A 144179-nucleotide genomic window follows, 5' to 3' on the forward strand; every position below is an offset into this window, starting at 1 on the left:
TTTTAAATTAGTATTGGGGATACAAATAGGTATACTCTGGGTCTATGAATATAGAGATGATGCCTTAATAGACCATACTGTGAATAAATAATATAACTGGTACAAACTTTAAATAATAGATTGAATTTATATCTGAAAATATATAGGAAATCTTATGTTGATATACATACATTCATTCAAACCAGTTATACATCTAATGGTAATATTAGCATTATGGTATATCATGAAGAGTGTGTGAGTTATGCTACAAAAGTGATTATGGAAATCAAAAATAATGTGTTTGGAAAGAAACTCATGAAAAGAACAGTCAATTAACATGGAGTAATACAAGTGTTATGAAGTAGGAAGTGATTGAAAGTGAACCAAATGCCTGTAAATTTGTGAAATTGTGGATGAAAGGATATATTATATAATGTCCATAAACTGAAGAAATAGTAATGTACCAGTGTTGAATAAAAATGAACTTCAAAATACACATCATGTCCCATAGGTGTCTACTTGCATTGATGTTAAACTGGGTCAGTTACTGTAGAAATATTAGGATTAGTAAGCACCATTCACGGAATTTCGTTTTCAGTACTAGGAAATAAATAGTTATTACAGGTCGATGAATATTTCTGAGAATATTCTTGTGAAAAGTTGATTATAAATCCACATACATGAATACGAGTGGATTTAGGGAGTGTATAATAAGACACATATATTGTATATTTTTGAAAATCTTGAGAGTAGATATGTATATCTATATAGATAGATAGATAATTAGATAGATACATACATACACAGACATTAAAATATAGCCATATATATGCCATTCGAAATTCATCATGAAATACATATCATCCACATTTCCAAAAATATTCATTTTACTGAACATTCATTTATGCATAATATTGTTCATCTAGGAAATTCACCCATAGGTTGAATTTCCAGTTCCATCAGTATTTAGAGGGAGTGATCTCTTCTCACAATTTGTATCTTCCAAAATAAGCGAGCTCACAAGAATGTACGTGTGACACCAGGTAGAATTCTAAATTTGCATGAAAAAATACATGTGATGAATAGGCTACAGAGAAAGGGAGAAAGAAATTTACATACGTGTTATCTTTAAAAACTCATGGAGATGTATTACAATGAAAAGTTGACAAGATTTATAACACATAACCTTGATAAAGCAGAAGGCAAGTCCAAGTATACACCATGTCTCCTATGAAAGGCCTGTATTTCTATTCTGTTAGGTTTCTTTTTCTCCATCATATTAGGGTTAGTAGTCAGAGTCTAGTAGGGTATGGGTTAGTGACAGGGATTCAGTATTTCAAATGGAAAATAGGAAAAAGGAATCTAATGTGTATGCAAATATGTGCTACACAAAAATCTTCCCACTCTCATCCAGAACAATGCTTTGACATTACATTCGCCCCAAGTAAGACACAATTAGTGGACAAGAGTTAGAAAATTTGTGAATACATATGTGAAAAGGAAAATGCTCAGGAGTTCACAACCTTGTAAGAGATAGAAGAGTTTCCAAAAGTAAGGGAGAGGGTAAACACTCCACAAACATGGAGCTCTGCTGGACTAATGACTTTTTGAGAAACTGCCTCTGAGTTTGGGCACTTGAAGCATATGTTCTTTTCAGGAGCTTTAGCTTTCTTTGTAGTGAGACCATCAACTCTGGGACTCCATCTATGTGACCTGGATGACATGATTTCTTATTTTCTAGTGAACATGAGGCAGCAGTGCTGAATTCTCTCTTTGTAGGTAAACATTGGACACTGGGGTCTAAGTATCTAACTGTGTGGTCTGTAAAGCCATTTTGTCATCCTCCACTTTTGTGGTGATTCTTACTGCTGCACTGTGAGTTTGGTATTGGCTTCACGAAATACAAGGAGTTCAACTGGAACACAGTGCTGGAGGGAGTACTCTCACGTGTGGTGGATGGGGGTCTGCAGAAAAATGCACAAATGAGGCTTAAATCCCACATAGCTTTTCAACTTGACAATAGCAACCTGATTCTGAACATTGGCAGGAATCCTCTCCATATAACAATATGCCTTTACATAGAAGGGTCTGCTGGCTGTACCACGTCAATCACAAGTGATTTGGAAGCCAATGGCAAATCCACGTGTCCCCACCACAGATGTTTTTTCACACACCTACACTCCACTGCGTAGGCCCACTAGTCTGCAGGCTCCAACTTTCTGGCATCTCTGTTTTACACAATTTTCATGAAACCCAGTCAATCAAAGCACTGTCTGGTACAATCATGATCAGCAACAGGAAATCCAAAGGTTCTTCCTTGCCACCTGGTCATAGGAATTCTAAAAAATTCATGGTATTTATCTAGATATTTTTTAATGATGATGTTGGAGGCACTGTGCGATTCAATTTATACAGGAACCATTAAATGGTGAGGAAGATCATTTCAATGAAAGCGCTGGAGAACTCTTACAGGCAAGGCTTCCCAAAGAGTGGCCAAAAGGTCACATGAAGCCACGCCCATTGAGGTCTACAATGTGACTTCCATGTGTGTTTTGACTCTCAACTATGGCTGCCAATCTTTCAGAATAAAATAATATATATCCTGGCTGAGATTCCCAGTGCTCTATGGAAAGCCACCCTGGTCCTAGATCTCAGTTTCCAATCGCGAATCTCATGCATGGCCTCCTTAAATCCCAACACAATTCATGGCAATACTTCTCTGAGATCAGTTCCAGAACTCAGTTTTTAAGGGGAATCAAAAAAGAGATGAAGCCCAGGTAAACCCAGGCTTCTCGTACAACTGCCACACAAATGACGAAAATTGAAACCAAAACACTCCCACACGGTCCTCATCCTCATTTATATAGACACTAATCAAAAGCTCTAGCTGGAGGTTTCCATGAGGGGCGCAGCCCAAGACAGTGTCAAAAATAATCTCCCTTGCCCCTCATTTGCCTAAAGTCAGGGTGGCCTGGACAACCTTCCTGTGAACCAGAAGTGACCAAATAGGCCTGCCATTAATACTTCTCCACTTCTCAATTTTGAGGCCTACTGACTGTAGGGTACAGATTCTTTGTGTGAATTGGAGTCATGAGAATACCCAAGCACCTATTGTCTAGCCTCTGCAGGGCTTTGAAGAACTCATTTGACACAAAGGATCCCTATTCTCACTTGATGGAGGTCAGGAATCTTACAGAGGAAGGCGAGAGACTGCATCCACAATGAATGATCTTATTTCCATTTTGGTTTTGGATGCACACATGGGATATTCCTTTAGATACTTCAGGTTATGATAATATAAGCCACAGCCTCAAACAGGGCCAAGAGGATGGTTCAGACATATCCCGTTAAAAAGCAATTAAGCAAAGAGCCACAGGTGATGCCCATTCGTTTCCCTTTGAAAACTGTTTTCATCAGGCTTCACAAAGGGGTGCCCTGAGATAAAGAATTTCCTGACATTCATGGTAACATAAAAATAGATAATCAAATGGTTCAAAGCAGGGTTTCTCCACTGAGACTTTACTGGTCACACTGAAATCTGAGTTTTCTGAGATGCTCACCATTCCCTTCAGCTATCTAGTACATGGCCATGTCACAGAGCTTGGAGGTGGTACATATCTTGGACACAAAACCATGAGCCTATTCTGGAGAGGGGCCAGAATTCAGGAAGAATACAGGAACTTAGGAAGTTAGTAGGTGTTGCCCATGGAAAAGACAAGCCGCAGTCCATTCATAAATTGTGCAGGGTGAATGCTGGGAATCTTTCAACTAGACAGGAAACATCTATTGATTTATTCTCTTTTCTAATGTCTACAACCACGGACACGTGGAATAGAGAGACATAAAAACACTCGCCTTGTCAAACAACTTACAAGAAACAATTCACACCAAACCAAACAAACCACCTTTTTTACCTATTCTCAGAACATGATGAAAAACCACAAACACCCATACCCACAAATGCACCTCCTTCCCCCAAGTAGGTCTGTGACTATCTGGAGTATCCTCTGACTGGTAGGCCATAAAATTTCCCTAGAAATGTCCTTTACTGTATCAGATCTGGTCTCCTTGGTCAACTCTGTGAAGTTGTCAGGAGGCAGTGATGAGCCAATTTTTGTCCTCTCAGGAAAGACCCCTCTTCAGAGCTTTCTTGGTATTTGGACACCCTTACATCAGCAGGTAGCAAGAAAGACTGACTCTGTCCTTGGTAAATCCACAGAAGTGAGCCCACTGGGACTGGAACTGGGACTGGCTCTGGGTGCCTGGATTCCTGGATCCCTAATTAAGAGAGTTCCATTACAAAGGAAATAGGTCAGGTCACTTCCTTCAGGAACTGAATGAGGTCACTGCCTTGGCAACCACTTTGTCCTAACAGTTGCTTCCTAGCATCTCCTGATATGGAGGCTGCCCCTACTTCTTGTGATAATTTCACATGTTAGAATAGAATAGAAACGAGAGTCACCTGGGAACAGCTCTCCACACAGGCCTGGTTTGGTCCATCTTCCCTACATCAGGAAGAGAGAGGCTGACTCAGACACATCCTTTAATCCTGATCGTGTTGTTTTTCATGGAATATGACTTTTGCTCTCTCAGGTCCTTCATAGCTGCCTTCATCTTCTCCAAAGATCATTTCTGCATGGACTTCTGAGGTTCTCAGTAGGTGCAAGATCCCCTACCTTCCTGTATTGTAAGACCAACTCTGTCCCTGCTGTTCTGTAAAGTGAGATTGAGGGAACAGTGTATGGTTAGGGTTAATAGCATGTTCAATTTGGGTTAGGAATCATTCTGCTGGATGAATAATGGGATTGGGAACCTGCGATATTTATAAGAATATAGACACGAAATATAAGTATGAAAACAGAAATCTAGGAAAGATTTGAAGCCCAGAAGGGCATTGGGCCCTCAATTGGGATACTTAGCTTGAATTATGTCCTGCAACAAGGTCTCAGATAAATTGATATACAATGGCATAGGAGCCTATACCTCGGATGATTGAATGTAGAAGAGAACATCCAGTCAAAAATGGAGAGTCCGTAGGATTATGAAGATAATCAGTAGGTTTAGGAAGAAGAGTAAGTCTAGTAGTAGTTGGACCAAAAGTTCTTTAGCTCTAGGGTTTCGGTTAGAGAATGAATGTAAATGTCAGCACATGTGAAGAGTCAGTCAAAATGATTAACTGGGGAAAATATGTAGGAAAGCAGATATCAGTAGAGACATTATGAAATCAGGCAAAGTATATAGTGAGTGATAGGATTAGACATTTTCAACAGGGTTGAGGTTGAATATATAATCTTAGGAAGAAATAAATATGTAGTCACCATTAGGATTCATATTTGAGAGCATTAGGCAATCTGGACATTATATTGTTAGTATTCCATGCTCAGGTTCCAGTTAGGCTTTGGTAAAACCATAAGTGTGACCTTTGCAATTTGGGTCCAGAATATTACTGTGATAAAATGTATATGTAGATCAGGTGACCTGAGTATTTCTTCCACCATTTCTGGAAGCAATATTTTGAAAACTTATAAATTAGTACTGGGGATACTAATAGGTTTACCCTGTGTTGATGTATATAGAGATGATGCATTAATAGACCACACTGTGAATAAATTATATAACTGGTTCCAAATTTAAATAATGGATTGTGTTGATTTCTGAAAATATATGGGAAATCTTATATTGATATACATACATTCATTCCAACCAGTTATATATCTAATGGTAATATTAGGGTTACCGTTTATCATGAATAGTGTGTGAATTTTGCTTCAAAAATAATTATGGAATCGAAAATAATGTGTTTAGAAAGAAGTCTAGTGAAAAGACCAGTAAAGAAACATGGAGGAATATATGTGTTCCGAAGGAAGAAGTGATTGAAAGTGAACCAATTGTTTACAAATTTGTGAACTTGTGAATGAAAAATATATCTTATGATGTTCACAAACTGAAGAAATAATAATGTACCAAGTTTGAATGAAAATGAACTTTAAGAAACACAACATATCCCATAGGAATCTACTTGCATTGATGTTAAACTGGGTCAGTTACTGTAAAAATATTGGGATTTATAAGCACCATTCCCTGAAGTTAGTTTTCAGTACTAGGAATCAAATATGTATTTCAGTGGATGTTTATTTCTGAGAATAATCTTGTGAAAAATTGATTATAAATCCACATAGAGGAACATGAATGAATTTAGGCAGTGTATAATAAGACACATATGTTTTATATTTTGGAAAATCTGTATATATATATATATATATATATATATATATATATATATATATATATATATATACACACATATAGACACACAGACACACACGCATTATAATGTAGCAATATATATGCCAATTGAAATTCATCATGAAAACTAACTCATCCGCGTATCCAAAAATATTCATTGTACTGAACATGGATGTATGTATAATGTTGTTCATCAAGGAAGCTCACCCATGGGTTTAATTTTCAGTTCCAACAGCATTTAGGAGGAGTGATCTCTTCTCACAATTCATATCTGCCAAGTCAACCACCTCACAAGAATGAACGTGTGAAACCAGGTAATATTCTATTTGTGCATATACAAATACATGTGCTTAACAGGCTACACAGAAATGGAGGAGGAATTCACGTATTTGTTAACTTTAAAAACACATGGAGAATTATTTCAACAAATAATTGACTAGATTAATAACTCTTACCTCATGTCATGCAAAAGGCAAGTCCAACTATACACCATGCCTCTTCTGAACTGCTTGTATTTCTATTATGTTTGGGTTATTTTTCTCATCATATTAGTATTAGTAGTCAGGGTCTAGTAGGGTATGGGTAAGTGTCAGGGATTCACTATAATGAATGGAAACTTTGAAAATGAATCCAATGTGTATGCAAATATGTGCTACAAAAATATCTTCCCCCTCTCATCCAGAACAATGACTTGACATTACCTTAGCCCCAAGTAAGTCACAATTAGAGGAGAAGAGTTAGAAAATCTGTGAATAGATATATGGAATGGAAAATGCTCATGAGTTCACAACCTTGGAGGTGGTAGAGGAGTTTCCAAAAGTAAGGGACAGGGTATAGACTCCACAAACATAGAGTTCTGCTGGCCTAAAGACTTCCAGAGAAACTGCCTCTGAGGTTGGGCCCTTAAAATATATGTTGTTGTCAGGAGCTTTAGCTTCCTTTGTAGTGAGACCGTCAAAGCTGGGTCTGCATCTATGTGACCTGGAGGACATGGTACCTTATTTTCCAATGAAACGGAGGCAGCAGTTCTGAATTCTCTCTTTGTAGGTTAACTGTGGCCAGTGGGGGCTAAGTGTCTCCCCGTGTGGACTGTGAAGCCATTTAGTCATCCTCCATTTTTCGTGGTGTTTCTTTCTGCTGCACTGGGAGTTTGGTATTTGCTTCACGAAATACAAAAATTTCAACTGGGACACAGTGCTGGAGGAAGTTCTGTCACGTGTGGTGGGTCAGGGTCTGCAGGAAAATGCACCAACCAGGCTTCTATCCCACGTAGCTTGCCCCCTTGACCATAGCAACCTTATTCGAAACATTGCCCTGAAACCTCTCCATATAACAAGATGCCTTTATATAGAAGGGTCTGCTGGCTGCACCATGTCTGTCTCAAGTCATTTGAAAGTCAATGGCAGATCCACGTGGCCCCACCATAGATGTTTTATGACACACCTGTTCACCACTGCTCTAGGCCCATTACTCAGCATTCTCCAACTTATTGGCATCTCTGTTCTACACCATTTTCATGAAACCCAATCAAGGCACTGTCTGGTATACTCATGATCACTAACATGATCTCCAAAGGATCTCCAGTGCCACCTGGTCATGGGAATTTCTAAAAATTCATGGTATTTATCTAGCCATTTTTCACTGATGAAGTTGTTGGCACTGTGGGTTTCAATTTATTCAGGAACTATTAAATGTTGAGGAAGCTCATTTCAATAAAAGTTCTGGAGATTTCTCACAGGCAAGCTTCCCAAAGAGTGGCCAAATGGTCACATGATGCCAGGCCCAATGAGGTCTACAATGTGAGGTACATGTGTGTTTTGACTCTCAACTATGGCTGCCAACTCTTTCAGAATAAAATCATGTGATATCCTGGCTGAGATTCCCAGTGCTCTGTGGAAAGCTTCCCTGGGCCTAGATCTGTTTCCAAGGGCAACTCTCATGTCTGGCCTCCTGAAATCCCAACACAATTCATGGCAATACTTCTCTGAGGTCAGTTCCAGAACTCAGTCTCTAAGGGGAATCACACCAGAGTTCAAGCCCAGGTTGACTCAGTCATCTCTTCCATCCGCCACACAAATGACGACAATTAAAACCAAAACACTCCCACATGGCTCTCATCCACTTCCAAATAGACACTCATCATAACCTCTTGCTGGAGGTTTCCATGAGGGTCGCAGCCCTAGACAGTGCCCAAAATAAGCTCCCTTGCTCCTCATTTGCCTAAAGTCAGGGTGGCCTGGACACCCTTCCTGTGAACCAGGAGTGATCAAATAGGCCTGCCATTAATACTGCTACACTTCTCCACTTTGAGGCCTTCTTACTGTGGGGTTTAGATTCTTCATTTTTTTTAATTTTTGGAAATTTAATTGGAAAGTTAAAAAAATGTATTGCAGAATATTAAATTTCTTATGGAAAAGACTTCATCTTGTTTGTGAAGGAAACCTTGATGCCTTGCCATTCTGGTTATATGGAGACACTCAAAATTTTCTGTTACAAACTACATGGATGAATGGTACAGCACATAGTTTTTTTAAAACTGAAAGGCAGATAACAGCAAGTAAGATAACAAATAAAAGACAATTTTATTAAAAAGTAAAGTTGTAAAATGACTCAAATATACGAAATTTAATTCCAGTTTTTCTTTTTTTTGGTTGTTCAAAAAATTATAAAGCTTATGATGTATTATCTTTCATACATTTGACTCAATTGGGTTATGAACTCCCATTTTTACCCCAAATACAAATCGCAGAATCACATCAGTTACACACTCACGTTTTTACATAATAGCATATTAGTGATTGTTGTATTCTGCTACCTTTCTTATCCCCTACAATCCCCCCGCCCTCCCCTCCCATCTTTCTTCTCTACCTCATCTGCTGTTGTTCAATTCTCTCCCTTTCCCCCCCCTTTCCCCTCACAACCTCTTATATGTTATTTTATGTAACATTGAGTGTCTCCTACAATTTCCATATGCTTTCTCTTCTCTCTCCCTTTCTCTCCCCCCACTCATCTCTGTTTAGTGTTAATATTTTTCGCATGCTCTTCCTCCCTGTTCTATTCTTATTTGCTCTCTTAATATAAAACGAAACATCTGGCATTTGTTTTTTTAAGGATTGGCTAGCTTCGCTTAGCATAATCTTTTCTAATGCCATCAATTTCCCTGCAAATTCTATGGTTTTGCATTTTTTAGTGCTGAGTAATACTCTATTGTGTATACATGCCACTTTTTTTTATCCATTCGTCTATTGAAGGGCATCTAGGTTGGTTCCACAGTCTAGCTACTGTGAATTGTGCCGCTATGATCATTGATGTGGCAGTATTCCTATAGTGCGCTATTTTATGATCCTCAGGGAATAGTCTGAGAAGGGCAATAGCTTGGTCAAATGGTGGATCCATTGCCAGCTTTCCCAGGAATCTCCATGCTGCTTTCCAAATTGGCCTCACCAATTTGCAGTCCCACCAGCAGTGTACAAATGTATCCTTTTCCCCACATCCTAGCCAACACTTATTGTTGTTTGACTTCATAATGGCTGCCAATCTTACTGAAGTGGGATGGTATCTTAGGGTGGTTTTGACTTGCATTACTCTGACTGCTAGAGATGGTGAGCATTTTTTCATGTACTTCTTGATTGATTGTATGTCCTCCTCTGTGAAGTGTCTGTTCAGGTCCTTGGCCCATTTGTTGATTGGGTTATTTGTTATCTTATTGTTTATTTTTTTGGGTTCTTTGTATATTCTGGATATTAGGGCTCTATCTGAAGTGTGAGGGGTAAAAAATTGTTCCCAGGTTGTAGGCTCTCTGTTTACCTCTCTTATTGTTTCTCTTGCTGAGAAAAAAAAAAAAAACTTTTTAGTTTGAGTAAGTCCCATTTGTTTATTCATGTTTTTAACTCTTGGGCTATGGGTGTCCTATTAAGAAATTTGGAGCCCGACCCCACAGTATGTACATCATAGCCAACTTTTTCTTTTATCAGACACAGTTTCTCTGATTTTATACCTAGCTCTTTGATCCATTTTGAGTTAACTTTTGTGCATGGCGAGAGAAAGGGATTCAGTTTCATTTTGTTGCATATGGATTTCCAATTTTCCCAGCACCATTTGTTGAAGATGCTATCCTTCCTCCATTGCATGTTTTTAGCCCCTTTATCAAATATAAGAAAGTTGTAATTTTGTGGATTGGTTTCTGTGTTCTCTATTCTGTACCATTGATCCACCTGCCTGTTTTGGTACCAGTACCATGCTGTTTTTGTTACTATTGCTTTGTAGTACAGTTTGAACTCTGGTATTGCTATACTTCCAGATTCACACTTCCTGCTTAGAATTGCTTTCACTATTCTGGTTCTTTTGTTTTTCTATATGAAATTCATGATTGCTTTATCTATTTCTAAAAGAAATGCCATTGGGATTTTGACTGGCCTCGTGTTTAACCTGTAGAGAACTTTGCATAATATCGCCATTTTGATGATGTTAGTTCTGCCTATCCATGAACAGGGTACATTTTTAAATCCTCTAACATCTTATTCAATCTCTCTCTTTAGGATTCTGTAGTTTTCATTGTATAAATCTTTCAACTCTTTTTTTAGGCCGATTCCCAAGTATCTTATTTTCTTTGAGGATATTGTGAATGGAGTGGTTTTAATCATTTCCATTTCAGAAGTTTTGTTGCTGATATACAGGAATGCCTTTGATTTATGCGTGATTATTTTATATCCTGCCACATTCCTGAATTCAATAATTAACTCTAGCAGTTTCTTTGTAGACCCTTTTGGGTCTGAAAAATATATTATCATGTCATCCAAAAATAGCGATAATTTAAGTTCTTCTTTTCCCATTTTTATGCCTTTAATTTCTTTTGTCTGCCTAATTGCTCTGGTTAGTATTTCAAGAACTAAATTGAATTGAAGTGGTGATAGAGGGCATCCCTGTCTTGCTCCAGATTTTAAAGGGAATGCCTTCAGTTTTTCTCCATTTAGAATGATGCTAACCTGATGTTTAGCATATATAGCTTTTACCATGTTGAGGTAAGTTCTGTTATTCCTAGTTTTTATAATGTTTTAAACATAAAGGAATGATGTACTTTGTCGAATGCTTTTTCTGCATCTATCGAGATGATCACGTGGTTCTTGTCTTTAAGTCTATTGATGTGGTCGATTACATTTATTGATTTCCGTATATTGAACCAGCCTTGCATCCCAGGGATGAATCCTACTTGATCATGAAGCACAACTTTTTTGATATACTTTTGTATTCAATTCGCTAGGATTTTATTGAGAATTTTTGCTTCCAAGTTTATTAGAGATATTGATCTGTAGTTTTCTTTCTTTGAAGGTTCTTTGTCTGTTTTGGGGATCAGAGTGATGTTGGCCTCATTGAATGAACTTGGAAGAACTCCTTCTTTTCTATTTATTGAAATAGCTTGAAAATTATTGATATTAATTCTTCTTTGAAGGTTTTGTAGAACTCCACTGTATACCCATCCCGTCCAGGGCTTTTTTTCGGTTGGTGGTCTTTTAATTGTTTCTTCTATTTCTTCCTTTGTTATTGGTCTCTTTAAATTGTGTGTGCATTCCTGACTCAATCTGGGCAGATCATATGACTTAAGAAATTTATCAATATCTTCATTATCTTCTATTTTATCGGAATATAGGGTTTCCAAACACTTTCTAATTATCTTCTGTATTTCTGTAGTGTCTGTTGTGATATTGCCTTTTTATCCCATGTATTAGTAATTTGAGTTTTCTCTCTACTTCTCTTTGTTAGCATGGCTAAGGGCCTGTCGATCTTATTTATTTTTCAAAGAACCAACTTTTATTTTTTTTCAATGTTTTTTTTTGTTTCAATTTCGTTGATTTCTCCTCTAATTTAAATATTTCTTGTCTTCTACTACATTTGCTGTTATCTTTCTCTTCCTTTTCTAGGATTTTGAGATGTAGTGTGAGTTCATTGATTTGATTTTTTTTCTTTTTTTGAAGTAAGAATTCGAAGAAATGAATTTCCCTCTTAAAACTGCTTTCATTGTTTCTCATAGAATCCGCTATGTTGTGTCTGTATTCTCATTTGTCTCTAAGAATTTTTTTATTTCCTCCTTTATGTCTTCTGTAACCCATTGATCATTCAGTAACATATTGTTCATTTTCCATGTGATGTAGAATTTTTCCTTCCTTCTTTTATCATTGATTTCAAGTTTCATTTTATTATGATCAGATATGGTGCATGGTATTATCTCCATAACTTCATATTTACTAAGAGTTTCCCTATGGCATAATATATGGTCTATATTTCAGTAGGATCAATGAGTTGCTGAGAAGAACGTGTATCCACTTGATGATGGTTGATATATTCTATATATGTTGGTAAAGTCTAGGTTATTGATTGTGGTATTGAGTTCTATAGTTTCTTTATTCAGCTTTTGTCTAGAGGATCTGTGTAATGGCAAGAGCTGTGTGTTGAAATCACACATAATTATTGTGTTAAAGCCTATTTGACTCTTGAACTTAAGGAGAGTTTGTTTTATGAACTTTGCAGCACCATTGTTTGGTGCATACAAATTGATAATTGTTATGTCTTGTTGGTGAATTGTTTTTTTTAACAGTATATACTGTCCTTCTTTATCACTTTTGATTAACTTAGGTTTGAAGTTGATTTTATTCGAAATGAGTATGGTCACTCCTGCTTGCTTCCTAGGGCCAACTATGGCTGCCAAGTCATTCAGAATAAAATCATGTGATATCCTGGCTGAGATTCCCATTGCTCTGTAGAAAGCCACGTTGGGCCTAGATCTCAGTTTCAAAGGGCGACTCTCATGCATGGCCTCCTAAAATACCAACACAATTCATGGCAAAATAAGCTCCCTTGCCTCTCATTTGCCAAAAGTCAGGGTGGCCTGGACACCCTTCCTGTGAACCAGGAGTGATCAAAAAGGCCTGCTGTTAATACCACTCTGTTTCTCTAATTTGAGGCCTACTGAATGTCAGGTATAGATTTTTTATGTTATATGAAGTCATGAGAAAACTCAAGAACATCTGCAGAGCATTGGAGAATTCATTTGACCCAAAGGATCCCTATTTTCACTTGATGGAGGTCAGGAACCTAACAAAGGAAGGCAATAATCTTCATCCACATTGACTTCTCTTTTTGCAATTTGGTTTGGATGCACACATGAGATCTTTCTTTAGATCCATAAGGTGCTGATAACCTAAGCCACAGCCTCACACAGGGCCAAGAGGCTGATTAAGACACATCCCTTTCCAAAGCAATTACTACTCTGAGGTCAGTTACAGAACTCAGTCTCTGACGGGAATCACACCAGTGTTCAAACCCAGGTGGACCCAGTCATCTCTTCCAAACACCACACAAATGACCAAAATTAAACCCAAAACACTCCTACATGGCCCTAATCTTCTTCCATATATACACTCATCATAACCTCTGGCTGGAGGTTTCCATGAATGGCGCAGCCCAAGAGAGTGTCCCTGCCCCTCATTTGCCTAACCCCAGGGTGGCCTGGACACCCTTCCTGTGAACCAGGATTGATCACATAGGTCTGCCATTAATACTGCTCTGCTTAACCAATTTGAGGCCTAATGACTGTCAAGAATAGATTCCTATGTGATTTGGAGTCAGGGAAACAGAACGATAGGTTAGCAAAAGGCCCAAAGCAGGGTTTCTCCACTGAGACTTTCCTGGTCACACTGATATCTGAGTTCTCTGTGATGCTCGCCATTCCCTTCAGCTATCCAGTACATGACCATGTCACAGAGCTTGGAGGTGGTACATATCTTGGACACAAAACCATTAGCCTAATCTCGAGAGTGGCCAGAATTCAGGAAGAAAACAGGAACTTAGAAAGGTAGTAGGTGTTGCCCATCGATAAGGCAACCTGCAGTCCATTTCTAAAATGGGCAGGATGAATGCTGGGAAGCTTTCTACTAGACAGGAAACATCCACTGATGCATTCTCTTTTCTAATGTCTACAACCAAAGGCACAGTGGGATACACAGACATAGAAACACTTGCCTTCTCAAATGACTTTCTAAAAACTGTCCACTCCAAATCAAACAAACCGACTTTCCTACCTATTCTCAGAACATGAGACAAAACCACAAACTCACACCCACATTCACAAAGGCACCTTCTTCCCCCTAGTAAGTCTGACTATCCAGAGTGTCCTCTGACTGGTGGGCCATACTATCTTCCCCCAAAATGGCCTGTCCTGTCTCAGATCTGGTTTTCTTGTCCAACTCTGTGAAGTTTTCAGGAGCCTGTGCTGAACAATACCTCCTTTCTCAGGGAAAGCCTGTATTCAGAGCCTTCCTCGCATTTGGACATCCTCACAGCAGTAGCTACCAAGAAAGACAGACTCTGTCCTTGGTAAATCCAAATAAGTGAGCCCACTGGGACTGGGACTGGGACTGGCTCTGTGTGCCTGGCTTCCTGGATCCCAAGTTCAGGGAGTTACATCACCAAAGAATTGAGGTAGGTTAATTCCTTCAGGATCTGAATGAGGTCATGGCCTTGGCAACCACTTTGTCTTAACAGTTGTTTCCAAGGGTTCCATGAGATGGAGGCTGCACCTACTTCCTGTGACACTTTCACAAGATAGAAAGTTATATAAACCATAGGCGCCCAGAAAGAGCTCTCAAAACAGGGCTGGATTGGTCCATCTTCTTTATATTAAGAAGAGAGTGGCTGACTCAGACACATCCCTTCATCCTGACCAGGTTGTTTGCTATGGGAGATGACTTTTGCTTTCTCAGATCCTAGATAGCTGCCTACCTCTTCTCCAGGGATCATTTCTGCATCGACCTTTGAGGTTCTCAGCAGGTGGAAGATCACCTACATTCCTGTATTGTAAGACCAACTCTGTCCTTGCTCTTCTGTAAAGTTAGATTGAGGGAGCAGTGAATGGTTAGGGTTAAAAACATATTCTATTTAGGTTAGGAATTATTCTGCGGGATGAATAATGGTATTGGGAACCTGCAATATTCACAAGAATATATAGGTGAAATATAAGTATTAAACCAGAAATCTCGGTAAGATTTGAAGCCCTGAAGAGCATTGGGCCCTTTTTTGGGACACTTAGCTTTGAATTGTGTTCTGTACAGATGTCTCAGATAAATCGACATACAATGGCATAGGACCTTGTACCTTGTATGATTGAATGTTGAAGAAAACATTCAGTCAAAATGGAATAGTTGGTAGGATTAGGAAGATAGTCGGTAGGATTAGAAAGAAGAGTGAGTATAGGATTTGGAACAAATGTTCTTTAGCATTAGGTTTTGGGGTAGTGAGTGAATGTGAATGTCAGCACATGTGAAGAGTCATTCACAATAATTAACTGGGTAAAATATGTAGGAAAGCAGATATCAATAGAGACATTAGGAAATCAGGCAAAGTATAAAGTGATTGATAGAATTAGACATTTTCAACAGGCCAGAGGTTGAATATACAATCTTAGGAAGAAACAAATATATAGTCACCAATAGGATTGACATTTGAGAGCATTAGGTAACCTGGAAATGGATGTTTTTAGTAATCTATGCTCAATTTCCATTTAGGCTTTGGTACAATCAGAAGTGTATCATTTGCTTTTTGTGTCCAGATTATTAATGTGATAAAATGTAGATTTAGATCAGTTGACATGAGTATTTCTTCCACAATTTCTGGTAGCAATATTTTGAAGACATATAAATTAGTATGGGGGTACAAAGAGGTGTATCCTGTGTCTATGAATAGAGAGATAATGCATGAATAGACCATACTGTGAATAAATAATATAACTGCTTCCAACATTAAGTAATGGATTGAATTGATATCTGAAAATATACAGGAAACATTATATTGTTATACATACATTTATTCCAACGAGTTATACATCTAATGGTAATATTAGGTTTATGGTTTATCATGAAGAGTTTGTGAGTTTTGCTTCAAAAGTGATTATGGAAATCAAAAATAATGTGTTTGGAAAGAAGTCTCATGAAAAGATTCTTCAGGCAACATAGAAGAATACATGTGTTCTGAAAAGGAAGTGATTGAAAGTGAAACAAATGCCTATATATTTGTGAACTTGTGGATGAAATATATATCCTATGATGTGCATAACGTGAAGAAATATTAATGTACCAATTTGAATAAAAATGAATGTCAAAATACACATCTTGTCTCATAGAAATCTACTTGCATTGATGTTAAACTGGGTCAGTTACTGCAGAAATATTAAGATTTGTATGCACAATTCACTGAAGTTAGTTTTCATTACTAGGAAACAAATATGTATTTCAGGTGGATGAATATTTCTGAGAGTAATCTTGTGAAAAGTTGATTATAAATCCACATACATGAAAATGAATAAATTTAGGGAGTGTATAAAAGACACATATATTTCATATTTTGAAAAATCTTGAGAGAATATATATATATATATATATATATATATATATATATATAAACACACACATACAGATATTAAAAAGTACCAAAATATATCCCAATCGAAATTCACCATGAAATGTATATCATCCACAGATTAAAAATTTTCATTTTACTGAACATGGATTTATGTATAATGTTGTTAAAATAGGAAGCTCACTCATAGGTTGAGTTTTCAGTTCCAACAGCATTTAGGAGGAGTGAACTCCTCTGACACTTTGTGTCTGCCAAGTCAGCCACCTCACAAGAATGTACGTGTGATACCAGGTAGGATTCTATATGTGCATATAAAAATACATGAGCTGAATAGGCTACAGACAAAGGGAGACAGAAATTCACACATTTGTTAACTTTAAAAACACAAGGAGAACTATTTCAACAAACAGTTGACTAGATTTATTACTCCTACCCTATATAATGCAAAAGGCAAGTCCAACTATACACCATGGCTCCTCTGAACTGCTTGTATTTCAATTCCGTTTATTTATTTTTCTCCATCATATTAGGAATAGTAGTCAGAGTCTAGTAGTTTATGAGTTAGTGTCAGGGATTCAGTATTTCGTATAGATATTTGGAAAATGTTTCTGATGTGTATACAAATATGTGCTGCACAAAAATCTTCCCACTCTCATCCAGAACAATGCCTTGACATCACCTTCGTACAAAGTAAGACACAATTAGAGGAGAAGAGTTTGAAAATCTGTGAATGCAAATTTGGAATGGAAAATGCTCAGGAGTTCAAAAACTTGGAGGTGGTAGAGGAGTATTCAAAAGTAAGTGACAGGGTTAACAGGGTAAACTCTCCACAAACATACTCTGCTGGTATTAAGACTTCTTCAGAAACTGCCTCTGAGGTTGGGCACTTGAAATATATGTTTTTGTCAGGAGCTTTAGCTTCCTTTGTAGTGAGACCATCAATGCTGGGTCTGCATCTATGTGACCTGGAAGACAATGGTTTCTTATTTTCCAATGAACATGAGGCAGTAGTGCTGAATTCTCTCTTTGTATGTAAACTGTGGACACTGGGTACTAAGTGTCTCCCCGTGTGGAGTGTGAAGCCATTTAGTCATCCTCCACTTTTCATGGTGTTTCTTGCTGCTACCCTGGGAGTTTGGTATTTGCTTCACAAAATGCAAGGAGTTCAACTTGGACACAGTGCTGGAGGGATTTCTGTCACGTGTGGTGTGTCAGGGTCTGCAGGAGAATACACCAACCAGGATTCTATCCCACATAGCTTGCCCCCTTGAAGATATCAACCTGATTTCGAACATTGCCCCAAAACGTCTCCATGCAACAAGATGCCTTTACATCTAAGGTTCTGCTCGCTGTACCATGTCAGTCACAAGCCATTTGGAAGCCAATGGCAGATCCACATGGGCCCCACCACAGATGTTTTATCACACACCTGCACACCACTGCTCTAGGACCACTTCACAGTAGGCTCCAACTTACTGGCATCTCTGTTCTACACCATTTTTATGAAATCCAGTCAATCAAGGCCCTGTCATGGTTGTTTTTAGTAATCCATGCTCACTTTCCATTTCACTTTGATGAAAGGTTAATAAAATAGGTACTTGTCACTTCCTTTTTTTCTGTATGTTTAACAAAACAAGTTGAAATCTTGAGAACTGTTTGCTAATTTTGTTCTCAGAATGTGCTGTCCCCAACTGCCAAACGGCAGAATGTACTCCCTCTCCCGCTTGTACGCAAACTGCCCACTAGGTCTGACCCGTCAATAAATTTCCCTCCCTGCCCTCTCCAAGGAAAGTATATAAGGTTAGCTTAAGCTGTTCTCAGGGCTCTCATCTCTATTCAAGTGAGCTCTGAGCCCCAGCATGCTGGACCCCCAATAAACCCTTTGCTATTGCTGAGTGAAAATGGTATACTGTTCTGGACTTAAAAGATGCTTTCTTTTGCTTGCCTCTGCAAAAAGATAGTCAGTTGCTGTTTGCTTTCCAGTGGGTAGACCCAGAAACCAAAACTTCTGGTCAACTAACTTGGATTAGACTCCCACAGGGGTTTAAAAACTCCCCCACTCTCTCTGATGAAGTCCTCCACAGAGATATCAACAGCTTCAGAACTATGCACCCAGAAGTCACCCTGCTTCAATATGTGGATGCCCTGCTACTGGCAGCCAACACCAAGGAACACTGTGAGTCTGTGACCCAAGCACGATTATGCGAGCTTGCTCAATGGTGGTATAGAGCTTCTGCCAAAAAGGCTCAAATTTGCCCACAAGAAGAAATCTTCCTGGGCTATTCCCTTAGGGGTGGTAAATGATGGCTCACTGAGCCCAGAAAACCAACCGTTGTGCAGATACAACCCCCATCTAACAGGAGACAACTCAGAGAGTTTCTTGGGACTTTTGCTGGCTTTTGCAGGTTATGGATACCTTGGTTTGTGTTCTCAGCTGCTCCTTTACACCCGCTGTTAAATGAGGAAACCCAATTCCAATGGACCCCTGAGCACCAGCAAGCTTTTGATAATATCTAAGGACACTGACACTGAACACCCAAACTTCACTGAGCCCAGCCTGCAATTACAGAAAGCCCTACACTACGTTAAAAATGTACATCAACTAATTCACCTTGGTTCAAAGAAACTGCAGGCATTCCTGAAGGATCAAGAACAGAGTTTTCGACTAACCGACTCACAGTGAAAGGAAATATCTGAATGGGTAACAAAAGCCTGTCAGGTCTGTCAATTGGTTAATGCTTACAGTTCCAAGCTTCCTGTAGGAAAGCACCTACGAGGAACCAGACCAGGACAATTCTGGGAAGTGGACTTTACTGAAATTAAGCCAGCTAGGTATGGACTTAAATATCTCCTAGTCTTTGTAGATACATTTTCAGGATGGATTGAAGCCTTTTCCACAAAATAAAAAACAACGGCCCAAATGGTGGTCAAGAATATTCTGAAAGATATTTTTCGAAGATACGGCCTGCCTAAGGTAATAGGGTCTAATATTAGAACGGTGTTCATGTCCCAGGTAAGTCAGGGGTTAGCCAGGACCCTGGGGATTAATTGGAAGTTACATTGTGCTTATAGAACCCAGAACTCAGGACAGGTAAAAAAAATAATTAGAACCATTAAAGACACCTTAAAAAATTAAGCTTAGAGACCGGCATAAAGGATTAGACTATGCTCCTGCCTTATGCACTGTTTCATGCAAGAAATACTCCCTCTGTTTCTTTGTGCAAACTCACCCCCTCTGAAATTCTCAGTGGGGCCCCTCCTCAAGTAAGGGACCTAACCCCAACCCTAAGATCTAAAGATCCCTTCAACACCCCTTTGCTTGTCAGACATAAAACTCTTGAAAGAACTCAGCTATTCATGTGTAAACAGCTGGCCACTCCCTACCAACTTGGGAGGAGGGGACTCCATATGGATATTAAGAAAGAGACTTTATCTACATAAGATGACATCTGGAGTCATCCCTGGAACCCCGCTAGAAAGAACCATACCAGGTGCTAATTATAACACCTACAGCACTAAAAGTAGACGGAATCACTTCCTGGATCCATGCTTCTCATCTCAAGTCTGAGCCCTGTCCAGACTCTGGCTGGAAACTGGAAAAGGGTGGTAACCCTTTCAAATTGCGTATTCGCCATGTGGATAAGGCTATAGACTCTCCCCTTGGCCACCAGTAGTCCTAACCCTCATCAGCCCGTTCAGCAGTAATGGCTGATCACAAGTCCTACTACACAGGAAGAATGGTCTTTCTCGAATACAGCCCCCTTAGGGACCTGGTGGCCATCTCTCCACCCAGATATTTGTCAGCTGGCTATAGGTCTTTCCTATTGGGATATCCCAGATGAAGAGGATCCCACTAATATTCGATTAAATACCTTTTGTACGATAGATAATGTAAACAAACATTATAGATGTAGGGACACGCGAGCCAGATGCAGGTTGGCTAGCCTAGATTACTATGTTTTCCCGGGGGAATATCAAAGCCACAAACAGCCATGGCGATGTGAGGGAAAAGCCGACTTCTTCTGTAAGTCATGGGGATGTGAGCATACAGGGGGTGCCTGGTGGAACCCAAACTCCTCATTAAATTCAGTACACAGCATTGGCCATATTACCAATTAGAAAAACAAAACCGATGGGCCCCAGAGGGGTCTCTAGATCCTCAAATTCTGTGTGACCTTTTTAAATTGTGCAAGTGCTCAAAAGGGTGAACGGAGATTTCCGTATGTGGAGGCCTTTTTCCTCCTTCGCTCACATCCTGAACTATGCTTCTCCAATAGATCCTCACCCTCAGCTTTCTGCTCCAGACTCTCTGCTGCCACTCCCACCTAAGCAACCTGATTTCTCCCCTCCAGTTACTGGATCAAAAACCCAAACCTCCGCCAGTTCTCAGACCATTGCCTCCTTGCTGAGGTAGCAAGTACTGAGGCACCCCTCCACGACTCACTCCTCTCTTCTCCTGTCAGTGCCCGCACCGGGTCCCACCAAGTCTCTTTCCAGCTAACCCAAAGGTCAAACCAGGTGAGGAGAACCCTCAGTCACCAATCCAGGATGTAATGAAAATGGTCTTTAAAGTTGTTTGTCATCACTGAAAACAGGTTACTTATTATTTAAACTCCCTCACATGTTTTTTGGGAACACACTCCCATCTTTCCCTCAGCTCTATCTGTTCTACTGCTCACTTTTTTGTTGATAGGAAAATCCCAAACCCCTTTCCCATTATTCTTTTACATTTCTCCTTCCTCATACTCATATCCACAAAGCTGCTTTCACCCCCCGCCTTCCCTGTCTTCCCCCTCTATATCAGGCCCAAAGAAAAGTCTTTACTGACCTTCTCTAGAAGTCCTCACCATGGCTGACTTTAGGACTTTCCGCAACAGAGTCCCTATAAAAGAGTTCAATGTAGATAAACTTCCTCTTTTCATGTTGCCTGTTCTACTTGTCCACTAGCTGGAAAAATTAGCACTCCTAAGCTAGACACCCCCTTACTAGTTTTTCACAAAATATGTGAACAAGGCCGCTGACGTTGAGCTGGGGCTTCACAGAGATGGCTACATTTCTAAGATAAAGAAGGTACCAACTAAGCTGGCAGGGAGAAAAAAAAAGAGAAGATAAAAGCTCTCCCCATCCCAGGTGTCATTAAAAATGTAACTTGTCCAGAACAGAGGAAAAAAAAACACAAACAAAAACTGCTTTTTTTGTGAACTTCTGCAGACTGTGAACTTCTGATCCCCTTCCATTACATGTTGGGTACAAAATTCTAAAACTACCGAAACTTGGGTTTCAGGGGATTAATTGATTACAACAGAAGCTATGCCTTCTAAATCAGGTTGAATCTAAATAGGACTGTTTCCCTGTCTTCCATTCTATCTTAGGTGCCTTGCCTTGTCCATACCTACAACAGTATAATTCTATATACTTAAACATTGTTTATGTTTTCATAAAAAGGTCAACAGATATGATTAATTATGTAATGGTGCAGATGTTTCCCAGAATGCTCTATCATGATGCAGGATCATTTACATATCAAATAGGGGGGCATACAACACGGTTCTGTTGGGAACATGTATCCCTCACTTTAGCCATGAAAAAAGGAATATGAGTTGCTGCAGGGGTGGGTACAGGAACCACTGGCGTAGTCCATGGGACACAACAAATGACCCAATTAGAAGCAGCAGTAGACCAAATCTTAAAGATATTAAAAACCTCCATCACAGCTTTACTCCAATCTTTTACCTCTCTCTCTGAAGTTGTTTTACAGAATAGGCGAGGGTTGGACTTCCTCTTCATGAGAAAAGTGGGCCTTCGTGCTGCACTGAGGGAAGAATGTTGTTTTTATGCTGACCATACTGGTTGTAAAAGAATCAATGAGTAAATTAGAAAGACAACTTGAAGAGCGTCAACGAGAGAGAGAGGTCCAAAAAAGGATGGTTTGAGTCTTCGTTCACACAGTCCCCCTGGTTAACTACGCATTTATAAGCCCTGGCCGGTCCATTAATAATCCTCATTTTTTGCTAAATGTAGGAACCTGTTTGCTCCATCGTGTAGTTTCATTTCTCAAATGGGACAAGTTAAACTTTTGGTAATCAGACAACAATATACCCCACTAGGAGACATAAAATGTGACACCACCCAAAGATCACTTTTGTGATTAAAAGTAACCAGAAGAAGTGGGGAATGAAAGGTTGATAAAATAGGTATTTGTCACTTCCTGTTTTTCGGTATGCTTAACAAAACAATGTTGAAATCTTGAGAATTGTTTGCTAATCTTGTTCCCAGAATATGCTGTCCCCAACTGCCAAACTGCAGATTGTAATCCCTCACCCGGTTGCACGCAAACCGCCCACTCGCCCTACCCATCAATAAACTTCACTCCCTGCCCTCTCCAAGGTAAGTATAAAAGCTCTGCTTCAGCTTCTTCTCAGGACTCTCTGCTCTTTTCAAGTGAGCTCTGAGTCCCAGCATGCTGGACCCTCAATAAACCCTTTGCTGTTGCATGAGACAGTCTCTTGGTGGTCTCTTCCTCTGATGCTCGAACGACCTTTACATTGTACAATCATAAGTGTGACCTTTGCTTTTTGTGTCCAGAAAATTACTGTGATAAAATGTATATGTATATCATGTGACATGAGTATTTCTTCCACCACTTCTGGGAGCAATATTTTGAAGATATATAAATTAGTATTGGGAGTACAAATAGGTGTAACCCGTGTCTACGAATATAGAGGTAATGCATGAATAGACCATACTGTGAATAAATAATATAACTAGTTCCAACTTTAAATAATGGATTGAATTGATATCTGAAAAAATACAGAAAATCTTATATTGATATACATACATTGATTTCAATGAGTTATACATCTAATGGTAATATTAGGGTTATGGTTTATCATGAAGAATGTGAGTTTTGCTTCAAAAGTGATTATGGAAATTGAAAATAATGTGTTTTGAAAGAAGTCTAATGAAAGACTAGTCAAGAAATATGGAGTAATACATGTGTTCTGATTCAGGAAGTGATTGAAAGTGAAACAAATGCCTATAAATTTGCTAAATTGTGGATGAGATATATACACTATGATGTGATTAAATTGAAGAAATAGTAACGTACCAGTGTTGAATAAAAATTAATATCAAAATATACATCGTGTCCCATAGGAATCTACTTGCATTGATGTTAAACTGGGTCAGTTACTGTAGAAATATTAGTATTTGTGTGCACCATTCAGTGAAGTTAGTTTTCAGTACTAGGAAACAAATATGTATTTCAGGGGAATGAATATTTCCGAAAATAATCTTGTGAAAAGTAGATTATAAGACAATGTACATGAACGTGAATGAATTTAGGGAGTGTATATAAGACACATATATTTCATTTTTTGAATAATCTGGAGAATATATATATATATATATATATATATATATATATATATATATTTACAAAACTCACACAGAGACATTAAAAAGTAGCAATATATATGCCAATCAAAATTTATCGTGAAATATATATCGTCCACATATCAAAAAATATTTCTTTTCCTGAACATGGATTTATATACAATGTTGTTCAACTAGGAAGCTCCCCATAGGTTGAATTTTCAGTTACAACACCGTTTAGGAGTGATTTCTTCTCACAATTTGTATCTGCCAAGTCAGCCACCTCACAAGTATGTACGTGTGATACCAGGTAGGATTCTATATGTGCATATACAAATACATGTGCTGAATAGGCTACAGAGAAAGGGACACAGAAATTCACATATTTGTTAACTTTAAAAACACATGAAAAACTACCTCAATTGAAAATTGACTAGATTTATAACTCCTACCCTATATATATATTGCAAAAGGCAAGCCCAGCTATACACCATGCCTCCTCTGAACTATTTGTATTTCTATTCTGTTTGGGTTATTTTTCTCCATCATATTAGGATTAGTAGTCAGAGTATAGTAGGGTATGGGTTAGTGTCAGGGATTCAATATTTCAAATGGAAAATTGGAAAATGAATACAATGTGTATGCAAATATGTGCTACACAAAAATCTTCCCACTCTCATCCAGAACAATGCATTGACATTACCTCCACGCCAAGTAATACACAATTAGAGGAGAAGTGTTTGAAACTCTGTGAATTCATATCTGGAATGGAATATGCTCAGGAGTTCACAAACTTGGAGCTGGTAGAGGAGTTTCCCAAACTAAGGGCCAGGGTTCACATTTCACAAACAGGGAGCGCTGCTGCCCTAAAGACTTCTTGAGAAACTGCATATTAGGTTGGGCACTTGAAATATATGTGCTTGTCAGGAGTTTTTGCTTCCTTTCTAGTGAGAACATCAAAGCTGGGTCTGCATTTATGTGACCTGGAGGACATGGTTTATTATTTTCCAATGAACATGAGGCAGCAGTGCTGAATTTTTCCTTTCTACGTAAATTGTGGCAACTGGGGGCTAAGTGTCTTCCCATGTGGACTGTGGAGCCATTTGGTCATCCTCCTATTTTCATGGTTTTTCTTGCTGCTTACTTTCTTGGTATTTGCTTCATGAAATACAAGAAATTCAACTGGGACACAGTGCTGGTGGGAGTTCTGTTATGTGTGGTGGGTCAGGGTTTTCAGGAGAATGAACCAACCAGTCAGCTATCCCACATAGCTTGCCCCCTTGTCCATAGCAACCTGGTTCTGAACATTGCCCTGAAACCTCTCCATATAACAATATGCCTTTACATAGAACTGTCTGCTGGCTGCACCATGTCAGTCACAAGCCATTTGTAAGCCAATGGCAGATCCACATGGGCCCACACAGATGTTTTATCATACACCTGCCCACCTCTGATCTAGGCCCACCACTCAGCAGGCTCCAACTTACTGGTTTCTCTCTTCTACACCATTTTCATGAATCCCAGTTAATCAAGGCACTGTCTGGTACACTCATGATCAGACCTAGGACATTCAAAGGTTCCTCAGTACGACCTGGTCATGGGAAATTAAAAAAATTCATGGTATTCATCTAGGCATTTTTCAAGCATGAAGTTGGAGGCACTGGGGGATTCAAATCATTCTGGAACCAATAAATGGTGAGGAAGCTCATTTCAATGAAAGCTCTGGACAACTCTTACAGTCAAGGCTTCCCAAAGAGTGGCCAAAAGGTTACATGAAGCCAGGCCCATTGTGGTCTACAATGTGAGGAACATGATTGTTTTGACTCTCAAATATGGCTGCCATGTCTTTAAGAATAAAATCATGTGATATCCTGAGATTCCCAGTGCTCTGTGGAAAGACACTCTGGGCCTAGGTCTCAGTTTCCAAGGGCGACTCTCATGCGTGTCCTCCTAAAATCCCAACACAATTCATGGCAATACTTCTCTGATATCAGTTTCAGAACTCAGTCTCTAAGGGGAATCACACCAGAGTTCAAGCCCAGGTGGACCCAGGCATCCCTTACAACCACCAAACAAATGACCACAATTAAAACCAAAACACTCCCACATGGCCTTCATCTTTTTCCACATAGACACTCATCATAACCTCTGGCTGGAGCTTTCCATGAGGGGCGCAGTCCAAGAGATTGTCCAAAATATGCACCCTTGCCCCTCATTTGCCGAACGTCAGGGTGTCCTGGACACCTTTCCTGTGAACCAGAAGTGATCAAATAGGCCTACCATTAAAACTGCTCTGCTTCTCAAATTTGAGGCCACTGATTGTGGGGTTTAGATTCTTTATGTGAATTGGAGTCATGAGAAAACTCAAGCATCTATGTTCTAGTCTCTGCAGGGCTTTGAAGAACTCATTTGACACAAAGTATCCAGATTCTCACTTGATGGAGATCAGGAAACTTTCAGAGCAATGCGAGAGACTCCATCTACAATGACTGCTCTTTTGGCCATTTTGGTTTTGGATGCACACATGGGATCTTTCTTTAGGTACAACAGGTGCTGAGAATCTAAGCCACAGCGTCACACAGGGCCAAGATGCTAATTGAGACACATTCCTTTCCAAAGCAATTAAGCAAAGAGCCACAGGTGATGCCCATTCATTTCCACTTGAAAACTGTTTTCTTCAGGCTTCACAAGGGTTGGCCTGAGGCAAAGACGTTCCTGATATTCAGGGCAACAGTACAATAGGTAAGCAAAAGGCCTAAAGCACGGTTTTACCACTGAGAGTTTACTGGTCACACTTATATCTGAGTTTTCTGAGATGCTCGCCATTCCTTTCAGGTATCCAGTACATGGCTATGGCACAGAGCTTGGAGGTGGTACATATCTTGGACACAAAACCATGAGCCTATTCTCGAGAGTGGCCAGAATTCAGGAAGAAAACAGGAACTTAGGAAGTTAGCAGGTGTTGACAATCGATAAGGCGAGCTGCAGTCCATTCATAAATTGGGCAGGATGAATGCTGGGAAGCTTTCTACTAGACAGAACACATCCATTGATGCATTCTCTTTTCTAATGTCTAAAACCACTGACACAGTGGGATACACAGACATAGAAACACTCGCCTTGTCAAAGGACTTACTAGAAACTCTTCACTCCAAACCAAACAAACCGCCATTTCTACCTATTCTCAGAACATGAGACAAAACCACAAACCCTCACCCACATCCACAAAGTCACCTCCTTCCCATAAGTAGGTCTGTGACTATCCAGAGTGTCCTCTGACTTGTTTTGGTTAAAGACCTGGAGGACATGGTTTCTTATTTTCCAATGAACATGAGGTAGCACAGCAGATTTCTCTCATTGTAGATAAACTGTGGCCACTGTGGGCTAAGTGTCTCCCCTTGTGGACTGTGAAGCCATTTATTTATCCTCCACTTTTCGTGGTGTTTCTTGCTGCTGCACTGGGTGTTTGGTATTTGCATCACAAAATACATAAAGTTCAAATGGGACACAGTGCTGAATGGAGTTCTATCACGTGTGCTGGGTCAAGGTCTGCAGGAGAATGCACCAACAAGGCTTCTATCCCACATATCCCTGAAACCGCTCCATATAATAGGATGCCTTTACATATAAGCGACTGCTTGCAACACCATATCAGTCACAAGACATTTGGAAGCCAATAGCACATCCACATGTCCACAACACAGATGTTTTATCACAAACCTGCGAACCACTGCTCTAGGCCCACTACTCAGCAAGCTCCAACTTTCTGGAATCTCTGTTCTACACCAAATTTCATAAACCCAGTCAATCAAGGCCTTGTCTGGTACACTCATGATCGGCAACAGGACATCCAAAAATCTCCAGTGCAACCTGGCCATGGGATTTTAAAAAAAAAATCATGGCATTTATCTAGCCATTTTTCAAAAATGAAGTTGGAGGCACTTAGGGTTTCAATTCATTCAGGAACGATTAACTAGTGAGGAAGTTCATTTCAATGAAAGCTCTGGAGAACACTAACAGACAAGGCTTCCCAAAGAGTGACCAAAAAGTTACATAAAGTAAGGCCCATTGAGGTCTAGAATGTGAGGTCCATATGATTTTTGTCTCTCAACTATAGGTGCCAAGTCTTTCAGAATCAAATCATGTGATATTTTGGCTGAGAGGCCCAGTGCTCCGTGGAAAGCCACCCTGGGCCTAGATCTCAGTTTCCAAGGGCAGCACTCATGCCGGGTTTCCTAAAATCCCAACACTATTCATGGCAGTACTTCTCTGAGGTCAGTTCCAGAACTCAGTCTCTAAGGGAATCACACCAGAGTTCAAGAACAGGTGACCAATTCATCTCTTCCAACAGCCAAACAAAAGACCACAATTTAAACCAAAACACTCAAACATAGCTCTCATCTTCTCCCATATAGACACTCATAATAACCTCTGGCTGTAGTTTTCCATGAGGGGCACAGCCCACGATCGTGTCCAAAATAAGCTCTCTTGCACCTAATTTGCCTAAAGTCGGGGTGACCTTCTTGTGAACCAGGAGAGATCAAATAGGCTTCCCATTAGTACTGCTCCACTTCTTCAATTTGAGGCCAACTGACTGTGGGGTTCAGATTCTTTATGTGAATTGGAGTAATGAGAAAACCCAAGCACCTATGGGCTAGCCTCTGCAGGGCTTTGAAGAACTCATTTGACCCAAAGGATCCCTATTCTCACTTGATGAAGGTCAGGAAAGTTACAAAGGAAGGCGAGGGACTTCATCCACAAAGACTGCTCTTTTGGCCATTTTGGTTTTGGATGTACACATGGGATCGTTATTTGGATCCATCAGGAGATGAGAATCTAAGCCACAGCATCACAAAGGGCCAAGAGGCTGATTCAGACACATCCTTTTCAAAGCAATTAAGCAAAGAGCCACAGGTAATGCCCATTCATTTCCATTTGACAACTGTTTTCTTCAAGCTTCACAAAGGGGTGGCCTGAAGAAAAGACCTTCCTGACATTCAGGGCAACAGATGAATAGGTAAACAAAAGGCCTCAAGCAGGGTTTCTCCACTGAGACTTTCCTGGTCACACTGATATCTGAGTTCTCTGAGGTGCTTGCCAAATCCTTCAGCTACCCAGTACATGCTCATGTCACAGAGCTTTGAGGTTGTATATATCTTAAACACAAAACCATGAGCCTATTTTGGAGAGTGGCCAGAATTCAGGAAGAAAACAGGAACTTAGTAAGATAGCAGGTGCTGCCCATCAATAAGGAAAGCTGCAGTCCATTCATAAATTGTGCAGAATGAATGCTGGGAAAGTTTCTGCTAGACAGGACACTTCCATTGATGCATTCTCTTTTCTAATGTCTCCAACAACGGACACATTTGGATACACAGACACAGAAACACTCGCCTTGTCAAATGACTTACTAAAAATAGTTCACTCCAAACCAAACAAACCTCCATTCATACCTATTCTCAGAACATGAGACAAAACCACAAACCCACACCCACACCACAAAGGCACCTCCTTCTCCCATGTAGGTCTGTGACTATCCAGAGTGTCCTCTGACTGGTAGGCCATACTTTGTTCCCAAGAAATGGCCTGTTCTTTCTCAGATCTGGTCTCCTTGGCCAATTCTGTGAAGTTGTCAGGAGCCAGTGGTGAGCCACTACCTGCTTTCTCAGGAAAGGCCCCTCTTTATAGCTTTCCTTGCATTTGGCCATCCTCACATCAGTAGGTCCTAAGAAAGACTGAGGCTTTCCTTGGTAAATAAAATAAGTTCAACCACTATGACTGGGACTGGGACTGGCTGTGGGTGCCTGGCTTCCTGGATTTCAAGTTCAGAAAATTTCATCACCAAGAAAGTGACGTGAGGTCACTTCCTTCAGGAACTGAATGAGGTCACTGCCTTGGCAACCACGTTGTCCTAACAATTGCTTCCAAGGGTCCCATGAGATGGAGGCTGCCCCTCATTCCTGTGACAGTTTCACAAGTTAGAATGGTATACAAACCATTGGTAACCGGGAACAGCTCTCCACACAGGCCTGGTTTGGTCCTTCAGGTCTACATTAAGAAGAGAGAGGCTGATTCAGACACATCCTTTCATGCTGACCAAGTAGTTTGCAATGGGAGATGACTTTTGCTCTCTCAGTTCCTTCATAGCTGCTTACAACTTCTCCAGGAATCATTTTTGCATGGACCTTTTAGTTTCTCAGCAGTTGGAAGATCCCCTACATTCCTGTATTGTAAGACCAACTCTGTCTCTGCTCTTCTGCAAAATTAGATTGAGAGAACATTGTATGGTTAGGGTTAATAACAGGCTTGATTTGGGTTGGAAAGGAAACTAAACGGTTGAGCAAACAGGGTCCTACAGTTAGCAATAATATGAGGATTATTAATGGACCGGCCAGGGCAGATAAAAGCATAATTAACCAGGTGGACTGTGTTAACCAAGACTCAAACCACCCTTTTTGGGCCTCTGTCCCTCTTTTACGCTCTTCAAGTCGTTTTCTTAATTTACTCATAGATTCTTTTACAACTCCATTATTGCCAGCATAAACACAACATTCTTTTCTCAATGCAAGCACAAAGGTTCCCTTCGCTCATGAAGAGGAGGTTCAAAACTCGCCTGTTCTGTAAAACAACTTCAGAGAGAGAGAGGTTAAAGATTCCTGTAAAACTGTGATGGAGGTTTTTAATGTCTTTAAGCTTTGGTCTATTTCTGCTTCTAATTGTGTCTTTGTTGTGTCCCATAAACTAGGGCAGTTGTTCTTGTGCCCACCCATTCAGCAACTATTATTCCTAATAGAATGGCTAAAGTGAGGGATACAGGTTCCCAGTAGAACCGGGTTGTATGCCCCCCTATTTGATCTTTAAATGAACCTGCTTCATGATAGAGCACTCTGGAAAACATCTGCATCATTACATAATTAATCACATCTGTTGACCATTTTATGAAAACATAAATATTTTTTAAGTGTATTGAATTATACTGTTGTAGGGATGGACAATGTGAGGCAACTAAGATAGCACCAAAGACAGGAAAACAGTCTTATTTGGTTGCATCTGGATTTAGAGGGCATTGCTTCTGTTTTAATCAATTAAACCCCTGAACCCGAAGTTTCGGTAGTTTTAGAATTTGTACCCAACATGTAAGGGAAGGGGCTCAGAAGTCCACAGTCTGCAGAAGTTCACAAAAAGCAGTTTCTGTTTTTGTTTTTTTTCCTCTGTTCTGGGTAAGTTAACTTTTCAAGGACACATAGGAACGGGACAGCTCCTGCCAGCTGTCACGATGGAGCCCAGTTGGTAAGTTTTTTATCTTAGAAATGTAGCCATCTCTGTGAAGAACCAGCTCAAGGCCTGAGGCATTGTTCACATATTTTGTGAAAAACTAGTAAGTCGGTGTCTAGCTTAGGAGTGGTGATTTTTCCAACCAGTGGTCAAGTAGAACATGGCAATATGAAAAGTGGAAGTTTATCTTCATTGAACTCTTTCAGAGGGACTCTTTTTCTGAAAGACCTAAAGTAAGCCTTAGTGAAGACTTGTGGAGAAGGTCATTTAAGACATTTCTGTGGACCTGGTACAGAGGGGGAAGACGGGGAAGGCGAGGCTGAGAGAAGTTCCATGGATCTGAGAATGAGGAAGGTGAGATGTAAAAGAATAATGGGAAAGGGATTTGGGATTTTCCTAGCAACAAAAACTTGAGCAGTAGTACAGGTAGAGCAGAGGGGAAGACGGGAGTGAGTACCCCACAAAGACTGTGAGGGACTTTAAATTCTTAGTAACCTGTTTTCAGTGATGACAAAGCAAATTTTTATCTAGGATAGGGGTCTGAGGGCCCTTCTCAGCTTGTTTGAGCTTTGGGTTAGCTTGTTAGAGGACCTGGTGGGATCCAGTGCAGGCACTGACAGGAGAAGAGAGGAGTGAGTGGGTGGAAGGGTACCTCAGTATCTGCTACCTCAGCAAGGGGGCAATGGTCTGAGAACTGGTGGAGGTTTGGGTTTTGATGTAGTAATTGGAGGGGAGAAATCACGTTGCTGAGGTGGAAGTGACAGCAGAGAGTCAAGAGCAGAAGGCTGAGAGTGAGGAACTATGGGAGAAGCATAGTACAGGATGTGAGCAAAGGAGGGAAAAGGACTCCACATAGAGGAATTTCCCCTTTTTGAGCACTTGCCGAAGTTAAAAATGTCACACAGAATTTGAGAATTAGACACCCCGCTGGGGGACATAGTTTTTGGTTGTCTAATTGGTAATATGGCCAATGCTATCTACTGAATTTGATGAGGATTTTGGGTTCCACCAGGCAGCCCCTGTATGCTCACATCCCCATGACTTAAAGAAGAAGTCGACTTTTCCCCCACACAGCCATGACTGTGTGTGGCTTTGATAGTCCCCCGGGCAAATATAGTTATCTAGGCTAGCCAACCTGAATCTGGCTCGTGTGTCCCTGCATCCATAATGTTTGTTTCCATTTTTTATGGTACAGAAGGGATTTAATGAAATTTTAGTGGGATCCTCTTTATCGGGGATATCCCAATAGGAAAGACCTATAGCCAGCTGAAAAATGTCTGGGTGGAGTGATAGCCACCAGCCCTAAGGGGGCTGTATGCGAGATAGACCATACTTCTTCTCTAGTAGGATTTGTGATCAGCCATCGCTGCTGAACGGGCTGATGAGGGTTAGAACTACTGGTGGCCAAGGGGAGAGTCTATAGCCTTATCCACATGGCGAATACGGAATTTGAAATGGTTACAAGTCTTCTCCAGTTTCCAGCCAGAGTCTGGACACGGCGAAGGTTTGAGATGAGAGGCATGGATCAAGGAAGTGATTTCCTCTACTTTTACCGCTGTAGGTGTTTTAAGTAGCACCTGGTATGTTCCTTACCATCAAGGTTCCAGGGATGACACTTGATGTCGTCTTATGTAGATGAAGTCTCTTACTTGATATTGATGTGGAGTCACCTCGTCCCCAGGTTGGTAGGCAGTGGCCAGCTGTTTCCACCGGTATTGCTGAGTTCTTTCAATGGCTTTAAGTATATCAAGCAAGGAGGTGTGTAAGGGATCTTTAGGCCTTAGAGTTAGGGTTAGGTCCCTTACTGGAGGAGGGGCACCATAGAGAATTTCATAGGGGGTGAGGTTAAAGAAAGAAACAGAGGGAGTATTTCTCGCATGAAACAGTGCATAAGGCAGGAGCATAGTCCAATCTTTTATGCCGGTCTCTAAGCTTTATTTTATTAAGGTCTCTTTAATGGTTCTATTAGTTTTTTCAACCTGTCCTGAGCTCTGGTATATATAAGCATAATGTAACTTTCAACTAATCCACAGGATCCTGGTTAACACCTGAGTTACTTGGGTCCATTATCAGACCCTATTACCTTAGACAGACCATATCTTGGAAAAATATCTTTCAGGATCTTCTTGAAAACCATTTGGGCTGTTTTTGTTGTTGTTGTTATTTTTTGTTCTTTTATGTTTTTTTTTTTGTGTGTGTGTGTTTGTGGAAGGTTTTAATCCATCCTGAAAATGCATCTACAAAGACTAGGAGGTATTTAAGTCCACAGCTTGTTGGCTTAATTTAAGTAAAGTCTACTTCCCAGAATTGTCCTGGTCTGATTCCTCGTAGGTGCTTTCGTCTAGGAAACTTGGAAGGGTAAGCATTAACCAATTGATGGACCCGACAGGCTTTTGTTACCCGTTCAGTTATTTCCTTTCGCTGTGAGTCGGTTAGTGGAAAACTCTGTTCTTTATCCTTCAAAAATGCCGGCAATGTCTTTGAACCAAGATGAGTGAGTTGATGTATATTTTTAACGTAGTGTAGGGCCTTCTGTAATTGCAGGCTTAACTCAATGAAGTTGAGGCGTTCAGTGTCAGTATCCTTAAATGTTATCAAAAGCTTGCTGGTGCTCAGGGGTCCATTGGAATTGGGCATCTCCCTTTAACACTGGGTATAAAGGAGCAGCTAAGGACGCAAACCCAGGTATCCATAACCTGCAAAAGCCAGCAGTCCCAAGAATTTCTCTGAGTTTTCTCCAGTTTGATGCCGGTGGTATCTGCACAATGGTTTGTTTTCTGGGCTCAGTGAGTCATCGTTTACTGCCCCTAAGGGAATAGCCCAGGAAGATTACTTTATGCTAGCAAATTTGGGCCTTTTTGGCAGAAGCTCTATACCTGAGTTAAGCAAACTCGCATAATAGTGCTTGGGTCCCAGACTCACAGTTTTCCTTGGTGTTGGCTGCCAGTCATCCACATATTGAATCAGGTTGACTTCGGGGTGCGTAGTTCTGAAGTTGTTGAGATCTCTGTGGAGGGCTTCATCAAAGTGAGTAGGGGAGTTTTGAACCCCTGTGGGAGTCTAGTCCAAATTAGTTGACCAGACGTTCCGGTTTCTGGGACTACCCACTTGAAAGCAAACAGCAACTGACTATCTTTATGCAGAGGCAAGCAAAAGAAAGCATCTTTTAAGTCCATAACAATATACCATTTCCACTCAAGTTTCAGAGTGCTAAGTAGATTGTACGGATTAGGTACCGTGGGGTGAATGTCCTGCACTCTGTGGTTAATCTCTCTTAGGTCTTGAATGGGTGATAGTCCCCAGTTCCTGGCTTCTTTTACTGGTAGCACAGGATTGTTCCAGGCCAATTAACAGGGCCTTAGGACCCCTATGGCCAGATATTTCTTAATATGGGGCCTTATCCCATCATTAGCTTTTTTTGCTTAGAGGATATTTTTTGACATTGATTGGGGAAGCTGAGGTTTTTAACTCCACTGTTATTGGAGGTTGTTTAAAGGCCAGGACTAACCCAGCAGTCTTTGCCCACGCATCTGGGTAATCTGTTATCCATTTCTGGGGTAGATAACCTGTTTGATAAGTCTTGGGGGATGTGAAGAGTGGATGTTCATCTTCTACTAATATAGTTAAAGCCGTGACTATAGGAGATTTTACTGAAGGATTTAGAAATTTCATTTGGGGCCCTTCAGGGTTAAAAGTTATTTTGGCCCGGAGCTTGCTGAGCAGATTTTTTCCCATCAATGGGTCCGGGCATCCTGGGATTACTAGGAAGGAGTGATGGATTTCTCTTTTCCCCAGGTCCATGTTCCTCTTATTTGTCTAAGCCCGATATTTTCTTCCATTACCCTTTGAACTACAGACCTTTTATTTGATAGAGGGCCCAATGGGGCCTTGAGGGCTGAGTATACTGCTCCTGTATTCACTTCAAAGTTTACTTGGGTCCCCTCCACTTCAAAAGTCACCCTGAGCTAGGGGAAGGGATCTGAGCCCCGACCTTCTTAGTCATCCTCCAGACTCAGAATGGCTGCCTGGCATGGCTGTCTCTTTCTAGGGCACTCTTTGGCCCAGTGTCCTTTTTCTTTACAGTAGGCACATTGATCTGAGGCCAGGGGTGGCCTCTGGCATGGGCCCAGATATCCCTTCCTGTCACCCTGTTTCTTAATTTCTGGCCTATTTGCTGTTGTAACCAGGACCTTAGTCAATGCCTTAGTCTGTCTTTTGCTTCTCTCATCCTCCATTTGCTCCCTTTGTTTCTCCCTGTTGCTCTCTTATAGTATACTTTCTTGGCTTCTCTGACTAAATCTCTCTTTTAACTGTTTTTTAATAACCATGGCTGCTTGCCCAATTAAGGCCATCATGACAGATGCCTTTTGATTCTCTGCCTGAGGATCAAAGGAGTATATCTCATATATGCCTCCATAATTCTCTCTAGAAACATAGAGTGAGATTCATCAGGCCTTTTAATAATCACTCTTAACTTGGCCAAATTAGTTGCTCACCTAGCGGCCGCTTGGAGACCTGCTATTAGAGCCTGGCAATAAGTGGAAAGATGCTCCCTACCTTCACAGGTGTTGGCGTCCCAGTTGGGTCGGTTCAAGGGAAAGCCGGCTTTGAGTATGTTGGCAAGTTGTGTCGATCACCCATCTGGTACGAGGATATTTTCTTCTAGCTTCCAGGAGGTTTTTCTCTCATTCCTTTGTCATGAAGAGAGTCTCTAGGAGTTGTTGGCAGTCATTCCAAGTAGGCAGGTGTGAAAACGCCGGCGTGTTTTTTGAGTTCTTTTAGCCGGGCCAGCTTTCTCCTGGGAAGGAGGGGCTGTGTGTTCCACGGGAGAGTCATCGGGATGGCAGTGTGCCAGCCTAGCTTCCTTGAATGATGGAGAGGCTGAGTCAGCAGAAGGGGAATCACTTAGAGGGTTTTGGGTGCTGGGGGACAAGGGCAGAAGATAAGGAGGGGGAGGAGAGTCCAGTAGAGTCTTGAGACACAGGGAGAACAGAGGGTGGAGGAAAAGGAGCAGAGAGTTTGAGAGATAGAATCATGGGGGAAGGAGTAGGAGTGGGGGCAGGGACAAGGAGAGGCTTCTTCGCCCATGGAGGAGGAGATTTGCAGAGGTCTTGTCAAGTTAAGATATACGACTGTTGATCTGGATGGCTTTGTGACCCCGGCTGAAAGACAATATCTCTGACTTTTCGAATTAGTGCGAAGTAGAAAGATCCTTCTGGGGGCCCTCTGACTCCAAAGGCGGGTCATTCTGAGGCACAGAATCTGCCAGGTCTGGCGTTTTACTGAAAAAGAAAGATTCTGAGCCCTTAAGCAGACTTTGGTCCAGTGATCAAGGGCCAGGGACAGAGACATTGAAGTGCTCTGTCCCATAATGAAAGATACACAGACATTGAAAGCAACAACACATGACAAAGACAAGACAAGACAATAAAGACAGGCAATGGACGTCCAATACTGAGACCAAAACTGAGTAGCCGGCAAAACCCGATGGGCTGGCAATACCGAATCCAAAACAAAATAACACTGAGTCGAGGAGACTATTGTTCCTCGATTTCCTGACTCCATTTCCCAGGGACATGGCCTGTGGCTCTGTGACATGTCTGTCAGCCACACTCGGAGAGAGCACACTCTCTTCACCGATAGCCATTTTGCCAAACCCTAACCTGAAACCTGAAACCAGAAAGAGGGGCCTTATTTACCCCCAGAGGTGCCTGTTGGGTGTCTTTCGTCTGCGGTGGCCGGATCTCGCTGGGGCCACCAAATGTAAAGGTCGGGTGAGGGTCAGTGAAAGAGACCACCAAGAGACTGTTTCATGCAACAGCAAAGGGTTTATTGCGGGTCCGGCATGTAAGGGCTTAGAGCTCACTTGAATAGAGCAGAGAGCCCTGAGAACAGCTTAAGAAGTGCTTATATATTTTCCTTGGAGAGGGCAGGGAGGAAAGTTTATTGATGGGCAAGGGCGAGTGGGTGGTTTCGTGCAACTGTGTGATGGAGTACATTCTGCAGTTTGGCAGTTGGGGACAGCACATTCTGGGAACATGAATAGCAAAGAGTTCTCAAGATTTCAACAGTATTTTATTAAGCATACAGAAAAGCAGGAAATGTCAAGTACCTATTTTATTAACCTTTAAAAATAAGTATGAAAACAGAAATCTAGGTAAGATTTGAAGCCCAGAAGATCATTGGGACCTTGATTGGTATACTTAGCATTGAATAATGTTCTGCAGAAATGTCCCAGAAATATCTATATACAATGGCATAGGACTTTGTACCTTCTCTGAGGTCAGTTCCAAAACACAGTCTATAAGGGGAATCACACCAGAGTTCAAGCCAAGGTGGACCCAGTTATCTCTTCCAACCACCAAACAAATGAACACAATTAAAACCAAAACACTCCCACATGGCACTCACCTTCTTCCATATAGACACTCCTCATAACCTCTGGCTGGAGGTTTCCAGAGAGGTGCAGCCCAAGACAGTGTCCAAAATAACCTCACTTGCCCCTCTTTTGCCTAAAGTCATGGTGGCCTGGACATCCTTCCTTTGAACCAGGAGTGATCAAATAGACCTGCCATTAATACTGCTATGCTTCTCAAATTTGAGGCCTATTTACTGTGGGGTTTAGATTCTTTAAGTTAATTGGCGTCATGAGAAAAACCAACCACGTATGGGCTAGCCTCTGTAGGGCTTTGAAAAACTCATTTGACCGAAAGGATCCCTATTCTCACATGATGGAGGTAAGGAACCTTACACAGGAAGGCGAGAAAATTCATCCACAATGACTGCTCTTTGGGCCATTTTGGTTTGGGATGCACCCATGGGATCTTTCTTTAGATCCATCAGGTGGTGAGACTCTAAGCCACCGCCTCACAGAGGGCCAAGAGGCTGATTCAGACACATCCCTTTCAAAAGCAATTAAGCAAAGAGCCACAAGGGATGCCCTTTTATTTCAGTTTGAAAACTGCTTTCTTCAAGCTTCAAAAAGGGGGGGGGGCAGAGGCAAAGACCTTAATGACATTCAGGGCAACAGAACAATAGGTTAAAAAAGGCCCAAAGCTGGGTTTCTCCACTGAGACTTTCTTGGTCACATTTATATCTGAGTTTTCTGAAATGCTCCCATTCCCTTCAGCTATCCAGTACATGGACATGTCACAGAGCTTTGAGGTGGTACATATCTTGGACAAAATTCCATGAGCCTATTCTGGAGAGTGGCCAGAATTCAGGAAGAAAACAGTAACTTAGGAAGATAGTAGGTGTTGTCCATCCATAAGTCAAGCGTCAGTCCATTCATAAATTGGGCAAGATGAATTTTCGGAAGCATTCTCCTAGACAGGACATATTCATTGATGCATTCTCTTTTCTAATGTCTACAACCACGGACACAGTGGGATAAACAGACTTAGAAACACTCGCCTTCTCAAACGACTTACTAGAATCAGTCCACTCCAAACCAAACAAACTGCCTTTCCTACCTATTCTCAGAACATGAGAAAAAACCACAAACCCACACCCACACTCACAAAGGCACCTCCTTCCCCCATGTAGATCTGTGAATATCCAGAATGTCCTCTGACTGTTGGGCCATACTATGTTTCCCTGAAATAGCCTGTCCTGTGTCAGATTTGGTCTCATTGTCCAATTCTGTGAAGTTGTCAGGAGCCAGTGGTGAGCCACTACCTGCTTTCTTAGGATAGGCCCCTCTTCATAGCTTTTGTGACATTTGTCCATCCTCACATCAGTAGGTACCAAGACTGACTCTGTCCTTGGTAAATCCAAACAAGTTAGACGACTGGCACTGGGACTGGGACTGGCTCTTGGTGCCTGGCTTCCTGGATCCCAAGCTAAGAGAGTTCGATCACCCAGAAAGTGAGGTAAGGATACTTCCTTCAGGAACTGAATGAGGTCACTGCCTTGGCAACCACTTGGTGCTAACAGTTGCTTCCAAGGGTCCCATGAAATGGAGGCTTCCCCTAATTCCTGAGACACTTTCACAAGTTAGAAGGGTATACCAACCATAGGCACCCGGGAACAGCTCTCCACACAGGCCTTGTTTTATCCATCTTCTCTACATTAAGTAGAGAGAGGCTGATTCAGACACAACCCTTCATCCTTACAAGGTTGTTTGCATGGAAGCTGACTTTTGCTCTCTCAGGTCCTTCATAGCTGCCTACATCTTCTCCAGGTATCATTTCTGCATTGACCTTTGTGGTTCTCAGCAGGTGGAAGTTCCCCTACATTCCTATATTTTAAGACCAACTCTGTCCTTGCTCTGCTGTAAAGTTAGATTGAGAGAACAGTGTATGGTTGGGGTTAGTAACATGTTCGATTTGGGTTAGGAATCATTCTGCAGGATGATTCGTGATATTGGCAACCTGCAATATTTATAAGAATATAGAGGTGAAATATAAGTATGAAAACATAAATCTAGGTAAAATTTGAAGCTCAGAAGGGCATTGGGGCCTTGATTGGGGTACTTAGCTTTGAATTACGTTCCACACCGATGTCTCAGATAAATTAGTAATCATGGGCATAGGACCTTGTACCTTGGATGATCGATTGTAGAAGAGAACGTTCACTCAAACATGGATAGTCGGTAGGATTAGGAAGATAGTCGGTATATTTAGGAAGAAGAGTGAGTATAGGATTTGGACCAAAAGTTCTTTAGCAATAGGTTTTCGGTTAGAGAGTGAATGTAAATGTCAGCACATGTGAAGAGTCAGTAACAATGATGAACTGGGGAAAATATGTAGGTAAGCGGATAACTATAGAGATATTAGGAAATCAGCCAAAGTATAATGTGAGTGATAGGATTAGACATTTTCAACAGGGTTGGGTTTGAATATATTATTACAGGAAGAAACAAATATGTAGTCACCAATAGGCTTGACATTTGAGAGCATTAGGCAAACTGGACATGGATGTTTTTCGTAATCCATGCTCAATTTCCATTTAGGTTTTGGTAAAATCATAAGTGTGAACTTTGCATTTTATGTGCAGAATTTTACTGTGGTAAAATATATATGTAGATCACGTGACATGAGTATTTCTTCCACCATTTATTGGAGCAATATTTTGAAGACATATAAATTAGTATTGGAGGTACAATTAGGTGTTCTCTGTGTCTATGAATAGAGAGATAATGCATGAATAGACCATATTGTGAATGAATAATATTACGGGTTCCAACATTGAATAATGGATTGAATTGGTATCTGAAAATATACAGGATATCTTTTATTCATATTCATACATTCATTCCAACCAGTTATACATCTAACGGTAATATTAGGGTTATGGTTTATCATAAAGAGTGTGTGAGTTTTGCATCAAAAGTGATTTTGGAAATCGAAAATAATGTACTTGGAATGAAGTCTCATGAAAAGACCAGTCAAGAATACCTGAGGAATACATGTGTTCTGAAGCAGAAAGTGATTGAAAGTGAAACAAATGCTTATAAATTTGTGAACATGTGGATTAATTATATATCCTATGATGTGTATAAACTAAAGAAATAGTAATGTACCACTGGTGAATAAAAATAAACCTAAAAGACACATCATGTCCCATAGGAATCTACTTGCATTGATGTTAACCTGGGTCAGATACTGTAGAAATATTACGATTTGGATGTATCTTTCACTGAAGTTCGTTTTCAGTACTAGGAAACAAATATGTATTTCTGGAGGATGAATATTTATGAGAATAATCTTGTGAAAAGTTGATTATACATACACACATAAATAAGAATTTATTTAGGGAGTGTATAATAAGACACATATATTTCGTAATTGAAAAATCTGGAATATATATATATATATATATATATATATATTAAAATAGACACACAGAAATTAAAAAGTAGCAATATATGAACCAAACCAAATTCACCATGAAATATATATCATCCACAGATCCAAAAGTATTCATTTTACTGAACATGGATTTATGTATTACGTTGTTCATCTAGGATACTCCCTCATAGGTTGAATTTTCAGTTCCAAAATTGTTTAACAGGAGTGATCTCTTCTCACAATTTGTATCTGCCAAGTCAACCACCTCACAAGAATGTACGTGTGGTACCAGAGTAGCATTCTATGTGTGCATATAAAAATACATGTGCTCAATAGGCTACAGCGAAAGGGAGACAGGAATTCCCATATTTGTTAACTTTAAAAAAACAAGGAGAACTATTTCAACAAACAGTTGAATAGATTTATAACATGCAAAAGGCAAGTCCAACTATACACCATGCCTCCTCTGAACTGCTTGTATTTCTATTCGGTTTGGGTTATTTTTCTCCATCATATTAAGATTAGTAGTCAGAGTCTAGTAGTTTATGAGTTAATGACAGGGATTCAGTATTTCGAATGGAAAATTGGAAAAATTATCTGTTGTGTATACAAATATGTGCTGCACAAAAATCTTCCCACTCTCATCCAGAACAATGCCTTTACATTACCTTCGTACAAAGTAAGACACAATTAAGAAGAAGAGTTAGAAAATCTCTGAATACATATCTGAAATGGAAAATGCTCAGGAGTTCACAACCTTGGAGGTGGTAGAGGAGTTTCCAAAAGTAAGGGACAGTGTAAACACTCCACAAACATGGAGCTCTGCCGGTATTAAGACTTTTTCAGAAACTGCCTCTGAGGTTGGGCACTTGAAATATATGTTGTTGTCAGGAGCTTTAGCTTCCTTTGTAGTGAGACCATCAATGATGGATCTGCATCTATGTGACCTGGAAGACATGGTTTCTTCTTTTCCAATGAACATGAGGCAGCAGTGCTGAATTCTCTCTTTTTATGTAAACTTTGGACACTGGGGGCTAAGTGTCTCCCCGTGTGGACTGTGAAGCCATGTGGTCATCCTCCACTTTTCGTGGTGTTTCTTGCTGCTGCACTGGGAGTTTGGTAGTTGCTTCATGAAATACAAGGAGTTCAAATGGGACACAGTGCTGGAGAAAGTTCTGTAACGTGTGGTGTGTCAGGGTCTGCAGGAAAATGCACCAAGCAGTGTTCTATCCTTCATAGCTTGCCCCATTGCCCCCTTGTCCATATCAACCAGATTCTGAACATTGCCCTGAAACCTCTCCATATAACGACATGTCTTTACATATAATGGTCTGCTATCTGCACTATGTCAGTTACATGCCATTTGGAAGCCAATGGCCGATCCACATGGCCCCACAACAGATTTTTTTTTTAATTTTTTTCACACAGCTGCCCACCACTGCTCTAGTCCCACTACTCAGCAGGCTCCAACTACAGGCATCTCTGTTCCACACCATTTTCATGAAACCCAGACAATCAAGTCAATGTGTGGTATACTCTTGAACTGCAACAGGACATTCAAAGGTTCTCCAGTGCCACCTGGTCATGGAAATTTCAAAAATTTCATGGTATTTATCTAGCCATTTTTCAAGTATGAAATTGGAGGCACTGTGAGTTTCAATTCATTGTGGAGCCAGTAAATGTTGAGGAAGCTCATTTCAATGAAATCTCTGGAGAACTCTCACAGGCAAAGCTTCCCAAACAGTGGCCAAAAGGTCACATGAAGCCAGGACCATTGAGGTCTACATATGAGGTCCATGTGTGTTTTGACTCTCAACTATGGTTGCCAAGTCTTTCAGAATAAAATCATGTGATATCCTGGCTGAGATTCCCAGTGCTCTGTGGAAAGTGACCCTGATCTCAGTTTCCAAGGGCAACACTCATGCGTGGCCTACTAAAATCTCAACACAATTCATGGCAATACTTCTCTGAGATAAATTCCAGAACTTAATCTCTAAGGAGAATCACACCAGAGTTCAGGCCCAGGTGGACCCAGTCATCTCTTCCAACCACCACACAAATGACCACAATTAAAACCAAAACACTCCCACATGGGCCTCATCTTCTTCCATATAGACACTCATCATTACCTCTGGCTGGAATTTGCCATGAGGGGCGCAGACCAAGACAGTGTCCAAAAAAAGCTCCCTTGCCCCTCATTTGCCTAAAGTCAGGGTGGCTTGGACACCCTTCCTTTGAACCAGGAATGATCAAATAGCCCTGCAATTAATACTTCTCTGCTTCTCCAATTTGAGGCCTACTGACTGTCAGGTATAAATTATTTATGTGATTTGGAGTCATGAGAAAACCCAAGCACCTATGGGCTAGCCTCTGCAGGGCCTGAAAGAACTCATTTGTCTCAAAGAATCCCTATTCTCACTTGATGGAAATCAGGAACGGTAAAGGTCGGGTGAACCTCAGAAGAAAAGGCCAACAAGAGAATGTCTCATGCAACAGCAAAGGGTTTATTGGGGGTCCAGCATGCTGGGGCTCAGAGCTCACTTCTGAGGAGCAAAGAACAAAGAGCCATGAGAATAACTTGAGCAAAGTTTATATACATTCTTTAGAGAGGGCAGCGACTTTACATACATCATATCTTCTTTTAGCAAATCATCATATACCAAGGGAAAATCAAATAACAACTCTAAAACATGATAAGCAAATTTATTGGCGGGAGCATGCCGGGCAGGGGATGATTGGTCAGCCCTGAGAAGGGCTATACATTTAAACTAATTGGTTGAAGCCCTGAGATATATACGTGCAGATCTGCATGGTTTCTGGGAAGGGGTTGTTATTTAACTAGGTGGTCAGGGAAGATTTCAGCACACATTTAATGGGCAGTTCTGGGAATTGTCTTAAATGCCACAGGAATTTCAGGTTCTTAGTGCAACTTGGAAGCTTTACAAAACCTGGTTCTTTACGTTTCAATTTCAATTTCTTTTATTCTTTCATTTCCCACTCCTTTTTCTGACAACTTTTAATCTTAAAAATAATGAGTCATAATTATTGCGGGGTCTCACATTCTATTTCTGCCAGTGGAGCGTATTTCTGTCTGATTACCATGAGTTTTACTTGTCCAATTTGAGACTGGAGAAAGGAAACTATGCGGTTAAGCAAACAAGTTCCCACAGTTAGCAACACCATAAGGATGATCAGGGGTCCTGCTAAGCCTGATAGAAGTGTAGATAAGCAGGGGGACTGGGTAAACCATGACTCAAAATACCCTTGTTGAATCTCCCTTTCTCTCTGGCGCTCTTCAAGTCTTTTTCTCAATTTACCCATGAATTATTTTGCAACTCCAGTATGGTAAGCATAAAAACAACATTCTTCTATCAGTGAAGCACAGAGGCCATGAAATGTGTTGGGATTTTTGGAGGCCACGCTTGAGACTCACCCTTGGAAACTGAGATCTATACCAAGGGTGGCTTTCCACAGAACAGAGTGAATCTCAGCCATGATATCATATGATTTTATTTTGAAACACTTGGCAGAAATAGTTGGGAAGCCTTGCCTGTGAGAGTTCTCCAGAGCTTTCATTGAAATGATCTTCCTCATCATTTTATGGTTCCTGAATGAATTGAAACCCACAGTGCCTCCAACTTCATCCTTGAAAAATGGCTACATAAATACAATGACATTTTTGAAATTTCCATGACCAGGTGGCATTTGAGAATCTTTGGATGTCCTGTTGCTGATTTGAGTGTACCAGACAGTGCCTTGATTGACTGGGTTTCATGAAAATGGTGTAGAAAAGAGATGTCAGTAAATTGGAGCCTGCTGATTACTGTTCATAGAGCAGTGTTTTGCAGGTGTGTGATAAAACATCTGTGTTGGGGCCATGTGGTTCTGCCATTGACTTCCAAATGGGTTGTGACTGACATGGTGCAGCCAGCAGAACATCTTGTTATATGGAGAAAGCATCTTGTTATATGGAGAAATTTCAGGGCAATGTTCAGAATCAGGTTGTTATGTTCAAGGGGGCAACCAATGTGGGATAGAAGACTGTTTGTTGCATTCTCCCGCAGACCCTGACACACGACACGTGACAGAACTCCCTCCAGCACTGTGTCCCAGTTGAACTTTTTGTATTTCATGAAGCATATACCAAACTCCCAGTGCAGCAGCAAGAAACACAACAAAAAGTGGAGGATGACCAAATAGCTTCACAGTCCACATGGGGAATCACTTAGCCCCAGTGACCACAGTTATCTACAAAGAGAGAATTCAGCACTGATGCTTAATGTTCATTGGAACTTAAGAGACCATGTTCTCCAGGTCACATAGATGCAGACCCAGCTTTGATGGTCTCACTACAAAGGAAGCAAAAGCTCCTGACAACATATATTTCAAGTGCCCAACCTCAGAGGCAGTTTCTCAAGAAGTCTGTAGGCCAACAGTGCTCCATGATTTTGGAGTTTTACCCTGTCCATTACTTTTGGAAACTCCTCTACCACCTCCAAAGTTATGAACTCCTGAGCAATATCCATTCGAGATATGTATTCACAGATTTTATTACTCTTCTCCTCTAATTGTGTCTTAATTGGTGCGAAGGTAATGTCAAGTAATTGTTCTGGATGAGAGTGGAAGGATTTTTGTGTAGCATATATTTACATACACATTGGATTCCTTTTCCACTTTTGCATTTGAAATACTGAATCCCTAACACTTCCCTGTACCCTACTAGACTCTGTCACCTAATCCTAATATGATGGGGAAAAATAACCCAAACAGAATTGAAATAGAAGCAGTTCAGAAGAGGCATGGTATATAGTTGGACTTGCCTTTTGCATTATATAGGGTAGGAGTTATAAATCTAGTCAATTTTTTTTGAAATAGTTCTCCATGTGTTTTTAAAGTTAACAAATATGTGAATTCCTGTCTCCCTTTCACTGTAGCCTATTCATCACATGTATTTTTATAAGCACATGTAGAATCCTACCTGGTACCACACGTACACTATTGTGTGGTGGCTGAATTGGCAGATACAAATTGGAGGAAGAGATCACTCCTCCTAAACGCTGTTGGAACTGAAAATTCAACCTATGGGTGAGCTTCCTAGCTGAACAACATTATACATAAATCCACGTTCAGTAAAATGAATATCTTCGATCTGTGAATGATATATTTTTCATGGTGAATTTCAATTGGCATATAGTGCTACTCTTAATATTTGTGTGTGTTTGTGTGTGTGTGTGTGTGTGTGTGTGTATTAATATACACTTTCCAGATTTTTCAAAATTTGAAATATATGTGTATCTTTATACATTTCCTAAATTCATTCATATTCAAGTACGTGGATTTATAATCATCTTTTCACAAGATTATTCTCAGAAATATTCAGCCACCTGGAATACCTATTTGTTTCCTTCTACTGAAAACTAACTTCAGTGAATGGTGTATACAAATCCTAATATTTCTACACTAACTGACCCAGTTTAACATCAATGCAAGTAGACTCCTATGGGACATGATGTGTATTTTGAAGTTCATTTTTTTCAACACTGGTACATTACTATTTCTTTAGTTTATGCACATCATTGGATATATATTTCTTCCACAAGTTCACAAATTTACAGTCATTTGTTTCACTTTCAATCACTTTCTACTTCAGAACACCTATATTCCTCTATGTTTATTGACTGGTCTTTTCATGAGACTTCTTTCCAAACACATTATTTTTGATTTCCATAATTACTTTTGAAGAAAATCTCACACACTCTAAATGATGAACCATAACCCTAATATTACCATTAGATGTATAACTGGTTGTAATGAATCATTGTATATCAATATATTATTTCTTATATATTTTCAGATATAAATTCAATCCATTATTTACAGTTTAACCAGTTATATTATTTATACACAGTATTGTCTATTCATGCATTATCTCTATATTCATAGACACACGGTACACCTGTTTATACCCCCAATACTAATTTATTCGTCTTCAAAATATTCCTCCCAGAAATGGGGGAAGAAATACTCATGTCACCTGACCTACATATACATTTTATCACAGCAATATTCTGTACACAAAAAAGCAAATGTCACAGTTATAATTGTACCAATGGAAAGGTCGGGCGAGCATTGGAGGAAGAGACCACCAAGAGACTGTCTCATGCAACAGCAAACTGTTTATTGGGGGTCCAGCATGCTACGGCTCAGAGTTCACTTGAATTTAGCAGAGAGCCCTGAGAACAGCTTAAGCAGAGCTAATATACTTTCCTTGGAGATGGCAGGGAGTGAAGTTTATTGATGGCTTAGGGCAAGTGTGTGGTGTGCGTGCAAATGTATGAAGGAGTACATTCTGCAGTTTGCCAGTTGGGGACATCACACTCTGGGAAGAAGATTAGCAAAGAGTTCTCAAGATTTCAACAGTGTTTTGCTAAGCATACAGAAAAACAGGAAGTGGCAAGTACCTATTTTATTAACTTTTCATTCCCCACTTCTTCTTCGGGTTACTTTTAATCATAAAAGTGATCATTGGGGGGTGTCACATTTTATGTCTGCTAGTGGGGTATATTGTTGTCTGATTACCATAAGTTTAACATGTCCAATTTGAGCTTGGAGAAAGGAAACTACACGGTTGAGCAAACAGCGCCCTACAGTTAGCAATAATATGAGGATTATTAATGGACCGGCAAAGGCTGATAAAAGCGTAGTTAACCCCGGGGACTGTGTGAACCAAGACTCAAACCACCCTTTTTGGGCCTCTGTCTCTGGTTGATGCTCTTCAAGTCGTTTTCTTAATTTACTCTTAGATTGTTTTACAACTCCAGTATTGTCAGAATAAAAACAACATTCTTCCCTCAATGCAGCACAAAGGCCCCTTCTCTCATGAAGAGGAGGTCCAAACGTCGCCTGTTCTGTAAAAGGTTAAAGATTTCTGTAAAGCTGTGATGGAGGTTTTAAATATCTTTAAGTTTTGGTCTATTGCTGCTTCTCATTGAGTCATTTGTTGTGTCCCATTGACTAGGGCAGTGGTTCCTGTGCCCAACTCTGCAGCAACTCCTATTCCTAATAGGATGGCTAAAGTGAGGGATACAGGTTTCCGGCGGACCCGTGTTTTATGCCCCCCTATTTGAAATTTAAATGAACCTGCGTCATGATACAGCACTCTGGGAAACATCTGCACCATTAAATAATTAATCACATCTGTTGACAATTTTATGAACACATAAACAATGTTTAAGTATATCGAATTATACTGTTGTAGGGATAGAAACGGCAAGGCACCTAAGATACCACCGAAGCTAGTTAAATAGTCCTATTTGTTTGCAAATGGATTTAGAAGGCATTGCTTCTGTTGTAATCAATTAATCCCCTGGACCCCAAGTTTAGGTAGTTTCAGAATTTTTTACCCAACATGTAAGTAAAGGGACTCAGAAGTTCACAGTCTGCAGAAGTTCACAAAAGTCAGTTTTTGTTTCTGTTTTATTTCCTCTGTTCTGGGCAAGTTAACTTTTTAAGAACACCTGAGAGTGGGAGAGCTTTTGTCTTCTCTTTTTTTTCTCCCTGCCAGCTGTGAAAATGGAGCCCAGTTGGTAACTTCTTTATCTTAGAAATGTAGCCATCTCTGTGAAGCCCCAACTCAAGGCCAGAGACATTGTTCACATATTTTGTGAAAAACTAGTAAGGGGGTGTCTAGCTTCGGAGTGCTGATTTTTCCAGCCAGTGGCAAGTAGAACAGGGCAACAAGAAATTAGGAAGTTTATCTACATTGAACTCTTTCATAGGGACTCTTTTGCTGAAAGTCCTAAAGTCAGCCATGGTGAAGACTTCTGGAGAAGGTCAGTTAAGACTTTTCTGTGGTCCTGGTACAGAGGGGGAAGACGTGGAAGACGGTGGGTGAGAGCAGCTCTGTGGATTTCAGAATGAGGAAAGAAAGATGTAAAAGAATAATGGGAAAGGGGTTTGGAATTTTGCTAGCAAGAAAAACTTGAGCAGTAGAACAGGTAGAGCAGAGGGGAAGATGGGAGTGAGTATATCAAAAAGCCTGTGAGGGACTTTAAATTCTTAGTAACCTGTTTTCAGTGTTGACAATGCAACTTCAAAGGCCATTTTTATTACATCTTGGATAGGGGTCTGAGGGTTCCCTTAGCCTGTTTGGGCTTCTGGTTAGCTGGTAAGAGGACCTGTTGGGACTCGGTGCGAACACTGACAAGAGAAAAGAGGAGTGAGTGGGTAGAGGAGTACCTCAGTACCTGCTACCTCAGCAGGGGGCCAATGGTCTGAAACCCGGTGGAGGTTTGGGTATTTGATGTAGTAATGGAGGGGAGAAATCAGGTTGCTGAGGTGGGTTTGACAGCAGAGCGTCTGGAGCAGAAGACAGAGGGTGAGGATCTATTGGGGAAGCATAGTTCAGGATTTGAGCGAAGGAGGAAAAAGGCCTCCACATAGGGGAATTTCCTTCCACCTTTTTGAGCACTTGCTGAAGTTAAAAAGGTCATGCAGAATTTGAGGATCTAGAGACCCCTCTGGGGGCCATCAGTTTTGGTTGTCTAATTGGTAATATGGCCAATGCTCTCTACTGAATTTGATGATGAGTTTGGGTTCCACTAGGCAGGCCCTATATGCTCGCATCCCCATGACTTACAGAAGAAGTCGGCTTTTTCCTCACACAGCCGTGGCTTTTGTGGCTTTGATAACTGCCGGGTAAACATAGTAATCTAGGCTAGCCAACTTGCTTCTGGCTCGCGTGTTCCTTCACCCATAATAGCAAAACTCACACACTCTTCCTGATAAACTGTAACCCTAATATTACCATTAGATGTATAATTCATTGGAATGAATGTATGTATACCAATATAAGATTTCCTGTATATTTTTAGATATCAATTAAATCCATTATTTAAAGTTGGAACAAGTTATATTATTTATTCACATTTTGGTCTATTCATTCATTATCTCTATTTTCATAGACACAGGGTAAACCTATTTTTACCCCCAATACTAATTTATGCGTCTTAAAATATTGCTCCTAGAAATGGTGGAAGAAATACTCATGTCACCTTATCTACATATATATTTTATCACAGTAATATTCTGGACACAAAAACCAAAGGTCACACTTTTGCTTCTACCAAAACGTAAATGGAAAGTGAGCATGGATTACTTAAAACATCCACCTTCGTGTTGCCTAATGCTCTCAAGTGTCAATCATATTGGTGACTACATATTTGTTTCTTCCTAAGATTATATATTCAATCAAGCCTGTTGAAATTGTCTAATCCTATCACTCACTTTATACTTTGCCTGATTTCCTAACGTCTCTATTGATATCAGCTTTCCTACATATTTTCACCAGTTCATCATTGTGACTGACTCTTCACATGTGCTGACATTTACACTCATTCTCTACCAGAAACCCTATTGCTAAAGAACTTTTTGTCCAAATCCTATACTCACTCTTCTTCCAAAATCTACCGACTACCTTCCCAATCCTGCCGACTATCCCTCTTTGACTGGATGTTCTCTGCTACATTCATACATCCAAAGTAAATGGTCCTATGCCATTGTATGTCGATTTATCTGAGACATCTGTGCAGAACATAATTCAAAGCTAAGTATCACCATCAAGGGCCCAATGCCCTTCTGGGCTTCAAATCTTACCTAGATTTCTGATTTCATACTTATATTTCACCTTTCACCTCTTCTTATAAATATCACAGTTTCCCTATACCATTATTCATCCAGCAGAATGATTCCTAACCCAAATCGAACATGTTATTAATCCTAGCCATACACAGTTTCCTCAATCTAACTTTATAGAAGAGAAGGGACAGAGTTATTCTTACTATAAAAATGTAGGGGATCTTTCACCTGCTGAGATCCTCAAAGGTCCATGCAGAAATGATCCCTGGAGAAGATGTATGCAGCTATGAAGGACCTGAGAGAGCAAGAGTCATCATCCCTGGCAAACAACTTGATCTGGATGGTCTGAATGAGCCACTCTCTTCTCAATGTAGAGAAGGTGGACAAATCCAGGCCTGAGTAGAGAGCTGTTCCCGGGTGGCTATGGTTGATATACCATTCCAACTTGTGAAAGTGTCACAGGAAGTAGGGGCAACCTCCATCTCATGGGACTCTTGGAAACAACTGTTAGGACATATGGTTACCAAAGCAGTGACCTCATTCAGTTCCTGATGGAAGTGACCTCACCTCACTTCCTTGTTGATGGAACTCTCTGAAATTGGGATCCAGGAAGCCAGGCATCCAGAGCCAGACCCAGTACCAATTTCAGTGTGCTCACTTGAATGGAATTACCAAGGAGAGGGTCAGTCATTCTTGGTACCTACTGATGTGAGGATGGCCAAATGCCAGGAAAGCTCTGAAGAGGCTCCTGTCCTGAAAAAGCAGGTAGTGGCTCACCCCTGGCTACTGAAAACCTCAGAGAGTTGGCCAAGGGACCAGATGTGAGACAGGACAGGCCATGTCTGGGAAAGATAGTATGGCCCACCAGTTAGAAAACACTCCAGATAGTCACAGACCTACTTGGTGGAATGAGGTGCCTTTGTGGGTGTGGGTGTGAGTTTGTGGTTATGTCTCATGTTCTGAGAATAGGTAGGAAAGGCGGTTTGTTTTGTTTTGCCTGGACTGTTTCTAAAATGTCATTTGACAAGGCAAGTGTTTCTATATCTGTGTATCCCACTTTGTCTGTGGATGTAGACATTAGAAAAGAGAATGCATCAATGAATGTTTCCTGTGTAATAGAGAGCTTTCTAGCATTCATCCTGCCCAATTTATGAATAGAGTGTGACTAGCCTTATTGATGTGCAATACTTGCTATCTTCCTAAGTTCCTGTTTTCTTTCTGAATTCTGTCCACTCTACAGAATAGGCTCATGGATTTGTGTCCAAGATATGTACCACCTCCAAGCTCTGTCACATGGACGTGTACTGGATAGCTGAAGGGAATGGGAGCATTTCAGAAAACTCAGATATCAGTGTGAGCAGGAAAGTCTCATTGAAGAAACCCTGCTTGGCGCCATTTGCTTACCTAATGTTCTGTTGCCCTGAATGTCAGGAATGTCTTTGCCTCATGCCACCCTTTTGTGAAGCCTGAAGAAAACAGTTTTCAAATGGTAATGAATGGGCATCACCTGTGTCTCTTTGCTTAAAATGCTTTGGAACAGCATGTGTCTGAATAAGGCTCTTCACCCTGTGTGAGGCTGTGGCTTAGATTCTTAGCACCTGATGGATCTAAATAAAGATCCTATATGTGCATCCAAAACCGAAATGGCAAAAAGATCAGTCATTGTGTATGAAGTCTTTTGCCTTCTTCTGTTAGGTTCCTGACCTCCATCAAGTGAGAATAGGGATCCGTTGGGTCACATGAATTCTACAAACCCCTGCAGAGGTGCTTGGGGTATCTCCTGACTCCAAATCACATAAAGAATCTATACCTGACTGTCAGTAGACCTCAAATTGGAGAAGCAGAGCAGTATTAATGGCAGGCCTATTTGATCACTCCTGGTTCACAGGAAGGGTGTCCAGGCCACTCTGACTTTAGGCAAATGAGTGGCAAGGGAGATTATCTTTGACACTGTCTTGAGCTGCGCCCCTCATGAAAATCACCAGCCGGAGTTAATGATGAGTGCGTATAAGGAAGAAGATGAGGGCCATGTGTGAGGGTTTTGGTTTTAATTGTGGTCATTTGTGTGGCAGTTGCAAGGGATGACTGGGTCCACCTGGGCTTGAACTCTGGCGTGATTCCCCTTAGAGACTAAGTTCTGAAACTGACCTCAGAGAAGTATTGCCATGAATTGTGTTGGGATTTTAGGAGGCCACTCATGAGAGTTGCCCTTGGAAACTGATCTAGGGCCAGGGTTGCTTTCCACAGAGCACTGGGAATCTCAGCCAGGATATCACATGATTTTATTCTGAAAAACTTGGCAGCAATAGTTGAGAGGCAAAACACACATGGACCTCACATTGTAGACCTCAATGGGCCTGGCTTCATGTGACCTTTTGGCCACTCTTTTGGAAGCCTTGCCTGTGAGAGTTTTCCAGAGCTTTCTTTGAAATGAGCTTCCTCACATTTAATGGTTCCTGAATAAATTGAAACCCACAGTGCCTACCACTTCATCCTTGAAAAATGGCTACATAAATACCATGAAATTATTGAAATTCCCATGACCAGGTGGCACTGGAGAACCTTAGGGTCTCCTGTTGCTCATCATGAGTGTACCAAACCGTGCCTTGATTGACTAGGTTTCATGAAAATAGTGTAGAACAGAGATGCCAGTAAGTTGGAGCCTGCTGAGTAGTGGGCTTAGAGCAGTGGTGGGGAGGAGTGTGATAAAACATCTGTGGTGGGGCCATGTGGATCTGCCATTGGCTTCCAAATGGCTTGTGACTGACATGGTGCAACCAGCAGACCCTTATAAGTAAAGGCATCATTTTATATACAGAGGTTTCAGGGCAATGTTCAGAATCAGGTTGCTATAGTCAAGGGGGCAAGCTATATGGGATAGATGCCTAGTTGGCGCATTCTCTTGCTGACCCTGACCCACCACACGTGACAGAACTCCCTCCAGAACTGTTGCCCAGTTGAACTCCTGGTGTTTTGTGAAGCAAATACCAAACTCCCAGTGCAGCAGCAATAAACAAAAGGAAAATTCGAGGATGACCAAATGGCTTCACAGTCCACGGGGGGGAGACACTTGATTCCCAATGGCCACAGTTTGCCTTCAAAGAGAGAATACAGCACTGCTGCCTCATGTTCATTGGAAAATAAGAAACCATATCTTCCAGGTCACATAGATGCAGACCCAGCTTTGGTTGTCTCACTACAAACGAAGCTAAAGCTCCTGACAACAACATATATTTCAGGTGCCCAAACTCAGAGGCTGTTTCTCAAGAAGTCTTTAATCCAGCAGAGCTCCATGTTTGTGGCCTGTTTACACTGTCACTTACTTTTGGAAACTCCTCTACCACCTCCAAGGTTGTGAACTCCTGAGCATGTTCCATTCCAGATATATATTCAGAGATTTTCAAACTCTTCTCCTCTAATTGTGTCTCACTTTGGGTAATGGTTATGTCAATGCATTCTTCTGGATGAGTGTGGGAGGATTATTTTGTAGCACATATTTGCCTTCCCATTGGATTCATTTTCCATTTTTTTTTTGGAAATACTGAATCCCTGACACTACCGCATACCCTAATAGACTCTGACTACTAATCTTAATATGATGGAGAGAAATAACCCAAACAGATTGGAAATTCAAGCAGTTCAGAGTAGGCATGGTGTACAGTTGGACTTGCCTTTTGCATGATTAAGTGTAGCTGTTATAAATCTAGTCAATTTTTTGTTGAAATAGGTCTCCATGTGTTTTTCAGTTATCAAATATATGAATTTCTGTCTCCCTTTCTGTGTAGCCTATTCAGCATATGTAATTTTATATGCACATATAGATTCCTACGTGGTATCACATGTACATTCTTTTGAGATGGCTGATTTGGCAGATACAAATTGTGAGCAGAGATCACTCCTACTAAACGCTGTTGGAACTGAAAATTCAAATTATGGGTGAATTTCCTAGTTGAACAACATTATACATAAATCCAAGTTCAGTAAAATAAATATATTTGGATTTGTGGATGATATATATTTCAAGATGAATTTCAATTGGCATATATATTGCTAATTTTTAATGCCTGTGTTATATATATATATATATATATATATATATATATATATATATATATATATATACACACACACACACACACACAAACACACACACACACTCTCCAGATTTTTCAAAATATGAAATATATGTGTCTTATTATACATTCTATAAATTTATTCATGTTTATGTGTGCGGATTTATAATCAACATTTCACAAGATTTTTCTGAGAAATATTCATCCACCCAAAATACGTATTATTTCCTTGTACTAGTACTGACAACTAACTTCAGTGAATGGTGCATTCAAATCCAAATATTTCTACAATACCTCACCCAGTTTAACATCAATGCAAGTAGATTCCTATGGGATATGATGTGTGTTTTGACATTCATTTTTATTCAACACTGGTACTTTACTATTTCTTCAGTTTATGCACATCATAGGATATATATTTCATCCACAATTTTGCAAAATTATAGGCATTGATTTCACTTTTAATCATTTCCTGTTTCAGAACACATGTATTCCTCCAAGTTTCTTGATGGGTCTTTTCATGAGACTTCTTTCCAAACATATTATTTTCGATTTCCATAATCACATTTGAAGCAATACTCACAAACCCTTCATGATAATCCATAACACTAATGTTAACATTAGATGTACAACTGGTTGGAATGAATGAATGTATATCAATATAAGATTTCTTATATATTTTCAGATATCAATTCAATCCATTATTTAAAGTGGAATCAGTTATATTATTTATTCACAGTATCGTCTATTCATTGATTATCTCTATATTCATAGACACAGGGTACACCTCATTGTACCCCCAATACTAATTTATACGTCTTCAAAATATTGCTCCCAGAAATGGTGGAAGAAATACCCATGTCACCTGATCTACATATACAATTCATCACAATAATATTCAGGACACGAAAAGCAAATGTCACACTTATGATTGTACCAAACCTAAATGGAAAGTGAACATGGATTACTAAAAACATCCATGTCCAGGTTGCCTAATGCTCTCATTTGAAAGTCCTATTGGTGTCTCCATATTTGTTTCTTCCAAAGATTATATATTCAAACTCAACCCTGTTGAAAAAGTCTAATCCTGTCACTCACTTTATACTTTGCCTGATTTTGTAATGTCTCTGTTGATATCATCATTCCTTCATATTTTGCACAGTTCATCATTGTGACTGAATCTTCACATGTGGTGACACATACATTTACTCTCTAACTAAAACCCTATTGCTAAAGAACATTTGTTCCAAATCCTATATCCACTCTTCTTCCTAAACCTACCGACTATCTTCCTAATTCTAACTTCTATCACTTTTTGACTGGATGTTCTCTTCTACATTCAATCACCCAAGGTTCAAGGTCGTATGTCATTGTATATCGATTTATCTGAGACATCTGTGCAGAACCTAATTCAAGGCTACGTATCCTAATCAAGGGCCCAATGACATTCTGGGCTTCAAATCTTACATAGATTTCTCTTTTCTTAATTATAGTTTACTTATGTATATATTGTTGTAAATATTGCAGGTTCCCAATACCTTTATTCACCCTGCAGAATTATTCCTAACCAAAATCGAATCTGTTATTAACTCTAACCATACACTCTTCCCTCAATCTTACATTACAGAATAGCAGGGACAGAGTTGGTGTTAAACACAGGATTGTAGGGGATCTTACTCATGCTAAGAACTTTGAAGGTCCATGCAGAAATGATCCCTGGAGAAGATGTAGGCAGCTATGAAGGACCTGAGAGAGCAAATGTCATCTTCCATAGAAAGCAACCTGGTCAGGATGAAGGGCTGTGTCTGAATCAGCCTCTCTCTTCGTAATGTGGAGAAGATGGACCAAACCAGGCCTGTGTAAAGAGCTGTTCCCGGGTGCAAATGTTTGATATACCATTCTAACTTGAGAAAGTGTCACAGGAAGTAGGGGCAGCCTCCATCTCATGGAACCCTTGGAAGCAACTGTTAGGAAAAAGTGGTTGACAAGGCAATGACCTCATTTAGTTCAGGAAGGAAGTGACCTCACCTCACATCCTTGGTGTTGGAACTCTCTGAACTTAGCATCTGGGAAGCCAGGCACCCAGAGCCAGTCTCAGTCCCAGTCCCAGTACTCTCACTTGTTTGGATTTACCAAGGACAGAGTCAGTCTTTCTTGCTACCTACTGATGTGAAGATGGCCAAATGCCAGGAAAGCTCTTAAGAGGGGCCTTTCCTGAGAAAGCAGGTAGTGTCTCACCGCTCGCTTCTGACAACTTCACAGAGTTGGCCAAAGAGACCAGATCTGAGATAGGACAGGCCATTTCCGGTGAACATAATATGGCCCACCAGTCAGAGGACACTCTTGAGAGTCACAGACCTACTTGGGGGAAGGATGTGCTTTTGTGGGTGTGGGTGTGGTTTTGTGGTTTTGTCTCAAGTTCTGAGAATAGGTAGGAAAGGCAGTTTCTTTGGATTGGCATTGACTGTTTCTACTAAGTCGTTTGACAAGGCGAGTGCTTCTATATCTGTGTATCCCACTCTGTCCGTGATTGTAGACATTAGAAAAATGAATGCATCAATGGATGCGTCCTGTCTAGTAGAAAGCTTCCCAGCATTCATCCTGCCCAATTTATGAATGGACTGCTGTTTGCCTTATCAATGGGCAACACCTGCTATCTTCCTAAGTTCCTGTTTTCTTCCTGACTTCTGGCCACTCTCCACAATAGGCTCTTGGTTTTTTGTCAAAGATATGTACCACCTCCAAGCTCTGTGACATGGCCATGTACTGGACAGCTGAAGGGAATGGGAGCATCTCAGGAAACTCAGATATCAGTGTGACCAGTAAAGTCTCAGTGGATAAACCCTGCTTTGGGCCTTTTTCTTACCTATTGTTCTGTTGCCCTGAATGTGAGGAAGGTCTTTGCCTCAGGCCACACCTTTGTGAAGCCTGAAGAAAACAGTTTTCAAATGGAAATGAGTGGACATCACCTGTGGCTCCCTGCTTAATTGCTTTGGAAAGGGATGTGTCTGAATCAGCATTTTGGCCCAGTGTGAGGCTGTGGCTTAGATTCTCAGCACCCTATGGATCTATAGACAGATCCCTTGTGTGAATCCAAAACAAAAATGGCCAAAAGAGAACTCATTGTGGATGAAGTCTAACCAACTCAACTAACCAACTCACAGTGAAAGTAAATAACTTTTGAAGTGGAGGAGACCCCAGTAAACTTTAAAGTGGATACAGGGGCAATATATTCAGCCCTTAAGGCCACATTGGGCCCTCTATCAAATGAAAGGTCTCTAGTTCAATGGGATAAGGGCAGTAAATATTGGGCTGTGAAAACTAAGAGGATTATGCACCTGAGGAAAGGAAAAATCCATCATTCTTTCCTAGTAATCCCAGAATGCCCAGCACCATTGATGGGTAGAGATCTGCTCACCAAGCTCTGGGCCAAAATAACTTTTAACCCTGAAGGCTCCCAAGTAGAATTTCTAAATCCTTCAGTAAATACTCCAATAGTCACGGCTCTAACAATGTCAGTAGAAAAATGTGCATCAACTCACTCACCTTGGTTCAAAGAAACTGCAGGCATTCCTGAAGAATCAAGAACAGAGTTTTCAACTAACAGACTCACAGCAAAAGGAAATATCTGAATGGGTAACAAAAGCCTGTCGGGTCCATCAATGGGTTAATGCTTACCCTTTCAAGCTTCCAGTAGGAAAGCACCTTCGAGGCACCAGACCAGGACAATTCTTGGAAGTGGACTTTACTGAAATTAGGCAGCAAGTTATGGACTTAAATATCTCCTAGTCTTTGCAGATACATTTTCAGGTTGGATTGAAGCCTTCCCAACAAAAAAAAGAAAAGAAAAGAAAAAAAAAACATGGCGCAAATGGTGGTCAAGATAATTCTGAAAGATATTTTTTCAAGATATGGCCTGCCTACAGTAATAGGGTCTGATAATAGACCGGCGTTCATGGGCAAGATAGGTCATGGGTTAACCATTACCCTGGTGAGTAATTGGTAGTTACATTATGCTTATAGACCTCAGAGCTCAGTACAGGTAGAAAAAATAAATAGAACCATTAAAGAGACCATAATTAAATTAAGCTTAGAGACCTGCATAAAAGATTGGACTATGCTCCTGCCTTATGCACTGTTTCATGCAAGAAATACTCCCTCTGTTTCTTTGTGTAACCGCTCCCCCTATGAAATTCTCTGTGGTGCCCGTCCTCCAGTAAGGAACCTAACCCCAACTCTAAGACCTAACGATCCCTTACACACCCCCTTGCTTGACAGACTTAAAGCTCTTGAAAGAACTCAGTGATACCTGTTAAAACAGCTGGCCATGGCCTACCAACCTGGGGACGAGGGGACTCCACATTGATATCAAGTAAGAGACTTCATCTACATAAGACGACATCAGGTGTCATTCCCTGGAACCCCACTGGAAAGGATCATACCAGGTGCTACTTATAACACCTACAGTGGTAAAGGTAGACGGAATCACTTGCTGAATCCATGCCTCTCATCTCAATCCTGCGCCCTGTCCAGACTCTTGCTGGATACTGGAAATGACTGGTAACCCTTTCAAATTGCGTATTCGGCGTGTGGATAAGGCTATAGACTCTCCCCTTGGCCACCGGTAGTCCTAACCCTCATCAGCCCATTCAGCAGTGATGGTTGATAACAAATTCTCATTGACAAGAAGAATGGTCTATCGCGCAAACAGCCCCCTTAGGGACCTGGTGGCCATCTCAACACCCAGACATTTGTCAGCTAGCTATAGGTTTTTCCTATTGGGATATCCCTGATAAAGCGGATCCCACTAAAATTCCATTAAATCCCTTCCATATCATAGATAATGGAAACAAACATTATGGATGTAGGGACACGCGAGCCAAATGCATGTTGGCTAGCCTAGATAACTATGTCTGCCCAGCATACTATCAAAGCCACAAACAGCCTCAGCTGTGTGGGGGAAAGCTGACTTCTTCTGTAACTCATGGGGATGTTACCATACAGGGACTGCCTGGTGGAATCCAAACTCCTCATCAAATTCAGTACACAGCATTGGCCATATTACCAATTAGACAACGGAAACCCCCTTGCTGAGGTAGCAGGTACAGAGGTACCCCTCCACCCAGACACTCCTCTCTTTTCTTGTCAGTGCCCGCAACGGGTTCCACCAGGTCCTCTTAGCAGCTAACCCAAAGCTCAAACCAGCTGAGGAGAACCCTCAGACCCCTATCCAAGATGTAATGAAAATGGCCTTTAAAGTTTCTTTGTCATCACTGAAAACAGGTGACTAAGAATTTAAAGTCTCTCACAGGCTTTTTGGGATACTCATTCCCGTCGTCCCCTCTGCTCTACCTGTTCTTGTGCTTAAGTTTTTGTTGCTAGGAAAATCTCAAACCCCTTTCCCAATATTCTTTTACATCTCTCCTTCCTCATTCTCAGATCCCCGGAGCTGCTCTCAGCCTTGCCTTCCACGTCTTCCTCTCTGTACCAGGCCCACAGAAAAGTCTTAAATGACCTTCTCCAGAAGTCCTCACCATGGCTGACTTTAGGACTTTCAGCAAAAGAGTCCCTATAAAAGAGTTCACTGTAGATAAACTTCCTCTTTTCGTGTTGCCCTGGTCTACTTGGCAACTGGCTAAAAAATCAGCACTACTAAGCTAGACACACCCTTACTAGTTTTTCACAAAATATGTGAACAAGGCCTCTGACCTTGAGTTGGACTTCACAGAGATGGCTACAATTCTAAGATAAAGAAGTTACCAACTAGGCTCCATGGTAGCAACTGTCAGGGAGAAAAAAAAAGCTCTCCCCCTTTCAGGTGTCCTTGAAAATTTAACTTGCCCAGAACAGAGGAAAAAATAACAGAAACAAAAACTGATTTTTGTGAACTTCTGCAGACTGTGAACTTCTGAGCCCCTTCCCTTACATGTTGGGTAGAAATTCTGAAATTACCTAAGCTTGAGGTTCAGGGTATTAACTGATTACAACAGAAGCAATGTGCTCTAAATCCGTTTACAACCAAATAGGACTGTTTCTTTTTCTTTGGTGCTATCTTAGGTGCCTTGCCTTGTCCGTCCCTACAACAGAAAGATTCTATATACTTAAAGATTGTTTATGTTTTCATGAAATGGTCAACAGATGTGATTAATTATGTAATGGTGCAGATGTTTCCCAGAGTGCTCAATGATGATGCAGGTCCATTTAAGGATCAAATAGGAGGGCATACAACCCAGTCCCACCGGGAAACTGTATCTCTCACTTTAGCCATCCTATTAGGAAGAGGAGTTGCTGCTGGAGTGGGCAAAGGAACCACTGCCCTAGTCCATGGGATGCAACAAATGCTCCAATTAGAAGCAGCAATAGACCCAAACTTAAAGACAATTAAACCTCCATCACAGCTTTACAGGAATCTTTAACCTCTCTCTCTGAAGTTGTTTAAAGAACAGGCGAGGGTTAAAACATCCTCTTCATGAGAGAAGGGGGCCTATGTGCTGCATTCAGGGAAGAATGTTGTTTTTATGCTGACCATACTGGAGTTGTAAAAGAATCTATGAGTAAATTAAGAAAACGCCTTGAAGAGCGTCAACGAGAGACAGAGGCCAAAAAAGTGTGGTTTGAGTCTTGGTTCACACAGTCCCACTTGTTAACTAGGCTTTCATGAGCCCTCGGCAGTCCATTAATAATCCTCATATTATTGTGTACTGTGGGACCCTGTTGGCTCAACCATGTAGTTTCCTTTCTCCAAGTTCAAATTGGACAAGTTAAACTTATGGTAATCAGACAACAATATACCCCACTAGCAGACGAATAAGTGGGGAATGAAAGGTTAATAAAATAGGTACTTGTCACTTCCTGTTTTTCTGTATGCTTAACAAAACACTGTTGAAATCTTGAGAAGTGTCCCCAACTGCAAAACTGCAGAATGTACTCAGTCACCCATTTGAAAAGTAAACCGCCCACTCACACTGAACCATCAATAAACTTCCATCGCTGCCTTCTCCAAGGAAAGTACATTAGCTCTGCTTAAGCTGTTCTCAGGGCTCTCTGCTCTATTGAAGTGAGCTCTGCGCCCCAGCATGCTGGACCCACAATAAAACCTTTGTTGTTGTATGAGACAGTCTCTTGGTGGTCTCTTCCTCCTATTCTGACCTGATCATTACAATATTTCACCGCTATATTCTTATAAATATTGCAGGTTACCAATACCATTATTCATCCAGCAGAATGATTCCTAACAAAAATCGAACAAGTTATTAATCCTAACCATATCATCTTCCCTCAATCTAACTTTACAGAAGAGCAGGCACAGACTTGGTATTACAATACAGGAATGTAGGGGATCTTTCACCTGCTGAGAACCTCAAAGGTCCATGCAGATATGATCCCTGGAGAATATGTAGGCAGCTATGAAGGACCTGAGAGAGCAAAAGTCATCTTCCATGGCAAACAACCTGGTCAGGATGAAGGGATGTGTCTGAATCAGCCTCTCTCTTCTTAATATAGAGAAGATGGAACAAACCAGGCCTGTGTGGAGAGTTGTTCCCGGGTGCCTATGGTTGATATACCATTCTAACTTGTGAAACTGTAACAGGTAGTAGGGGCAGCCTGCATCTCATGGGACCCTTGGAAGCAACTGTTAGGACAAAGTGGTTTCCAAGGCAGTGACCTCATTCATTTCCTGAAGGAAGTGACCTCACCTCACTTCCATGTTGATGGAACTCTTGAACTTGGGATCCAGGAAGCCAGGTACCCAGAGCCAGTCCCAGTCTCAGTCCCAGTGCTCTCACTTGTTTGTATTTACCAAAGACAAAATCAGTCTTTCTTGGTACCTACTGATGTGAAGATGGCAAAATGCCAAGAGAGTTCTTAAGAGGGGCCTTTCCTGGGAAACAAGGTAGTTGCTCACTGCTGGCTCCTGACAACTTCACAGAGTTGGCTAAGGAGAACAGATCTGAGACAGGGCATGCCATTTTGATGGAACATACTATGGCCCACAAGTCAGAGGACACTCTGGATAGTCTCATAATTACTAGGGGTAAGGAGGTGCCTTTGTGAGTGTGGGTGTAGTTTTGTGATTTTCCCTTGTTCTGAGAATAGGTAGGAAAGGCGGTTTGTTTGGATTTAGTGAACCTTTTCTAGTAAGTCCTTTGACAAGGCGAGTGTTTCTATGTCTTTATATCCCACTGTGTCCGTGGTTGTAGACATTAGAAAAGAGAATTCATCAATGGATGTGTCCTGTCTAGTAGAAAGCTTCCCAGCATTCATCCTGCCCAAATAATGAATGGACTGCGACTTCCCTTATCGATGGGCTACACCTGCTATTTTCCTAAGTTCCTGTTTTCTTCCTGAATTCTGGCCACTCTCCAGAATAGGCTCATGGTTTTGTGTCCAAGTTATGTACCACCTCCAAGCTCTGTGAAATGGCCATGTACTGGATAGCTGAAGGAAATGGAAAGCATCTCAGAAACCTCAGAAATCACTTGGCCCAGGAAAGTCTCATTGGAGAAACCCTGATTTGTCCCTTCTGCTTACCTATTTTTTTGTTGCCCTGAATGTCAGGAAGGTCTTTGCCTCAAGCCACCCCTTTGTTAAGCCTGAAGAAAAGAGTTTTCAAATGGAATTAAATGGGCATCACCTGTGGCTCTTTGCTTAATTGCTTTGAAAAGGATGTGTCTTATTCAGAATCTTGGCCCTGCGTGAGGCTTTGGCTTAGAGTCTCAGCACCTGATGGATCTAAAGAAAGATTCCATGTATACATCCAAAACGAAATTGGCCATAAGAGCAGTCCTTGTGGTTGAAGTCTCTCGCATTCCTCTGTAAGTTTCCTGACCTCCATCAAGTGAGAATAGGGATCCTTTGGGTCAAATGAGTTCCTCAATGTCCTGCAGAGGCTAGCCCATAGGTGGTTGGGTTTTCTCATGACTCCAAGTCACATAAAGAATCTAAAACCCATAGTCAATAGGCCTCAAATTGGAGAAGCGGAGCAGTATTAATGGCAGGTCTATTTGATCACTCCTGGTTCACAGAAAGGATGTCCAGGCCACCCTGAATTTAGGCAAATGAGGGGCAAGGGAGATTATTTTGGACACTGTCTTTGGCTGAGCCCCTCATGGAATCCTCCAGCCAGAAGTTATGATGAGTGTCAAAATGGAAGAAGATGAGGGTCATGTGGGAGTGTTTTGATTTTAATAGTGGTCATTTGTGTGTCGGTTGGAAGAGATGACTGGGTCCACCTGGGCTTGAACTCTAGTGTGATTCCCCTTAGAGACTGAGTTCTGGAACTGACCTCAGGAAAGTATTGCCATGAATTTTGTTCGGATTTTAGGAGGCCAAGCATGAGATTCTCACTTGGAAACTGAGTTCTAGGCCCAGTGTGACTTTTCACAGAGCATTGGGAATCTCAGCCAGGATATCACATGATTTTAATCTGAAGGACTTGGCAGCCATAGTTGAGAGTCAAAACACACATGTACCTCACATCGTAGACCTCAATGCACCTTGCTTCATGTGACCTTTTGGCTACTCTTTGGGAAAACTTTCCTCTGAGAGATCTCCAGAGCTTTCAGTGAAATGAGCATCCTCAACATTTAATCGTTCCTGAATGCACTGAAACCCACATTGCCTCCAACTTCATCCTTGAAAAATGGCTTGATAAATACAATAAAAATTTTTTAAATTTTTATGAAGAGGTGGCGCTGGAGAACCTTTGAATATCCTGTTGCTGATTATGAGTATACCAGTCACTGCCTTGATTGACAGGGTTTCAAGAAAATGGTGTAGAACCGAGAAGCCAGTATGTTGGATCCTGGTGAGTAGTGGGCCTATAGCCATGGTTGGCAGGTGTATAATGGAACATCTGTGGTGGGGCCATGTACATCAGCCATTGTCTTCCAAATGGCTTTTGGCTGACAAGTTGCAGCCAGCAGACCCTTATATGTAATGGCATCTTGTTATATGGAGAGGTTTCATGGCAATGTTCAGAATCAGGTTGCTATGGCCAAAGGGCAAGCTATGAGGGATAGAACCTTGGTTGGTGCATTCTCCTGCAGACCCTGAACCACCAAACGTGACAGAACGCCCTCCAGCACTGTGTTTCAGTTGACTTCCTTGTATTTCGAGAAGCAAATACCAAACTACCGATGCAGCAGGAAGAAACCCCATAAAATGTGGAGGATGACAAATGGCTTCAGAATTCCCATGGGGATACACATAGCCGCCAGTGGCCCCAGTTTACCTACAAAGATTGAACTCAACACTGCTACCTCATGTTCATTGGAAAATATTAAACCATGTCCTCCAGGTCACATAGATGCTGACCCAGATTTGATGGTCTCATTACAAAGGAAGCTAAAGCTCCTGACAACAACATATATTTCAAGTGCCCAAACTCAGAGGCAGTTTCTCAAGAAGTATTTAGGCCAACAAAGCTCCATGTTTGTGGAGTGTTTACCCTGTCCCTTACTTTGGAAAGTACTCTACCACCTCCAAGGTTTTAAACTTTTGAGCATATTCTATTCCAGATATTTATTCCTAGATTTTCTAACTCTTCAACTCTAAAGATATATTACTTGGGGTGAGGGTAATTTCAAGGCATTGTTCTGGATGAGAGTGGGAAAATTTTTGTGTAGCACATATTTGCACACACATTGGGTTCATATTCCAATTTTCCATTTGAAATACTAAATCCCTGACACTAACCAATACCCTACTAGACTCTGACTACTAATCCTCATATGATCGAGGAAAACAACCCAAACAGAATACAATTACAAGCATTTCAGAGGAGGCATGGTGTATAGTTTCACTTGCATTTTGAATTATAGAAGGTAGCAGTTATTAATCTAGTCAACTTTGTGTTGAAATAGTTCTCTATGTGTTTTTTTTTCAATTATTTTATTTCAGTTTATTTTACTTTATTTTTTAGTTGGTTTTTCAAACCTTACAAAGCTCTTGACATATCATATTTCATACATTAGATTCAAGTGGGTTATGAACTCCCATTTTTACCCCAAATACGGATCGGTTACACATCCACATTTTGCATAATGCCCTATTAGTAACTTTTGTTTTCTGCTACATTTCCTATCATCTACTATCCCCCGTCCCATCCCCACCCATATTCTCTCTCTCCCCCATCTACTAATTCATTTCTCTCCTTGTTTATTTTCCCATTCCCCTCACAATCTCTTATATGTAATTTTGTGTAACAATGAGGGTCTCCCTCGATTACCATGCATTTTCCCTTTTCTCTCCCTTCCCCCCCAACTCAAGTCTCTGTTTAATGTTAATCTTTTCTTCATGCTCTTCCTCCCTGCTCTGTTCTCAGTTGCTCTCATTATATCAAATAAGGCATTTGGTATTTGTTCTTCAGTGATTGGCTAGCTTCACTAAGAATAATCTGCTCTAGTGCAATCCATTTCACTGCAAATTCCATGATTTTGTCATTTTTTAGTGCTGAGTAATACTCCATGGTGTAAAAATGCCACATTTTTTTTTTTATCCATTCATCTATTGTAGAGCATCTGGGTTGGTACCTCAGTCCAGCAATTGTGAATTCTGCTGCAATGAACATGGATGTCACAGTATCCCTGTAATACGCTCTTTTAAGGTCTTCAGGGAATAGTCTGAGAAGGGCAATAGCTGGATACAATGGTTGTTCCATTCCCAGCTCTCCCAGGATTCTCCATACTGCTTTCCAAATTGGGTGCACCAGTTTGCAGTCCCACCAGCAATGCACAAGAGTAACCTTTTCCCAACATCCTCACCAGAACTTGTTGTTGTTTGGCTTCATAATGGCTGCCAATCTTACTGGAGTGGGATGGTATCTTAGGGTGGTTTTGATTTGCATTTCTCTGACTGCTAGAGATGGTGAGAATTTTTTAATGTACTTATTGATTGATTGTATGTCCTCCTCTGAGAAGTGTCAGTTTAGGTCATTGGCCCATTTGTTGATTGGGTTATTTGTTATCTTATTGTCTAATTTTTTGAGTTCTTTGTATACTCTGGATATTAGGTCTCTATCTGAAGTGTGAGGAGTAAAAATTTGTTCCCATGATGTAGGCTCCCTATTTAACTCTCTTATTTTTTCTCTTGCTAAGAAAAAAAAATTCAGTTTAAGTAAGTCCCATTTGTTGATTCTTGTTATTAACTCTTGTGCAATGGGTATCCTATTAAGGAATTTGGAGCCCGACCCAACAATATGTAAATCGGAGCCATTTTTTCTTCTAACAGATGCAGAGTCTCTGATTTGATATCTAGCTCCTTGATCCACTTTGAGTAAACTCTTGTGCATGGCGAGAGGAGGGGATTCAGTTTCATTTTGTTGCAGATGGATTTCCAGTTTTCCCAACACCATTTGTTGAAGATGCTATCCATCCTCCATTGCATGCTTTTAGCTCCTGTATCAAATATAACATAGTTGTAGCTTTGTGGATTAGTCTCTTGTGTCCTGTATTCTGTACCATTGGTCTACCCGCCTTTTTTGGTACCAGTACCATGCTGTTTTTGTTACTTTTTCTCTGTAATATAGTTTGAAATCTGGTATCACTATACCGCCTGATTAACACGTCCTGCTTAGAATTGATTTTGTGTTTTTGGGTCTTTTATTTTTCCATATGAATTTCATGATTGGTTTATCTATTTCTACAAGAAATGCCGTTGGGATTTTGATTGGCATTGCATTAAAACTATAGAGAACTTATGGTAATATCGCCATTTTGATGATGATAGTTCTGCCTATCCATGAACAGAGTATATATTTCCATCTTCTAAGATCTTCTTCTATTTCTCTCTTTAGGGTTCTGTACTTTTCATTGTATAAGTCTTTCACCTCTTTTGTTAGGTTGATTCCCAAGTCTTTTTTTTTTTTTAAGATATTGTGAATGGTGTGGTTGTCCTCATTTCCCTTTCAGAGGATTTGTCGCTGATATATAATTCTTTACTGGTCACACGGATATATGAGTTTTGTGAGATGTTTTGAATGGACTGTTTTTCAGAAGGGTTATTTCCATTTCAGAAGATTTGTCGCTGATATACAGAAATGCCTTTGATTTATGCGTGTTGATTTTATATCCTGCTACTTTGCTGAATTCATTCATTAGTTCTAGTAATTTTTTGTAGGCCCTTTTTGGTTTTCTATGTATAGAATCATGTCACCAGCAAATAGTTATAATTTAAGTTCTTCTTTTCCTATTTTTATGCTTTTGATTTCTTTCTTCTGTCTAAATTGCTCTGGCCAGTGTTTCGAGAACTATATTGAATAGAAGTGGTGATAGAGTGCATCCCTGTCTTGTTCCAGATTTTAGAGGGGATGCATTGAATTTTTCTCGATTCAGAAAATTAGCCTGAGGCTTAACATAGATAGCTTTTACATTGTTGAGGTAAGTTTCTGTTATCCCTAATTTTTCTAATGTTTTGAACATAAAGGGATGCTGTACTTTGTTGAATGCTTTTTCTGTGTCTATTGAGATGATCATATGGGTCTTATCTTTAAGTCTATTGATGTGGTGAATAACATTTATTGATTTTCATATATTGAAACATCCTTGCATCCGAGGGATAAAGCCTACTTGATCATAGTGCACAATTTTTTTGATGTGCCTTTGTATTCGATTCGCCAGAATTTTATTGAGGATTTTTGCATCTAGGTTCATCAGAGATATTGGTCTGAAGTTTTCTTTCATTGAGGTGTCTTTTTCTGGTTTTGGAATAAGGGTGATATTGGCCTTATAGAATGAATTTGGAAGAGCTCCCTCTTTTTCTATTTCCTGAAATAACTTGAAAAGTATTGGTATTAATTCTTCTTTAAAGGTTTTGTAAAACTCCGCTGTATACTCATCCGGTCCTGGGCTTTTCTTGGTTGGTAGTCTTTTGATTGCTTCTTCTATTTCATCCATTAATATTGGTCTGTTTAAATTGTGTGTATCCTCCTGACTCAGTCTGGGCAAATCATATGTCTTAAGAAATTTATTGATGTCTTCACTATTTTCTATTTTATTGGAATGTAGGTTTAAAAATAATTTCTAATTGTCTTCTGTATTTCGGTAGCATCTGTTGTGATATTGGCTTTTTCATCCCGTATGTTAGCAATCTGTGATCCGTCTCTTTTTCTCTTCGTTAGCATGGACAAGGGTCTGTCGATCTTATTTATTTTTTCTAAGAACCAACTTTTAGTTTTGTTAATTTTTTCTTTTTTTTTTATTGGTTGTTCAAAACCTTACAAAGCTCTTGCTTGACATATCATATTTTATACATTAGCATACATTAGCTTCAAGTGAGTTATGAACTCCCTTTTTAACCCAAAGTACAGATTGCATAATCACATGGGTTACACATCCACATTTTTACATAATGCCCTATTAGTTACTGTTGTATTCTGCTCCCTTTTCTATCCTCTACTATCCCCCCTCCCGTCCCCTCCCATCTTCTCTCTCTACCCCATCTACTGTAATTCATTTCTCAGCTTGTTTATTTTTCCATTCCACTCACAACCTCTTATATGTAATTTAGTATAACAATAAGGGTCTCCCTCCGTTTCCATGCAATTCCCTTTTTCTCTCCCTTTTCCTCCAACCTCATGTCTCTGTTTAATGTTCATCTTTTCTTCCTGCTCCTCCTCCCTGCTCTATTCTTAGTTGCTCTCATTATATCAAAGAAGACATTTAGTATTTGTTTTTTAGGGATTGGCTAGCTTCACTAAGCATAATCTGCTCAAGTGCCGTCCATTTCTCTGGAAATTCCATGATTTTGTCATTTTTTAGTGCTGCGTAACACTCCATGGTGTATAGATGCCATATTTTTGTAATCCATTCATCCATTGAAGGGCATCTGGGTTGGTTCCACAGTCTAGCTATTGTGAATTGTGCTGCTATGAATATTGATGTGGCAGTATCCCTGTAATATGCTCTTTTAATGTCTTCATGGAATAGTCCGAGAAGAGCAATAGCTGGATCAAATGGTGGTTCCATTCCCAGCTTTCCCAGGATTCTCCATACTGCTTTCCAAATTGGCCGCACCAATTTGCAGTCCCACCAGCAATGTACAAGAGAACCTTTTTCCCCACATCCTCGCCAGGACTTGTTGTTGTTTGACTTCATAATGGCTGCCAATCTTACTGGAGTGAGATGGTATCTTAGGGTGGTTTTGATTTGCATTTCTCTGACTGCTAGAGATGATGAGCATTTTTTCATGTACTTGTTGATTGATTGTATGTCCTCCTCTGAGAAGTTTCTGTTCAGGTCCTTGGCCCATTTGTTGATTGGGTTATTGGTTATCTTATTCTCTAATTTTTTGATTTCTTTGTATATTCTGAATATTAGGGCTCTATCTTAAGTGTGAGGAGTAAAGATTAGTTCCCATGATGTAGGCTCCCTATTTACCTCTCTTATTGTTTCTCTTGCTGTGAAAAAACTTTTTAGTTTAAGTAAGTCGCATTTGTTGATTCCTGTTATTAACTCTTGTGCTATGGGTGTCTTATTGAGGAATTTGGAGCCCGACCCCACTATATGTAGATCGTAGCCAACTTTTTTTCTGTCAGACACAGAGTCTCTGATTTTATATTAAGGTCCTTGATCCATTTTGAGTTAACTTTTGTGCATGGTGAGAGGAGGGGGTTCAGTTTCATTTTCTTGCATACGGATTTCCCGTTTTCCCAACATAGTTTGTTGAAGATGCTATCTTTCCTCCATTGCATGCTTTTAGCCACTTTATCAAATATAAGATAGTTGTAACTTTGTGGATTGGTCTCTGTGTCTTCTATTCTGTACCATTGGTCCACCCGCCGGGTTTGGTACCAGTACCATGCTGTCTTTGTTACTATTGCTCTGTAATATAGTTTGAAATCCGGTATTGCTATACCACCTGATTCACACTTCCTGCTTTGAATTGCTTTTGCTATTCTGGGTCTTTTATTGTTCCATATGAATTTCATGATTGCCTTATCTATTTCTACAAGCAATGCCTTTGGGATTTTAATTGGCATTGCATTAAACCTATATAGAACTTTTGGTAATATTGCCATTTTGATGATGTTAGTTCTGCCTATCCATGAACAGGGTATATTTTTCCATCTTCTAAGATCTTCTTCTATTTCTTCCTTTAGGGTTCTGTAGTTTTCATTGTGTAAATATTTCACCTCTTTTGTTAGGTTGATTCCCAAGTATTTTATTTTTTTTGACGATATTGTGAATGGAGTGTTTTCCTCATTTCCATTTTAGAAGTTTTGTTGCTGATATACAGGAATTCCTTTGATTTATGCTTGTTGATTTTATATCCTGCCACTTTGCTGAATTAATTTATTGGTTCTAGTAGTTTTTATGTAGACCCTTTTCGGTCTTCTAGGTATAAAATCATGTCATCCGCAAATAGTGAAAATTTAAGTTCTTCTTTTACAATTTTTATGCCTTTTATTTCTTTCGTCTGTCTAATTGCTCTGGCCAGTGTTTCAAGAACTATATTTAATAGAAGTGTTGAGAGAGGACATCCCTGTCTTGTTCCAGATTTTAGAGGGAATGCCTTCAATTTTTCTCCATTCAGAATGATGCTAGCCTGAGGCTTAGCATAGATAGCCTTTACAATGTCAAGGTAATTTAATGTTGTCCCTAGTTTTTCTAATGTTTTGAACATAAAAGAATGCTGTACTTTGTTGAATGCTTTTTCTGTGTCTATTGAGATGATCATATGGTTCTTATCTTTAAGTCTATTGATGTGGTGAATAACAATTATTGATGTCCATATATTGAACCATCCTTGCATCCCAGGGATGAATCCTACTTGATCATCGTGCACAATTTATTTTGATGTGCCTTTGTATCCGATTCCCTAGAATTTAATTGAGGATTTTTTCATCTAGTTTCATCAGGGATATTGGTCTGTAGTTTTCTTTCTTTGAGGTGTCTTGTCTGGTTTCGGAATCAACGTGATGTTGGCCTCATAGAATGAATTTGAAAGAGCTCCCTCTTTTTCTATTTCCTGAAATAACTTGAAAAGTATTGGTATTAATTCTTCTTTAAATGTTATGTAAAAGTCCGCTGTATACCCATCCGGTCCTGGGCTTTTCTTGGTTGGTAGTCTTTTGATTGCTTCTTCAATTTCATCCACTGATGTTGGTCTGTTCGAATTGTGTGTCTCTACCTGACTCAATCTGGGCAAATCATATGTATTAAGAAATTTATCGATGTCTTCACTATCTTCCAATTAATTGGAATATAGGTTTTAAAAATAATTTCTAATTGTCTTCTGTATTTCTGTAGCATCTGTTGTGATATTGCCTTTTTCATCCCGTATGTGAGTAATCTGAGTTCTCTCTCTTCTTCTCTTTGTTAGCATGGCTAAGGGTCTGTCAATCTTGTTTATTATTTCGAAGGACCAACTTTTAGTTTTGTTAATTTTTTAAATACTTTCTTTTGTTTCAATTTCGTTGATTTCCGCTCTGATTTTAATTATTTCTTGCCTTCTGCTGCATTTGCTGTTGTTTTGTTCTTCCTTTTCTAGAGCTTTGAGATAAAGTGTGAACTCATTAATTTGTTGATTTTTCTTTTTTTTTTTTTTTTTTTTTTTGAGGAATGACCTCCAGGCGATGAATTTTCCTCTTAAAACTGCTTTCATTGTGCCCATAGATTCCGATAAATTGTGTCTGTATTTTCATTTATCTCTAAGAATTTTTTGATTTCCTCCTTGATGTCAGAAGAACTTTATGTCTGTAACCCCTTAATCATTCAGTAACATATTGTTCATTTTCCATGTGATATAGGATTTTTCCTTCCTTCTTTTATCATTGATTTCCAGTTTCATTCCATTATGATCATTTAAAATGCATGGTATTCTCTCCACCCCTTTATCTTTACTGAGGGTTGCCCTATGGCAAAATATATGGTCTATTTTTGAGAAGGATCCATGTGCTGCTAAGAAAAAAGTATATCCACTTGATAATGGTTGATATATTCTATATATGTCAGTTAAGTCGAGGTTATTGATTGTGATATTGAGATCTATAATTTCTTTACTCAACATTTGTTTGGAGGATCTGTCCAATGGTGAGAGAGGTGTGTTGAAGTCACCCATGATTATTGTGTTGTGGTCTATTTGATTCTTGAACTTGAGGAGAATTTGTTTTATGAATATTGCAGCACCATTATTAGGTTCATAAATATTGATAATTGTTATATGTTGTTGGTGAATGGTTCCTTTTAACAGTATATAATGTCCTTCCTTATCCCTTTGGATTAACTTAGTCTTGAAGTCGATTTTATTCAATATGAGGTTGGCCACCCCTGCTTGTTTGCGAGGACTGTGTGTGGTATATTTTTTCCCAACCTTTCACCTTCAGCCTGTGTATGTCTTTTCCAGTCAGATGTGTCTCCTGGAGGCAGCATATTGTTGGATTTGTTTTTTAAATCCAAGTTAGTAGCCTTTATTGCTTTATTGGAGAGTTTAAGCCATTAATGTTTAGAGTTTCTACTGATGTATGGTTTGTACTGCCAGCCATGTTTGATTATTTATTTTTTTTTAAATTTAGATTGTTTCTCCATAATTAGATCCCCCCCCCTTGTCATTACCGAGGTACATCCCACTGATGATTTTGGTTGTTGTTTTTTATTTCTTCCTTGTGTAGTGTTTTGCTCAAGAGGCTTTGAAATGCTGGTTTTCTGGCTGCAAATTCTTTTTGCTTTTATTTGTCATGAAAGATTTTTATTTTGTTGTCTACCTGAAGCTTAATTTTGCTGGATTCAGAATTCTTGGTTGGCATCCATTGTCTTTCAGTGTTAGAAATACGTTGTTCCAGGATCTTCTCGCTTTCATGGTCTGTGATGAAATATCTCTTGTTAACCTTATTGGTTTAACCCTGAATGTAATTTGCCTTTTTTTTTCTTGTTGCTTTTGATATTTTCTCTTTGTTCTGTATATTGGATATCTTCATAACAATGTGTCTTGGCGTTGGTCTACTGTGATTTTGTGTGCTCGGTGTCCTCTATGCATCTACAAATTGTATATCCGTTTCCTTTTTATTTCTGGAAAGTTATCTGTAATTATTTCATTCAGCAGGTTACTCATTCCCTTGGTTTGAATCTCTGTACCTTCCTCTATCCCGATGACTCGTAAGGGTTTTTTTTTTTTTTATGTTATCCAATATCTCTTGGATGTTTTTCTCGTGATTTTTTATCAGCCTTCTGAGTGGGCTAGACTCTTTTCAAGATGATATTTTATGTCTTCATTATCTGACGTTCTGGCTTCTACTTGCTCCACTCTTTTAATGATACTCTCAGTTGAGTTTTTAATTTGGTTTATCGTTTCCTTCATTTATAGAATGATTGTTTGAATTTTTTTATAATCTCTATCTCCTGATAAAGATGCTTATCTTCTTTTTTTATCTGTTTATGTAATTCATTTTCAATGTGTTCTTTCACTGTTTGGATTTGCTGTCTCGTATCATCTTTAAGGTTCCATTCCATCTGTCTAAGGAATTCCTAGAGTTCTTTATATGACCATTTTTCTGAAGAGTATAGGTCCTTCTGAATATTTAGGCTGTCCTTCATTGTTTGTACTCCTTGTCTTTCTTGCTTGTTTATGCTTCTCTTGTTACTTCTTGTTTTGTTTGACTGCGGAGTTACTGTTTACTCTTATAAATTTATTTCATGCTTGGAAGGAAAGATATTAGAAGGAAAAGAAAGAAGTCACTAAAGAGAATGAGAGTAGGCAGGTAGAATTCAAGGAAGGGAGAAAAGAAAATTGAAAAGAAATGAAAAGACAAAAGAAAAAATAGAAAATAAAGAAAGAAATATTTTTTTAAAAAAAATAATAATGATAAAAAATGAAAATTAAAATTTAAAAATAATAATAACCCTAGTACTGAAAGTAACATCAGTGAATGGTGCATACATATCTTAATATTTATACAGTTACTGACCCAGTTTAACATCAATGCATGTAGATTCCTATGGGACATTATTTGTATTTCAATGTTCATTTTTATTTAACACTGGTACATTACTATTTCTTCAGTTTATGCACACATTAGGATATATATTTCATCCACAAGTTCGCAAATTTATAGGAATTTGTTTCACTTTCAATCACTTCCTGCTTCAGGACACATGTATTCTTCCTTGTCTCCTGACTGGTCTTTTCATGAGACTTCTTTCTAAACACATTATTTTCGATTTCCATAATCACTTTTGAAGCAAAACTCACATCCCCTTCATGATAAATTATAACTCTGATATTACCATTAGATGTATAACTGGTTAGAATGAATGATTGTGTACCAATATAAGATTTCTTATATACTTTCAGATATTAATTCATTCCATTATTTAAAGTAAAACCTGTTATATTTTTATTCACTGTATGTTCTATTCATTCATTATCTCTATATTCATAGACACAGTGTAAACCTCTTTGTACCCCCAATACTAATTTATACGTATTCAAAATATTGCTCCCAGAAAGAGTGGAAGGAATACTCATGTCACCTGATCTGCATATACATTTAATCACAGAAATATTCTGCACAAAAAATGCAAAGGTCACACTTATGATTTAACCAAAGCCTAAATGGAAAGTAAACATGGATTACTAAAAACATCCATGTCCAGGTTGCCTAATCCTCTCAAATGTCAATCCTATTGGTGACTACATATTTGTTTCTTCTTAAGATTATATATTCATACTCAACCCTATTGAAAATGTCTAATTCTATCGCTCACTTTATACATTGCCTGATTTCATAATGTCTCTATTGCTATCAGCTTTCCTACATATTTTCAAAGTTCATCATTGTGACTGACTCTTCACATGTGCTGATATTTACATTCACACTCTAATCGATAACTTATTGCTGAAGAACTGTTGTTCCAAATGCAATACTCACTCTACTTCCTAAACCTACTGACTATCTTCCTAATCCTACTGACTATCCCTTTTTGACTGGATGTTCCCTTCTACATTCAATCATCCAAGGTACAATGTCTTATGCCATTGTGTATCGATTTATCTGAGAAACCTGTGCAGAACGTAATTCAACGTTAACTATACCAATCAAGGGCCCAATGACATTCCGGGTTTCAAATATTACTTAGATTTCTTTTTTCATACATATATTTCACCTCCAAAAATGGTGCCAGTGTCCTTCCTAGGGACTTCTACAGCACTCTATGCATACTGTGTTTTGGGGAGACACTCCATGTCCAAATCTGAGCACTTCTCAAAGGCCCCACCTCGGAACATTGCTGCCTCAAGGACCAAGCCTTCAAAACTAATGCCAAGACTATGTATCAGTTGTTGCTGAAAGTCCACCACCAGTAACTCTGAAGGTATATTTGAGGAAGACTGCTTGGGTTTGACAATATAGAAAAATATAACTTTTTTCAATGTTGTTCCTATCCTTTCTATCTAGTGACTTGTTAAAATTAGATTAGCTTGAAAAGATATGCTCTTTGGGATTTCTTCTTCTTGGAATTAACTCAATAAAGATTTATTGTCCATGTGCAAAAAAAAATTATTTTTATAAATTTTGCAAGTTCCCAATTACATTAATGATCCAGCAGAATGATTCCTAACCCAAATGAAACTTGCTATTAACCCTAACCATACACTGTTCCTTCAATCTAACTTTACAGAAGAGCAGGGACAGTGTTGGTCTTCCAATACAGGAATGTAGTAGATCTTCCATCTGCTGAGAACCTCAAAGCTCCATGCAGAAATGATCCCTGGAGAAGATGTAGACAGCTATGAAAGACCTGAAAGAGCAAAAGTCATCTTCCATGGGAAACAACCTGGTCAGGATGAAGGGTTGTGTCAGAGTCAACTTATCTCTTCTTAATGTAGAGAAGATGGACAAAACCAGGCTTGTGTTGGTAGCTGTTCCTGGATGCCTATGGTTGTTATGCCATTCTAACTTGTGAAAGTGTAACAGGAAGTAGGGGCAGCCTCCATCTCAAGGGACCGATGGAAGCAACTGATAGGACAAAGTGGTTGCAAAAGCAGTGATCTCATTCATTCCTGAAGAAAGTAACCTCACCTCACTTCTTTGGTGATGGAACTCTCTGAACTTGCGATCCAGGAAGCCAGGCACCCAGAGCCAGTACCAGTCCCAGTCCCAGTGGTTTCACTTTTTTGGATTTACCAAGGACAAAGTCAGTCTTTCTTGGTACCTACTAATGTGAGGAGGCCAATTGTCAGGAAAGCTTGGAAGACGGGCTTTTTCTGAGAAATCAGGTAGGGGCTCACTCCTGGCTCTTGACAACTTCACAGAATTGGCCAAGGATACCAGATGTGAGACAGGACAGGACATTTCGGGGATCATAGTATGGCCCATCATTCAGAGGATACTCCGGATAGTCAAAGACCTATTTGGGGGGAGGAGGTGCCATTGTGGGTGTGGGTGTGGGTTTGTGGTTTTGTCTCATGTTCTGAGATTAGGTAGGAAAGGTGGTTTGTTTGGTTTGGAGCGAACTAATTCTAGTAAGTCGTTTGACAAGGGAAGTGTTTCTTTTTCTGTGTATCACACTGTGTCCGTGGTTGTAGACATTAGAAAAGAGAATGCATCAGTGGATGTGTCCTGTCTAGTAGAAATCTTCCCAGCATTCATCCAGCCCAATTTATGAATGGACTGTGGCTTGCCATATCGATGGGCAATACCTGCTACCTTCCTAACTTGATGTTTTCTTCATGAATTCTGGCCACTCTCCAGAATAGGCTCACGATTTTGTTTCCAAGTTATGTACCACCTCCAAGCTCTGTGACATGGCCATGTACTAGATAGCTGAAGGGAATGGCAAGCATGTCAGAAAACTCAGATATCAGTGTGACCAGTAAAGTCTCAGTGGAGAAACCCTGCTTTGGGCCATTTGCTTACATATTGTTTTGTTGCTCTGAGAGTCAGGAACGTCTTAGTCTCAGGTCACTCCTTTGTGAAGCCTGAAGAAAAGAGTTTTCAAATGAAAATAAATAGGCTTCATCTGTGGCTCTTTTCTTAATTAATTAGGAAAGAGATGTGTCTGAATCAGCCTCTTTGCCAAGTGTGATTCTTTGGCTTAGATTCTCAGCACCTGATGGATCTAAAGAAAGATCCCATGTGTGCAACCAAATCCAAAATAGCAAAAAAAGTTGTCATTGTGGATGAAGTCTCTTGCCTTCCTCTGTAAGGTTCCTGAATTCCATCAAGTGAGATAGAGATCATTTGGGTCAAATTAGTTCTTAAAAGCCATTAAGAGGCTATCCCATAGGTGCTTGGTTTTACTCATCTCTCCAATTCACATAAAGAATCTGTACCCGACACTCAGTAGGCCTCAAATTGGAGAAGTGGAGCAGTATTAAGGGCAGGCCTATTTGATCACTCCTGGTACACAGAAAGGGTGTACAGGCCACCATGAATGTAGGGAAATGAGGGGCAACGGAGCTAATATTGGACACTGTCTTGGGCTGTGCTAATGCTCTCAAATGTCAATCCTATTGGTGACTACATATTTGTTTCTTCCTAAGATTATATACTCAAACACAAGCCTGTTGAAAATGTCTAATCCTATCACTGACTTTACACTTAGCCTGATTTCAAAATGTCTCTAAGGATATCTGCTTTCCTACATGACTGACTCTTCACTTGTGTTGACATTTACATTGACTCTCTAATCGAAACCCTATTGCTAAAGAACTTTTGTTCCAAATCCTATATTCTCTCTTCTTCCTAAACCTACTGACTATCTTTCTAATCCTTCTGCCTATCACTATTTGAATGGATGTTCTCTTCTACATTCAGTCATCCAAGTAAGGTCAGGCAAGTGTTGAAGGAGGAGAAAAGCAAGAGACTATCTCATGCAACATCAAAGGTTTTATTGGGGGTCAAGCATGCTGGGGCTCAGAGATCACTTGAGTAGAGCAGAGAGCCCTGAGAATAGCTTAAGCAGAGCTTATATACTTTTCTTGGAGAGGGCAAGGAGGAAAATTTATTGATGGGTCAGGGCAAGTGGGCGGTTTGCATTCAAACAGGTGAGGGAGTACATTCTGCAGTTTGGCAGTTGGGGACAGCAAATTCTGGGAACAAGTTTAGCAAACAGTTTACAAGATATCAACAGTGTTTTTTTTAAGCATACAGAAAAACAGGAAGTGACAAGTACATATTTTATCAACCTTTCATTCCCCACTTCTTCTTCTGGCTACTTTTAATCATAAAAGTGACCATGGGGGGTGTCACATTCTATGTCTGCTAGTGGGGTATTACCATAAGTTTAACTTGTCCAATTTGAGCTTGGAGAAAAGAAATTACCCGGTTGAAGAAACAGGGTTTTATTGTTAGCAATAATATGGGGATTTTTATTGGACCGGCCAGGGTTGATAAAAACGTAGTTAAAGAGCGGGACTGTGTAATCCAAGACTCCAACCACCCTTTTGGGGCCTCTCTCTCTCGTTGACGCTATTCAAGGCCTCTTTTTAATTTACTCATAGTTTTTTTTTTTTTTACAACTCCAGTATTGTCGACATAAAAACAACATTCTTCCCTCAATGCAGCACAAAGGCCAACTTCTCTCATGAAGAGGAGGTCCAACCCTCGACTGTTATGTAAAACAACTTCAGAGAGAGAGGTTAAATATTCCTGCAAAGCTGTGATGGAGGTTTCTAAAATCTTTAAGTTTTGATCTATTGCTGCTTCTAATTGTGTCATTTGTTGTGTCCCATGGACCAGGGCAGTGGTTCCTGTGCCCAACCCTGCAGCAATTCCTATTCGTAATAGAATGGCTAAGGTGAGGAATATATGATCCCAGTGGAACCGGGTTTTATGCCCCCCTCTTTGATCTTCAAATGAACCTGCATCATGATAGAGCACTCTGGGAAACCACTGCACCATTACACAATTAATCACATTTGTTGACCATTTCATGAAAACATAAACAATGTTTAAGTATATAGAATTATACTGTTGTAGGGACGGACAAGGCAAGGCACCTAATATAGCACCAAAGACACAGAAACAGTCTTATTTGGTTGCAACCAGATTCAGAGGGCATTGCTTCTGTTGTAATCAATTAATTTCCTGAAACCCAAGTTTAGGTAGTTTCAGAATTTTGTACCCAACATGTAAGGGAAGGGGCTCAGAAGTTCACTGTCCGCAGAAGGTCACAAGAAGCAGTTTTTGTTTCTGTTTTTTTCTCAGTTCGGGGCATGTCAACTTTTAAAGGACACCTGGGTGGGGGAGAGCTTTTGCTTCCCTTTCTTTTTTTTCCCCTGCCAGCTGTTTCTATGAAGCCCAGTTTGTAACTTCTTTATCTTAGAAATGTAGCCATCTCCATGAAGCTCCAGCTCAAGGCCAGAGGCCTTTTTTCACATACTTTGTGAAAAACTAATAAGGGTGTGTCTAGATCAGGAGTGCTGAATTTATTAGCCAGTTGCCAAGTAGACCAGGGAAACAGGAAAAGAGGAAATTTATCTACAGTGAACTCTTTGATAGGGACTCTTTTGCTGAAAGTCCTAATGTCAGCCATCATGAAGACTTCTGGAGAAGGTCAGTTAAGACTTTTCTGTGGGCCTGGTACAGAAAGGGAAGTCTGGGAAGGCAGGGCTGAGAGCAGCTCCATGGATCTGAGAATGAGGATGGAGACATGTTAAAGAATATTGGGAAAGGGGTTTCACATTTTCTAGCAACAAAAACTTGAGCAGTAGAACAAGTAGAGCAGAGGGGAAGACAGGAATGAGTATCCCAAAAAGCCTGTGAGGGACTTTAAATTATTAGTAACCTGTTTACAGTGATGACAAAGAAACTTTTAAGGCCATTTTATTACATATAGGATAGGGGTATGAGAGCTCTCCTCAGCTGGTTTGAGCTTTGGGTTAGCTGGTAAGAGGACCTGGTGGGACCCATTGTGGGCACTGACAGGAGAAGAAAAGAGTGAGTGAGTGCAGTGGTACCTCAGTACCTCTTACCTCAGCAAGGGGGCAATGTTCTGAGAACCGGCAGAGGTTTGTGTTTTTGATCTAGTAATTGGAGGGGAGAAATCAAATTCCTGAGGTGGGTGTGACAGCAGAGAGTCTGGAGCAGAAGGCTGAGGGTGAGCATGTATTTGAGAAGCATAGTTCAGGATGTGAGCAAAGGAGGAAAAAGGCCTCCACATAGGGAAAACTTCTTTCACTCTTTTGAGCACTTGCAGAAGTTAAAAATGTCACACAGAATTTGAGGATCTAGTGACCCCTCTGTGGGCCATCAGTTTTGGTTATCTAATTGGTAATATGGCCAATGCTGTGTACAGAATTTGATGAGGAGTTTGGGTTCCATCTGGCAGTCCCCGTATGCTCATATCCCCATGACTTACAGAAGAAGTTGGCTCTCCCCACAAACAGCCGTGACTGTTTGTGGCTTTGATAGTCTGCCTCGCAAACATAGTAGTCTAGGCTAGCCAACCTGCATCCATAATGTTTGTTTCCATTATCTATTGTACGGAAGGGATTAAATGGAATTTTAGTGGGATTCTCTATATCAGGGATATCCCAATAGGAAAAACCTATAGACAGCTGACAAATGTCTGCGTGGAGAGGTGGCCACCACGTCCGTAAGGGGGCTGTATCTGAGATAGACCATACTTCTCGTTCAGTAGGATTTGTGATCAGCCATCGCTGCTTAACGGGCTGATGAGGGTTAGGACTACTTGTGGTCAAGGGGAGAGTCTATAGCCTTATCCACACAGCAAATACACAATTTGAAAGTGTTACCAGTTTTTTTCAGTTTTCAGCCACAGTCTGGACATGGCGTAGGCTTGAGATGAGAGGCATCGATTCAGCATGTGATTCCGTCTACCTTAACTGCTGTAGGGGTTATAAGTAGCACCTAGTATGCTCCTTTCCAGTGTGGTTCCAGAGATGACACCTGTTGTCGTCTTATGTAGATGAAGTCTCTTACTTGATATTGATGTGGAGTCCCCTCATCCCCAGGTTGGTAGGCAGTGGCCATCTGTTTTCACAGGTATCCCTGAGTTCTTTCAAGAGCTTTAAGTCTGTCAAGCAAGGGGGTGTGGAAGGGATCGTTAGGTCTTAGAGTTGGGATAGGACCCTTACTGGAGGAGGGGCAACATAGAGAATTTCGTAGGATGTGAGGTTACACAATGAAACAGAGGGAGTATTTCTTGCATGAATCAGTGCATAAGGCAGGAGCATAGTCCAAACTTTTATGCCGGTCTCTAAGCTTAATTTCGTTATGGTCTCTTTAATGGTTCTAATCATTCTTTCTACCTGTCCTGAACTCGGGGGTTTATAATCACAATGTAACTTCCAATTAATCCCCAGGATCCTGGCTCACCCCTGACTTACCTGGGCCACGAACACCGGTACGTTATCAGACCCTACTACTTTAGGCAGGCCTTTTCATGGAAAAATATCTTCCAGGATCTTATTGACAACCATTTGCACTGTTTCTTTTTTTTTCTTTTTTCTTTCATTTTTTTCGTGGGGAAGTATTCAATGCATCCTGAAAATGTATCCACAAAGACTAGGAGATATTTAAATCCATAACTTGCTGGCTTAATTTCAGTAAAGTCCACTTCCCAGAATTGTCCTGGTCTGGTTCCTCGTAGGTGCTTTCCTGCAGGAACCTTGGAAGGGTAAACATTAACCAGTTGATTGACCTGACAGGCTTTTGTTACCCATTCAGTTATTTCGTTTCATTGTGAGTTGCTTAGTGGAAAACTCTGTTCTTGATCCTTCAGGAATGAATGCAGTTTCTTTGAACCAAGGTGAGTGAGTTGATGTACATTTTCTACTGACATAGTTAGAGCCATGATTATAGGAGTTTTTACTGAAGGATTTAGAAATTCCACTTGGGGGCCTTCAGGGTTAAAAGTTATTTTGTCCCAGAGTTTGGTGAGCAGATCTCTGCCCATCAATGGGGCCAGGCATTCTGGGATTACTAGGAAGGAGTGAAGGATTTTTCCTTTCCCCTGGTCCATGGTCCTCTTATTTGTCAAATTCCGATATTTACTGCCATTAGCCCCTTGAATTAGAGACCTTTTATTTGATAGAGGGCCCAATGGGGCCTTAAGGGCTGAGTATATTGTCCCTGTATCTACTTCAAAGTTTACTGGGGTCTCCTTCACTTCAAAAGTTACCCTGAGGTCGGGGAGAGGATCTGAGCCCTGACTTTCTTAGTCATCCTCCAGATTCAAAATGTCTGGCTGGCATGACTATCTCTTTCTAGCGCACTCTTTGGCCCAGTGTCCTTTTTCGTTATAGTAGACCCATTTATCTGAGGCCAGGGGTGGCCTCTTGTGTGGGCCCAGTTATCCCTTCCTGTCTCCATGTTTCTTAATTTCTAGCCTATTTGTTGTTATGACCAGGACCTTAGTTAATGCCTTAGTCTGTCTTTTGTTTCTTTTATCCTACCTTTGCTAACTTCTCTTCCTCAGTTTCTCCCTTATAGTATACCTTCTTGGCTTCTCTGACTAAATCTCTCAAAGTCATATCTTGTAATCCATCGAAGCATTGTAACTTTCTTTTAATATCCAGGGCAGCTTGCCCAATAAAGGCCATCATGACAGATGCCTTTTGATCCTCTGACTGAGGAACGAAAGTAGTATATCTTCTATATGCCTCCCTTATTCACTCTAGAAACATAGAGGGAGTTTCATCAGGCCCTTGAATATTCTCTCTTACCTTGGCCAAATTTGTTGGTCGCCTAGCGGCCACTAAGATACCCACTATTAGAGCCTGGTGATAAGTGGACAGATGCTCTCTACCTTCAAAGGTGTTGGGGTCCCAGTTGGGTCGTTTCAAGGGAAAGCTGGCTTTGAATATGTTGGGAAGTTGTGTCAGTCACACATCTGGTCCGAGGATATTTTTTCTAGCATCCAGGAGGATTCTCTTTTGTTCCTTTCTCATGAAGGGAGTCCCTAGGTGTTGTTGGCAGTCATCCCAAGTAGGCTGGTGTGAAAACATCAATGACTCAACCAGACCTGGGAGCCAGGTTGGGTCCTTGGTAAAAGGTGGATTGTTATTTTTCCACTTATACAGGTCTGAAAAGGAGAAAGGCTAATACTGGTAAACTTGTATTTTTCCCCATGGCTGTCGCCAATCATTGGCCCATAGGGATGGAGGGGGAGCAACACGGGAGTTCAGGGTTTTCAATCATTTGCCGGCAGTGAGTTCCTTTAGCCGGGCCAGTTTCCTCCAGGGGAGGAGGGGCTGTGAGTGCCACAGGGGAGTTATCTGGAGGGCGCTGGACTGGCTTAGCTTCCTCCAATGGTGGAGAGGCTGAGTCAGCAGCAGGGGAATCACTTCGAGTGAGTTGGGGGGTGGGGGAGGAGGGCAGAGGATAAAGAGGGGGATGAGAGTCCAGTAGAGTCAAATCTTGTGACTCAGAAATAACAGAGGGTGGAGGAGAAGGAGAAGCAGAGTGTTTGAGAGATCGTGGGGGAAGGAGTAGGAGTGGGAGCAGGGGCAAGGAAAGGCTATACCAATGAAAGGGATTTGCAGAGGTCCTGCCAAGTTAAGTGAAATGGCTATTGATCCGGATGGCTATGTGGCCCTCTCTGAAAGACAATATCTCTAAAATTTTAAATTAGTGGGAAGTAGAAAGATCCTTCTAGGGGCCATCCGAATCCAAAGCTGGGCCATTCTGAGGCACAGAGAGTGTGCCAGGTCCAGCGTTTTACTGAAAAAGAAAGATTCTGAGCCCTTAAGACGACTTTGGTCCAGTGATCAAGGGTCAGGGAGAGAGAAATTGAAGTGATCTGTCCCATAATGAAAGATACACAAACAGTTAAAGCAACGACACATGACACAGACAAGAAAAGACCATAAAGACATGCAATAGACGTCCAACACTGAGACCAGGACTGAGTACCCGGCAAAATCCGATGGGCTGGTAATACTGAATCTGAAACAAAATATCACTGAGTCGAGGAGACTATTGTTTTTCGATTTTCTGAGTCCTCTGTGGCGTCCCCCAGGGACGTGGCCTGTGGCTCTGGTGACACGTCTGTCAGCAACCATCGGAGAGAACTCATGCTCTTCATCGACAGCCATTTTACAAAGCCCTAACTTGAAACCTGAAACCAGAAAGAGGCGCCCAACTTACCCTGAGAGGAGCCCATTGGGGTCTCTCATCCGCCACTGCCAGATCTCGGTGGAACCTAAATATGTAAAGGGAGGGTGAGCGTTGGTGGAAGAGACCACCAAGAAACTGTCTCATGCAAAAGCAAAGGGTTTATTGGGGATCCAGCATGCTGGGGCTCAGAGCTCATTTGAATAGAGAAGAGAACCCTGAGAACAGCTTAAGCAGAGCTTATATACTTTCCTTGAAAAGGGCAGGGAGGGAAGTTTATTGATGGGTCCGGGAGAGTGAGCGGTTTGCGTGCAAATGGGTGAGGAAGTACATTCTGCAGTTTGGCAGTTGGGGACAGCACATTCTGGAAACAAGATTAGCAAACAGTTCTCAAGATTTCAAAAGTGTTTTATTAAGCATACAGAATAACAGGAAGTGACAAGTACCTATTTTATTAATATTTCACTACCGACTATACTTAGACAGATTTCCTAATGTCTCTATTGATATCTGCTTTCCTACATATTTTTCCCAGTTCATCATTGTGACTGACTCTTCACATGTGCTGACATTTACATTCACTCTATACCCGAAACCCTATAGCTAAAGAAATTTTGGTTCAAATCCTATAATCAGTCTCCTTAATAAACCACCAACTATCTTCCTAATCCTACTGACTATCCCTTTTTGATTGGAAGTTCTCTTTGAAAATCAATCATCCAAGGTACAAGGTCCTATGCAATTATATATCAATTTATCTGAGACATCTGTGAAGAAAATAAATCAAAGCTAAGTATCGCAATCAAGGGCCCAATTCCCTTCTGGGCTTCAAATCTTACCTATATTTGTGTTTTCATACTTATATTTCACCTATATATTCTTGTAAATATCGCAGTTTTCCAATACCATTATTCATCCAGCAGAGTGATTCCTAATCCAAATCAAACCTGTTATTAACCCTAACCATACACTGTTCCCTCAATCTAACTTTACAGAAGAGCAGGGATAGAGTTGGTCTTACAATACAGGAATGTAAGGGATCTTCCAACAGCTGAGAAACTCAAAGGTCCATGCAAAAATGATCCCTGGAGAAACTGTAGGCAGCTATGACGAAACTGAGAGAGCAAAAGTCATCTTCCATTGCAAACAACCTGGTCAGCATGAAGGGATGTGTCTGAATCAGCCTCTCTCTTCTTTATGTAGAGAAGAAGGACCAAACCAGGCCTGTGTGCAGAGCTGTTCCTGCTTCCCAATGGTTTATATACCATTCTAACTTGTGAAAGTGTCACAGGAAGAAGGAGCAACCTCCATTTCATGGGACTCTTGGAAGCAACTGTTAGGACAACGTGGTTGCCAAGGCAGTGATCTCATTCAGTTCCTGAACGAAGTGACCTCACCTCACATCCTTGGAGAAGGAACTCTTTGAACTTGGGATCCAGGAAGCCAGGCACTCAAATCCAGTCCCAGTCCCAGTCCCAGTGGTCTCACTTTTTTGTATTTACCAAGGACAGAATCAGTCTTTTTTGGTACCTACTGATGTGAGGATGGCCAAATGCCAGAAAAGCTTAGAAGAGTGGCTTTTCCTGAGAAAGCAGGTAGTGGCTCACTCCTGGCTCCTGAAAACTTCACAGAGTTGGCCAAGGAAACCAGATCTGAGACAGGACTGGCCATTTCAGGGGAACATTGTATGGCCCACCAGTCAGAGGACACACCCGATAGTCAGAGACTTACATTGGGGATGGAGGTGCCTTTGTGGGTGTGGGTGTGTGTTTGTTGATTTGTCTCATGTTCTGAGAATAGGTAGGAAAGGTGGTTTGTTTGGTTTGGAGTGAACTGTTTCTAATAAGTGATATGACAAGGCGAGTGTTTCTATATCTGTGTATGCCACTGTGTCCGTGGTTGTAGACATTAGAAAAAAGAATGCATCAAAGGATGTGTCCAGTCTAGTAGAAAGTTTCCCAGCATTCATCTTGCCCAATTAATAAATGCACAGTGGCTTGCATTATCTATGGGCTGCCGCAGACTAGCTGGGCACAAAATCACGAGCCACTCACAGCCTTGTAGATTCAAACAGCAATTCTTTATTTCCAAACTCACACTGGCAACCTACAAACACGTTCTGGGGGAATTCACGTTCTGGGCCCAAATCATGTTCTGAATCCCAAAACCTCTGTGAATCCCATGAGAACTCAAGAGGAACTCAAGGAGCGGGCATCCCTGAGGCAGCAGGATAAGCCCTGTTCCCAGCAGGGTACACCTTAAACCTGGAACCGCCCTAAACCCAAGGAGCGGGATTCTCCCTAATCCCAGCAGGATACACCCTAAACCTGAATCCGCCCTGGTCCTTGAGCAAGGTCACCTTACATGCAATGACACTGCAAATGACCTGGGTCATGCCATGCGTCATTCTTACTTAGCAATGGCCCTCAGCATCTCCCCCCTTCTGATTAATTTAACAACAAGCAATGTGGCTTAAGGACCGTGCCTGGTAGGTTGTCCAATTCAACATATGGTTCTTACCCATCATGGGAAAAACTGACCTCTAGGCGTCAGCCTCCTGTCTTAGGTTGATACCACTGCAATTGGATCATACCCTTCACTGACTACCGATCCAGCATACAGCCATACTTGTGGATAGGCCTATGCACCAGTGGGGGGGGGGGGGTGAGGTTCTTGGTGTGGAACAGAGATGCCAGTAATTTTGAGCCTGCTGAGTAGTGCGTCTAGAGCTGTTGTGGGCAGGTGTGTGACAAAACATCTGTGGTGGGGCCATGTGGATCAGCCATTGGCTTCCAAATAGCTTGTGATTGACATGGTGCAGCCAGCAGACCCTTCTATGTAGAGGAATCTTGTTATATAGAGAGGTTTCAGGGGAATGTTCAGAATCAGATTGCTATGGAAAAGGGGGCAATGGGGCAAGCTATGAGGGATAGAAGCCTAGATGGTGCATTTTCCTGCAGAACCTGACCCACCACAATTGACAGAACTCCCTCCAGCACTGTGTCCCAGTTGAACTCCTTGTATGTCATGAAGCAAATACCAAACTCCAAGTGCAGCAGCAAGAAACACCACGAAAAGTGGAGGATGACCAAATGACTTCACAGTCCACACGGGATGACACTTAGCTCACAGTGGCCACAGTTTACCTACAAAGAGATAATTCAGCACTGCTGCCTCATGTTCATTGGAAAATATGAAACCATGTCCTCCATGTCACATAGATGAAGATCCAGCTTTGATGGTCTCACTACAAAGAAAGCTCAAACTTCTGACAACAACATATATTTCAAGTGCCCAACCTCAGAGGCAATTTCTCAAAAAAGTTTTTAGTCCAGAAGAGATCCGTGTTTGTGGAGTGTTTACCCTGTCACTTGCTTTTGGAAACTCCTCAACCATTTCCAAGTTTGTGAACTCCTGAGCATTTTCCATTCCAGATATGTATTCACAAATTTTCTAACTCTTTTACTCTAATTGTTTCTTAACCCAAACAGAATAGAAATACAAGCGGTTCAAAGGAGGCATGGTGTATATTTGGACTTGCCTTTTGCATGATAAACTTTAGGTGTTATACATTTAGTCAATTTTTAATTAAATAGTTCTCCACGTGTTTTCAAAATTTAAAAAAAAGCATGTGTATTTCTGTCTCCCGTTCTCTGAAGCTTATTCAACACATGTATTTTTATATGCTCATATAGAATGCTACCTGGTATCACACGTACATTTTTGTGAGGTGGTTTACTCGGCAAATAGAAATTGAGAGAAGAGATCACTCATCCTAAACTCTGTTGGAACTGAATATTCAATCTATGGGTGAGCTTCCTAGTAGAGCAAAATTATACATAAATCCATGTTCTGTAAAATATATATTTTTGGATCTGTGGATGATATATATTTCATGATGAATTTCCATTGGCATATATATTGCTACATTTTAATGTCTGTGTGGGTGTTCTGTGTGTGTGTGTGTGTGTGTGTGTTTGTGCGCATAGTCTCCAGATTTTTCAAAATATGAAAAATATGTGTCTTATATACACTCGCAAACATTATTTATGTTCATGTATGTGGATTTATAATCAAATTTTCACAAGATTTTTCTCAGAAATATTCATCCACCTGAAATACTTATTTGTTTCCCTACTGAGAAATAACATCAGTGAATGGTGCATTCAAATCCTAATATTTCTACAGTAACTGACCCACTTTAACATCAATGCAATTAGATTCCTATCGGACATGATGTGTATTTTGAGGCTCATTTTTATTCGACACTGGTACATTACTATTTCTTCAGTTTATCCACATCATAGAATATATACATCATCCACCAGTTCACAAATTTATAGGCATTTGTTTCACTTTCAATCAAATCCTGCTTCAGAACATATGTATTCCTCCAGGTTTCTTGACTGGTCTTTTCATGAAACTTCTTTCCAAACACATTATTTTCGATTTCCATAATCACTGTTGAAGGAAAACTCACACACCCTTCATGATTAACGATAAACATAATAATAACATTAGATTTATAACTGGTTGAAATGAATGACAGTATATCAAAACATGATTTCTTATATATTTTCAAATAACAATTTAATTGATTATTTAAAGTGGAACCAGTTATATAATTTATTCCCAGTATGGTCTATTCATGCATTATCTCCATATTCATTGACACAAGGTACAGCTCTTTGTACCCCCAATAAAAATTCATACGTATTCAAAATATTGCTCCCAGAAATGATGAAAGAAATACTCATGTCACCTGATCTACATATACATTTTATCACAGTAATATTCTGGACACAAAATGCAATGGTCACACTTATGATTCTACTGATGCCTAAATGGAAAGTAAACATGGATTACTAAAAATGTCCATGTCCAGGTTTCCTAATGCTCTCAAATGTCAATCCTATTTGTGACTATATATTTGTTTCTTCTTAAGATTATATATTCAACCTCAACCCTGTTGAAAATGTCTAATCCTACTATTCACTTTATAGTTTGCCTGATTTCCCAATATCTCTATGGATATCTGCTTTCCTACATATTTTCCACAGTTTATCATTGTGACTGCCCCTTCACAAGTGCTGACATTGACTTTCACTCTCTAACCGAGACCCTAATGCTAAAGAACTTTGGGTCCAAATCCTGTACTCACTCTTCTTCTGAAACCTACAGACTGTCCTCCTAATCCAAATGACTATCCCTTTTTGACTGGATGTTCTCTTAGACATTCAATCATCCAATGTACATGGACCTATGCCATTGTATATTGATTTATCTGAGAAATCTGTGCAGAACAAAATTCAAAGCTAAGTATCCCAATCAAGGGCCCAATGCCTTTCTGGGCTTCAAATATTACCTAGATTTCTGTTTTCATACTTATATTTCACCTATATATTCATATAAATATCATAGGTGCCCAATACCATTTTTCATCCCACAGAATGATTCCTAACCCAAATCAAACATGTTATTAACCCTAACCATACACAGTTCCCTCAATCAAATTAACAGAAGAGCTGGAACAGAATTGGTCTTACAATACAGGAATGTAGGGGTTCTTCCACCTACTGAGAACCTCAAAGGTCCATGCAGAAATTATCCCTGGAAAACATGTAGACAAGTATGAACAACCTGAGAGAGCAAAAGTCATCTTCCATGGCAAACAACCTGGTCAGGATGATGGGTTGTGTCTGAATCAGCCTCTCTCTTCTTACTGTAGAGATGATGGACCAATCCAGGCCTGTGTGGAGAACTGTTCCCGGGTGCCTATGGTTGATATACCATTCTAACTTGTGAAAATGTCACAGGAATTGGGGCAGCCTCCAACTCATGGGACACTTGGAAGCAACTGTTAGAACAAAGTGGCTCCCAAGGCAGTGACCTGATTAAGTTCCTGGAAGAAGTAACCTCACCTCACTTTCTTGGTGATGGAACTCTCTGAACGTTGGATCCCAGAATCCACGCACCCAGAGCCAGTCCCAGTCCCAGTCCCAGTGGTCTCACTTGTTTGGATTTACCAAGGACAGAGTCAGTCTTTCTTGGTACCTACTGATGTGAGGATGGCCAAATGCCAGGAAAGCTCCGAAGAGGGTTGTTTCCTGAGAAAGCAGATAGTGTTAACCACTTGCTCCTGACTAGTTCAAAGAGTTGGCAAAGACACCAGATCTGAGACAGGACAGGCCATTTCGGGAGAACATGGTATGGATGACCAGTCAGAGAAAACTCCGGATAATCAAAGACCTACTTGGGGGAAGGAGGTGCTTTGTGGTTGTGGGTGTAAGTTCGTGGTTTTGTCTCATGTTAAGAGAATAAGTAGGAAATGTGGTTTGTTTGATATGGAGAGGACTGTTTCTAGTAAGTCATTTCACAATGCAATATTTCAATGTGTGTGTATCCCACTGTGTCCGTGGTTGTAGACATTAAAAAAGAGAATGCATCAATGGATGTGTCCTGTCTAAATAGAAAACTTCTCAGCATTCATCCTGCCCAATTTATGAATGGACTGCGGCTTGCCTTATGGATGGGCAGCACATACTAACTTCCTAAGTTTCTGTTTTCTTCCTGAATTTTGGCCACTTTCCAGAATAGGCGCATGGTTTTGTGTCCAAGATATGTACCACCTCCAAGCTCTGTGACTTGGCCATGTACTGGATAGCTGACGACAATGGCTAGCATCTCAGAAAACTCAGATATCAGTGTGACCAGGAAAGTCTCAGTGGAGAAACCCTGCTTTGGGCCTTTTGATTACCTAATGTTCTGTTGCCCTGAAAGTCAGGAAGGTCATTGACTCAGGCGACCTTATTGTGAAGCCTAAAGAAAACAGTTTTCAAATGGAAATAAATGGACATCACCTGTGGCTCTTTGCTTAATTGCTTTGGAAAGGGATGTGTCTGAATCAGCCTCTTGGCCCTGTGTGAGCCAGTGGCTTATATTCTCAGCACCTGATGCATACAAAGAAAGATCCCATGTGTGCATCCAAAACCAAAATGGCCAAAATAGCAGTCATTGTGGATGAAGTCTCTCGCATTCTTCTATAAGGTTCCTGACCTTCATCAAGTGAGAATAGAGATTCTTTGGGTAAAATGTATTTTTCAAAGCCCTGCAGAGGCTAGCCCATAGGTGCTTGGGTTTTCTCATGACTCCAATTCACACAAAGAATCTATTCCCGATAGTCAGTAAGCCTCAAATTGGAGAAGCAGAGCAGTATTATGGGCAGGCATATTTGATCACTCCTGGTTCACAGGAAGGGTGTCCAGGCCACCCTGACATTAGGCACATGAGGGGCAAGGGAGCTTATTTTGGACACTGTCTTGGGCTGCGCCCCTCATGGAAACCTCCAGCCAGAGGTTATGATGAGTGTCTCTATGGAAAAAGATGACCGCCACGTGGGAGTTTTTTGGTTTTAATTGTGGTCATGAGTGTGGTGATTTTAAGAGATGACTGGGTCAACCTGGGCTTTAACTCTGGTGTGATTCCTCTTAGAGACTGAGTTCTGGAACTGACCTCAGAGATGCATTGCAATGAATTGTGTTGGGATTTTAGGAGGCCACGCATGAGAGTCGCGCTTGTAAAATGAGATCTATGCCCAGGGTGGCTTTCCACAGATCACTGGGAATCTCAGCCTGGATAATACATAATTTTATGCTGAAACACTTGGCAGCCATAGTTGAGTATCAAAACACACATGGACCTAACATTGTAGACTCAATGGGCCTGATTTCATGTGATCTTTTGGCCACAGTTTTGGAAGCCTTGCCTGTGAGAATTCTCCAGAGCTTTCATTGAAATGAGCTTCCTCAGAATTTAATGGTTCCTGAATGAATTGAAACCCACAGTGCCTCCAACTTCATCCTGAAAAGTGGCTAGATAATTACCATGAAATTTTTGAAATTTCCATGACCAGGTGGCACTGGAGAACCTTTGGATGTCCTGTTGCTAATCATGAGTATATCAGACATTGCCTTGATTGTCTCGGTTTCATGAAAATGGTGTAGAACAGAGATGCCCGTAATTTGGAGCCTGCTGAAAAGTGGGCCTAGAGCAGTGGTAGGAAGGTGTGTGGTATAAAATCTGTGGTGGGGCCATATGGATCTGCCATTGGCTGCCAAAATGCTTGTGACTGACATGGTGCATCCGGCATACCCTTATATGTAAATGTATCTTTTTATATGGAGAGGTTTCAGGGAAATATTCAGAATCAGGTTGCTATGGTCAAGGGGGCAAACTATGTGGGTTAGAAGCCTTGTTGGTTCATTATCTTGCCGACCCTTACACACCACACATGACAGAACTCCCTCTAGCTCTGTGTCCCAGTTGAACTCCTTGTATTTCATGAAGCAAACACCAAACTCCCAGTGTAGCAGCAAAAAACACCACGAAAACTGGAGGATGACCAAATGGCTACACAGTGCACACGGGGAGACATTTAGCCCTCAGTGGCCAGAAGATCTCCATGTTTGTGGAGGGTTTACCTTGTCCCTTACATTTGGAAACTCCTCTACCAACTCCAAGTTTGTGAACTCCTGAGCATATTCCATTCCAGATTTGTATTCACAGAATTTATAACTCTTCTCCTCAAATTGTGTCTTACTTGGGGCGAAGGTAATGTCATGGCATTGTTCTGGATGAGAGTGGGAAGATTTTTGTGTAGCACATATTTGCATACACATAGGATTCATTTTCCAATTTTCCATTCAGAATACTGAATCCATGACACTAACCCATATCCTACTAGACTCTGACTACTAATTCTAATATGATGGAGAAAACTGACCCAAACAGAATAGAAATACAAGCAGTTCAGAAGAGGCATGGTTTATACTTGGAGTTGCATTTTGCATTATGTAGGGTAGGAGTTATAAATCAAGTCAATTTTTTGTTGAATTAATTCTCCATGTGCTTTTAAAGTTAACAAATAAGTGAATTCCTGTCTCCCTTTCTCTGTAGCCTATTCAGCACATGTATTTTTATATGCATATATAGAATCCTACCTGGTATCACATGTACATTCTTGTGAGGTGGTTGACTTGGCAGATACAAATTGTGAGAAGAGATCACTTCTCCTAAACCATGTTGCAACTGAAAATTCAACCAATGGGTGATCTTCCTAGTAGAAAAACATTATACATTAATCCATATTAGGTAAATTGAATATTTTTGGATCTCTGGATGATATATATTTCATGAAGTATTTCGATTGGCATATATATTGCTACAATTTTATGTCTGTGAGTGTGTGTGTATGTGTGTGTGTGTGTGTGTATTTTTTTTCAAAATAAGAAATATATGTCTTATTTACACTCCCTAAATTCATTCATGTTCATATATGCGAATATATAATCTACTTTTCACAAGATTAGTCTCAGAAATAGTTATCACCTGAAATACCTATTTGTTTCCTCGTACTGAAAACAATCTTCAGTGAATGGTGCAAGGAAATCCTAATATTTCTATAGTAAATGACCTAATTTAACATCAATGCAAGTAGACACCTATGAGACATGATATGTGTTTTGACATTCATTTTCATTCAAAACTGGTACATAAATATTTCTTCAGTTTATGCACATCATAGGATATATATTTCATTCACAAGTTCATAAATTAATAGGCATTTGTTCACTTTCAGTCATTTCCTGCTTCAGAACACATGTATTTCTCCAGGTTTTTTGACTTGGCTTTTCATGAGACTTCTTTCAAAAAGCATTATTTTCGATTTCCATAATCACGTTTGAAGCAAAACTCATACACTCTTATGATAAACCATAACCCTAATATTACTATTAGATATATAACTGGTTGGAATGAATGATCGTAAATCAATATAACATTTTGTGTATATTTTAAGATATCAATTCAATCCATTATTTAAAGTTTGAAACAGTTATATTATTTATTCACAGTATGGTCTATTCAGACATTATCTCTATATACATAGACACAGGGTACACCTATTTGTACCCCCAAACTACTTTACATGGTTTCAAAATATTGATCCCAGCAATGGTGGAAGAAATACTCATGTCCCCTGATCTACATACACATTTTATCACAGTAATATTCTGGACACAAAAGGCAAAGTTCACTCTTATGATTGTACCGATGCCTTAAAGGAAAGTAAGCATAGATTACTTAAAACATCCATGTACAGGTTGCCTAATGTGCTCCAATGTCAATCCTATTGGTGACTACAAAATTCTTTCTTCCTAAGATTATATATTTAACCTGAAGCCTGTTGAAAATGTCTAATGCTATCACTCACTTTATACATTGTTTGATTTCCTATACTCTCTACTGATATCTGCTTTCCTACATATTTTCCCCAGTTCATAATTGTGACTGACTCTTCACATGAGCTGACATTTACATTCACTCTCTATGCGAAACCCTATTGCTAAAAAACTTTTGGTCCAAATCATATACTCACTCTTCTTTCTATACCTACCGAATATCTTCTTTATCCTACCGACAATCCCTTATTGAATGGATGTTCTCTTCGACATTCAATCATCCAAGGTACAATGTCCTATGCCATTCAATATATATTTATCTGAGACATCTGTGCAGAATGTATTTCAAAGCTAAGTATCCCAATCAAGGGCCCAATGCCCTTCTGGGCTTCAAATCTTACCTAGATTTCTGTTTTAATACTTATATTTCACCTGTATATTCTTGTAAATATCGCAGGTTCCCAAGACCATTTTTTATTCCACAAAATGTTTCCTACCCCAAATTGAACATGTTATTATCCCTAACCATACACTGTTCCCTCAATCTAACTTTACAGAATAGCTGTGACAGAGTTGGTCTTCCAATACAAGATTGTAGGGAATCTTCCACCTGCTGAGAACCTCAAAGGTCCATGCAGAATGATCCCTGGAGAAGATGTAGGCAGCTACGAAGGACCTGAGAGAGCAAAAGTCATCTTCCATGGCAAACATCCTGTACAGGATGAAGGGATGTTTCTGAACCAGCTTCTATCTTCTTAATGTAGAGAAGATGAACCAAACCAGGCCAGTTTGGAGAGCAATGTTCAGGTGCCTATGGTTGATATAGAATTCTAACATGTGAAAGTGTCACAGGAATTAGGGGCAGCCTCCATCTCATGGGACACTTGGTAGCAAGTGTTTGGACAAAGTGGTTGCCAAGGCAGTGACCTCATTCAGTTCCTGAAGAAAGTGAACTACCTCACTTCCTTGGTTATGGTACTCTCTGAACTTGGGATCCAGGAAGCCAGGCACCCAGTGCCAGTCCCAGTCCCAGTCCCAGTGGTCACACTTGTTTGGTTCTACCAAACAAGGACAGAGTCAGTCTTTCTTGGTACCTACTGCGGTGAGTATTGCCAAATGCCAGGAGACCTCTGAAGAGGGGCCTTTCCATCGAAAGCAGGTAGTGGTTCATCACTGGCTCCTGAAAACTTCACAGGGTGGACAAGGAGACCAGATCTGAAACAAGACAGGCTATTTTGGGGGAACATAATAAGTCTCACCTGTCAGAAGACACTCCGGGTACTCACAGACCTGCTTTGGAGAAGGAGGTGCCTTTGTGGGTGTGGGTGTTAGTTTGTGGTTTTGTCTCATGTTCTGAGAATAGGTAGGAAAGGTGGTTTGTTTGGTTTAAAATGGACTGTTTCTTATAAGTCGTTTGACAAGGCGAGTGTTTCTATGTCTAGTATCCCACTGTGTCCATGGTTGTAGGCATTAAAAAATAAAATGCATCAATGGATGTATCCTGTCTAGAAGAAAGCTTCCCAGCATTCATCCTGCCCAATTGATGAATGGACTGTGGCTTGCCTTATAAATGGGCGACACCTATTATCTTCCTAAGCTCCTGTTTTCTTCCTAAATTCTGGCCACTTTCCAGAATAGGCTCATGGTTTTGTGTCCAAGATATGTACCACCTCCAATCTCTGTGACATGCCCATGTACTCGGTAGCTGAAGGGAATCCGAGCATCTCAGAAAACTCAGATATCAGTGTGACCAGGAAAGTCTCAGTGGAGAAACCCTGATTTGGGCCTTTTGCTTACCTATTGTTCTGTTGCCCTAAATGTCAGGAAAGTCTTTGACTCAGGCCACCCCTTTGTGAAGCCTGAAGAAAACAGTTTTCAAATGGAAATGAATGGGCATCACCTGTGGCTCTTTGCTTAATTGCTTGGAAAGGGATGTGTCTGAATCAGACCATTGGCCCTGTGTAAGTCTGTTGCTTAGATTCTCAGCACCTGATGGATCTACAGAAAGATCCCATGTAAAATTCCAAAAGCAAAATGGCCAAAAGAAGAGTCAATGTGGATGAAGTCTCTTACCTTCCTCTGTAAGATCCTGACCTCTATCAAGTTATAATAGATATCCTTTGGGTCAAATAAGTTCTTCCAAGCCCTGCAGAGGCTAGGGTATAGGTGCTTGGATTTTCTCATGACTCCAATTCACACAAAGAATCTATTCCCGACAGTCAGTAAGCCTCAAAATGGAGAAGCAGAGCAGTATTATGGGCAGGCCTATTTGATCACTCTTGGTCTCAGGAAGGGTGTCCAGGCCACCCTGACTTTAGGCAAATCAGGAATAAGGAAGCTAATTTTGGACACTCTCTTGGGCTGCGCCCCTCATGGAAACCTCCAGCCAGAGGTGATTATGAGTGTCTATATGGCAGAAGATGAGGGTCATGTGGGATCTTTTTGGTTTCAATTGTGGTCATTTGTGTGGTGGTTGGAAAAGAGATGACTGGGTCCACCTGGGTTTGAACTCTGGTGTGATCCCCTTAGAGACTGAGTTCTGGAATTGACCTCAGAGAAGAATTGCCATGAATTGTGTTGGGATTTTACGAGGCCACTCCTGACAGTCGCCCTTGGAAACTGATATCTAGGTCCAGGGTTGCTTTCCACATATCACTGGGAATCTCAGCCAGGATATCACATGTTTTATTCTGAAAGACTTGGCAGTCATTGTTGAGAGTCAAACACACATGAACCTTACATTGTAGACCTCCATGGGCCTGGCTTTGTGTGAAATTTTGGCCACTCTTTGCAAAGAATTGGCTGTGAGAGTTCTCCAGAACTTTTAATGAAATGACCTTCCTCACTATTTAATGGTTCCTAAATGAATTGAAACCCACAATGCCTCCAACTTGATCCTTTAAAATTGGCTAGATAAATACCATGAAATTATTGACATTCCCATTACTAGGTGGCACTGGAGAACTTTTTGATGTCCTGTGTCTGATCATGAGTGTACCAGACAGTGCCTTGATTGACTTGGTTTCATGAAAATGGTGTAGAACAGAAATACCAGTAAGTTGGAGCTTACTGAATAGTGGAACTAGAGAGGTGGTGTGCAGGTGTGTGATAAAACATCTGTGTTGTGGCCATGTGGATCTGACATTGGCTTGCAAATGGCTTGTGACTGACATGGTGCATCCAGCAGAATCCTATATGTCTGAAACCTCTCCATATTAAGGCATCTTTTTATATGGAGATTTTCAAGGCAATGTTCAGAATCAGTTTGTTATGGTCAAGGGGGAAATCTATGTGGGATTGAATCCTGGTTGTTACATTCTCCTGCAGACCCTGACCCACCACATGTGAGAGAACTCCCTCCAGCACTGGGTCCCAGTTGAACTCATTGTATTTCGTGAAGCAAATACCAAACTCCCAGTGCAAGAAACAACACGAAAAGTGGTGGATGACCAAATGGCTTCAAAGTCCACACAGGGAGACACTTATCCTTAAGTGGCCACAGTTTACCTACAAAGAGTGAATTCAGCACTGCTGCCTCATGTCCTTTGGAAAATAAGAAACAATGTCCTCCAGGTCACATAGATGCAGACACAGCTTTGATGCTCTCAATAGAAAGGAAGCTAAAGCTCCTGATAACAACATATATTTCAAGTGCCTAACCTCAGAGGCAGTTTCTTAAGGAGTCTTTAGGCCGGCAGAGCTCCATGTTTGTGGAGTGTTTACCTGTTAGACCAGGACGCTAGAAAAGACCACTGACTCCAATTAAAATCAAATTAAAGCAAGCTTATTATTTCCACTGTTTGGGCTGCGTCTCCCTCCCAAAATGGTGGTAACAATACAGCAAACCCAGTTTTCCTACAGCCCAGCTTTATAGCCCAGAAAGTTACACAAAACGGGGGTTACAGATAACAGATCTCTGACAAGCATCACACTAATGGTAGTTTAGATTTTTTTTTTTTGCTGTCCCCAACATCAGAATTTATGAGGACCATTAGAGCCTCAGAGAGGGTCGTTTTCTGGCCAGGGAAGGCCAATATTTATGAGGTGTCACTAACGTTTCAGAGAGGGCTGATATCTGGTCAGAGAGCAAGGAATGGGTGAGTTCAAGGCACTGGCTGGCATTCCAAGCAGATTCAGAATTTCACTAATTTATAGTTAAGCCAAAACTATCTTTTCATGGCTTTGTGGCAAGATGGCTACCAATTTTAATAAAAGATCAGGTTGGGTCTATCATTCTCCCCTTTTCTAATGTGTCCCTTTCAAATCTTTGATAGGGTAGGGGAAGAGCACTGAGGAAATTTTAATCATTCAGGTAACAGTCTCCAAATTTTTAGAACTCACCCAAAACTGAATTCCTGATTGTACCTGACTTAATTATTTACTTATATTGATAGTCTATTTATTTTTGGCTTCATTGTTGTAAGAAGAGAGGCATCACACATTTTGGCTTCTTCTGAGCTGAGAGAGGGTGATGTGAGGGGGCATGGCATGAGGGACATGAGTTGCCTTTTGGAATTCAGTTAAAGGACATGAGTTGCCTTTTAGAAGTCAGTTTGTTTTGAAGTCTGGTTGGGAAAGAATAGGTTGTAAAGGCATCTGAGGATGGATTCTTCTATGACAGAAACAAAAACCATGAGTACTGAATAAATGTTGCAGCAGCTGGAACATGTCACTGTATAGAAGTTCCCTCACCAGTCTTTATTATCCCCAGTTATAAGGACTGTCAACTTAATATTTAACAGTTAGTGTTACAGTTGTCCTTCCCCATAAGTTACAGTTTAATAATTTATTGTCACTGATCTTGCAAAATCCTTTTACTAGTATTATCTCTGTGTCTAATAGAGAAACTTTTAATTCTGTTACTCAGGGCTGGATAATCGTACTAGCAAACAACAAGCCTACCTGTGTAGGTTAGGAATATCTGTAGGCCTTAAACTAAAAACATCTGCCTCTGGAAGCTCCTCTTGATAGTCTCTTTTTATGGTTATCAGGCATTCTTGTCTGAGAATCCTTCTTTGTAACCTCCAGTCTTACTTATTTTGGGAGGCTAACATTAAGTGTATACCTTAAAATATTATTATTATTATTATTTAAAATGCACAGGAATGGCTGTATTTTGGTATTTACTGTCTTTGCTAAGTGTTTAAGATGAAGCAGACAAACTGACTTTTGTTTCTATCTATTGTTAACAGTCAGCTGAGCTTTTATGGGAGTCATTTCTGGGGAATCTTGATAGCAGCTTCTCAGTTCTGCTAGTGTCATTTGTGCTAGGTGGGTCCAGGTCTTGCTTGACCATGTGGCTTCCCTCGGAAGCATCAGGGATATCTCCCTTCTCTGATGACTCTCCTCTTCATAACAAATGCACTGATTGGCTTTCTGTTCTCCAGTGGTCTCTTTTATCTCCCTGATCGGGAGGTTATGTGGCTCAGAGTTGCAAAGCTCTTTAGAGAAGTACCCTGTTCCCTGAATTTAGACTGACTCAGAGGGCAAGAGCCAAATGTTGGTTTTCTTGGCCCTTTCATTTAACTTTAATTTTAAATCCTAATCTTAAACATCCAACAAATAAATTTTAACAGCCTTACATTAAGAGTACTGGGCTTTAATGTCTATAACTTTATAATTATTTATTTTTTTTAATAAATTGGGATCTGTATTATTCTGTCTGTATTGTAGGTGATGACTTATTATCTTGAATAAACCCATGTTGTGTTCTTAAAGCAACACATTTGTAAAACAATAACAGGGAATCTTTAGATCACTTATAAGAAAATTTCAAAATAAAATTAACAAATGTAAAAATACTTAGTTCGTGTAATACCTACCCTGAATATTTTGGCTGAGTTATACATTATATCCCCTGTTTGAGATCCTAGTAAACTTGACAGAAAAAAAAAAAACAGCTTTTGAACATAACTTTAAATGAAATAAAATCTGACCTACTGCTTTTGTAGTTATTCTAACATGTAGTAAGTTGGGACACAGAGCCTTATCTCAGGTAAGGCAGGGCTCTTTATAAATCTCAAGTGTTTTAGTTCTAAAGCAGAAATTTGTTTTTTTAAATATCATTTTACAAAGTTTACATAAATTGTTTGAGGTCACATGAACATTAGCTAACACCATATGATATCACATTTAAAACATGAATTAAAGAAAGTCTGAATGTTCTTAACCTTTACATAGATTAGGCTCTCATTAAATTAAAAATATATTTTAATTGTTCCCAATGTAAAAAGTAACATAAAACTTTACATGTCTTATTGATAACATGTAAATGAATGCCCAATATATATTTTTACCATTCAACTTCAGAATAGCAGCTTGATATAATGCTCTTTTAAGTTTCTACCTTACAGACTTGTATACCTGGAAGATATAAGCACATTAATAGCATCACAATTACATGGATGTTTCTACATTATCCCAGTTAAGCTTTTAAAGAAATGGCAGTACAGTGCTCTAAAACAACAGTTCTTATTTAATCATTTGTTTAATTTTTATGGTTGCTTGCTCTAGAAAAAATAAAAATTAATAAACACAATGTTATTGGTAAACTTATGTTTTAAGAAATTTTTGTCTCTTTAACACATGACTGATTTTTACAATCTTATACATACTTTAGTACAAACTTATACAGACCTTAGTTGATCAATCAGATATCTAACAAAAGTACACATGAATGAGTAATCCCATATCATAATTTACTTTACTAATTTATCAAAATATTAGACAAATGTATTAAACAGTGTAAACCATTTGTTTGTTGAAGGAAACATCCTAGAACCAAGTCATATTAGACATTTTATAGACATTAATATTTTATTAGATTTTTGAACACCTAGAAAAACTCTTAAGATTAAATTTAAAGACATTTATTTTTATCTGTTTTTCAAATTTCAATTTAACCATTTAAATGACGTGAATTGAAGATTTTTCGATCCACTTTTTAAAATTTGTTTTTATGAGCGCTCCTTTTACATGTTAATTTGTGTATCACATGTATGATATACGGACATATGTATATATAGACATACAACACATAACAAAAGTGTGCACACATAATAATAGTAAAGGCCTTGTAGCTTTTCGCAGGTGAAATCTCCATTGCAATGTTTCAAAAACTCCACAGTTGGTCAAAGATAGATCTGATCAGAAAAACATTAACCTAGGTCTGCAGGATCAAAATCATGAGCTCAAAAAAAAAAAAAAAAAACCCAGAGTCTAAGGAAAAAAAGTAAGAGTCCTAGAAAAAATGACTGGCCAGTAATTTGTAAATACCATATCATTTACATTTTTTCTTCCTTATGCCCCAGATCAGTCTGCTAATGAGCTTGCAGGCTTCTTTCATTTGCATTTCAATCTAAGTCCTGTCTGAGGTCTGGAAGGAGCAGGAAAAAACTGCTATTCTGAGCAGACACCTCAGGCCTAAGTCATTTTAACCATAATTTTCAGGTTAGGATGTTGAAAATTATGATACATGTTTAAGATACAACTCACAAAATTTTATATCTTTACATCTTTTTTTATCAACAGAAACCATATTATGATTTACTATCCTTGTCCAAATTAATGCACTGATACACACAGTGATATTTTCTCAGGCTACCCAATTCAAAATTGGTGAAAAAAAAAAAGGCTGAATGATCGGGAAGTTACTTGCTGACTTGGAAGTAGAGTTCTTTAGTTTTCCATCCTAAGTATTAAAGTTCTCTGGCATGAATTATCTGAAATCATAAACTAAACAATTACCTAATCCCGACTTTTAACTGCAAGATTGTGCAATGCTTCAAAAACCCATTCAGATACCAGATTGTTACAATAGAACATCATAATTTAGACACACATTCAGCTAAGATCATTCCCAAGAAACAATTTATAATATCAACACATTATTGCACATATCTTAAAGGGCCAGAAACAAAGACACAAGACAGACAGAAAGGAGCTCCAGACTATGGCTAACAGACAGAAGCCTTTAAAACAGAGCAGATAAGAGAAAAATCTCCTACACCAGTGGCAATATAGATGTCCCCACAAGGGAACCAGGTGTTTTCACAGAGGGGCAACCTGAAATGTAAAATCAAGGGTCTACATGGTGACTTTACTGCATATAGTGTCCCCTTTTTCTTTTTCTCTTTTTTAAGAAGACAGAGGTGGCATAATCCTTACAGTTCAGGTAAGGAAAGAGGGAATTCCCTGAAGCAACAGGGCTTTGGCAGCTGCTGCGAGTCCCTCAGTCCCTCCTTTTACTTACAGGATTAGCTTCTCTGGTTCGGTTCCACCCCAAGCAGGATCCATCTCCTAACATTTCAGTAGTCAGGTCTCAAAAAGGTCCAGGGTGGAGGGGGAGGTGGTATATCAAAATTTGTAACTTAAATTTCGGTTCCTGACCTTGAAGCCAATTAATGCCAATTTAATAATGAGGACAGTGTTTGGATAAAAAGAAAAATGGGGTTTTATTGCTTTGCTAAGAAAGGAGAAACACAGGGGACTCTTCCCAAAGTTTGTGACTCTCCTGATCTGCAGGGACAAGGGGTTTTAAAGTAGTTTCACTTGTTAACCTGGGAGATACTCAGTTCTTAGGTCCCCAGCAGGCATTGCCCTCTGCAGTGGGTGTGCTCCAGTCAGCCAGCTAGGGGCTTCTCTCATTCTGCTTAACCAAGGGTGGTAAAGTTCATTGCAGTTCCTTTAAGCACAGTCCAAATGGGTGTCAGGCTTACTTGCTTTATTACCCATTTCCACATCCAATATCCTTAAGTTTTTACCACAGAAATCACACAACAAAATGCACAAAAACGAACAAACAAACAAAAAAAAACCATATAGAACACAGAACAACACAAACACACACACACAAAAAAAACAGAAACCCTGCACCGAAACAGAAAATCTGAGGAGCAATGCAATGTATTGGTAAAGCTCAGGGGTACAAGTGCATGTGTGCCCGTCGGCACCTCTCTATCCTTCCAGAGCAATTCCCTACAGAACAGAACAGAGGAAAGAACGATTCTCCTTACTGTCCCGGACAGGAGTATATGTGAGCCTCTCGAGGCCACCTCTCTGTCATCAGAATAGATCTCCCTTAACCGAATATTACATGTTATAAAGACACCACTTACATATGGAGACGTCCTACACCAGGTGCTTCTTAACAGTTTTAGTTCGGTGGTTCGCTGTATTGCTCCCTGGACCAAAGGCTCACTCCAAGGTCTTGGAACTTGGCTCTCCAGCCTGGAACCCTAGAGGGAAGGCCAGCTTCAGAATTTCCAGCAGTCTGGTCTTGTGATATGCTTGGGCAGGGTCATCTCGCTGGGAAACGACAAAATATTAGACCAGGACACAAGACCACACACTCCAATTAAAATCAAATTAATGCAAGCTAATTATTTCAACTGGCCGGGCTGTCTCCCTTCCAAAATGGCGGAAACAAGACAGCAACCCCACCTTTCTTAGAGCCCAGCTTTATATTCCAGGAAGTTACACACAAGGGGTTTTACAGATACCAGAACTTTGACAAGCATCACACTAATGGTAGTTTACATTTTTTTTTCTGGCCCCAACATCAGAAATTATGAGGACCATTAGAGCCTCAGAGAGGGTTGTTGTCTGGCCAGAGAAGTGCAATATTTATGAGGTGTCACTAAAGTTTCAGAGAAGGCTGCTATCTGGTCACAGAGCCAGGCATGGGTGAGTTCAAGGCACAGGCAGGCATTCCAAGCAGGTTCAAATTTTAGAGTAATTTATAGTGAAGCCAAAATTATCTTTTCATGTCTTTGTGGCAAGATGGCTCCCAAATTTAATAAAAGATAAGGTTGGATCTATCAACCCTGTCCCTTACTTTTGGAAACCCCATTACCACCTACAAGGTGGTGAACTCCTGAGAATTTTCCATTCCAGATAAGTATTCACTGATTTTCTAACTCTTCTCCTCTAATTGTGTATTACTTAGAGTGAAGGTAATATCAAGGCATTGTTCTGGATGAGAGTGGGAAGATTTTTGTGTACCACATATTTGCATACACATTGGATTCATTATCTAATTTTCCATTCGAAATACTGAATCCCTGACACTAACCCATACCCTACTAGACTCTGAATACTAATCCTAACATGATGGAGAAAAATAACCTAAACAGAATAGAAATACAAGCAGTTCAGAGGAGGCATGGTGTTTAGTTGGATTTGCCTTTTGCATGATAAAGGAATGGTGTAATAAATCTAATCAATTTTTTATTGAAATAGTTCTCTATGTGTTTTTATACTTAACAAATATGTGAATTCCTGTCTCCCTTTCTCTGTAGCCTATTCAGCACATGTATTTCTATATGCACATATAGAATCCTACATATTATCACACATATAGTTTTGTGATTTGGCTGATTAAACGGTGTTGGAACTGAAAATTCAAACTATGGGTGAGCTTCCTAGTAGAACAACATTATACATAAAACCATGTTCAGTAAAATAAATATTTTTGCATCTGTGGATGATATATATTTCATGATGAATTTTGATTGGCATATATATTGCTACTTTTTAATGTCTGTGTGTGTATGTGTGTGTGTTTATGTGTCCAGATTTTTTTAAAAAAAAATATATGTGTCTTATTTTACACTCCCTAAATTCATTGATATACATGTATGTGGTTTTATAATCAACTTTTCACAAGTTTATTCTCTTAAATAATCATCCACCTGAAATACATATTTGTTTCCTAGTATTGAAAACTAACTTCAGTGAATGGTGCATTCAAATCCTAATCTTTCTAAGGTAATCGACCCAGTTTAACATCAATGCAAGTAGATTGCTATGGGTCATGATATGTATTTTGACGTTCATTTTTTCACAATACTGGTACATTACTATTTCTTCAGTTTATGCACATCATTGGATATATATTTCATCCACAAGTTTGCAAAATTATAGGCATTTGTTTCACTTTCAATCACTTCCTGCTTCAGAACACATGTATTCCTCCTTGTTTCTTGACTGGTCTTTTCATGAGACTCCTTTCCAACACATTATTTTCTATTTCCATAATCACATTGAAGCAAAACTCACACACTGTTCATGATAAACCATAACCCTAATATTACCATTAGATGTATGACTGGTTGGAATGAATGATTGTATATCAATATAAGATTTCTTATATATTTTCAGATATCAATTCAATCCATCATTTAAAGTGGAACCAGTAATATTATTTATTCAGAGTATGGTCTATTCATACATTATGTCTATATTCATAAACACAGGGTACACCTCTTTGGAAACCCAATATAATTTATACGTTTTCAAAATATTGCTCCCAGAAATGTTGGACGAAATACTCATGTCACCTTATCAACATTTACATTTGATCACAGTAATATTCTGGACACAAAGTGCAAAGGTCACACTTCTGATTGTACCAAACCCTAAATGGAAAGTGAACATGGACTACTAAAACATCCATGTCCATGTTGTCGAATGCTCTAAAAAGTCATTCCTATTTTTGACAACATATTGGTTTCTTCCTAAGAAAATATATTCAAACTCAACCCTGTTGAAAATATCTAATCCAATATCTCAATTTATACTTTGCCTGATTTCGTAATGTCTCTATTGATCTCTGCTTTCCTACATATTTTCCCCTTTCATCATTATGACTGACAATTCACATGAGCTGACATTTACATTCACTATCTAACCAAAACACTATTGCTAAAGAACTTTTGTTCCAAATCCTATACTCACTCTTCTTTCTAAACCTATAGACTATCTTCGTATTTCTACCGAGTCTCCCTGTTTGATTTGATGTTATCTTCGACATTCAATCATCCAAGGTACAAGGTCCTATGCCATTGTATATCGATTTATCTGAGACATTGGTGCAGAATATAATTCAAAGATAAGTATTCCAATCAAGGGGCCAATGCCCTTCTGGGCTTCAAATCTTACTTAGGTTTCTGTTTTCATACATATATTTCACCTCTATATTCTTATAAATATCACAGGTACCCAATACCATAATTGATCCAGCAGAATGATTCCTAATCCAAATCGAACATGTTATTAACCCTAACCATACACTGTTCCCTCAATCTAACTTTACAGAAGAGCAGGGACAGAGTTGGTCTTAAAATAGAGGAAGGGAGGGGATCTTCCACCTGCTGAGAACCTCAAAGATCCATGCAGAAATTATCTCTGGAGAAGATGTAGGCAGCTATGAAGGTCATGAGAAAGCAAAAGCAATCCTCCATGGCAAACAACCTGGTAAGGATGAAAGGTTGTATCTGAATCAGCCTCTCTCTGCTTAATGTAGAGAAGATGGACCAAACCAGGCATGTGTGGAGAGCTGTTCCCTGGTGATTACGGTTGATATACCTTTCTGTCTTGTGAAAGTGTCAGAGGAAGTAGGGGCAGCCTCCATCTCATGAGACCCTTGGAAGCAGCTGTTAAAACAAAGTGGTTGCCAAGGCAGTGACCTCATTCAGTTCCTGAAGGAAGTGACCTCACCTCACTTCCTTAGTGAGGGAACCCTCTGAACTTTGAATCCAGGAAGACAGGCACCCAGATCCAGTCCCAGTCCCAGTCCCAGTAGTTTTACTTGTTTGGATTTAACAATGAGAGAGTTATTCTTTCTTGCTAACTACTGATATGAGCATGGCAAAATGGCTGGAAAACTCTGAAGAGGGGGCTCTCCTGAAAAAGCAGTTAGTGGTTCACCACTGGGTCCTGACAACTTCACAGTGTTGGACAAGGAGATCAGATCTGAGACAGGACAGGCCATTTCGGGGGAACATAGTATGGCCCACCAGTCAAAGGACACTTCGGATAGTCCCAGACCTAATTGGGGAACGAGGTGCCTTTGTGGGTGTGGATGTGAGTTTGTGGTTTTGTCTCATGTTCTGAAAATAGGTAGGAAAGTCAGTTTGTTTAGTTTGTAGTGGACAGTTTCTAGTAATTCTTTTGAAAAGGCGAGTGTTTCTATGTGTGTGTATCTCACTTTGTCCGTGGTTGTAGACATTAGAAAAGAGAATGCATCAATGGATATGTCCTGTCTAGTAGAAAGCTTCCCAGCATTCATCCTGCACATTTTATTAATGGATGGTGGCTTGCCTGATTGATGGGCAACATCTGCTATCTTCCTAAGTTGCTGTTTTCTTCCTGAATTCTGTCCACTCTCCTGAATAGGCTCATGGTTTTGTGTAAAAGATATATACCACTTCCAAGCTCTGTGACAAGGCCATATACTGGATAGCTGAAGGGAATTGTGAGCATCTCAGAAAACTCAGATATCAGTGTGGCCAGGAATGTCTCAGTGGAGAAACCCTGCTTTTGGCCTTTTGCTTACCTATTTTTCTGTTGCCCTGAATGTCAGGAATGTCTTTGCCTCTGCCCCACACCTTGGGAAGCCTGAAGAAATCAGTTTTCAAACGGAAATAAAGAGGGCATCACCTGTGGCTCTTTGCTTAATAGCTTTGGAAAGGGATGTGTCTGAATCAGCCTCTTTACCCTGTGTGAGCCTGTGGCTTAGATTCTCAGCACATGATGGATCTAAAGAAAGATCCCATGTGTGCATCCAAAATCAAAATGGCCAAAAATCAGTCATTGTGGATGAAGTCTCTCGCATTCCTCTGTAAGGTTCCAGACTTCCATCAAGTGAGAATAGTGATCCATTGGGTCAAATAAGTTCTTCAAAACCCTGCAGATGCTAGCCCATAAGTTCTTGGGTTTTCTTATGAATCCAATTCAAATAAAGAATCTAAACCCCACAGTCAGTAGGCCTCAAATTGGAGAATTGGAGCAGTATTAACCGCAGGCCTATTTGATCACTCCTGATTCACGGGAAGGGTGTACAGGCCACCGTGACTTTAGGCAAATGAGGGGAAAGGGCGATTATTTTGGACACTGTCTTGTGCTGCGCCTCTCATGGAATCCTCCAGCCAGAAGTTATGATGAGTGTCTTTATGAAAGAAGATGAGGGCCATGTGGGAGTGTTTTGGTTTTAATTGTGGTCATTTGTGTGGCAGTTGGAAGAGATGACTGGGTCTACCAGGGCTTCAACTCTGGTTTGATTCCCCTTAGAGATTGAATTCTGGAACTTACATCAGAGAAGTATTTTTAGGGATTGTGTTGGAATTTTAGGAGGCCATGCTTGAGAGTCGCCCTTGGAAAATGAGATCTTGGCCCAGATTGTCTTTCTACAGAGCACTGGGAATCTCAGCCAGGATATCACATGATTTTATTCTGAAAGAATTGGCAGTCATAGATGAGAGTCAAACCACACATGGACCTCACATTGTAGACCTCAATGGGCCTGGCTTCTGGTGACTTTTGCCCACTCTTTGGGATTTTCCATGTTCAGTAAACTGAATATTTTTGTACCTGTGGATGATATATATTTCATGCAGAATTACTATTGGCATATATATAGCTACATTTTAATGTCTGTGTGTGTGTGTGTGTGTGTGTGTATCTATATATATATATATATATATATATATATATATATATATATATATATATATATATATATATATATTCTCCAGATTTTTCAAAATATGAAACATATGGGTCTTAATGTACACTCCCTAAATTCATCCATATTCTTGTATGTGGCTTTATAAACAACTTTTCTCAAGATTATTCTAAGAAATATTCATCAACCTGAAATACATATTTCTTTCCTAGTACTCACAACTAATTTCAGTGAATGGTGAATACAAATCCTAATATTTCTACAGTAACTGACCCTGTTTAACATTAATGCAAGTAGATTCTTATGGGACATGATGTGTATTTTGATGTTCATTTTTATTCAACACTGGTATAATACTATTTCTTCAGTTTATGCACATCACAGGATATATATTTCATCCACATGTTAGCAAATTTATAGGGATTTGTTTCACTTTCAATCACTTCCTGCTTCAGAACACATGTATTCCTCCATGTTTCTTGACTGGTCTTTTCATGAGACTCCTTTCCAACACATTATTTTCTATTTCCATAATTAATTTTAAAGCAAAACTCTCACACACTTCATGATAAACCATAACCCTAATATTAACATTAGATATATAACTGGTTGGAATGAATGATTTTATGAATATATATGATTTCTCATATATTTTCAGATATCAATTCAATCCATTATTTAAAGTGGAACCAGTTATATTATTTATTCACAGTTTGGTCTATTCATGCATTATCTCTATATACATAGACACAGGGTACACTTTTTTGTACCCGAATACTAATTTATAAGTCTTGAAACATTGCTCCCAGAAATAGTGGAAGAAATACTAATGTTACCTGATGTACATATACTTTTTATCACAGTAATATTCTGGACACAAAATGCAAAGGTCAAACTTATGATTGTACCAAAGCATAAATGGAAAGTGAATATGGATTACTAAAAATATCTATTTCAGGGTTACCTCATGTTTTCAAATGTCATTCCTATTGGTGACTACATATTTGTTTTTTCCTAAGATTATACATTCAATCTCAACACTGTTGAAAATGTCTAATTCTATCACTCACTTTATATTTGCCTGATTTCATAATGTCTCTATTGATATCTGCTTTCCTACATATTTTACTCAGTTCATCATTGTGACTACCTCTTCACATGTGCTGATATTTACCTTCACTCTCTAACCAAGACCCTATTGCTAAACAACTTTTGGTCCAAATTATATACTCACTCTTCTTCCTAAACATACCGACTATCTTCCTAATCCTACGAACTATCCCTGTTTCAGTGGATGTTCTCTTCTACAATCAATTATTCAAGGTACAAGGTCCTATGCCATTCTATATAGATTTATCTGAGATAAGTGTGCAGAATGTAATTCAAATCTAAGTATCTCAATCAAGGGCCCAATGCCCTTCTGACCTTCAAATCTTACCTAGATTTCTGTTTTCATACTTATATTTTATCTCTATATTCTTATAAATATCGCAGGTTCCCAATACCACTAATTATCCTGCAGAATGATTTCTAACCCAAATCGAACATGTTTTTAAACCTAACCATACAATGTTCCCTCAATATGACTTTACAGTAGAGCAGGGAAAGAGTTGGTCTTACAATACAGGAATGTAGGGGAATTTCCACCTGCTGGGAACCTCAAAGGTCCATGCAGAAATGATACCTGGAGAAGGTGTAGGCAGCTATGAAGGACCTGAGAGAGCAAAAGTCATATTCAATGGAAAACAACCTGGTCAGGATGAAGGGTTGTGTCTGAATCAGCCGCTCTCTTCTTAATGTAGAGAAATTGGACCAAACCAGGCTTGTGTGGAGAGCTGCTCCTGGGTGCCTATGGTTGATATACCATACTAACTTCTGAAAGTGTCACAGGAAGTAGGGGTAGCATCCTTCTCATTGCGACCCTTGGAAGCATCTGTTAGGACAAAGTGGATGCCAAGGCAGTGACGTCATTCAATTCTTGAAGAAAGTAACCTCAACTCACTTCCTTGGTGATGGAACTCTCTGAACTTGGGATCCAGGAATCCAGGCACCCATTGCCAGTCCCATTCCCAGTCCCAGTGGTCTCACTTGTTTGGATTTAACAAGGACTGAGTAAGTCTTGGTATCTACTGATGTGAGGATGGACAAATGTCATAAAAGCTCTGAAGAGGGGCCTTTCCTGTAAAAACATGTAGTGTCTCATTGCTGGCACCTGCCAACTCCACAGAATTGGCCAAGGAGACCAGATCTGACACAGGACAGGCCATTTTGGGGGAACATAGTATGGCCCACCAGTAAGAGGACATTTCAGATAGTCACAGATGTACTTGGGGGAAGGAGGTGCCTTTGTGGGTGTGGGTGTGGGTTTGTGGTTTTGTCTCATGTTCTGAGAATAGGTAGGAAAGTCGGTTTGTGTGGTTTGGAGTGGACTGTTTCTAGTAAGTCGTTTGACAATGCGAGTGTTTCTAATTCTGTTTATCCCACTGTGTCCGTGGCTGTAGACATTAGAAAAAAGAATGCATCAATGGGTATGTCCTGTCTAGAAGAAAGCTTCCCAGAATTCATCTTGCCCAATTTAAGAATGGACTGCACTTGACTCGTGAATGGGCAACACCTACTATCTTACTTAGTTCCTGTTTTCTTTCTGAATTCTGGCCACTCTCCAGAATAGGCTCATGGATTTTTGTCAAAGATATGTACCACCTCCAAGCTCTGTGACATGTCCATTTACTGGATAGCTGAAGGGAATGGGAGCATTTCAGAAAACTCAGATATAAGTGTGACCAAGAAAGTCTCAGTGGAGAAACCTTGCCTTGGGCCTTTGCTTACCTATTGTTCTGTTGCCCCGAACGTCAGGAATGTCTTTGCCTCTGCCCCACACTTTGGGAAGCCTGAAGAAATAAGTTTTCAAACGGAAAAAAAAGGGCATCACCTGTGGCTCTTTGCTTAATTGCTTTGGAAAGGGATGTGTCTGAATCAGCCTCTTGGCCCTGTGTAAGGCGATGGCTTAGATCCTCACCACCTGATGGATCTAAAGAAAGATCCCATGTGTGCATCCAGAACCAAAATGGCCAAAAGAGCAGTCATTGTGGATGAAGTCTCTCGCCTTTCACTGTAGGGTTCCTTAACTCCATCAAGTGAGAATAGGGATCCTTTGGGTCAAATGAGTTCTTCAAAGCCCTGCAGAGGCTAGGGCATAGGTGCTTGGTTTTTTTATGACTCAAATTCACTTAAAGAATCTAAAACCCACAGTCAATAGACCTCAAGTTGGAGAAGCAGAGAAGTATTAACAACAGGCCTATTTGATCACTCCTGGCTCACAGGAAGGATGTCCAGGCAACCCTAACTTTAGGCAAATGAGGGGCAGGTGAGGTCATTTTGGACACTGTCTTGGGCTGCACCACTCATGGAAACTTCCAGCCAGCGGTTATGATGAGTGTCTATATGGAAGAAGATTAGTGCCATGTGGGGTGTTTTGGTTTTAATTGTGGTCATTTGTGTGGCTTTTGGAAGAGATACTGGGTCCAACTTGGCTTGAACTCTGGTGTGATTCCACTTAGAGACTGTGTTCTGGAACTGACCTCAGAGAAGGTTAAAGGTCCTATGCCATTGTATATCGATATTTCTGGGACATTTGTGCAGAACGTAATTCAATGATAAGTATACCAATCAAGGGCCCAATGAACTTCTGGGCTTCAAATCTTACCTAGATTTCTGTTTTCATACTTATATTGAAAGGTTAATAAAATAGGTACTTGTCACTTGCTGTTTTTCTGTATGATTAAGAAAACACTGTTGAAATCTTGAGAACTGTTTGCTATTTTTGGTCCCAGAATGTGTTGTCCCCAACTGCCAAACTGCAGAATGTTCTCTGTCACCCATTTGCACGCAAACCGCCCACTCACCCTGACCCTTAAATAAACTTCCCTCCCTGCCCTCTCCAAGGAAAGTATATAAGCACTTCTTAAGCTGTTCTCAGGGCTCTCTGCTCTATTCAAGTGAGCTCTGAGCCCTTGCATGCGAGACCCGCAATTAACTCTTTGCTGTTGCATGAGACAGTCTCTTGGTGGTCTCCTCCTCCAATGCTCGCCCGATCTTTACATCTGGTGGCCCCAGCGAGATCCAGCAGCCACAGACGAAAGACCCCCAATAAGCTCCTCTGGGTTAAATAAGGCCCCTCTTTCTGGTTTCAGTTTTCAGGTTAGGGCTTGGCAAAATTGCTATCGGTGACGAGCGTGAGCTCTCTCCGACGGTGGCTGACAGATATGTCATAGAGCCACAGGCCATGTCCCTGGGGAATGGACTCGGGAACTCGAGGAACAATAGTCTCCTCGACTCAGTGACATTTTGTTTCGGATTCGGTATTGCAGCCCATCGAGTTTTGGCAGCTACTCAGTCCTAGTTTCAGTATTGGATGTCCATTCCCTGTCTTTATTGTCTTGTCTTGTCTGTGTCGTGTATCCTTGCTTTCACTGTCTGTGTATCTTTCTTAATGGGACAGAGCACTTCAATGCCTCTGTGCCTGATCCTTGATCATTGGACCAAAGTCTGCTTAAGGGCTCAAAATCTTTCTTTTTCAGTAAAACGCCAGACCTGGCAGATTCTGTGTCTCAGAATGATCCACCTTTGGAGTCGGATGGCCCCCAGAAAGATCTTTCTACTTCGCCACGCCAGCCAGACATTCTGACTCTGGAGGATGACTAAGAAAGTCGGGGCTCAGAGCTTTTCCCCTAACTCAGGGTAACTTTTGAAGTATAGGGGACCCCAGTAAACTTTGAAGTGAATACAGAAGCAGTATACTCAGCCCTTAAGGCCCCATTGGGCCCTCTATCAAATAAAAGGTCTGTAGTTCAAAGGGCTAATGGCAGTAAATATCAGGCTTAGACAACTAAGAGTACATTGGACCTGGGGAAAGGAAACATCCATCACTCCTTCCTTGTAATCCCAGAATGCCTGGACCCACTAATGGGCAGAGATCTGCTCACCATGCTCTGGGCCAAAATAACTTTTAACCCTGAAGTCCCCGAAATGAAATTTCTAAATCCTTCAGTAAAAACTCTTATAGTCACAGCTTTAACTATGTTAGTAGAAGATGAACATCAACTCTTCACATCCCCCAAGCTGATCAAACAGGCAAGCAACCCCAGAAATGGATAACAGATTACCCAGATACCTGGACAAAAACTGCTGGTTTAGGCCTGGCCGTGAAAAAACCTCGAATAACAGTGGAGTTAAAAACCTCAGACTCACCAATCAATGTCAAACAATATCCTCTAAGCAAAAAAAGCTAAAAATGGATAAGGCCCCATATTCAAAAATATCTGGCCTTCGGGTCCTAAGGCCCTGTCAATCGGCCATGAACACTTCCCTGCTACCAGAAAAAAAAAAAAAAAAAGCCAGGAACTGGGGACTATCGCCCCGTTAAAGACCTAAGAGAGATCAACAACAGAGTGCAGGACATTCAACACACGGTACCTAATCCGGACAATCTGCTTAGCACTCTGAACCTTGAGAGGAAATGGTATACTGTTCTGGACGTAAAAGATGCTTTTTTTGCTTGCCTTTGAATAAAGATAGTCAGTTGCTGTTTGCTTTTGAGTGGGTAGACCCAGAAACCAGAACGTCTGGTCAACTAACATGGACTAGACACGCACAGGGCTTCAAAAACTCCCCCACTCTCTTTGATGAAGCCCTCTGCAGAGATCTCAACAACTTCAGAACTATGCACCGCAAAGTCACACTGCTTCAATACGTGGATGACAAGCTACTGGCAGCCAATACCAAGAAAAACTGTGAGTCTGGGTTCCAAGCACTATTATCCGACCTTGCTAAACTCAGGTATACAGCTTCTGCCAAAAAAGCCCAAATTTGCTAGCATGAAGTCATCTTCCTGGGCTATTCCCTTAGGGGCAGTAAACGATGGCTAACTGAGCCCAGAAAACAAACCGTTTTGAAGATACCACCCCCATCTAACAGGAGACAACTCAGAGAGTTTCATGGGACTGATGGCTTTTGCAGGTTATGGATACCTGTGTTTGGGTCCTTAGTTGCTCCTTCATACCTGCTGTTAAAGGGAGATCCCCATTTCCAATGGACCCCTGAGCACCAGGAAGTTTTTGATAACATCAAAGGACACTGACACTGAACACTTCAACTTCACTGAGCCCAGCCTTCAATTTCAGAAAGCCCTACACTACGTTACAAATGTGCATCAACTCACTCACCTTGGTTCAAAGAAACTACAGGCATTCCTGAAGGATCAAGAACAGAGTTTTTCACTAATCGACTCACAGCGAAAGGAAATATCTGAACGGGTAACAAAAGCCTGTTGGGTCTGTCAATTGGTTAATGCTTACCCTTCCAATCTTCCTGCAGCAAAGCACCTATGAGGAACCAGACAAGGAAAATTCTGGGAAGTGGACTTTCTGAAATGAAGCCAGCAAGGTATGGACTTAAAAATATCCTAGTCTTTGTAGATATATTTTCAGGATGGATTGAAGCCTTCCTCACACACACAAACAAACAAAAAAAGAAACAAAAACAAAAACAAAAAACAAACAAACAATGGCACAAATAGTTTTCAAGAAGATCCTGAAAGATATTTTTCCAAGATACGGTCTGCCTAAGGTAATAGGGTCTGATAATGGACCGGTGTTCATGGCCCAGGTAAGTCAGGGGTTAACCAGGACCCTGAGGATTAATTGGAAGTTAGATTGTGCTTATACACCCCAGAGCTCAGGACAGGTAGAAAAATAAATAGAACCATTAAAGAGACCTTAACAAATTTAAGCTTAGAGACCGGCATAAATGATTGGATTATTCTCCTGCCTAATGCACTGTTTCATGCGAGAAATACTCCCTCTGTTTCTTTGTGTAAACTCACTCCCTATGAAATTCTTTATGGTGCTGCTCCTCCAGTAAGGGACCTAACCCCAACTCTAAGGCCTAACGATCCCTTCCATACCCCCTTGCTTGACAGACTTAAAGCTCTTGGAAGAACTCAGCGATACCTGTGGAAACAGCTGGCCACTGCCTACCAACATGGGGACGAGGGGACTCCACATCAATATCAAGTAAGAGACTTCATCTACATAAGACGAAATCAAGTGTCATCCCTGGAACCCCACTGGAAAGGAACATACCAGGTGCCACTTCAAACTCCTTCAGTGGTAAAAGAAGACGGAATCACTTCCTGGATCCCTGCCTCTCATCTCAAGCCTGTGCTGTGTCCAGATTCTGGTTGGAAACTGGAAAAGACTGGTAACCATTTCAAATTAGGTATTCGCGATGTGGATGAGTCTATAGACTCTCCCCTTGGCCACCAGTAGTCCTAACATTCATCAGCCCGTTCAGCAGCGATGGCTGATCACAAATCCTACTAGACAAGAAGTATGGTCCATCTTGCATACATCTCCCTTAGGGACCTGGTGGCCATCTCTCCACCCAGACAGTTTTCAGCTGGCTATATGTCGTTCCTAATGGGATATCCTTGATGAAGAGGATCCCACTAATATTCAATTAAATCCCTTCCCTACCATAGATAATGGAAACAAACATTATGGATGCAGGGACACGCGAGCCAGATTCAGGTTGGCTAGCCTAGATTACTATGTTTGCCCGGCCGACTATCAAAGCCACAAACAGCCAGGGCTGTGTGTGGGAAAAGCCGACTTCTTCTGTAAGTCATAGGGATGTGAGCATACAGGGGCTGCCTGGTGGAACCAAAGTCCTCATCAAATTCAGTACACAGCATTGGCCATATTACCAATTAGACAACCAAAAACTATGGCCCACAGAGGGGTCTCTAGATCCTCAAATTCTGCGTGACCTTTTTAACTTCATCAAGTGTTCAAAAGGGTGGAAGGAAATTTCCCTATGTGGAGTCCTTTTCCCTCCTTCTCTCACATCCTGTACAATGCTTTTCCAATAGTTCCTCACCCTCAGCCTTCTGCTTTAGACTCTCTGCTCTCATTCCCTCCTCAGCAACCTGATTTCTCCCCTCCAATTACTAGAACAGAAACCCAAACCTCTGCCAGATCACAGACCATTGCCTCCTTACTGAGGTAGCAGGTACTGAGGCACCCCTCGACCACTCACTCTTCTCTTCTTTTGACAGTGCCCACACTGGGTCCCACCAGGTAATCTAACAAGCTAACCCAAAGATCAAACCAGCTGAGAAGAGCCCTCAGACCACTATCCAAGATGTAATGAAAATGGCCTTTAAAGTTGCTTTGTGATCACTGAAAACAGGTTACTAAAAATTTAAAGTCTCTCACAGGCTTTGTGGGATACTCACTCCTGTCTTCCCCTCTGCTCTACCCATTCTACTGCTCAAGTTTTTGTTGCTAGGAAAATCCCAAACGCTTTTCCCATTATTCTTTTACATCTCTCCTTCCTCATTCTCAGATCCACTGAGCTGCTCTCAGCCTCGACTACCCTGTCTTCCCCTCTGTACCAGGCCCAGAGAAAAGTCTTAAATGACCTTCTCCAGAAGTCTTCACCAAGGCTTATTTTAGGTCTTTCAGCAAAAGAGTCCCTCTGAATGAGTTCAATGTAGATAAACTTCCTTTTTTCGTGTTGTCCTGTTCTACTTGGCCACTGGCTGGAAGAATCACCACTCCTAAGCTAGACACCCCCTTACTAGTTTTTCACAAAATATGTGAACAAGGCCTCTGCCCTTGAGCTGGGACTTCACAGAGATGGCTACATTTCTAAGATTAAAAATTTACCAACTGGGCTCCGTGGTGACACCTGGCAGGGAGAAACAAAGAAACAAAAAGCTGTTTCCTTCCTAGTTGTCCTTGAACAGTTAACTTGCCAAGAACTGAGGAAAGAAAAAAACAGAAACAACAACTGCTTTTTGTGAACTTCTGCAGACTGTGGACTTCTGAGCCCCTTCCCATACATGTTGGGTATAAATTCTAAAACTACCGAAACTTGGGGTTCAGGGGATTAATTGATTACAACAGAGGCAATGCCCTGTAAATCCAGATGCAACCAAATAAGACTGTTTTTCTGTCTCCGGTGCTATCTTAGGAGCCTTGCCTTGTCTGTCCCTACAACAGTATAATTCTATACACTTTTACATTGTTTATGTTTTCGTAAAATGGTCAACAGATATGATTAATTATGTAATGATGCAGATGTTTTCCAGAGTACTCTATCATGATGCAGGTTCATTTAAAGTTCAAATAGGGGGGCAAACAACCTGGTTCCACCTGGAACCTGTATCCCTCACTTTAGCCATCCTATTATTAACAATAGTTGCTTCAGGGGTGGGCACAGGAACAACTGCCCTTGCCCATGGGACAAAACAAATGATACAATTAGAAGCAGCAATAGACCAAAACATAAGATATTAAAAACATGCATCACAGCTTTACAGGAATCTGTAACCTCTCTCTCTCTGAAGTTGTTTTACAGAACAGGCGAGTGTTGGAACTCCTCTTCATGAGAGAAGGAGGCCTTTGTGCTTGCATTGAGGGAAGAATGTTGTTTTTATGACGACAATCCTGGAGTTGTAAAAGAATCTATGAGAAAATTAAGAAAACGCCTTGAAGAGCATCAACGAGAGAAAGTGGCCCAAAAAGGATGGTTTGAGTCTTGGTTCACACAATCCTCCTGGTTAACTACGCTTTTATCCGTCCTGGCCGGTCCATTAATAATCCTCATATTATTTCTAACTGTAGAACCCTGTTTGCTCAACTGTGTAGTTTCCTTTCTAACCCAAATCGAACCTGTTATTAAACATAACCATACACTCAATCTAATTTTACAGAAGAGCGGGAACAGAGTTTGTCTTAAAATACAGGAATATAGAGTATCTTCCACCTGCTGAGAACCTCAAAGGTCCATGCAGAAATGATCCCTGGAGAATATGTAGGCTGCTATGAAGGACCTGAGAGAGCAAAAGTCACCTTCCATGGCAAACAACCTGGTCAGGATGAAGGGATGTGTCTGTATCAGCCTCTCTCTTCTTAATGTTAAGAAGATGGACCAAACCAGGCGTGTGTTGAGAGCTGCTCCTACGTGCCAATGGTTGATATACCATTCTAACTTGTGAAAGTTTCACAGAAAGTAGGGGCAGCCTCCATCTCATCAGAACCTTGGAAGCAACTGTTAGGACAAAGTGGTTGCCAAATCAGTGACCTCATCCAGTTCCTGAAGGATGTGACCTCACCTCACTTCCTTGGTGATGGAACTCTCTGAACTTGGAATCCAGGAAGCCAGGCACCCAGAGCCAGTCCCAGTCCCATTCCCAGTGGTAGAACTTATTTTGATTTACCAAGGACAGACTCAGTCTTTCTTGAGATTTACTGATGTGAGGATGGCCAAATGCCAGGAGAGCTCTGAAGAGGGGTGTTTCCTTAGAGAGCAGGTAGTGGCTCACCGCTGGCTCTTGACAACTTCACAAAGTTGTCCAAGGTGACCAGATCTGACACAGGACATGCCATTTCGGGGGAACATAGTATGGCCCACCAGTCAGAGGACACTCAGGATAGTCACAGACCTACTTGGGAAAGGAGGTGCCTTTGTGAATGTGAGTGTGAGTTTGTGGTTTTGTCTCATGTTCTGATAATAGGTAGAAAAGGTGTTTTTTTTGGTTTAGAGTGGACTGTTTCTAGACAGTTGTTTGACAAGGTGAGTGATTCTATGTCTGTGTATCCCACTGTGTCCATGATTGTAGACATTTGAAAAGAGAATGCATCTATTGATGTGTCCTGTCGAGTAGAAAGCTTCCAAGCATTCATCCTGCCCAATTTATGAATGGACTGCGGGTTGCCTTATGAATGGGCAACACCTACTACTTTCCTATGTTCCTGTTTTCTTCCTGAATTCTGGCCACTGTCCAGAATAGCCTCATGGTTTCTTGTCCAAAATATGTACCACCTCCAAGCTCTGTGACAACCCCATGCATTAAATAGCTGAAGAGAAAAAGAGCATCTCAGAATATACTGATATTGTTGTGAACAGGAAAGTCTCAGTGGAGAAACCCTGCTTTGGGCCTTTTGCTTAAATATCGTTCTATTGCCCTGAATGTCAGGAAGGTTTTTGCCACAGGCTACCTGCTTGTGAAGCCAGAAGAAAACAGTTTTCAAATGTAAATGAATGGGCATCACCTGTGGCTCTTTGCTTAAATGCTTTGGAGAGGGATGTGTCTGAATCACCCTCTTGGCCTGTGTGAGGCTGTGGAATATATTCTATGCACCTGATGGATCTAAATAAAGATCCCATGTGTGCATCCAAAACCAAAATGGCAAAAAATCAGTCATTTTGGATGAAGTCTCTTCCCATCCTCTGTTTGGTTTCTGACCTCCATCAAGTAAGAAGAGGGATCCTTCGGGTCAACTGAGTTCTTCAAGCCCTGCAGAGGCTTGCCCATAGGTGCTTGGGTTTTCTCATGACTCCAATTCACATAAAGAATCAATACCTGACAGTCAGTAGGCCTCAAATTGGAGAAGTGGAGCAGTATTAAGGGCAGGCCTATTTGATCACTCCTGGTTCACAGGAAGGGTGTCCAGGCCAGACCCACTTTAGACAAATGAGTGGCAACGAGCTTAGTTTTGACACTGTCTTTGACTGTGCCTCTCATGGACACCTCCAGCCAGAGGTTATAATGAGCGTCTATATGGAAGAAGATGAGGGCCATGTGAAAGTGTTTTGGTTTAATTGTGGTCATTTGTTTGGTGGTTGGAAGGGATGACTAGGTCCACCTGGGTTTGAAATCTAGTGTGATTTCCCTTAGAGACTGAGTTCTGGAACTAACCTCAGAGAAGTATTGCCATGAATTGTGTTGGGATTATAGAAGGCCACTCATGACAGTCTCCCTTAGAGCCTGAGGTCTAGGCCCAGGGTGACTTTCCACAGAGCACGGTTATCTCAGGCAGGATATCACAAGATTTTTTTTTCTGAAAGTCTTGGCAGCCATAGTTGAGAGTCAAAACACAAATGGACCTCACATTGTAGACCTCAATGGGCCTGGGTTCCTGTGACCTTTTTGCCACTCTTTGGGAAGCATTGCTAGTGCGAGTTCTCCAGACCTTTCATTGAAATAAGCTTACGCACCACTTAATGGTTCCTGAATAATTGGAACCCACAGTGCCTCCAACTTCATCCTTGAAAAATGACTAGATAAATACCATGACATATTTGAGATTCCCATGACCAGCAGGCACTGGAGAACCTTTGGATGTCCTGTTGATTATCAGCAGTGTACCAAACAGTGCCTTGATTGACTAGGTTTCATGAAAATGATGTAGAACAGAGATGCCAGTAAGTTGGAGCCTGCTGAGTAGTGGGCCAAGGGCAGTAGTGTGCAGGTGTGCAATAAAAAATCTGTGGTAAAGATATGTGGATCTTCCATTGGCTTCCAAATGGCTTGTGACTGACATTGTGCAGGCAGCAGACCTTTATATGTAGAGGCATCTTTTTATATGTAGAGGTTTCAGGGCAATGTTCAGAATCAGTTTGCTATGGTCAAGGGGGCAAGCGATGTGGGATAGAAGCCTGGTTGGTACATTCTCCTGCAGACCCTGACCCACCACACGTGTCAGAACTCCCTCCAGCACTGTGTCCCAGTTGAACTCATTGTATTTCGTGAAGCAAATACAAAACTCCCAGTGCAGCAGCAAGAAACATCACGAAAAGTGGAGAATGACAAAATGGCTACACAGTCCACATGGGGAGACACTTAGCACACAGTGACAACAGTTTAACTACAAAGAGAAAATTCAGCACTGCTGCATTATGTTCATTGGAAAATAAGAAACTATGTCCTCCTGGTCACATAGATGCAGACACAAATTTGATGGTCTCAGTATAAAGGAAGCTAAAACTCATGACAACAACATATATTTCAAATGCCCAACTTCAGATAGAGTTTCTACAGAAGTATTTAGGCTCTCAGAGCTTATTGTTGGTGGAGTTTTTACCCTGTTCCTTACTTTTGGAAACTTTCCTACCACCTCCCAGGTTGTGAACTCCTGAGCATTTTTCATTCCAGATATGTATTCAAAGATTGTCTAACTCTTCTCCTCTAATTTTGTCAAACCATATTTAAAATTGGAACAAGTTATATTATTTATTCACAGTATGGACTATTCATCCATTATCTCTATATTCATAGACACAGTGTACACCTATTTGTACCCCCAATACTAATTTATATATCTTCAAAATATTGCTCCCAGAAATGGTGGAAGAAATCCTCATGTCACCGGATCTACATATACGTTTTATCACATTAATATTCTGGACACAAACAGCAAAGGTCACACTTAAGATTGCATCAAAGCCTAAATGAAAAGTGAGCATGGATTACTAAAAACATCCATTTTAAGGTTGCCAAATATTCGCAACTGTCAATCCTATTGGTGACTACATATTTGTTTATTCCTAAGATTATATATTCAAACTCAACCCTGTTGAAAATGTCTAATCCTATCACTCACTTTATACTTTGCCTGATTTCCTAATGTCTCTATTGATATCTGCTTTCCTACATAATTTCCCCAGTTAAACATTGTAAATGACTCTTCACATGTGCTGACATTTGCATTCACTCTCTAACCAAAACCCTATTGTTAAAGAACTTTTGGTCCAAATCCTATCCTCTCGCTTCTTTCTAAAACTACCGACTATCTTCCTAATCCAAATGACTATCCCTTTTGGACTGGATGTTCTCTTCCACATTCAATCATCCAAGGTACAAAGTCTTATGCCATTGTATATGGATTTATCTGAGACATCTGTGCAGAAATTGATTCAACGCTAAGTATCCCAATCAAGGCCCCAATGCTCTTCTGGGCTTCAAATCTTACCTAGATTTCTGTTTTCATACTTATATTTCACGTCTATATTCTTATAAATATTACAGGTTCCCAATACCATTATTCATCTTGCAGAATGATCCCTAACCCAAATCGAACCTATTATTAACCCTAACCATACACTGTTACCTCAATCTAACTTTACAGAAGAGCAGGGACACAGTTGCTCTTACAATACAGGAATGTAGGGGATCTTCCACCTGCTGAGAACCTCAAAGGTCCATGCAGAAAAAAAATCACTGAAGAAGATGTAGGCAGCAATGAAGGACCTGAGAGAGCAAAATTTATCTTCCATGGCAAACAACCTGGTCAGGATGAAGGGATGTGTCTGAATCATCCTCTCACTTCTTAATGTAGAGAAGATGGAACTAACCTGATCTGTGTGGAGAGGTGTACCCGGGTGCCTAGGGTTGATATACCTTTTTAACTTGGGAAAGTGTCAAGGAAGTAGGGGCAGTCTCCATCTCATGGGACACTTGGAAGCAACTGTTAAGACAATGTGGTTGCCAAGGCAGTGACTTCATTCAGTTCCTGAAGGAAGTGACCTACATCACTTCCTTGGTGATGGAACTCTCTGAACTTGGGATCCAGGAAGCTAGGTACGCAGAGCCAATCCCAGTCCCTGTCTCAGTGGCCTTCTTGTTTGTTTTTACAAAGTATAGTGTCAGTCTTTCTTGGTACCTACTGATGTGAGGATGGCCAAATACCAAGCGATCTCAGAAAAGGTGCCTTTCCTGAGAAAGCAGGTAGTGGCTCACCCATGACTCCATACAACTTCACAGAGTTGGCCATGGAGACCCGATTTGAGACAGGACAGGCCATTTTGCAGGAACATAGTATGGTCCACTGGTCAGAAGACACCCCTGATAGTCATAGACCAACTTGAGTTAGGGAGATGCCTTTTTGGGTGTGGGTGTGAGTTTGTGGTTTTGTCTTATGTTATGAGAATTGGTAGGAAAGGCGGTTTGTTTGGTTTGGAGTGAACTGTTTCTAGTAAGTCTTTTGACAAAGCGAGTGTTTCTATGTCTGTGTATCCTACTTTGTCCGTGGTTGTAGACCATAGCAAAGAAAAGGCATCAATGGATGTGTCCTGTCTTGTAGAAAGCTTCCCATCATTCATCCTGCCCAATTTATGAATGGACTGTGACTTGCCTTGTGGATGGGCAACACCTGCTATCTTCCTAAGATCCTGTTTTCTTTCTGAATTCTGGCCAGTCTCCACAATAGGCTCATGGATTTCTCTCCATGATATGTACCAAATCCAAACACTGTGACATGGCCATGTACTGGATAGCTGAAGGAAATGGCGAACATCTCAGAAAACTCAGATATCAGTGTGACCAGGAAAGTCTCAGTGGAGAAACCGTGCTTTGGGCCTTTTGCTTACCTATTGTTCTGTTGCCCTGAAGGTCAGGAAGGTTTTTGCCACATGCCACCTCTTTTTGAAGCCTGAAAAAAATAGTTTTCAAATGGAAATGAGTGGGCATCACCTATGGCTCTTTGCTTAATTGCTTTGGAAAGGGATGAGTCTGAATCAGCCTCTTGGCCCTGTGTGAGGCTGTGGCTTAGATTCTCAGCACTTGATGGATCTAAAGAAAGATCCCATGTGTGCATCTAAAACCAAAATGGCAAAAAGATCAGTAATTGTGCATGAAGACTCTTGCCTATCGCTCTTTGGTTCCTGAACTCCATCAAGTGAGCATTGGAATCCATTGGGTCAAATGAGTTTTTCAAAGCCCTGCAGAGGCTAGACCATGGTGCTTGGGTTTTCTCATGACTCCAATTCACACAAAGAGTCTATACGGGACAGTCAGTAAGCCACAAGTTGGAGAAGCAGAGCAGTATTAAGGGCAGGCCTATTTGATCACTCCTGGTTCAAAGGAAGGGTATCCAGGCCTCCCTGACTTTAGGTAAATGAAGGTAAAGGGAGATTATTTTGGACACTGTCTTGGGGTGACCCCTCATGGAAACCTCGAACCAGAAGTTATGATGAGTGTCTGTATGGAAGAAGATGAGGGCCATGTGGGAGTGTTTTCTTTCAAATGTGGTCAATTGTGTTGCAGTTGGAAGAGATGAGTTTGTCCACTTGGGCTTGAACTCTTTTTTGTGTCAAAACACACATGGACCTCACATTGTAGACCTCAATGGGCCTGGCTTCATGTGACCATTTGGCCACTCTTTGGGAAGCTTTGCCTGTGAGAGTTCTCCACAACTTTCATTGAAATGAACTTCCTCACCATTTCATGGTTCCAGAATGAATTGAAACCCACAGTGCCTTCAACTTCATCCATGAAAAATGGCTAGATAAATACCATGATATTTTTGAAATTTTCATGACCAAGTGGCACTGGAGAACTATTGGATGACCTATTGCTGATCAGGAGTGTACCAGACAGTGCCTTGATTGACTGGGTTTCATGAAAATGGTGTAGAACAGAGATGCCAGTATGTTGGAGCCTAATGATTAGTGGGCCTAGAGCAGTGGTGTGCAGGTGTGTGATAAAACATCTGTGGTGGGGCAATGTGGATCTGCCATTGGCTTCCCAATGGCTTGTGACTGACATGGTGAAGCCAGCAGACAATTCTATGTAAAGGCATCTTGTTATATGGAGAGTTTTCAGGGCAATGTTCAGAATCAGTTTGCTACGGTCAAGGGGGCACGCTATGTGGGATAGAAGTCTGGTTGGTGCATTCTCCTGCACACCATGAATCACCACATGTGACAGAAATCCCTCCAGCTCTGTGTCCCTGTTGATCTCCTTGTAATTCGTGAAGCAAATACCAAACTCCCAGAGCAGCAAAAAGAAACACCAGGAATACTGGAGGAAGACCAAATGGCTTCACAGTCCATATGGGGAGACACTTAGCCCGCAGTTTACCTACAATGAGAGAATTCAGCACTGCTGCCTCATGTTCATTGGAAAATAAGAAACCATTTTCTCCAGGTCACATAGATGCATACCTAGCTTTGATGGTCTCACTACAAAGAAGCTAAAGCTCCTGACAAGAACATATATTTCAAGTGCCCAAACTCAGAGGCAGTTTCTCAAGAACTATATAGGCCAGCAGAGCTCCATGTTTGTGGAGTGTTTACCCTTTCCTTACTTTTGGAAACTCCTCTACCAACTCCAAGGTTGTGAAGTCCTGAGCATTTTCCATTCCATATATGTATTCACAGATTTTCTAACTCTTCTCTTTTAATTGGGTCTTTCTTGGGACAAAAGTAATGTCAAGGCAATGTCCTGGAGAAGAGTGGGAAGATTTTTGTGTAGCATATATTTACATACACATTGAATTCATTTTCCAATTTTCCAATCTAAATACTGAATTACTGACACTAACCCCTACCCTACTAGACTCTGACTACTAATCCTAATAAGATTGATAAAAATAACCCAAACAGAATAGAAATACAAGCAGTTCAGAGGAGTCATGGTGTAGAGTTGGACTTGCCTTTTGCATTATATACAGTAGGAGTTATAAATCTATTCAATTTTTTGTTGGAATTGCTCTCCATGTGTTTTGAAAGTTAACAAAGATGTGAATTCCTGTCTCCCTTTCTCTGTACCTATTCAGCACATCAATTTTTAAATGCTCGTATAGAATACTAGCTGGTACCACACGTGCATTCTTGTGGGGTGGCTGACTTGGCAGTTACAAATTGTAAGAGATCACTACTCCTAAACGCTGTTGGAACTGAAAACTAAACCTATCGGTGAGCTTCCTAGTTGAACAACATTATACATAAATCCATATTCATTCATATATATATTTATGCATGTGTGGATAGTATATATTTCATGGTGAATTTCGATTGGCATATATATTGCTATTTTAATGTCTGTGTGTGTGTGTGTGTGTGTGTGTGTGTGTGTGTATGTATATATATATATACACACTCTCCAGATTTTTCACATTATGAAATATGTTTCTTAATATACACTCCCCAAATTCATTCATATTCATATGTGTGGATTAATAATGAAATTTTCAAAAGATTATTCTCAGAAATATTCATACACCTGAAATACATATTTGTTTCCTAGTACTGACAACTAAAATCAGTGAATAATGCATACAAATCCTAAAATTTCTACAGTAACTGACCCAGTTTAACAGCAATGCAAGTAGATCCCTATGGGACCTGATGTGTATTTTGACGTTCATTTTTTTCAACACTAGTACATTACTATTTCTTCAGTTTATGCACATCATAGGAAACATATTTCATCCACAAGTTAGCAAATTTATACACATTTGTTTCACTTTCAATCACAACCTGCTTCAGAACACATGTATTCCCCCATGTTTCTTGACTTGTCTTTTCATGATACTATTTTCCAAACACATTATTTTCGATTTCCATGATCACTTTTGAAGCAAAATTCACACAGAATTCATGAAAAACCATAACCCTATAATTACCATTAGATATATAACTGGTTGGAATAAATGATTGTATATCATTATAAGATTTCTTATATATTTTCATATATCAATTCAATGCGTTATTTAAAGTGGAAACAGGTATATTATTTATTCACAGTATGGTCTATTCATGCATTATCTCTATATTCATAGACACAGGGTACACCTCTTTTTTACCCCCAATACTAATTTATATGTCTTCAAAAATATTGCTCCCAGAAATGGTAAAAGAAATACTCATGTTATCTGAGCTATACATACATTTTATCAGAGTAATATTCTGGACACAAAAGGCAAAGTTCATCCTTATGATTGCACAAAAGCCTAAATGGAAAGTGAACAAGGATTACTGAAAACATCCATGTCCAGGTTGCGTAACGCTCTCAAATGTCAATCCTATTGGTGACTACATATTTGTTTCTTCCTAAGATTATATATTCAAACTCAACCCTGTTGAAAATGTCTAATCCTCTCACTCACTTTATACTTTGCCTGATTCCCTGATTTCTCTATTGATATTTGCTTTCCTACATATTTTTCCCAGTTCATCATTGTGACTGACAATTCACATGTACTAATATTTACATTCACTCTCTAACCGAAACCCTATTGCTAAAGAACATTTGGTTGAAATCCTATACTGACTCTTCTCCGGAAACCTACTGACTATCTTCCAGATCCTACGGACTATCCCTGTTTGAGTGGATGTTCTCTTCTACATTCAATCATCCAAGGTACAAGGTTCTATGTCATTGTATATCAATTTATCTGAGACATTTGTGCAGAACGTAATTCAAACCTAAGTATCCCAAACAAGGGCCCAATGCCCTTCTGGGCTTCAAATCTTACCTAGATTTCTGATTTCATACATATATTTCATCTGTATATTCTTATAAATATCGCATTTTCCCAATACCATAATTCATCCAGCAGAATGATTCCTAAACCAAATCAAAAGGGTTTTTATCCATTACCATATATTGTTCCCTCAATCTAACTTTACAGAACAGCAGGGACTGAGTTGTTCTTAAAATAGAGGAATGTAGGGGATCTTCCACCTGCTGAGAACTTCAAAGGTCCATGCAGAAATGATCCCTGGAGAAGATGTAGGCAGCTATGAAGGATCTGAGAGATCAAAAGTCATCTTCCATTAGAAACATCCTCGTCAGGATGAAGGGCTTTGTATGAATCAGCCTCTCTCTTCTTAATGTAGAGTAGATAGACCAAACAAGGCCTGAGTGGAGAGCTGTTCCCGGCTGCCTATGGTTGGTATACCACTCTAACTTGTGAAAGTGTCACAGAAAGTAGGGGCAGCCTCCAACTCATGGGATCATTGGAAGCAACTGTTAGGACAAAGTGGTTGCTAAGGCAGTAACTTCATTCAGTTCCTGAAGGGAGTGACCTCACCTCACTTCCTTGGTGATGGAACTCTCTGAACTTGGGATCCAGGAAGCCAGGCAACCAGAGCCAGTCCCAGTCCTAGTCCCAGTGGTCTCAGTTGTTTGGATTTACCAAGGACAGATCCAGTCTTTCTTGGTATCTAATGATGTGAGGATGGCCAAATGCCAGAAAAGCTCTGAATGGCGGCTGTTCCTGAGAAAGCAGGTAGTGGCTCAGAAGTGTTTCCTGACCACTTCATAGAGGTGGCCAAGAAGATCAAATCTGAGACAGGACAGGCAATTTTGGGGGAACTGTGTATGGCCCACCAGTCAGAGGTCACTCTGGATAGTCACAGACATTCTTGGGGGAAGGAGGTGACTTTGTGGTTGTGGGTGTGTGTTTGTAGTTTTGTCTCATGTTCTGAGAATAGGAAGAAAAGGCGGTGTTTTTTTGTTTGGAGTGAAATGTTTCTAGTAAGTCGTTTGACAAGGCTAGTGTTTTTATGTCTGTGTATCTCACTGTGTCCGTGGTTGTACACATGAGAAAAGAGAATGCATCAATGGATGTTTCCTGTCTTGTAGAAAGCTTCCCAGCATTCATCCTGCCCAATTTATGAATGGACTAGGGCTTGCCTTATCGATGGGCAACACCTGCTATCTTCCTAAGTTCCTGTTTTCTTCCAGAATTCTTGCCACTCTCCAGAATAGGCTCATGGTTTTGTGTCCAAGATATGTACCACCTCCAAGCTCTATGACATGGCAATGTAGTGGATAGCTGATAGGAATGGCGAGCATCTCAGAAAACTCAGATATCAGTGTGACCAGAAAAGTCTCAGTGGAGAAACCCTGCTTTTGGCCTTTTTCGTACCTATTGTTCTGTTGCCCTGAATGTGAGGAAGGTCTTTGCCTCAGGTCACCCCTTTATGAAGCCTGAAAAAAACAATTTTGAAATGGAAATGAGTGGGCATTACCTGTGGCTCTTTGCTTAATTGCTTTGGAAATGGATGTGTCTGAATCAGCCTCTTGGCCCTGTGTGAGGCTGTGGCTTAGATTCTCAGCACCTGATGGATGTAAAGAGAGATCCCATGTGTGCATCCAAAACCAAAATGGTCTAAAGAGCAGTCACTGTGGATGAAGTCTCTCGCCTTCCTCTGTAAGGGTCTTGAACTCCATCAAGTGAGAATAGGGATCCCTTGGGTCAAAAGGGTTCTTCAAAGACCTGAAGAGGTTCTTGTGTTTCCTTATGACTCCAAATCGCAAAAAAATGTATACCTGACAGTCAGGTTTACTCAAATTGGAGAAGCATAGCAGTATTAACGTCTAGGATATTTGATCACTCCTTGTTCACATGAAGGGTGTCCAGACCACACTGACTTAAGGTCAATAAGGGTCAAAGGAGTTATTTTGGACACTCTCATGGACTCCTCCCCTCATGGAAAACTCCAGCCAGAGGTTATGATTAGTGTCTATATGAAAGAAGATGAGGGCCATGTGGGAGTGTTTTGGTTTGAATTGTGTTCATTTTTGTGGCAGTTGGAAGAGATGACTGGGTCCACCTGGGCTTGAACTCTGGTGTGATTTCCCTTAGAGAATGAGTTCTGGAACTGACTTCAGAGAAGTTTTGCCATAAATTTTGTTGGGATTTTAGGAGACCACCCATGAGAATCACCCTTGGAAAGTGAGATCTAGGCCCACGGTTGCTTTCCACAGAGCCCTGGGATTCTCAGCCAGGATATCACATGATTTTATTCTGAAAGACGTGGCATCCATAGTTGAGAGTCCCAACACCCATGGACATCACATTGTAGACCTCAATGGGCCTGGCTTCATGTGACCTTTTGGCCACTCTCTGGGAGGCCTTTCCTGTGAGAGTTCTCCAGAGCTTTCATTGAAATGAGCTTCCTCACCATTTAATGGTTCCTGAATGAGTTGAATCACACAGTGCCTCCAATTTCATTCTTGAAAAATGCCTAGATAAATACCATGAAAATTTTGAAATTCCCATGACCAGGTGGCACTGGATAACATTTGGATTTCCTGTTGCTGATCATGAGTGTACCAGACAGTGCCTTGATTGACTTGGTTTCATGAAAATGGTGTAGAACAGAGATGCCAGGAAGTTGGCACCTTCTTAGTAGTGGGCGTAGAGCAGTGGTTGGCAGGTGTGTAATAAAACATCTGTGGTGGGCCCATGTGGATCTGCCATTGGCTTCCAAATAGCTTGTGACTGACATGGTGCAGCCAGCAGACCCTTCCATGTAAAGTCATCTTGTTATATGGAGATGTTTCTGGGCAATATTCAGAATCATGTTACTATGGACAAGGAGGCAAGCTATGTGGGATAGAAGCCTGTTTGGTGCATTCTCCTGCAGACTCTGACCCACCACATGTCACAGAATTGCCTCGAGCACTGTGTCCCAGTTGAACTCCTTGTATTTCATGAAGCAAATGCCAAAGTCCCAGTGCAACAGCGAGGAACACCACGAAAAGTGGAGGATGACCCAAAGGCTTCACAGTCCACATGGGAAGACACTTAGCCCCCAGTGGCCACAGTATACCTACAAAGAGAGAATTTAGCACTGCTGCCTCATGTTCATTGGAAAAGAAAAAAACCATGTCCTCCAGGTCACATAGATGCAGACAAAGCTTTGATGGTCTCAGTAGAAAAAAAGCTAAAGCTCCTGACAACAACATATATTTCAAGTGCCCAACCTCAGCGGCAGTTTCTTAAAAAGTCTTTAGGCCAGCAGAGCTCCATATTTGTAGAGTGTTTACCCTGTCCCATACTTTTGGAAAGTCCTCAACCACTTCCAAGGTTATGAACTCCTGAGCATATTCCATTCCAGATATGTATTCACAGATTTTCTAACTGTTCTCCTCTAATTGTGTCTTACTTGGGGAAAAGGTAATGTCAAGGAATTGTTCTGGATGAGAGTGGGAAGATTTTGTTTTAGCACATATTTGCATACACATTGGATACATTTTCCTATTTTACATTTGAAATACTGAATCCCTGACACTAACACATACCATACTAGATTCTGAATACTAATCCTAATATGATGGAGGAAAAAAACCCAAACAGAATAGAAATACAAGCAGTTCAGGGGAGGCATGTTGTATACTTGGACTTGCCTTTTGCATTATATAGTGTAGGAGTTATAAATCTAGTCAATTTTTTTGTTGAAATAGATGTACATGTGTTTTTAAAGTTAACAAATATGTGAATTCCTGTCTCCCTTTCTCTCTAGTCTATTAAGCACATGTATTTTTATATGCACATATAGAATCTTACCTGGTATCACACGTACATTCTTGTGAGTTACATGACTTGGCAGATACAAAGTGTGAGAAGAGATCACTCTTCCTAAATGCTGTTGGAACTAAAAATTCAAACTATGGGTGAGCTTCTTAGTTGAAAAAAGTTATACATCAATCCATATTCAGTAAAATGAATATTTTTGGATCTGTGGATGATATATATTTCACGGTGTAATTCGATTGGCATATATATTGCTACTTTTTATATTCTGTGTGTGGGTATTGTATATATATATATATATATATATATATATATATATATATATATATATATACACTCTCCAGATATTTAAAAAAATTAAATATATGTGTCTTATTATACACTCCATAAATTTATTCATGTTCATGTATGTGGATTTATAATCAACTTTTCACAAGATGATTCTCAAAAATATTCATTCACCTGAAATACATATTTGTTTCCTAGTACTGAAAACTAACTTCATTGAAGGGTACATATAACTCCTAATATTTCTGCAGTAAATGACCCAGTTTACCATCAATGCAAGTATATTCCTATGAGACATGATATGTATTTTGAAGTTCATTTTTATACAACACTGGTACATTACTATTTCTTCAGTTTATGCACATTGTAGGATGTATATTTCATCTACAAGTTCACAAATTTATAGGCATTTATTTCACTTTTAATCACTTTCTGCTTCAGAAAACATGTATTCCTCCAGGTTTTTTGACTAGTCGTTTCATGAGACTTCTTTCCAATCACATTATTTTTGATTTCCATAATCGCTTTTGAAGCAAAACTCATACACTCTAGATGATAAACCATAACTTTAATATTACAATTAGACGTATTACTAGTTGTTATGAATGATTCTATATCAATATATGATCTCTTATATTTTTTCAGTTATCAATTCAATCCGTTATTTAAAGTGGAACCAGTTATATTATTTATTAACTGTATGGTCTATTCATGCATTATCTCTATATTCATACACAAAGGGTACACCTCTTTCTACCCTCAATACTAATTTATACGTCTTCAAAGTATTCCTCAAAAAAATGGTGGAAGAAATACTCATGTCACCTGATCTACATATACATTTTATCACAATAATATACTGGACAAAAAAAGCAAAGGTCACCCTTAAGATTGTACCAAAGCCTAAATGGGAAGTGAGCATGGATTACTAAAAACTTCATTGTCCAGGTTGCCTAATGCTTTCAAATGTCAATCCTATTGGTGACTACATATTTGTTTCTTCCTAAGATTATATATTCAACCTCAAGCCTCCTGAAAATGTCTAATCCTATTCCTCACTTTATACTTTGCCTGATTTAGTAATGTCTCGATTTATATCTGCTTTCCTACATGTTTTCCCCCGTTCAATATTGTGACTTACTCTTCACTTGTGCTGACATTTACATTCACTGTCTACCTGAAACCCTATTGCTTAAGAACTTTTGGTCTAAATCCTATACTCACTCTTCTTTCTAAACCTACCGACTATCTTCCTAATCCTACCGACTATCCCATTTTGAGTGGATGTTCTTTTCGAAATTCAATCATCCAAGGTACAAGGTCCTATGCCATTGTATATCGATTTATCTGAGACATTTATGCAGAAAATAATTCAAAGATAAGTATACCAATTAAGGGCCCAAAGCCCTTCTGGGCTTCCTATCTTCCCTAGATTTCTGTTTTTATACTTATATTTCACCTATATATTCTTGTAAATATCATAGTTTCCCAATACCATTATTTGTCATTCAGAAAGATTCCTAACCCAAATTGAACATGTTATTAACCCTAACCATACACTGTTCCCTCAATCTAACTTTACAGAAGAGCAGGGACAGAGTTGGTCTTACAATACAGGAATATAGGGGATCTTCCACCTTTTGAGAACGTCACAGGTCCATGCAAAAATGATCCCTTGAGAAGATGAAGGCAGCTATGAAAGACCTGAGAGAGAAAAGTCATCTTCTCTGGAAAACAGCCTGGTCAGCATGAAGGGATGTGTATGAATCAGCCTCTCTCTTCTTAATGTAGAGAAGATGGACCAAACCAGTCCTAGATGGAGAGCTGTTCCCAGGTGCCCATGGTTTATATACAATTCTAACTTGTAAAATTGTCACACGAAGTAGGGGCAGCCTCCATATCATGGGACCCTTGAAAGCATCTATTAGGACAAAGTTGTTGCCAAGGCAGTGACCTCATTCAGTTCCAGAAGAAGGAACCTACCTCACTTCCTTGGTGATGGAACTCTGTGAACTTGGGATCCAGGAAGTTAGGCATGCGGAGCAATTCCAGTAGCAGTCCCAGTGGGCTCACTTGTTTGGATTTACCAAGGAGAGTGTCAGTCTTTCTTGGTACCTATAGATATGAGGATGGCCAAATACCAGGAGAGCTCTGAATAGTGACCTTTCCTGAGAAAGCAGGGAGTGGTTCACCACTGGCTCCTGACACCTTCACAGAGTTTTGAAAGGAGAACAAATCTGAGAAAATACAGGCAATTTCGGGGGAACATAGTATGGACCAACAATCAGAGGACACTCCGGATAGTCACAGAGTTTCATGGGGGAAGGAGGTGCCTTTGTGGGTGTGGGTGTGATTTTGTGGTTTTGTCTCATGATCTGATAATACGTAGGAAAGACGGTTTGTTTGATATGGAGTGGACTGCTGCTAGTAAGTCGTTTGACAAAGCGAGTGTTTCTATGTCTGTGTATCTCACTGTACCCGTGGATGTAGACATTAGAAAAAAGAATGCGACAATTGATGTGTCCTGTCTAGTAGAACGCTTCCCAGGATTCACCCTGCCCAATTTATGAACAGACTGCAGCTTGCCTTATTCATGGGCAACACCTGCTATCTTCCTAAGTTCCTGGTTTCTTCCTGAATTCTCACCACTCTCCAGAATTGGCTCATGGTTTTGTGTCCAAAATATGTACCACCTCCAAGCTCTGTGATATGGCCATGTACAGGATAGCTGAAGGGAATTGGAAGCATCTCAGATAACACAGATATCAGTGTGACCAGGAAAGTCTCAGTGGAGAAACCCTGCTTTGGGCCTTTTGCTTGCCAATTGTTCTGTTGCCCTGAATGTCAGGAAGATCTTTGCCTCAGGCCACCCCTTTGTGAAGCCGGAAGAAAACAGTTTTCAAATGGAAATGAATGGGCATCACCTGTGGCTTTTTGCTTAATTGCTTTGGAAAGGGATGTGTCTGAATCAGCCTCTTGGCCCTGTGTGAGGCTGTGGCTTAGATTCTCAGGACCTGATGGATCCAAAGAAAGATCCCATGTCTGCATCCAAAACCAAAATGGCCAAAAGAGCAGTTATTGTGAATGAAGTCTCTCCCCTTTATTTGTAATGTTCCTGACCCCCATCAAGTGACAATAGGGATCCTTTGGGTCAAATGATTTCTTCGAAGCCCTGCAGAGCCTAGCCCATAGGTTTTTGGGTTTTTTCATGACTCCCAATCATATTAAGAATCTATACCTGACATGCAGTAGGCCTCAAATTGGAGATGCAGAGCAGTATTAACAGCAGGCCTGTTTGATCACTCCTTGTTTACAGGAGGGTGTCCAGGCCACTCTGACTTTAGGCAAATGAGCAGCAAAGGAGCTTATTTGTTACACTGTCTTGGGCTGCACCCCTCATGGAAAACTCCAGCCAGAAGTTATGATGAGTGTCTATATGGAAGAAGATGACGACCATGTGTGAGTGTTTTGGTTTTAATTGTGGTCATTTGTGTGGCTGTTTGAAGAGATGACTGGGTCCACCTGGGCTTGAATTCTCGTGTGATTCCCCTTAGAGACTGAGTTCTGGAACTGACCTCAGAGAAGAATTGCCATGAAATGTGTTGGGATTTTAGAAGGCCATGCATGAGAATCGCACTTAGAAACTGAGATCGAGGGCCAAGGTGGCTTTGCACAGAGCACTGGGAATCTCAGCCAGAATATCACATGATTTTATTCTGAAAGACTTGTCAGCCATAGTTGAGAGTCTAAACACACATGGACCTCATATTGCAGACCTCAATGATTCTGGCTTCATGTGACCTTTGGCCACTCTTTGGGAAGCCTTGTCTGTGAGAGTTCTCCAAAGATTTTATTGAAATGAGCTTCCTCACCCTATAATGATTCCTGCATGAATTAAAACCCACAGTGCCTCCAACTTCATCCTTCAAAAATGACTAAAGAAATATGATCAAATTTCTGAAATTCCCATGACCAGATGACACTGGAGAACCTTTGGATGTCCTGTTGCTGATTAGGAGTGAAAGAATTCCCCACGCAAAGACACTTCACCAGGAGAATTCCAATTTTATTGCAATTAGCTGTGTGCTTATATAGAACTCAGCGGGAGATGGTAGCGCTTAGATAAATGGCAGGCAACCCATTTATTGGCAAGTTCTTTCAGATATCAGCTCTGGAGCCCAGGAATTAGTTCTAATTGGGGCTAAGGTTCCCCTCCAGCGAGATTTGAAATTGGCGCCAATGGGAGAGTTCACACAGGGGGGAACTTTTTGCGTCACTGCAGAAAAGAAGAAGGTAGGAAGAAGAAGTCCTTAGCCACCATGTTGGGGTTTTTACTCTGGGGAATGGCTGCCATTTATAATTTTTCCAACATTCCTCCTTTTTGTTTTCTTAGGAAGTGTGGCGCTGTTGGTCAGATCCAGCTCCTTCCTGCTGTTTGAAATTTCTGAGGGGCCTAGAAGTGAAGTGGAGGAATGCTCGGGGGGCAGGTCTGGGTATATCATGGTAGCCAGAACGAAAACCCAGTGGCTATAGACAGCTACTTCCGTAGGGTTGAAGTCTATGAAAGTTCCCTGAAGCCACAAGTTGTCGATGGCATTGAACCAGTCCTGGATGGAGGAGTTTGTTGGTATCAGCCACTGGTCCTGTAACAGAGACTCTAGGAAATACTGGAAGCGTTGCCTGGACATGGCATCATGAGCACCTGAAGAAGATCAGAGCGAATAAAAACAGAATGAAGATAAAAATTAAAGCAAAAGTCAATTTTTGGCAGAAGTACCATGTTGGGGGACTGACAGAGAAGAGGCCAAGGGCCATGAAGAAGCTTAGAAGGACATAAAGACTCATTAATCCAGGATGGAAGGTTAAGAGGTTCTCCAAGCTCGTTGTCTCTTGCCATGTGATGTCCGTTGCATTCCATCATGCCTGGTAGTGAGCTTCAGCACTGAGTGAACTGTTCTCTTAGAGATGTTGGGGGTTCATCAGTCATCAGAGGCTGGCGTGCCTAAGCAAAATCTGGTTGAATGTTTGATTAGAATTTTTTTTGCAGTTGGCTTTGAAGGAACTTCATTATGCAGGGCAAGAGAGCACAAAAAAGGAGCATCCCAATAAGGGGCCCCAAGAAAGGTAGTAAGTACATGGCAAGAGAGGATTGGAAGAACCCCGTAATGGAATTGGAGGAGGTAGGTTTTAGCAATTGAGTCGATAATTCCTGCAATTTAACAACATTTTTTTCTATTAGCCCAGATTCATTAACATAATAGCAACATTCCTCTCTGAGGAACAGGCATGTAGGCCCTTTTTCCTGCAGTAAGAAGATCAATTGCCCTTCGGTTCTGTAAATCCACTTGTGCCAATGAAGTAACCACCACTTCAAGGAGCCCAGAGACTCAGCAGTGGTATCAAGTGCTTCCTGCAGCTTTTGTTGCAGGTTATTGGATGCCCATAGAGCATGACCTATAGCTTCACCAGAAGACTCGCCACTGAGGTTGTTAATGTGAGGCCTACCAGAACCGGCAGAAAGACTGCCCTACGGGTGCGGGAAGGTAGGGCCAACTGTCGGAATTTGGTGGGAGTATACAAAGACAGCTGAGGAACTACAGTAACCAAGAAACAGGTGCCAGAGACATTGGTCATTGAGGTACTTAAAAATCCATTACACCAGAGAAAATGTCCAGGTTTCATAAACGCAGGGCTCGATGGGGTGCTATAGCTCAAGGAACAAATGAGTAAAGGATTCATTATTGTCAGGTCGAAACAGATGAAAGGAAATAAAGTATTGGTGAAATAACTTTCCCATAGTGGGATACGTGTCACATGTAGGAGTTGTCCTTTCTTAGAGAAATTTTAGGTTTTTGCTGAAATATTTCCTGCCGCTAATGGGACCGCTGCTAGAAGTGGACGACTAAGTGAAGCACAGAGAAAGAACTGAGAAGTAGGCACAGAAAGAGGGGTGGAGTTTAATAATCAAAGAGTTTGGTGTAGCAAATTGAGCCATGTGGGAGGGGGACCTGAGGGGGGTGAAGGCTCTGAATCCTCTTTGGATGAGTTATGGATAAGATCTCAAATTTTGATTCTGACTCCTTATTGTGTTCAACTACCTGGATGGTTGCCTTAGGTGGTGTACTCAGGGTGCGGCCAACAGTCATCAACATTGTGCGTCTGGCTGAGGTTGTCCGAGCATAGACAGCAAACTCAACATAGTCCCAACGTTTGGCCTTGGGGTCAGGTATATCTAAAGTATACCATCCATTGTTATCGGATGAAGAGGCTTTATGCCACTTTATTTAACTAGAAGTCCACCCTTCAGGGTAACCAAGTGAGTGGTAAGAAGAGCTACCACGTTCACCATGGAACCTGCATTACCTATAGGGGCACCCATTATATATCTCAGGCCACCAATGACAATAGTCTTTTGTTTGATCAAAAAGGAAGCAAATGAAAGGCCAGTTCCAGCTACCAGGGACGAAGGTCCTTGAAGGTGACAATTTTAGGGAAATTGAGGTGCAGTTGTGGATGAAGCAAGTAGTTGCATCCACTGCGCGGACATTCTGCATGCCATGTTCTGAGTATTGTTCCCGAAGAGTGAAAAAATACATGGTAGGAGAGGAGGGTAAAGACCCATCCCGACAGAGCACAGAAAATAAGCAGAGCACAAAAAATAAGCAGTTAGAGAAGATTAGGGTGTTGAGAAATCTCATTGTGCCTTCTTTAAGAGGAATTGTTCTGCGGGGAACACTGTGTTAGCCGCAACTTAAATGGGTGAGATGGGTGTGGACAGCAGGGGTAAGGGGGAGGTTCAGGAAGTGATTCTTGATTTCCTCTGGGGTGGTCCTGTCGTCAGCAGGTGGGGCCTCCTGGTGATATGGCTTCAACCTAGATATATGAATCCAAGGGGTGAGACGGTTGTCTGGTAAGGAGAGTTTGGTGGCGGTGGGGGTACAGAGAATGATAGGATAGGGCCCTTCCCATTTTGGGGCAAGAGTCCCTTTCTCCTCTGGGGTATTATAATAGATTAGACTCCCAGCTGTTAAGGGAGGAGTGTTTGGAGTGGAGACTGCGTCCAGAAGAAGCCAGTCCTGATATTTCCAGAGTTCCGAGCGAAGATGAAACAAGAGAGGCAAAGACAAATCTCAGGTGAGAGGTCCTTGTGAAATGACCAACCCAGGGGGTATAAGAGGTCTTTCATACCTTATCTCAAAGGGATACAGTAAAGATGGTTTCTCAGGTAGAGCTCTGATTCGAAGCAAAGCCAAGGGAAAGAGTTTGACCCAGTCTAAGTTTAATTCCATTGTCAATTTGGTAAGGACTTCCTTTAGAGTACGATTTACCCTTTCCACTTTCCCTGAAGCCTGGGGGTGATATGGACAGTGGAAATGCCACTTGAAGGAGAGGGCTTGAGAGACCTTTTGTGTGATCCTAGAAATAAACTCAGGGCCATTTTCAGATTGTAGGGAAGTGTGCATACCAAACCTGGGGATGATGTCTGTCAGAAAGATTGAAGCTACAGTGAATGCCTTTTTATTGGAAGTGGGAAATGCCTCAACCCAACCAGAGAAAGTGTCCACAAAGACAAGGAGGTATTTAGTGTGCCGTACTGTGGGCATGTTGGTGAAGTCTACCTGCCAGTCAGCAGCAGGAATGTGTCCCCAGGCTTGGTGGGAAGGAAAAGGTTTGGGCCTTAAAGGAGTATGAGGGTTGGTCCGCTGACAGATCTGACAATTAGAAGCTATATTCTGTAGCATGGCTTTGTCAGAGGGGGTGAGGGAGAAGATGCTCTGTAAAAAGAGGGTCAAAGACTGAGAATTGGAATGGAATAAAGTATGAAGGAACTTGAAAAGATCCTTGTTCTTACTGGAAGAAGTAGTGGCTTTAGATGAGATGTTTAAAGTGGCCATTATACGTCCCCCAGGGGGGGGCATAATTGGAAGTGGTGGCAGCCATTCGTGCTGCCTGGTCAGCTTTGGCATTGCCCTCAGTGATGAGAGAGCCGTCCTTCTGATGGGACCTACAATGGACAACTCCCAACTGGGTGGGTAAGTGGGAGGCCTCTATCAGATTGGCTATAAGAGCCCAATTAGTGATTGCATTACCTTTGGTGGTAAGTAGTCCTCGCTCCTTTCATATTGCAGCATGTGATAATAAGATATGGAAGACATAATTTGAGTCATTATAAAGGGTGAGGGATTTGCCTTGTGCTAGAAGGCAGGCACGAGTGGCTGCTATAAGTTCAGTCTGCTGGTTGGTAGTTCCTGAAGGCAGAGCTTTGGCCTCTATAAACTCAGTGGCTGAAACTACAGTGTATCCAGAGCAATGTGTGCCATTCTGCCTAAAGAAACTGCCATTAGTGAACCAGATAAGGTCAGGCTTGGTGAGTGGTCCCTCAGAAATGGAAGAATGACAGGGCAGGAAATCATCTAAGTTTTCCAAGCAATTATGAATTGGTGTGTTAGACGTGGGAGTCATTGGGAGCAGTGAGGCAGGGTTCAGTGCAGAGCAGGGGAGGAAAGTAATATTAGGGTTTTCCAGAAAGGAAGTGAGGAGTGACAGAACTCTGGATGGAGAAAGGGTTTGAAGGCCCTTATAAGCTAAAAGATCCTTCAAGTGATATTGGGAGTGGATAGTTCAAGGGGCCCCCAAAGTCAATTTGGGGCTTCTTTGTGTAAAATTTGTCCAGCAGCCAGAGCTCTTAACCAAGGGGCCCACCCACGGATGGTAGGGTCTACTTTATTGGACATATATGCCACAGGTGCAAATGTAGGCCCATAGTTTTGACCTAAGACCCCAAGTGCTTGCTCTCCTTTTTCATGCACATATAGATGAAATGGTCTTGAAAGATCAGGAAGCTGAAAGGCAGGTGCCTTTAAGAGGAGTTGCTGAAGCCTACAGAAGTAGTAGTTGGGGGAGGAGGCAAGAGATTCACTAGGGGCTCCCTTTGCTAGGTCATACAGGGGTTTGGATAGAAGAGAATAATTTGGGATTCAGTCCCTAAAATAACCTGCTAGTCCTAGGAATGATAGTATTTCAGCTTTCGAATGGGGCACTGGAAGATCAGAGAGGAGTTGCATCCTATCCAGTGTTATTTCCTTTTTCCTGGGTGTAAGGCAAAAAACAAGATAGGTGACAGAAAACTGGGAAACATGGGCCTTGTGGGGAGACACCCTATATCCCTTGTATGCTAGGAAATTAAGAAGCTGGGCAGTGTGGAATTGAGAGTGTTCCCAAGAGGGACTACATAGAAGAAGGTCATCGACATATTGTAGGAGAGTAGAGTCAGGACAGGTCGGGTGAAAGGATGTGAGGTCCTGGGCAAGAACTTGGCCAAAGAGATGGGGCCTATCCCTGAATCCCTGTGGGAGGACAGTCCAGGTAAGCTGACGAGAATGGCGGGTGTGAGGGTAAGTCCACGTAAAAGCAAAAATATCCTGAGATTCTGATGACAAGGGAATAGAAAAGATTGCATCTTTTAAATCTAGGACCGAGAAGTGGGTAGTAGTGGCAGGGATCTGAGAGAGGCAGATGTAAGTGTTGGGCTCTAGTGGGTGGATAGGGACCACAGAGGAGTTGACAAGGCGAAGGTCTTGAACCAGCCTGTAGGACCCGTTAGGTTTCTTAACTGCCAGAATGGGGGTGTTGAAAGGAGAGTGTGTAGGCCTGAGATACCCCTTTCGTAATAAATCCTGGATGATGGGTTCTTATCCGAGGAGGGCTGTGGTTTTGAGTTGATACTGTGGTTGACTAATATATCTTGAAGGGTCCCGTAAGACAATATGAATAGGACTGCATTTAGCCATAAAGGGTGTAGTTGTGGCCCAAACCTCAGGGTTAACTGGTTTAGATAGTCATGGGAGAGTGCATGAAGGAGGTGTATCTGCCCCTAGGAACATCATGAGGAAATGAGAGGTAGGAGAGGTGTGGGGTGATATGTGAATGGTGACTTTTAATAGTGAGAGTATGTCTCTTCCCAGAAGGGAAATGGGGCAATGGCTCATAAAAAGAAAGGAGTGTGTGAAGGACAAAAGGGATCCCTGCATATAACATGATAAGGGGGGAAGCTTTTTGAGGGAAAATCTGTTTACCTCCTACCCCGACAATAGGAGTTTTTGAGGGTGTGGTATGACTCACCAGTATCCAAGAGGAAGAAAATGAAGCTTCCATCCACCAGGAAGGTGACCCTAGGCTCTTGTTTTTTGATGGTAATAGTCGGGAGAGGAGGTCCAGGGCTCTATCAATCCTCCTCTGCCAAGCCCAGGAGAGGCTGGGGTTGCTGGGCGCCTGACCAACCTCCCTCCCAGGTTGTTGGGCAGTCTGACCCCCAGTGTCCCCTTTGATGGCATTTTGGGCAGGGGTTGGACGGTGTCCTCGGTGTAGAACAATCCCTGGCCCAATGTCCCTCCTTACCACATTTGAAGCAAGCTCCTGGGGGTGTCTTATTGGGACGGCGTGTTGATGGGCCTTCTCTGAATGACCTGGGCCAACATTTGGAATTTGGCATTTTCAACCCTCTGCCTACAGCGTTCACTTTCATCCTCTCTACCATGAAAAACCTTGAAAGTGACAGCGAGGATTTCGGTCTGAGGAGTAGCAGGGCCCTGTTCAAGCTTTTTAAGCTTGGCTTTAATTTCAGGGTAGCTTTGGGCCAGAAAATATGTCATTAAGACATGACGGCCATCAGGGGTTTCTGGGTCGAGGATTGTGTACTGTTGAAGGGCCTTGGTTAGTCTATCCAGGAATTCTGAAGGTGTTTCCTCCTTCCTTTGAATGACCTCCTGCACTTTCTGAAAGTTAACAGCCTTGTGGGTGGCCTTTCTGAGGCCCGCCAAGAGGCAGGATGTAAAAAGATCAAGAAACTGTAAGCCTCCAGGGGTGTTGTAATCCCATAGGGGATCCTGCTCTGGGACAGCATGAGGGCCTGTGAAGTGGTTAGGATAGGTCCTATGATTTTCATCAGCATGGGCTTGGGCTACCTTTCAGACCCATTGCCTTTCCTCAGGGAGAAGTGTATTGGCCAAGAGCATGTAGATGTCATGATGAGTGAGGCTATATGATTGCAGGACCCATTGAAACTCCCGAATGTAAGTGGTGGGGTCAGTGGTGAAAGAGCCTTACTTCCTCTCTAGCTGAGTAATGTCCGACATGGAGAAGGGCACGTGGACTCTGATGACACCCTCGGGACCAGCTACCTCACGAAGGGGTGCGATTGTCTTGGGGGTGGGAAGGAGTCCCTTAGACCTGGTAACAGGAGGACTGAAAGAGGCAGGCGGTGGACAGGAAGGAGAGGGAGAGGAAGGGAGTGTCTTTGTGGAGGAGAAGGAGGTGGAGCAGGTAGAAGATGGCGGAGGGGAGGGGGATGATACGGAAGGCTGAGGATCCATGGAATCAGGTAGAGGAAGAGGAAGGTATAGCGGGAGAGAAGGGGTAGATGGGGCTGGGGGATAAGGTGGGGGTTCATCTGCTAGGTCGAATGAGGAAGAATCTGTGAAGTCAGGAATAGAAG

The sequence above is a fragment of the Callospermophilus lateralis genome, chromosome 12, assembly GCF_048772815.1.
Source record: "Callospermophilus lateralis isolate mCalLat2 chromosome 12, mCalLat2.hap1, whole genome shotgun sequence".
NCBI classification, from domain to species: Eukaryota; Metazoa; Chordata; class Mammalia; order Rodentia; family Sciuridae; genus Callospermophilus; species Callospermophilus lateralis.